Source organism: Cinclus cinclus, chromosome 3 (assembly GCF_963662255.1).
Source record: "Cinclus cinclus chromosome 3, bCinCin1.1, whole genome shotgun sequence".
In the NCBI taxonomy this organism is placed as follows: Eukaryota; Metazoa; Chordata; class Aves; order Passeriformes; family Cinclidae; genus Cinclus; species Cinclus cinclus.
Window position 1 is genome coordinate 44,288,023 of NC_085048.1, and position 144,179 is coordinate 44,432,201.

General features: G+C 44.1%; 1 protein-coding gene across 8 annotated transcripts; it reads left to right on the forward strand.

The window, feature by feature from the left end:
• The first annotated feature begins 30,238 nt into the window (after window positions 1-30,238).
• On the forward strand, window positions 30,239-118,867 carry FOXO3 (forkhead box O3). Of its 8 annotated transcripts, none has more exons than XM_062489926.1 (3): window positions 30,239-31,201; window positions 101,884-103,315; window positions 114,697-114,830. In XM_062489926.1, exons 1-2 carry the CDS (start codon window positions 30,617-30,619, stop codon window positions 103,279-103,281), a joined length of 1,983 nt encoding a protein of 660 aa, XP_062345910.1. In that variant the 5' UTR covers window positions 30,239-30,616; the 3' UTR covers window positions 103,282-103,315; window positions 114,697-114,830. The 8 variants fall into 8 exon arrangements, with proteins under 8 accessions (XP_062345910.1, XP_062345917.1, XP_062345914.1 ...); XM_062489930.1 differs by lacking the exon at window positions 30,239-31,201 and adding an exon at window positions 40,135-40,233; XM_062489931.1 differs by lacking the exon at window positions 30,239-31,201 and adding an exon at window positions 74,150-74,196.
• The last annotated feature ends 25,312 nt before the right edge of the window (window positions 118,868-144,179 follow it).

The window sequence follows — 144,179 nt, forward strand, 5'->3', positions numbered from 1 at the left end:
TCCATGGTATGGACAAGGGGATCAAAGTGCACCCTCAGTAAGTTCACAGATGACGCCAAGTTGGGTGGGAATGTTGATCTGCAGGAAGGTAGGAAGGCTTTGCAAAGGGATGTGGACAGGCTGGATCAATGGGCTGAAGCCAATTGTATGGTGTTCTATAAGGCCAAGTGCCAGGTCCTGCCCTTGGGTCACAGCAACTCTAGGCAGCACCACAGGTTGGGGCAGAGTGGCTGGAAAGCTGCCAGGGGAAAAGGATCTGGGGATGCTGGTCAGCAGCGGCTGAACATGAGCCTGCTGTGCCCAGGTGGCCAAGAAGGCCAGTGGCATCCTGGCCTGCATCAGCAACAGTGTGGCCAGCAGCACCAGGGCAGGAATTGTCCCCCAGTACTCAGCATTGGTGAGGCCTCACCTTGAGTGCTGTGTCCAGTCTGAGCCCCTCACTACAAGGAGGACGTTGAAGGGCTGGAGTGAGTCCAATGAAGGGCAGTGGAGCTGGTGAAGGGGCTGGAGCACAGGTCCTGTGAGGAGCAACTGAGGGAGCTGGGAGTTTTTAGCCTGGAGAAAAGGAGGCTCAGGAGTGACCTCATCACTCTCTACAGCCAACTGGAAGGAGGTTGTAATGAGGTGAGGGTTCAACTCTTCTCCCAGGCAACCAGTGACAGGATGAGAAGACACAGCTTCAAGCTGCTCTAAGGGAGATTCAGGTTGGACATGAGGAAGAATTTCTTCACTGAAAGAGTTGTCCAGTATTGGAACAGGCTGCCCAGGAACGTGGTGGATTCATCATCCCTGGAAGTGTTTTAAGAAATTGCTGGACATGGCTTTTAGTTCTGTGGTTTATTTGATAGGGTGATGTTTGGACAAAAGTTGGACTCAGTGATCTTGGTATTTTTTGCCAACCTTAATGATTCTCTAAAATATAACTTTGATGTTCAGGAAGTTTAATGGGATTAGAAATTTTCTGAAGAATTGGTCTACAGACAAATTTAATGGGCTATGCAGAGTCATTTTATTATTTGTGATGTCACATGAAGTGGGCATGTCATTGTTTATGCACTGCTTCTTTCATGTATAATGCTGCTTGCACAAAAGAAAAATCAAATGCTTTCTTTAAGAAACTCCTGATATTGTCCATGCTAGAATCCTGGAACTCCTCTGTAGTGTGTTCTGGTTCTAGTTTTTTTTCTTACTCTCTGAGTCTAGCTATGTGTTGACATTCAGGCTCTAGGAGTTTTTTTTTTAACCGGTTTGTTGCTCAGTCTGGTTCATTGAAAGCTAAATGGTTTTAACCAAGAGAACCCTGAGGAGGAGCTTTAAGGTACTTCAAGCTGCACAGGATTAAGATCTAAGTAATGGATGGGAAAAGAAACCTTGATAAGACAGAGTATGCTGTAACAAATAAGTGCAAGTTCGTATTCTTCCTAAATTTTGTGGTTCTTGCAAGCCTGGATACGCTGCCTCTACACCAGTGACATCTCTACCCTGAATTTTCTTAGGCTTCTTCTCCACCAAACCTTCCACTGCTGCTAACACACCTGCCCTGATCTGGGGGGAGCAGTGCTCAGTACTACTGAGGCAATTCATCACATTGTCATAGGAATGTGTTTTATGGAAAAGATAGGATGGTAACTGATACCTCAAGACACATCACCCATCCTCATGTTTGTAGTTGGAAACTCTATTTTAGTTAAAGATGCGGTGGTGTCATTCTTGATTTTAATGTAACTGAAACAAAACATGGTATTGTGTGTATTGTCTTATGTATTTTTATAAAGTAATCTTAAGAGCATATTTAGAAACTTGGAGTACGAAAAAACATGTAGACGTACTAAGAAGGCTGCCCTCATTTCCTAGGGAGGAGATGTATAACACACTGTCCCCAGCTCTGAGAGGTTTTCTTGGATTTTGCAACATGGCCTTTTTCTGTCTGTTATCAAATTGTCTCCCATTACAATTGCAGAAAGCTTCTAAAAGGGTCTTCTGGGCAGCAGGAAGGACTGGAGAGGTCCTGTGCACTTATTTTGTTAGGGAGTCACATGCTTAAGTCTGGTTTTCTGTTCTGATCCCTTCTGTTTGTCCTGGAAGTTACTTACGCTGGCTATACCTGCTCTTCAAATAATTTTTAAAACCTGTATTTATAGTTTGCAACTCACGGAACTATATTATTATTCCCACATGAGTGACTACCATGGAGAATTTTAATGCATATTTATGAAAACTCCAGTCAGAATACATTGCTTATACTCAAGAATATCCAAATAATTGGTGTACGCTTTCAGAGATTTGGATTAGGTTTCTTAACAGAGGGACTACTGGCATTCATGCATGTGTGTCTGTATATACAAACACATATGAATATTTAATTGATACATGCATATATAAATCTAGATAAAATATATATAATTTAAGTGTGTGTGTTTCTGTATTTTTACATGGCACTCTATATTTACCAATCTGGGACTATGCTGATAACTCTCCTGAAACTTCAGCTTTGACTTTTTTTGAGGAGCATTCAAATGCCTCCTGCCTTGATGCACATCTGGTTATTTATTTACATTCTTTTAAAAGCAGTTTATACGTTTAGCCTGTATGTCCTTCTCTGTCAGGTGATACAGGGGAAATGTGTAATCTTGCAAAACACAGATGACATATCTGGAACATATGGGAGAGGAGGTCCTGGCAGGTTCTTCATTCCCACAGAGACTGTCTCCAGCCAGGGAAGTGAGGTGTTTCTTCACTGTGTGGGTGATGATAAAGCTCCTTTAACCACAGGATCTCTGTGTTCAAACTGGTGCTGCTTTGCCCACTGGTAATGGAGGCTTTTCTGCAGTCTGAATACACACCCCAAACTCAGATATCCCAGGTTTTTGGAAGCTCCTAAATTCAGTGGGACTGATGTACCATTGAAAGGATATAGGTGAGCTCAGAAAACACAGGAGGGAAGTTCCCAAAAGCTTCCAGAGCCAACATTGCTTCTGGGACATATTGCTAAAAAAAAGCCATAGTGCAGCCTTTCCTTGGCCATCAAGGAATTTGTCTGTTGGGAGTCTCTGGTAGGTAGCAGCAGTAATCAAGGGAGGGAAATGGGGAAGATTCCAGAAGTGTTTTGAGGCCAAAAAACAAGAAAAGTTACCTAAATCACAGTGCTGTATCTGTGATTGTGGTGCAGACGGAGGTTTGCCACTTTTGGATCAGGTCCACAAGGAGGATTTTATTGGATTAGTTTCTCAGCCAGCCCAGATGCTAGGGCAGAGGGTGCCCCAGTAAGCACAGAAGCAGCACATTTATGCCCATCCACCTCCCTGAAGAAAGTGAGACCCTATTTGCTTGTTTTATGATGCTGTAGCATGTATAAAGCCTTCTTCCAATGCTGAGTTGGGGGTGCTGCTTCTGGGGTCAGACAATTCCAGGCAACTGGTGCCAGCCAGTATCTCATGGGACACCATGGACAAGAGTGGTTATGTCGTGCCCAGGGTCACCTGTGCTCCAGCTGTCCTGTCCCCTGCTGCCTGGCCTGCTCCTGCTGCTGTGAGACAGCAACAATCCATGACTTTGTTCCCACGTGAAGATGTAGTATTTGACAAAACATAAACAGTGAGATGCCTGTGACTGAATTATACACTCTCCATAATAGCCTTAAAAATTGCTGGATTTGTGCTGGATGCTTCTATCCAGAGTTTTAAGTCCTGCCTTTTAAGGTTTTTCTTAACTTGTGAATTCATGTCATCTCAGATCTGCGACAATTTTTTATTTCATTTAGTTGTTCAGCAAAGATTATTTACAAGTTATTTTTAAAGGTCTTTTCAAGTGACCTTTATTGATGTGGCATAATATTTTGCTGTCATAGGAAGTAAAATCCTGGGGATTATGGACCATGTGAAACACATAATGTTTTCTAAAGGTTATGTCCTGACTGAGAATCTCTCAACTAACTTCTTTCAAATACTTGATTGACCAAAGAATGTTCACAATGCCCAAAAATTTAACTTTATTTTTTTCAATAATAAATAGTGCAATTCTGTCTTTAAGAGTTATTGGTTTTCAGTATTTGTTACTGTGCAGATTGAGGGAACAATTGCAGTATTTTGGGTAGAACAAGACAGCCTTCCAAAGACTTTGGAGGTTTTGAAGATGCACTTTTTGCCGATGTAGGTTTTTGATCTGAAAAGGAAAATCATTAATGGCTTTTCTTTTAGTGAAGGTGTTCATGATGACACTACAGCTGGATAGATGTTGCCTATTTTGCAGTCTAAACATGAAAAAAAGCAACTGATCAGGTTTCAAACAGTGACCAGCGCGGTCACCATCCATGTAACAAGGAGGAAGAACAGTCTCTCTGTCAAGATGTGGCTAACAGGATTAAGATTCAGGATTTTTCTTTCTGCAGTTGCCTGGATCTGAATATACCTGGTGCCTCAGTTTCCCAGCTGATTAAACAGGAAAGATGTTACTTTCTTACTTGCTAACTCTGGCATGCTGCCAGGCTTCCCTCATTAATATTCTAAGATGTTTGTTGAGGCTCTGGGATGAAAATACTTCAGTAAAGTATGTAAATAGTGAAAAAAAAAAAGTCAGATACTCAGAGTGGATTAGTCTCCTTGTTTGGGTTACAGAATTAGTGCCATCCACTAAACACCATGTGCCTCTTCATAGTGCTTTTGTTTTAAATAATACATCTATCTTAAGAATCTATTTAAAGAAAAAAAATGAGAGTTGTGATTAAAACCTTAAACCATTTGTGTAGTTTTCCTTTTACTTGTAATAATAAATTTTCTGTAAGATTCATAACAACCTCAGATCCTATGCATGTGAAATGCAGTGCCTTTGTAAATTCTGTTGGGATTTTCCTTGTATACAGAGAATATTTTTTTAAATATGTAACTTTGAATCTAATATACTACAAATTGAACACTGTCAAATCCATCTCTTATATGGGAATAATTTATCTTGTAATAAAGAAAAAAATAATAAACCCAGATTTTATAAACTTGTTACTTATTCATGCTGTTTTTAGATATGTGTTCTCGATAGACAGACTGTTAATTTGATTAACAGAATGTTAAGGGGTTGGATTGGACCTTTAAAATCATCTAATCCCAACCTCTACTGCCATGGGCAGTGAGTGACACCTCCCATTAGACCAGGTTGCTCAAGGCTTTATCCAGCCTATCTGGGAACCCTGCCAGGGATGGGGCATCCACAGCTGCTCTGGGAAATGTATTTCAGTGCCACACCACCCCCACGTTCACAGTAAAGGATTTATTCCTAATAGACACTCTAAGGCCTCCCTCTTTCAGTTTAAAGCCATTCCCCCTTGTCCTGTCACTACAAACCCTTGTAAAAAGTACCTCTCCAGGTCTCTTGTAGCACCCTTTAGGTACTGGAAGGTGCTGTAAGGTCTCCCTGGAACCTTCTCCAGGCTGAACAACCTCACCTCTCTCAGCCTGTCTCCATAGCAGAGGTGCTCCAGCCCTTTGACCTTCATGATTTAGTGTGATTGTTTTTTCTTGAAGTTCTGTATCCAGGGGGCAAACCTGAACTGACAGCACTGGCAGTTTCTGGGCATGTGGTTGCCTGTATGAACTGAAGCCGTTGCCCTACACGTGGTTCAGCTTTTGGGTTGGAATATCCAGGGCTTGTCCGAAAGGTCCTCCTCCAGAAGTAGCTTAGACTTGTCTGCCTCAGTTACTGCTGCCAGCAGCCCTGATTTTTGGGTTCGGAATCCTGTTTTCCACCTCTTCGGCTCTTACCTCCAACAACTTGAAGGTAAGACGAAATAGCTGTATGCAAACCACAATTACAGTGTTTCCCCCCCAATTTGGGATCCCTGCGGTTCAAGATGTGGTTTTGCTGTCAGCCAGTTAGTTCCGTGGTTAGTTGTTGCAGGTTTTCCACAGCTTGGGAAATTGCCTGGGGAAGCAGTTAGTTAACATGGTTAACATGCAGGCTGACAGAGAACCCCCACACTCCAGGGCTGTGAGGGTCTGAGGATCACTGCAGCTCCCCGAGTGTTGAGAATGGGAGAGCACTGCTGCAGCATGACACTTCTCCATGGATGCCAGTGGCAGACAGGCAGTTCTTGCTGGCAGATGGCAAACAGTGTTTCACAATTTGGACTTGATAAACCAGGGGTTTAAAATTTTTAGGCAGGATTAAACTTTGGGCCTATTTCTATACCTTTCACTGAAAACATTGTATTTTCCCATTTCTTGAAGAGGGATATTGTAATATTATTAAATGTCAAGCAACCGACTTTCTCCAGTATCTTGCTTGCAGCACTGTGGCATCCAGTGTTTGAGAAGAGCATCCAGAATGGGATGTCTTAGTCTCCCATTACATATTCACACAGGTTTGTGAAGGAAAAGGCTGTACCCTCAACAATGGTTGCATGCCTTGTCACTCATGGAAATATTGGACCCTTTCTCCAGATCAATTTAAGATCCTGTTTTTCCTTCTACCATCCTGCAGCAGTAAGCTGTAAGGGTTTAATTAGAACTTTTACTCAGAAAAAGTCCCTTAGCTTTGCTGCCTCTTCTGAAATTCTTCAAGAACAGGTTTTGCCTATCTGCCTTTGCAGCTTTGTCAGTGGATGCTTCTCTTGTGTTGTCCTGATCCACTTCCTCTCAGAGATGAGCAATCCCCAATGTGTCCATCTCTTGTCAGTGAAGACTGATCCTCATTTTAGGATACTTAATATTCTCTTGTTCCGTAACCTCATTTCTGATGGAGAAGCACAGGATTTTGTGTCCCAGCTTCCCCAAGACTTAAGAGTTTCCTGCTGCTTGGCTTTGGGCCTCAGGAGCTCTGGCACATATGAAATACAGGGTGTGGAGTCTGGGGATGCACCCATGTACCTGCAGAATGGGAGACATTTCTGACCCTTGGGTTTGGGGCACTGCCTGCTTTTGCCTCTGTGTCTGCCCAGAAGGGGGACTTGCAGTAGCAGTTCCTAGTGCAAGAGGAGAGAGAGGAAGAAGCAGATGGAAGATGCAGGCCACTTGCTCCCTCTCCAGCCTTTGCATTCTCCACATATTTGTAAAACAACTTTTGTTTTAAATTGAATTGATTTCTAAGAGAGCCATTAAAATACAGAAATGCTTCTCACTGACCTAGTACTCTGCATTCATGTTGGTAAAATTTTGGATGTGTTTCTATAGTCCTCCCGCCAGTTCTTTGTCAGGGTGAAGGGTTTAGTTGGCTCTGCTAATCCACTCTCTAGCTGAAATTGTTAATTTAAATAGTTATAAAATCCACTCTTTTTCCAATGTGAATCCTATATTCCCAGATTTGAATACTGCTGCCAGTACAAAGACTTCAAACTCTCTGAGTGCAACCACACTATGTCAGTCCAAAGCCAAATTGCAAACACTTATTCACAATTCCCCTTGCTCAGCTTTAAGCTAATTTTTCCAGCAGGCAACAATAGCCATAAAAGTATAGGGGAAGAAGATTTTAAGAGCTTGAGATATGGCTAGCCAATTTCTTCACAAGCTGTGGGATAATTCTACCACATTCTCTTATTGCAAGAAGTTACTGAATGTGTTTTTAGCACATGGTTCTTCAGTGTCACGGTAATTAAGAGCAATCACAGCCACTGAAAAAATGAAGCATGGAACAAAAGATCAAGTGATTGTTTAAGCTGAAGTCAACTGAGCCAGGAAAAGTCAGGTCACCGACACAAAGAAAAAAGCTTTGAGTGCTCTGGTCTTTTACAATTAGCAAAGGCAAACACACTTATATAACTTTTTCTACATGCAGTGATGGATAATGATCAGGTCACAACATGATGTGTTGGGTGGTGAGGTTTGTTCCTGCAGGCCTGTTAAGAGCATCACTCATGTCAGGTCTTTCCTGTAGCTGAGGTATGATGCACCCAGCAACACTTCCCTGCTAATCAAGGTTCACACACTGTAAACAGCTAACAAAGTTCCTGTGGGGGCAGGGGGAGCAAAGTTGGTTTGCAACACAGGCAGAGGACCAGTCTCCTCCAGTTGCAGTTGATATCTCCCAAAAACTAACATTTCAGAGGCCAGTGGAGAGAGGAGCAATTACTGTCCAGCAAAATTACAATCTGAATAGGCTGCCATTTTCAGTGCTTTGCTAGGATGGCTATGATTGCTATAGAAACTTCTGCAAGTGAGACAGAGAGGTTTTCCAGCACTGGAAATTGCGAATGGAGAAGGTTAGACTGGGTGCAAAGCCCATTCAGTCAGACAGCTGCCAATCGAGCCTCTTTGCCAAGTAGATTGTAGGAAATGCTGATTAAAATGTCCACAGAATGCACCAGGCAAATTAAATTTCAGTCACAGCCGCCTGGGCAGTTTCGGTGGGCAGACAGCTCCAGCCTGTGGTGCACATGGGCTTGCTCTCCCTCTGTGGCCTCTTCCACGACCACCTGCCCCTTGCACACAGGTACTGCAGTGATGCTGCAGCAGTGATGCTGCAGCCACAGCAGCCCAAGGAATACAAGTGAGATGAGGTTTGTTGGGAAAGGTGGTAGTGACTGGTTTAGTAAAGGATGTCTGGGGCAGGGGGAAAGCCAGACGTCATTCCAGGCAAGGGAGCAGTATCCCTCCCCACTCCAGCTTTGACATTTCTCCCAGGGTACAAGCCCAGGAGATGAGGGCTGCTGCTATGTTCACCACCCTGTGACATTGGCACTCCTGCAGCACCCCTGCCTGTCTTGCCCACCCTACTCCCTCTGTTGGCATTTAAACAGGACTGCTGTCTTTGAACATTACCTGACAATCCCTTCCCCTCCAACCAGCCTGCAGTGGACACCTGAAACTCACCCTTTGGGGCAGAACCGCTGGCAGTACAGCCAAAAGCCTGCCACAAACCAAGAGAAAAGCCTAAGCCTGAGGGAGGTGTTGGTGCTTGGGACTTCCTGTTTTCCATCTCTTCAGCAGCTTAGTCAAGCCCCTGAAATCTCCTCCCACAGTCTGTCCCCAGCTTTGGTGGGATACCCAGATGCAGCTGCAAGTCCAGTAATGTTTCTTCTTAAGAAGCTGCTCTGACCTTTTTTCCATACCCCCAGTATCCAGCCCTTTCATCTGTGCCAGGGGAGGGTTTAATATCTTTTTTGTGCTCATTTCTGGCCTTGGTAAAAGAGCTTGTCACCCTTCTGGCAGCAGGCTGGTATCAGTTATTCCAGTGCCTCGCTCCCCACTGATCCCCTAAAGGAATGTTGGTATTAGTAGGCTTTATCACGATCACTTTATCACCATAGTTTCATTTCCTTCTCTTTCCTGTCTCTCCTCAGCCTCCTTCGGTTTAACTCCAGGCAGTCAGCCAGAAGAGTCTCAGGCAGGTAATTGCAGACACAGGTAATGCTGTGGATGCAGTCACATGGCCATTTTTCTCCTCCTCCACAAGCTGGGTGCAATTGGTGTGCCAGGCTCAGGCAGTTTCACTGCTGTGCCCCCTACTTGTGTCCCTTCACAACCACTCCACTTAGGATAGCTGCTCTTCCAGTCACGCTTGGCTTTGAGGCAGAACAATAAAACCACTTTGTGACGCAAAGGGATCTCTTAACTATCTGTATTGCAGTTTCCAGAGGCTCTTCATAGGCTGTGATTGGAAAAAAAATCTCTGCATTTAGGTACACAAAATTATATGGCCTGCATAAATAAAAGCGATGAGATTTGCCTTTCAGCATAAGGGTGAGCAATGTAAAAAGTCACCCTTATCAAATCCATGAAATGTTTGGTGTATGGATTTTTTTTCACAGAAAAAAAAAAGAAAAAAGCTCTTTTGGTAGTGAATAAAATTGGTATCTTGGTTTGGTTGTGATACTGTTCATTTACAATTCCTTAATACACAGTTCTTTAAAAGTCAGAGTGATTTCATCCTCTGCTCCCAGAGCACCTGAGGAAAAACATCAAGACATCTACTCAAGGCAGTGCCTGTCAATGCCTGCCCAGCCTTTTTACATACACTGGTTATTTGTTTCACTAACACCAAGCGGCTGCAGTACTGTCTATGTATTTGTATTACATGTGCTGAAGGAGTTATGAATGGGTTCTGCAGTCTTTGTGGCCTGTAACTGCTCCCATAGCCATGAGTTAAGACCTGGTTAATGGATGCTAATCTGTCAATTCTTGAACAATTCAGGAAATTAGTTATTGACATAATGGAGAAATTATTTGAGTGTATCACAGCAACCCATACTTGAGGACACCTCTGTCTGCTAGGGTTGACCTTAATAATTAACAGCTTTACCCAGCGCCCCAGAGGTGCTTTAAAAGGCAAGAGGCTGAAGGTTAAATAGCTTCTGTGCATCAGATGTGCTCATTACACCAGTATGTCTATAATGGCTTTTCTGAAGCCATAGGAGCTTGTTAATTGATTGTTCTCATTTCACGGTCTTTCCAGGGGTCCCCTGTACCATTACAAAGCTGCGTTCTTGTCCTTGCCAGATTCCCTTTTCCTGTTCAGACTAACTAGTGTTCCCTCTCTGAACTGGGACTGCCTTCCATCCCTTTGCTTGCCCTTGGTAGGCTGCTTGGGCACCCTCCATCCCACTCCTCCACCTCAGCTTTTCCTTCTGTCACACTCAACAGGCTTGACAGCCAGCTGCCTGCTATTTAACCCCTGCCTCCACAGCACAGCATCCAGGCAGCCCTGCAGTTCTCCTTGGTTTGGTCCAGCATTTCTTTCAGTTTTCCAAAATGAGGTGGCAATGATGAATCAGAAGCAAAGTGTCCTAAGTGACTTGGTGTGGAAGAACAAGGTTTGCAAGGAGGACATGACCAACCATTGAAACCACCAACCAGGAAACCACCATTCATCAGTCACAGCCAGCAAGGCTTCCTGAGGGGAAGGTCCAGCTTGTCAAACTTCATTTTACAACAAGGAAACCCACCTAGCTGATCAAAGGAATCCAGTTGATGTAATATTTTTGAATTTCAGTAAAGCTTTCAATACTTTCTCACAGTATCACAGAGCTTTCTCACAGCTCTGTGCTGTACATCACAGAATGTCAGGCACACAGCTGGATGAACACATCATGCCACGGGTGAGCAACTGGCTCACCAGTCAGGCACAAAGGATTATAGGGAATGGGGTGACATCAGACTGGTGACCTGATTCCAGGGGTTCCACAGGGCTCCATCTTAGGAGTGCTCTCCATGGGCTCTTCAATGTGTTCCTCAACATCTTCATAAATGACTTAGATGCAGAATCTGAAGGGATCCTGCGTATGTTTGCCAATGATACAAAATTGGGAGGAGCTGTTGTGTCTCTCCAGGGCAGGGCAGCCCAGCAGAGAGACCTTGGCAAATTAGAGGACTTGGCAATCACCAACCAAATGAAGTTAAATGAGGGAAAGTGCTGGAATCTGCACCTGGGATGGGGCAACTCTGGATGTATGGACACACTGGGGAATGAGAGGCTGGCAAGCAGTGCCACAGAAAGGGGAACAGGATGGGCAGACACTGATCTCGTCTCTGTGATGACCTGGAGAGGGCCATGGGAGTTAGGTTGGATATCAGGAAGAGATTCTTCACCCAGAGGGTGGCTGGGAACTGGCACAGGGTCCCCAGGGAAGTGGTCACAACACCAAGTCTGAAAGAGTTCAAGAAGCATTTGCACAATGCTCTCAGATGCAAAGTTTGATTTGTAGGGTGGTGCTATGCAGGGCCAGGAGTTGGACTTGGATGAGCCTGAGGGATCCTTCAAACTCAGCATATTCTATGATTCTGTGATCCTATGACCTGCTTCTCTGATAAACTGCTACAGCTGGAAATAGAAAAACTTTCCAGGCTGAGAACATTTATTTGTCAGCTCATTTAGAGCTGAAGCCACCAAGCCATTAATGCCACAAGCTCCTGCCTGTGTCCCAAGTAAGAAATGAGCTTGAGAGTCTCAGCCTTTGGGTCAAAATCCTCCAGTGTATTTAGGTACTTGACTAGGGTGGAGGATGGATCCCTATAAAAGAGAAGCTGGACTCTAATATCTCATGTCTTTCAAACAGAAAGATGATTGAATATTTTTTGCATATTAACAGGGTTAGCAGAGGGTAAAAGGAGGACAAAGCGAGTATCAGCAGAGCATCCCATTTCTTGGCTTAAGACAGACATAAGCTCCCATCTTCCTATTAACTTCACTCCACAGCTCGTCCGTGGAAGGAGGGATGTACAAAGCCCTGTTGTGCTACAGGTTCTGGGGACATTTTACTATTTCACTTGGGCTGGGATGCTCCTGCTGGAGGGAAAGATATTATGGAAGCTGCCAGGATTTGTGGGTGTCTCTCCTCTAACTTTGGTGCATCTACCATCAGTGACAACAGAGAGGTTCAGTGCTGCATTTTAAGTGAATTGAGGCACCACTGTTCCATTATCTAGGCAAAACAGAGTCCAGGCTAAGGCAGGATAAACAGTAAATTATCATGAAGGAGTGATTGAGAAGGGAAAGCTAGCCCCTAGTGCTGGAGGATTGGGTGCATCATATGCCATCATCTGGCTCCACTGTGTGTTGGGATCTCTCCTCTTGCCTCAGGGGAGGAAAAATTTTGTTCCTCACCCTTTCCTGGAGGAGCGTGCTAGCACTTGCATCGCTCTCTCTTCAGCAGGCTGTTGCTGTAGTGCCAAGCAGGCAATTTCTCACCAACTACGCTCATTGTTTCTGCAATTCAGCAGCACTTCCAGTCATGACACATTCCCTGTTGTTCGCTTGTCTTCTCCAGACTCTGCACACGCTGGCCTCTGTGATGGTAAAAAAATTATCAGGCTGGGGCTATAAAATCCTAGACTGGCAAGGATTTGTGGGGATACCTGCCTTTAGGATAACAGGAGTCATCCAGATAGCCCAGGCTTCCCACAAGACTTGCACCTGCTGGGACTCTGCAAACATATCCACTCACTCTGCAATCAGCCACTTCCCAGTAATAAAAGGGAATGCCTGCCTTAGGCCTTCTCCCACCCTTGTTTGCAAAATCACAGAATCAGAAGCATAGAGTAACTTGGGATAGGAAGGACCTTAAAGTTCCCACCCCGCCTTGCCATGGGAAGGGGCACTTTCCACTAGACCAAGTTGTTTAGAGCCCCACCTAACCTGGCCTTGAACACTTCCGGGGATGGGGCATCCGCACCTTTTCTGGGCAACCAGTCCCAGTTCCAGTCTCAGTTATCTTCCATATTCTAAATTTGCTCTGGGAAACTCCCGCTGAGGCCCCGAGCGCCGCCGGGGTTGGGCTGAGGGCGGCCTGCAAGGCGGGCAGAGCCCACAAGATGGCGGGCGCGCTCCGCGGCCGGGCGGCGGTGGCTGCGCGGGAGGGGGGGCGGCCCGGCAGCCAAAGGGTAAAAATACACAAAATACACCCCAAACTGTCACCGCCAGGCTGAAACAAAGTCAGGCAAACACACCGTACTAGCCTGGGCTGAGATCCCCTTCAGGAAGTTCAGTTTGGAGTGGAGAAGAGTGAGAGGGGATGCCATTGATGCGTATCAAAGGCAGGAGCCAGACCACGGCCGGTGCTGCCCAGCGACAGGATGAGGAGCAACGGATGTGAACTAAAACACAGTAAGTTCCACCTCAACATGAGGTAGAAATTCTTTATATTATTGGAACAGGCTGCCCGTGGAGGTTGTGGAGTGTCCTTCTCACCAAATGCACCCGGACACGTTCCTGTGTCACCTGCTGCTTTAGGTGACCGTGCTTCGGCAGAGGGGTCAGACTGGATGATCTCCAGAGACTCCCTCCAAGCCGAAAAATTCTGTGAAGTGCTGAAAATTTAAAAAAAAAAAAGGGGGGGGGAAGGGGAAAGACATCGAACACCCACACTCCCAGCATGGGATACAGCCCTGTGCCCCATGTTAGGCAGGGTGGACACAAAAATGGGCAGAGGGGTCATGAGGGGCTGCAAAGCCTTCCACAGAACAGGGATGACCCAACCTTCACCATGATTTATGTTTTTAAACATATTTGTTTTTAATACACAACCAGTCAATTATAACTTGGTTTTGGGAAGCAAGGTCTTCCTTGAAATTGGGGCTGCTTTATATCACAGAATAATCTAAGTTGGAAGGGACCTACAGGGATCATCAAGTCCAGCTTCTGGCCCTGCACAGGACCATCCCCAAGAGTCACACCATGTGTCAGAGTACTGTCCACACTTCTTGAACTCTCTTGGTGCTGTGACCCCTTTCATGTTTCTTGATCCTATCCCAGGTTTTCCCCATGGCCAGATGCTGCTTTTCAATGGCTCAAGCTGAATCCTCCTGGTCACAGCATCAGCAGGATCCTGTGGCACAGGGTATGTGTTCTCCTGAGCAAAGCCACAGGCAGGCTCCCAAAAAGCCTTTGGAAAGCTTCTGCATGGCTACCCATTGACAGGGCTCCACCTGGATCCCTGTCTCCGACCCATCATTTATAGCATATTTTGGCAACATGTTGCCTGGGTGATGGAAAACTGTCTCCATCCTGGGGTGGAGAAGTTCTTGGTGGAGGTCATTGCTGCCCCTCCACATGGGGACTTTTTGGTAAGTGGAGCTGCTGGTGCCACCTATTCCTGGCATTCTCATTGCACATACAGGTGGTCTTATGAGAAACGTTGGCTCACGCAACTTCAGGTGCAGCTGTGAATTCCCCACATTCAAGGGCAGCTGTGTTGATGAGTTGCTCTCTGTATTTCAGTGAAGAGATATCTTTACTGTGGTTGTCTTCTGCTGGGCTCCTGTTCTCAAAAGATCACAAAATCTGGAACAGACTTAGAGGAATTTGGCTTTTTAACAAGCCTGAAACCCCAATGCTCTGAAATCTGGAGCACTTGTAGGATTTGGCTTATGGCAGGCTCCTCAAAAATACCCCCATGACTATGTCTTTTTAAAAAAAGATGACACTTGCTTGGGCTTACTATGGTTAAGAGCTTCAAGAAGCTCCCTAGTCCAGTTCTGTCCAGTTCATCATCAGTGTCTCCACTTCTCCTCCTCCTCCCATGGGTTCAGCTTGCAGAAATCCTATCCACTGACAACACCTTAGGAGAATGTATGGACTGTATCCTCTCAAAAACATGAGCAAAGAAACCAGAAGGTACTAGAGGGGGTGGGTCAACCTCTGTTTAACATTTCATGGGCTGTTGTTCGGTTTGGTTTTTTTAAAAATTATTTTGTTGTTTGTTTCTATCATGAGGGCAGCTCTTGTTTGCTTGGTCTTCCCCATGTGATTTCCCCTTTCAGGCTCATACCTCTGTTGATTGGTGCAAGCAGCTCCTTCTGCCTTCAGGTTCTGTTCTTCTGAGGCACCAAACTTTCCCCTCATAAAGTGAAAGCACTCCATGTGGCACTCAGGGAGTCTGGCATTTCAATGCTCAGAGTTCTTACACACTTAAGTACCCTTCTGGCTCTATTTCTTAATCCTCAAGCATTTAAAAAAATGCAAAATTTAAGAGGAAAATATAAAACGAACAAATAGAAAATGAACTTGTTAAATACCGGTCCCTCTGTGTCTTGCCTGAAAGAAGAAATTATATTGAAATTTTTTTCAAGTCAAACTATTGCACAAACACATTGAAGGTAGGTATGTAAGAAGAGACCTTTCCTGGAAAACTCCGTCCCTACAGAGCATCTGCTGGAACAGAAGTCTGATGACATGCAGAAAAATTACCTCAGTGTTTCAAGATTATTGGTCCATAAAGAGTGGAGAGGAAACAAGGAAAAAAATCACCTCCAACCAAGCATTCTAGAGCATAACTCTCTCTGCAGATCTGTTATCATAACAGTTCAAGCCCAGGAAAGAACTCCTATCAATAGATGCTGAAGCCTACTGAAGGCCTTTAATGTAGCAAGTCAATGAACTTTGATGGAGCTGGCTTTTCTGGCAAGTCAGCTGGATTGCCAGGGTAACCACGTCACAAAAGGATGCAGGGTGGAAGGATACAGACATTTGCTGAAAACTTCTATGGGCATGACAAAATTAAATGAAACTGGATGTCCTAGAAAACAGTTTTCACATTCATCATGTCTCTTGGCTGGATTCCACAGCATTACAGAAACATGTCTACAAGAATTGATTAATTTTTACATTCTGGGCCCTGCAGAGCTTCCCATGGTGTTCTGAATAGGTAGGGTTTTTTGAGTACAGGCTGGGCAGGGCCAACATTCTTCAGTTACACAATACCATGCATATGATTGAATACTGCATCAACAAGCTGGAAGGAAAGAGAGTAAAAGGACTATCTGCTTATTTTGCCCACATTTAGCAGCAGGATATGCATATAAAAGCAGATGAACTGTGGGGACAATAGTAAACTAATCTGAGACAGAGCACAAAGATAAATCTTTTCTCTGAGACAAAGAATAACCTTCATCTAGCCAGTGACTAAACAAATGGATCCAAGTTAAAGAAGTTTCAGACTCATGGGTTCAGTTCAGATTAAAACATTTAAGTTTTAAAACTAAATGTTTCTTAAACTCTGGGTGGGATCTTGCCTGGGTCTGTTTGCAACTGCAGTCTTTGCAGAAAAGCCTACCAGTGGCTGCAGAACTTCACCACTTCCATCTCCCCATCCAAAGCCTTATTCTTCTTAGATTCTCTGTACTTTCCTTTGCTGGAGCTCTTTGCTCATGCAGATATGTCTGCTGCTTTCCAAAGGTATGGGGGCTTCAGGAAAACTGACTGGAAAATTTTTTTCATGTCCTCCAAAAAACCCCAAATCTAAAACAAACATGACAAACCCACCGCACCCCCCAATAAAATTTTCTTATTCTTCAAAGGGATTTTTTTCCCCACCTAAAAATAAATTCAGGACTCTCACGATTTGGAGATCTCAGTGTAAAACCCCGCTCTACCTCTTAACTTCCCTGTTCTAGAGCGTCTACAAACAAGGTTAATGGTTTGTGGGTATTGACAGCAATACTGCATGACAACTGGATGACAACTCCACCCCTTCATTTCATACAATCATTGAATAGTTTGGATAGAAAGGGACCTTAAAGATTATCCAGTTCCTACCCCCCTACCAGGGGCAGAGACACCTTCCACTAAATCAGGGTACTTCAAGCTTCATCCAGCCTGGCCTTGAACACTTCCAGAGACAGGGCATTCACAACTTCTCTGGGCAACTTGAGTGTCTCACTGCCCTCACAGTAAAGAATTTTTCCCTAATATCTAATCTAGACCTATCCTCTTTAAGCTTAAAACCATTCCCCCTTATCACATTTAAAAAGCCCCTCTCCCTCATTTTTATAAGCCACTTTATGTACCAGAAGGCTGCAATGAGGTCTCCCTGTAGCCCTCTCTCCTCCATCAAGAGAAGAGCAATCCCAGTTCACGCAGCTTGCCTGGGCAGTAAAGGTGCTCCATCCCTCTGATCATCTTCATGGCCTCCTCTGGACTCACTCTAACAGGTTCACATCTTTCTTGTGCTGGGAACCCCAGAGCTGGATGCAGCACTCCAGATGGGGGCTCAGAGAGCAAGCAGAGGGGCAGAATCACCTCCCTTGACCTGCTGGCCACACCTCTAGATGCAGCCCAGGATGTGTTTGGCTTTCTGAGCTGCAAGTGTACACTGTTAGCTCCTGTCCAGCTTTTCATCTACAAGAACCCAAAAGCCCTTCTCCACAGGGCTGATCTCCATGAGTTCTTCTTCCAGTCTGTACGGTCTGGGATTGCCCTGACCAAGCTGCAGCACCTGGCACTTGTATAACCTCACGAGGTTCTCACGCACCCACTTCTCCAGTTAGTCCAGGTTCCTCTAGATGGCATCCCTTCCCTGTTGTGTCAACTGCACCGCTCAGCTTTATATGGTCTGCAAACTTGCTGAGGGTGCACTTGGTCCTACTGTCATTAACAAAGACAGTAAAGAGACAGAGCCTCAAGGGACACCACTCAACACCAGCCTCTACCTAGGCATAGAGTCTTTGACCACAACTCTCTGGCCTTATCCACCAAAAAGTCCACCTTTCAAATCCATGTCTCTCCAATTTGAAGATAGGGATGCTGTGTGGAAATCACTTGCCTTTTTTCAGCCCTGACTTCGTACATAATTGCCATTTGGAACAAGGAAAAGTGAGCAAACTTTTCTTAGGGCTTGAGAGAATAAAATACTTGCATCATCCCTGGCAGATGGGGAATAAGCAGGAAAGCACTGGGACCCCAGAAAAGGCAACAGGAGATAAGAAATTCCTGATTTCCATCACCAACTGGTTTTCTGGAAAAGGAGCCTTGTTTATAAAATTAGATTAGATCACTTATCTAGATACAGACTGCAGGTATTTTGCAAAGAGTGTGTTTCCATCAATAGCTACAGCAGCTACAAATTTGTACTTCTGGATGAAAGGTACTTTATCAAAAAGTTCCTTATCTACACAGCACATAACTGACATACCCATCCTGTGTGAAATCTGTGCAATAAAGACAGGGTTTATTTTGTCAAATTATAGGTAGGAAGCACCCTCCACAACATCCCGCTCCACAGATTAATCAATGCAGGAAAATACACTGAGCCTGGTGGCAAAGGCAATGCAAGGAAAGGGATACTAGAGAAACTAGGAAGTCTGAAGAACAGGCAAGTCCAAAGCTTAAGAAGATAGAATGAAAAAAAAAACAAAACTGAGAAAGGAAACTACTTATCCTAGCTACCACTGAGCCACTGAGCATCATTTTTTATTCATGCTCTCCTAAAATGAAAGGTGCTGATGCCAATCTGTACAGAGAGCTTGTGGACTGGAGAAAGGTTATTCTTGTGTTGGGAGTAGAGCAAACATTAGTAAAGCCCCAAGCAGGTGAAAGACACAGTCCTTCTAGAAACAGAGGTCACAGGAGTGTGCCAGCAGTGAGGCTGTCATTCTGATTCCTCCCTTCCACTTTCTGCTAAGTGCTGTTTTTCTTAGTCTCTCAGAGGTTAAGGACAGATGGGAACCATAAGATCTTCACAGCTCCTTTGGGAGCTGTTAGTCAAGCCTGTCACACATCACAGTCCTTCAAACCTCACCTGTTTACCTTGCCTGAGACTTGACTACAGTGTCCCTCACGCTTTTAACTGTTGTTAGTACACACCCTTCAGAAACAGGCCCGTCTTGGCTTGGACACATCTGGAAAATGTTCCAACTACCCTGACAGCTTGTTATGGTGATTAACCATCTTCATTCCAATAAATTTGTGCCCAGTTTTTCATATGAATGTATCTGATTTCAGCTTGCTGAAACACATTCCCATAATTTACTAGATTAAAGAGCCTTTCAGTACCTGATATTTTTCTTCCAAGGAAGTTCCTTCACCATCATAATCAATTTTCTGCTCAGCCTTTTTTGATAAACTAAAGAGACAAAGTGCTTCATGTCTCCCATTGCAAAGCATTTTCTTCAGGCTCTGAATCATTTTGTGTGGCTCTAATGTTCCACCACCCATTTTTCAACATCAATTTATAACATGCAGGCAATCCCAGTGCTGGTCTCACGAATACAGTACGTGCTTATATCCATTTGCTTGTCCCTTAGGACTCTTAAAAAAAGAAAAAATGAAAAAAAGGTATTCAAGAGTCTGAGACAGACGCAAGCCAGCTTCTTTCTGTCTGGCATTTGAAGCAACCAAAAAAGAGCCATCAGTTACCTCCACTGTGCTGCCACCTTAGCAGGTAAAGGGAAAGCATGACAAGGCTGTCTCCCTTCTTCCCCATGACATAATTCAACACTGGAAAGCAAGGCTGCCTCTGCTCAGGGTTCTGCTCTAAGCACAGATAGCCACAGACACACCCAGACCACATCCATAGGGATAAACAAGCCAATGGGCACAGACTAGCTGTGTACAGGCTGTTAAGCCCTCTTACCTATCGAAGCATAGTGACTGCAGACTTTTTATGCCCATACCTGGGAACTGTTTGGAAAAATGCTAACATCCTGAGGCCAACACTGTGCCAGGTATCAGTCTCTCCGTGGACCCACCTGAGCTTCACTCCCTGGGAATGCTCCCCACCACTGCCACCTCCTTTAAAAAGAGAGGTAAGTGCCATCTTAACACAGAACCAGTCTCCAAAGAGGGAGAAGGATGAAATGGCTCCCTCATTTTCTCCTTCCAAGCAGGTCAGCAGCGTTTCTAAGACCAGGGAGGCAGCAAGAGATTGGGGCATCTAGCAGTTGCATCAAACCTCTCAAAGCAACCTCATGCATCTCAGCAAGGGAAAGGGCACAGGGCTGAAAGGCAAGAAAGGAAAAAAGGCAGTAAAGGCACTTTTGCATAAGCTCAGAGAGGAGAACTTGTGTCTAGGGCTTGCATCACCATGCAGCTGGGATCAAACCCAGGCTGGCAACCTCACCCAAACTGATGCTTTAGCCCTGGGGGTCCCTGACCTGCCTGTCCTGTACCAAACATCCACTGGGCACCAGCACCCTGGAGCTTCCTAATCACAGGCCTTTCCTGCAGTTGCTTGTCAGAACTGAAACAGCAGTCACCCAGGAATCCATTGCCAACAAAGCTGGAGGCACTTCACACAGATTATATGTAGAAAAGGTGCCCAGGCTGTGCCTAAATAAAACTTTGTCTTCAATTCCAGGGTTCTCAGATCAGGAGGCTGAGGGGAGAGTGATTTTAGGAAAATATAATCTTGACCCCAGCTCATCAGAAGGGAACAGAAATACCTGTTGGCTAGTATTTTATTATATTTTGTTTAGAACAATAGGGACTTCCTTTTTGCTACAGAATTTTCCCCTTTCTTGTATCTCTCAGTGGCAGAAAATGCTGAATCACAAACCTGGAGCTTAAAAAAAAAAAAGTATTTCATATGCAGTAGAAACATATCTTACATAATTTCATGCTTCCTGCTCTGCTCTCTGGTGCCACGTTCCTCATTTTCAGGCTGTTTTAAAGGTCAGCTTCACAGAACAAATCCTGACCTCAGACATGGGAAATATGCTGCCTCATCACTCCAGGATCTTTTCTCACATGATTAGTCTCAACATTCCTGCAAGTAGAACAGTCCCCATTACCACTGCTACAGACATAAAAGCAAAAAAAAAACCCCAGAATATAAAAAGGCAGGATTTTTTCTCTCCATTCTCAAAGTTAATGCTCATCAGCATCACAGCCTTATTTCACAGGCTGGGGGCTACTTCAGCACTGTAATGCTATTGCCATCTACAGACAAGCAATAGTCTTAACAAACATAAATACAAACTAAAGTAGGAATACATGCCTAAACTGACAACTGTTCTTGAAAAAGCTTGAAAGGACTTTAGAAGAGGATTTTAAGATTTTTCCAATGACTCTTAGATACAGGATCTGGGTGAAAGTTAATTGAAGACAGCAAGTAATCCTCATGATATTGGTTTTAATACTGATTATGCATTCATTCAGCTGGCTCAATTTTTCTGAAGATTTTTATTTTGATACTACAACTTGAGCAGACAGGAGAGGTCACATGAAGGGACTGATCCAGAAGACACATGCCTACTCTGTTTATTTTGAACAAAAGATCTGAACTTACCTGAAATTACTATTATCAAATGCCAAAGAATGATGGAAGGCAGAGCTATTATGAACAAGCTCCAGTGCTACAGGAAAGCTGAAGATTAATTTACTTGCTTAATAAAGCTGCTGAAAATATAAGATTTCAAAATTAATAAAAGAACCAGTCAATTATTCTGCTGGTTGTAAATGACAAATATATACTGAAAAATATTTTGATTGAAGTACTGAAGTTACTGAAAACTCTTTTTAGTGTGCTTAGGTAGGCCTCTAAGAAGGAATATGGCTCTTACTCTGTAACCTGGTGGACTAGTTTTTGTCAGTATATGTAAGAAATACAAAGCAAAACTGAAGCTCCCACTCACTGGGAAACTCTACAGATGACATTTAAAAGAAAGCATACCACTACAGCAAGATGAAAAATGGGGTTTCTGTTAAATTATGACTAACCAGACAGTTCTACTGCTCTCAGGTTCACGGTAAGAGCAGAAAGGTTGCCTCCTGTGCCTGCAGAGTTCATTGCCAGGTGGCTCAAACCATGCATGGTTTACCTGTCAGATTTGGCCTCTTCTTGTTGATCCCTGCTGAACCAGTGAAAGGGAAATGCCCAGACCCTGAGAGCAAAGATTGCCCCACAGCTTGTCAGTCCCTTGCCAGAGGAAAGACACTCTAAGACTGAACACTGAACAAGTCATATGAAAAGAACCAAAGCACAAAGTCCTCTAAAGAAGTCAGAACAAAAACGTTTGGATAAGATTTCTGGAAGAAGGAGCCAGAGGTGTTTGTGAATAAGCACAAGAATAGGCACTTCCAGTGACCACAGAACTACAAACAAAAGCACTTTTGTGCAGACTCGGATTACTTGCTCTTACTTTTTCTTACAGTCACATGCTTATGTAGGCCTGTACTGTTTGAAAACATGATTTATTAAGACACCTTAAATTGCAACCAAGTATTGCACTATTAATACAGACTTTGTTTTAACTTTCCTATTACTTAATATAAATGTACATAATTTTAATCTCTTATGCAGCCAAATGCCCATTGAATCCTTTAAAAGTTTTTGTTGATATGTGCACTATATTTCTAAAGTGTTTCAGATTTATGGGCTTCCCCCCCCCTTCCCCATCATTGTTTCATTGGTTCAGGGACAACCCCTTCTTCTCAGCAGACTGAAACATCCAGTAATGTGAAACAGATCTGGTGACCCTATAGCATTAAATCATGATTTGTGGTGCTTTATTCCTTCTCCAAAAGACTTTATGCATTAGCAAGTACATAAAATTGCACCAGAGACAGAATACATCCTGAAAAGCAATAAATGATTCCATATGATCTTAATTTTTCAAAGCAGTGCACCGCTGTTTTAAAGCAATAGTGTTTAATTTTCCAATTAAAGGAAGTTTTTAAAATAGCCCTTCTAACCCACAGATATGGGAACACTCTCACTTTGGATATTCTCTCCAGCTGAGAGATTAGGGTACACCAACAATTTTCACAGTCAGATGGTGTCCTTGGTTAGCAAGCTAGCAAGGGTGCAATTAGCCACGGCAGTTAATTTCTTCCTTTTATTCAAAAAAGCTTGTGTCATCATTACTGCAAAGACATAGGTCACAAAGGCTCTGTGAGCAAACTGAATAGCACACGTTCCTCTTTAAGCTTCACATACTTGAACATCTGTCAGACCTCAGCTAGAGTTCCTCCCCAGTTTTCCCTGTTTACTTCCAAGGAAAAAAGTCCACTTTGGTTAAACAAGGTTTATAATACCTCTACCTATATTTTAAACTAGACATGCCTATTATGTAGAGTAGCTAGTGTATTTAGAAACAGCAAGCTCTTTAGCAGATCAGCATGTATTCTATTAGATGGGCTCACCTAAATGGTACCCCCAGAAAATAAAATTAAAAACCAATAAAATCAGGTCTCACTCTTGCTGTCATTGCCTCTCCATAGGTCAGCTGGCAGTGAATGACTGCAGGTGACGTTTTGGTTTGCTAAACTGAAGGAAAATGATCTTGCAAGGCAGGCAAGGGTTTGTGCAAATGGAAGAATTCAATTTTTCAGAATCCAGGAGGAGTTTGCAGGGCAGGCATGCTGTAAGTGCATGCCCTGAGCACGTTTGAGTGACATTCACATGAGCTGCAAAGAATGTAAGGTCTTTAATACCAGAACAAGACCGGAGCAGAACTGAGGCATTGAAGTTCAGAACTGCCCTCTCAAAATTCCCTGCTCAACTGATGCCTAATCCTGGAGGTAACGAAGTCCTATATTTAGGCTGTCAGCATCTCAAGATACAGGATATTCTACCTTTCACATACCCACAACCACCCCATGTTGGGCAGCCCTGCGCTTGCCTTCCCCAGTGCTGGAATTCGTAGCTCGGACACGTTTCCATGCAAGACGAGACCCACGGCCCCGGCTGCGCAGCCTGCTCAGAGCACATCCAGCACATACCAATAAGGCTCTGGCTTCTTAGAGCACGCTGCTGCGATCGCTCTTCCAGGACGGGACAGCAGGTAGAAAGTGCCCGGCGCTGTCCCATCTCTATCCCATCGCTCTGCGGCGTGAACAGGCACTCGGGAAACATGATCCCCTTCCCATTCCTCCGACTTGATGCAGTTCCTGAGTCAAGAGTTACATGGTTCCTCCGAGGTAGGAGAGAGCGGCCCAGCTGCAATCTCCACCATGTGCTAAGCTGCTGACTGCTTTTTGCCTAACACTTCACCAGGCCCTCTGAACCCTTCCTCAACTTCCCTAGGGGAGATTTCCTTCCCCGTGTGCCTTGCAGTGCCCCTCACACCAGGAGACACGAGGTCATTTTCTCCTTCTCCTGCCCGCCGGGGTTCAGATGCCCCGCTCTGCCCTTCCTGAAGAGTATCTGTCTTCCCAGGAAGACAGGCTAGCCTAACACGCACTCCATTTCCAACCAGCCTGCTGAACCCGTAATGCTGCTTGGGGGAGAGGGTGGGGCCTCGGGATTCACGGGAGCAATCAAGGAGAGGCCATGACCTAGCAATAACAACATTGCCATGGGGAAGGGAAGGGAGCAGCCTTGGATTTCAGACCCCTTTTTAAAGTGTTCTCTATGTACTTCACATCAAACATCTGTCAAAAAACACAAAGTCCAGGGAAAAGGACCAGGAGCCACATCTTCAGCTCCTGAACAAGTGCTCTGATCACTAGAAATACAGGATGACAACAGGAGGGAGGTGCTTAGACTTCTTCCTCCAGGGGCCACGTTCGGGAGAAAATAATTCTTTGGAGGAAGTGAAATAGGCCGTATTGGGCACCTGCTGTCAAAAGGAGAGGCCTGGCTGCGAGCCTGAGAAAAGGTAAATCCTTTCCTGCGGCCCTCATTCTCATCACCTGATCCCCGATTAAACCCCCTGCTGTACAAGCGCTCCTGCTTGCAGGTAGAGGGAAGCAGGGCTATGAGAGGGAGTTATTTTAGGGCTATGCTGTGTAAGCACCACGACGAAACACGGATTGAGGATGCATCTCTCTGCACAGCACCAATGCGGACAGGACAGTCACCTCGGGGACGTTTTTTGTCCCGTGAAGACAAGCGACACTGACATAGTTTCAGAGGCGTGGCTTCAAGGTCTCCCTGTCGGTGTCCTGCCGCTAGGCATTTGGCACACTGGATTAGCACACCGGGCTGCCAGACACGTACCCACCCAGTCCCTTCCCCTCCCACCGCACACGGATCTCCACTGCCTCCAAGCCCACATCTGGAGGGCACCTGCAGCCTGGCACAACTTAGCTTTGAGACAAGGGGATCGGGGAAAGCCGAGAGGTGGATCTGCTTGGTCCTCAGTGCAGCAGTAGCTTCTGGCTGAAGGTGGCTGAAGGCAGTTTTCGTGCGAGCGCCACAGCATCGTCAGGAAAGGGTTTATCTGGCGGCAGGGGTGCAGACGATAAGAAGCCCACCCAGCCCCCGCCCCGCGCCGCATTTTACTCGATTGTTTATTATTTTCCGAGGGGCGGCGGCGGGGCGGAGGCGCCAGCCAATGGGAGGCGTCGCTGGCCTGACGGGCGACGGGCGGCGGCCAATGGGCGGCGAGGGCGGGTCCCGGCGGTCACGCGCGGCCCCGGAGCATGACATCATTCAGTTCGCACGGCGCAGCCTAGCTTGGTGGGGGCGGGGCCGCGGAGGGGGCGGGCCCGCGGGCGGGGCCAGCGCCGCCGCTCCCCCCTCCCCGCGCTGTGTGGGCGCAGGAAGGTGCTAAGTTATAATGATGGAGCAATTGAGCGATAAGTGGGTATAATTAACCCCACGCGGGGTAAGCGAGACGGGTTTAAGTGGACACGGCCGCGTTGCACAAGGAATCAGTGGCGGGGCAGAACAGCGTTTGGTTATTCGGACCAGCCCAAGCTGAGGGGCACAGCTGTCTGCCTTAACAAGTCAAAATTCTTTCGTATAATCCAAGATGAATAATAATAAAACGTGGAGTTTCCTGCTTTATCTCAGCAATCTGACTGCACCTTGATTGTATAAACTCAAGAAATGCATGTACCCCTGAGTATTTAGAATTGACAAAGCAAGCTTTTGAGCAACGTCAGCCTAAAGAGCAGGTTTTTACAAAGGGTTTAAAGTATGTGATTAGTTTTTGCTTTTTTCCCTACCTCTTACCTTTCTTCCTGGCCCTCAGAGTATATTTGGGTCACATCAAGAACTTGGCTATTGGTTTAAAAAGGAAGCTGAGATGTTCCTTCGGTGGGACATTAAGAAGAGGGATTTCAGGGAAATACCAGTGTTGCAGGCCTCATAAATAATACTGAGAGAGTCCATCTTGAAGTGATCTTTAAGTTGCTGTTCATAACTTCAGGGAAAATTTTATAGTTAGTAATCTGTGGCCATCTTCGGTAAACCCATCAAGTTTCCATGGCACAGTTTGTACCCTTTCTCTGTGTCTGCCAGTCAGCCAATCTTTCCATAACAACTGTGAAACCCACTAGCCAGTTTTAGCCAAACTGGGCCAAAAAGTTAAAGTCTCAGGGTATTAATTTGGTTGGTTTATAAATGACATTTCTTTCTAATAATCAGCATCCAGGTTTTTCTGAATTAGACACAAAGCCTATTGCCTGTTGCCCAGTCTGTGTTTAAAAGACACAGTAGGGAACTGTGGGAAGAACAAAAAACACACTAAGGGAGCCACTCTCTCACAGTGTAAATGGGAGGGGTACACGGGGTTATTGCAGGGGACACAAACTGTTCAGAGACCAGGCTGCAGGTGCCTTACAAAACAACAATGCAGCCATTGTTTAACGCAAGTGCAATGTCACATTCATTTACTGAGCGGCAGTACACTTTACAGGAGATGTCCGTAATGCTGTATTGACAAGAAATTCCAGGTCTCCCACCCCCCATGAGACTTTAGCTCCAACCCTGCTTCTGCAGTTAAGATATTTGTGTGAGAGGTGAAGCCAGAAATGTCACCTGCACTCCTCTAGCTGCCATGTGACTGTGACCCTGCCAGATCCATATAATCCAGATACCATGATAGGCACACATGTTCCCCACATCAGCTTAAGCGGCTGTAGTAGATAACAGGAGATGCAGAGGAAGACGCAGCCCTGCCCTAAAACACTCGCAGTGTAAGTAGGCAAAGTGAGCTGGCTTTCAAATGGCCTGAGGGCTGGCCTAACTTTATTCTTGTTCAAGTCAGTGATAAAACTCCCATAAATGGAGTCTTTTGGAAAATCCCACCCTTGGGGCATGAAAGTACTTAAAGGAAGAGACTGCAAATTGTGCAGGCTTTAGATACAATTTTGATCCGTTTTTATGTGTATTTCAGTGGGCCCAACCATGGAACGACAATAAGCAGAGCTCCTGTGTCTTTCTGTTCTGCTCATGCACTTTTCATAAGCGAAATGTGTAGGAACAATTATACTGTGGTTTTAATTACGCCCCTAAACTGCATTATCATGGGCACACACATGGTGCATGGAGCTCTGAAGAACTGGTACCATGACGTGTAATAAAGGTCGTGCGACTGATATGCCAGTTAATTCTGAAGAGGATAGATAATCTTGCTCAAGGCTGGCATTCAGGTGATCCAGGCTTATTTCTCTGTTCTGGCATGGGCTTCCTGTATGACCTCAGTACAGTCATGTAATTGTTCAGTGCCTCAGTCCATCATCTTTTTAATAGGGTTACTACTTACTTATTTCCTTTCTCCCGCCCTCTCCTGCCTCACTTAGACTGCAATTCTGCCAGGGAGTGGAGCATTTCTTACCACGTGCAGGGCCTTCATCCAGTACAATGAGACCTAATAGCAGTGCCTGCAGAGTAATGCAATGCCTATTAAACAAATAAATGAAGGTGATAACATCATTTAGGACTAGATTTGCTGCTTGTAACCCAGCCCAAGGTCAAAGTGCTATGCTTCTCTGGAACCTCAGGATGTGCTCCATGAGGAAGTTTCTGCAGTGGTCAAAATCAGCCCCAAAGCAGTAGCTAGTTTTGTGAAAGGGCTGAGCACCAGTCACAGTTTCACAGTTGATCTTCTCTGGCTAACTGCTGAAAGCCACAAGGAAAGGCTCCTTGGAGATGTGGTGTTGGACTAAGCATTTTCTCACCAAGCCTTTTTGTCTGAACTTGGTTGCTGGCTCTTCAATGCCACTGTGGTTTTCCTCCCTACCAACTGCTAAATCATATACATGAATGCCAGTGTCACGATTGCCGAGTGGCTGGTGTCTTTTTGAGCTGTCTTGAATTCCTGTAGGGTCCATGTTACAACAAAAGCCATGGCAAGGCACTCAATATTGTGACCCAAAATGGAGTTGCAGTAAAAATTATTTCCATTACTCAAATCCGCATTCATTGTGATTAATTTAGTGTCTCCTGCTATATTCAGATAACCAGGGATTAATTGTATGCATGCTGAAATGATGTCCCTTGTGATAAAATCACACTAAACTATTCATAACTTCAGTGCCACTTGAATTCAAAACCTAACTAGACTCTTGGGGCCTTAGGCCTTACTTAGAAGGACGTGTAAGGCATGCAGGACCAGGGCCTTGCTGTTTTCTAATCAAACAGAATGGTTTTCAAATCTCTCTACTTGTCTATAATGTAATACATCAGGAATAGTTTCATTTGTCTGCTAATTCTACCCAGCAAAGCTTCAGAAGCATACCTGCTTCTCAGTGCATGCTATTGTCTGTATTTTGTCTCAGAGACAATGCTACTGTTGGACTAAATCTAGTCCACAGTCTAGGCTGATATCGAACTGGGTGAGAACTGATACAGAGAAGTTGCCATGTGAAGTATTTATAACTACATCCATATTAACAGCTTTTGTGTTCCTTGGTTTTGTGGGTCACCCCTTTATTCAACCCATAATTAACTACATCTTTAAGTGAGCTGCTTCGGAGGGCTTTCTGCTAGGGCATGGCCTCCAAGGAGGAGGTACAGTGGGATTGTATTAACGTGTGGACATGTCTAAAACGCGTTTCTGGCATCACCCACGGGCAGAATAAAAGTTTTCAAAGAATTACTAAGTTAGACTCGGTATTTTAAAGTTTACCAGACTAGCTAGTGCACCAATAATTTACGAACAGTGGAAACAGGTACAGAAAAGAAACAGGACTAATACAAACTCTTGGAAAGATTTACCGGGTACTTGGAGAGGCTTGATCGCTTTCCACCGGCCCAGCCGGATAGGGTTCCGGAGCCCCGGGAGAGCGAGCGCTGCCCTTGCCAGGTGCCGGCAGCTTCTCCAGCCCGCCCAGCTCCCGCGGTTCCCCCCATCCCGGCGCTCCCGCCCCGTTGGGGCGGCTCCTGCGCGGCGCCGCCCGCCCGTGGGCGGGCCGTGCCGAGCCGTGCGGTTTGGTTGAGTCTTCCTGCGTGTGTCTATAACTTTGTGTTGCTGCCGGTCGTTGTTAGGAGGAGGGATGTGGAAGTCTGCGGCGAGCAGGGTGACAGGCTGCTCGGGCGGGCTGCGGCGGCGGACGGGCTGGGCGCGGGCGGATCGCTTGCCTCTCGCCGGCTGCTCGCAGGGGGAGCGGGCGCTCTGCCGTTTTCCCATCCTTCGCCTTTAAAGGGAAGGCTCTCTGGAGCTGAAGGCGCAGGAGCAGCAGGAACCATGCAGCAGCGCTGCTTCTTCTTCCCGTGAATTCGGATCTCGATTGCTGCCGGTTGTGGAGGTGGCTGTCGATCCAGCACCCCCTCCGCCGCCTCCCGCCCCTCCCGATGTGGCTTTCCCTGCCTCGTCTGCCTGCGCTTTTTAAATGACTTAAGTGAAGGGGGGAAAAACTGTCAAGATGGCAGCAGCAGGAGCAAGGAGGTTATGAATGTGGTGTTGATGCTGGAACAAAACCTATTCTCTTTGGCAGCCCTAGGGAGGGCTTAAAGCTACTGGACCTGTTGGAAGACTGGCGATTTGATTTGTTCCCGTTGTGTTTGCTTTTTCCCTGCAAGAAGGAGGATTTATTACTATTTTTTTTTTAACCGACCAGCCCTCGGGGTGGCCTTCTGCCCCCTGCTCCGTCGGCTGTGAGATTTTGGGGGATTGCTTGCGTGTGGCTTGGGGGTACCGCAAAGTGACAGGTTTACGCTAGTGTGCAGTTGGATGTACTAAGACTTCGGCTCCCTTTAGGGCGTTTCGAAGAAGGAAAAAAGTCTTCGGCGTAACCCGAAGGACCCCTCTCCCTGCCCTCCTGCCGACGGAGGGCGCAAAGGACCACTCCCCCCCACCCCAAAAGGCAAGATATCTGCGGAAGCGACGAAGAGCGAGCTCGGAGGCGCTGGGGGCGTGGGGGGGGTTCTCTCCCGGCTGGATACAGCGCGGTTCCCGCTGGAGCTACTTCTGCATCCGCATGGAGTGAAACATAAACAAACGCACACACGCACCGCGGGAGCAGCCGCGGCTCCGCCGGCGCGGAGGGTAGCGCCGCGGGCACCTCCGGCACCGCCCGGCCCGTGCTGCCGCCCTGCGCGGCCGCTCCGGCTCCTAATCTGATTTTTTTTTTTTCCTCCCTCCCCTTCTCCCCCCGCCTCCAAGCTCCAGCGTGCGCATCGCCCGCGGGAAGCGGGACTCGGGACGCAGCGGAGAGCCGGCCAGCCCTTAGCGGAGCGCGGGATGCCCGCCCGGCGGCCCCCCGCCTGCTAGGCTCCCGTCGGCACCGAGGAGGCGGCGAAGGAGGAGCGGGGTCGGCGGCCGCCCGCCCGCCCCGTCGCAGCGCCCCGCAGCCGCCCGCGGGGGAGGCCAAGATGGCAGAGGCGTCGCCCCCCGCCCCGCTCTCGCCCCTGGACGTGGAGCTGGACCCCGAGTTCGAGCCGCAGAGCCGCCCCCGCTCCTGCACCTGGCCCCTGCAGAGGCCCGAGCTGCAGGCCAGCCCAGCCAAGCCCGCCGGCGAGTCGACCGCCGACGCCGCCTCCATGATCCCCGAGGAGGAGGACGACGACGAGGAGGGGGCCGGCTCAGCCATGACCGTCGGCAGCGCGGCCCCCGCGGGCGGAGAAGCGGCGGCGGCGACCACCGCCGTGCCGGAGGAGGCGGCGCGGCTGCTGGCCCCGCTGTCCGGCGGCGGCCCGGAGGGGCCGAGCCTGTCTCCGGGGGGAGCGGCGGCAGCGGCAGGCGGCGGGGGGCTGAGCGGGGGCCCGGCGGCGGCGCCGAGGAAGTGCTCGTCGCGGCGCAACGCGTGGGGTAACCTCTCCTACGCCGACCTCATCACCCGCGCCATCGAGAGCTCCCCGGAGAAGCGCCTCACTCTCTCCCAGATCTACGACTGGATGGTCCGCTGCGTGCCCTACTTCAAGGACAAGGGCGACAGCAACAGCTCGGCCGGGTGGAAGGTGAGGCGGGATCCCGGGGCCGCGACGCTGCCGCCGCGCCGCCCCGACGGGCGGGCTGCCCGTGGAGGATGCAGAGCAGGGAGCTGGCGGCTGGCACCGACAGCAGCCCGCCGGGCGCTGGTGCTGGTCGTGCTGGTGGTGGTCGCCCTGTCCGCTTTGCTTTTTTTCAGGGACGGATTAAGGAAAGTTTTGTCTCTTTCCTGTTGCTGTGTGCAAGCGGTGAGGGCTATTAGTCTGGGGGCAGAGTACACGCTGGAGTGGAGCTGGCTTCTGTGATGCACAAGCACATAAGCAGGGAGAGAGAGGGGGACAGACAGAAAGAAAAATGAAAAAATATCACAAGGTGTGTGGGTTTTGTTTTGCTTTTTTTTTTTTAAGTTATGGTAACACCAGAGGTAACTCATGATGGAAATGAGCAGAATTGCTTTTGTGCGTGGTTAGTCTGAGTCTCGAAGCTCAAATACAGAACGACTAAATTATTTTTGTCAAGAAAACCCTTAGGTTTTTTTTGCCCATGTGTTCCTCAAAGGTAAAAATAGAGGGAAAATCGGGTTTTGACATTTCTTCATAAAGTTAATCAAAGCATGGAGCTATTGGCTGTTCAGCTACGGGAATGCTTGGCTTGCGATTCCTGTGTTACCGGTGTATGAGAGAGTCTACCGATAGCCCAGCATTTTCTGTCCAGCACTGCGACAACGAGCAGCTAAGAGTACTACCGTTTTAATAAGTAAGGGGGAAAAATGATAAATCTGGTGTTGTGGCTTGTTTACTCGGCGCATGCAGAAGCACGTTGCAGGCAGGGTTTTTACCCTCAAGAAAGAGTCTTATAAGGCCTACCAGGAGCCAGAGCTGCACGTAAAGCACATTTGAAGTGATTTCCAGAACTGCTTTTTTTCCTTCTCATTTTCCTGTTCATCTGTCAGTGTCTGTTGGACACTGAAATGTCACATACTTGCAGCTGTACAGAAATGCAGGTGCTGCTTGATGCCGATACTGTTTGCAGAAGGAAATCCCGGCAAGGTTCAGTTGCTGCTTGGGGCTGATACTAGCGGCATCTGACACGGAGTTTTTGAATGGATGTCTGAAGGTAAATTTGCTGGCAAGTTCAATGCTTTTACAGAGAAATTAAATTTTCTCTTTGAATCTATCTAGGTTTGGATCAGGTGATAACTTCCGGTATACAAATTGGTCAGAAATACTGTATAGATGAAACATTGCTGGCAGTTTCTGTACCAGCAGCCCTGTCTTGTATTTTGGTGCCGGAGTAGGACTTGCTGGTAGGAATTGAAGTGCGGCTGTGTGATTTTTCCCTTCTAAATGAAGCACAGTAAAGGAAGTGTTTGGTTGACAGACTTGTCTCAGGCTGGGGAAAATACAAACACGAAGTTTATTGCTGGTGTTGCTAGTTGAAGACGAGGCTTTTAAAGCCACACATCTTTTTTACCGCATTTATGTCTGTATTAGGTGTTGAGTTTTGATCTGACTTTATAAGTGTGATGCAAAATGTGGTAAAGGGTTACATCTTCCAGTGATAGCCTGTGCCTTCATAAGTTGTTTGGTTTCACACAGAAGCAGTGGCTTTAGATGTCAGCTGCTATGATAAATCCAGGATTTTTATCTAGTACCTTGAATTTTCAGTAAATTCTCAGTATCTGATTCAAACAAAAACTTACCTAACAGTAGGGCTGACACTGTTCTGGCTGAATTTGGTGGCAAAACTCCTTTTCACTTCAGCAGAAGCAGAAACTGGGCCATAACGTGAAGTGCTTACATTGATTAGTATCCTTAATACCGTCACAATTTTTTCTGACAATTTATACTGCTAATTTCATATTGATTCCTTTGCTGAGCAGCATTAACTGGTACTTGGAGCTAATTAAAATGTTAAAAACTTGGATCCCTTGAGATTCTTCTGTTATAATTTAGTTCAGAAGTTTCTCACAAGCCTTTAGGATGACCTTTCTCAGGAGATGCAGGCACACTGGTAGCAGAAAATCCTTCCTCTAATGATTGTGAACTGTCTCTGAAGTTAGGGTAAGGCATTCGGTCGCATTAACAGTGGGTGCAGTTGTGTGTAGGTGGTAAGGGCATACTGGAAGGGACACAGGAAAGGTCAGGAGAGAATAATTTTCCAGGCATCTAAAACTGGAAAATGTTATTCCTTAGCAAGGCTAGGATTTATTTTCCAAGTATGTATACATTCAGAAGAGGACTACTTCAGTTCCTTGGCTGGAGAATAGAATAGTTTGTGCACAGGGTAACACTTTACACGGGGACTCCATCTTAGTCTCCTGATGTTAAAACACATTATATGTTATTATCATCTTTGTTTCCTTCACAGGTAATGAATACAACTCTTCAGGAACTAATGTCAACTTTTCACATTAGACTTCTTCAGATTGCTAGTTACACTGAAACTTTAAATGAACAGAAGATAGTTCTGCGTTACAAGGCTTTTATCTTAATTTAGAATATTTTTACGCAGCTAAATTCATCGTTGAGGGGAGCAAGCCCATTTAGCAATATACTGGTCTGCCTCTGAGTGAGAAAATTGTTATTTTAAACAAAGGGAAGAAGATAACTTGGTCTTATTACCTTATGTATTATTATATATGAAATATTAATACTGTTTCCAGTGCCGAATGCCATAATCCATAAACATAGCTGGGATTATTCTTCTCAAACAATTATTTTAAGAGCTGTAAATTAAAGTTACAGCTATCACTTTATTTTTTTTTTTTCCCTGCCTAGGGCATTAAAGCAGAAGTGAATATTTCAGATGTGGTTAGGAAGGCATATATTACGTTTCCGGTAATTCAGATAAGGTTTGCCCAATACACCCTTCCAACAATCTCCCTTTGCTGCCCCCCGCCCACCTCCCGGCCCTGGTGGGACATTGGCTAACCTAACAGTACCTGAAACTAACTGGGGCAGTAGTTTATGGTGCAGTGCTGCAGAGGTGCCACACTCCTGTGTGCCACAGGCGGCCTTAGTTGGTGCAATCCCATACACTTCCAAACCACTGGAGAGGATTTCCATGTATGTTCCAATATCTGCTTCTACCTTGAATATTTAGGGAAGGTTAGTGTTTAACTTTGTCATCACTGGAGCGAGGAAGATGGTCCCAGGGTCAGCTGGTTTCACCCTTGTCAAATGCACTGTGCCAGGTGACTGTTCCAGGTACTTCTACAGAGCTCCTCAACAACTAGATCTTTCCTCATTCAGGTATCTGTTACCAATCGAAGTCCTGCAGTCACAAAACTAGCATGCTGACTTAAAAACCAAGTTTTACCTCGCAAGTATGTACCGTGAAGCACTCACTTCCCTCAATAATCTTGAAATAGGAAACTGAAAAACCTTTTTGTCCCGTGTACATAGTAGAGGTGCCCAGTTTCACTACAGCTTAAATACTTCCATACGTCTTCCCACAACATTATTTTGTAATTTCTTGCAGCACTATCTTGTGAAACAGTCTTTTCTACATGGAGAGTACACTAGGGGGACTATTTTCCTCTTTGTTAAGCAGTATGGCAAGACTATGAATCTCATCCTTTATACAGAGATACCAGCAATTCCGAAATTTAAATGTAGCTGATTTGCTTTGGTTTGTTTTTCATATCAAAAGCCTATTCTGTTTTACACCTGTTGTATTAATCTTCCCCATAAAAGATAAACACTAGCTGCCAGGGTATTTACTTTGAAGGGGAGGTTTTTGTAAACTTTGTACATGGACATTCCATAATTTCTTTCCACGTTTTATTGCCCAGTACGTACCAAAGGGCTGCAGTCCCTTCCGTGCAGCAAATGCATGAGTTTCCTCTCCAATTACTGAGACTTGAAAAGTCTTGAGAAATTTGCCAGTGATGTAGACAGATGTCTAAATCTGTTAGCCAGATGCTGATATGCAAGATGTGTCGTACTCTTTTTATCATCTTCTTGCAAAGATGCGAGAAGGAAGTAACACTGCTCTCTCTTATTTCTCCTTCCTCGGACTGACACACAATGTCTTTATCAGAAGTGGCAATGTAAAGCTGGGGTCTTCATCAGTTTCTTTTTTTCCTCTGCTGACTTTTAAACTTTTTTTCTTTTTCTTTCTTTAAAGGTTCTGTTTCCAAATTAACTGCTAGCAAGACTATTTTCCAGCCTTCTATTATATTTTTAAATACATTTTTGTGTTGCCTTATTCATCTGTGCGGAAGAGTTTGAGTTGCAAGCTGTAGCCTGATTATTTTAAGTTTTGACCTACCAAGGAGAGCATGGATTTAAGCACGTGAATGGATGCTTGGGACTTTGCTGGGATTACTTGTGTGCTTAAACTTGCTGCTTAAGCATCTTACCTGATCAAAGCCTTACTGTGTTGTGCTTTAACAAAATACTCAGAAACATTTGTAAGTGACTTTTGTGCTGAGGACTGTAAAGAGATGTGGGGTTCCAGTGGTTGAAACCACTAGGTAACAAATGTCTTGCATCAAAGAGGAGTATATTTTAGTATCATAGTAACAAATTACTTTTTAAACTTTACAGTAGAAACCACATGTAGATATTAGCACACATTGTTATTTCATATCTGTAATGTACATCAAAGATCTCACTTTTCCCCAGCTCATGTAGGCAGGTGACAACTATTAGAGCAGAGAGAGAGACCAAGTAAATAGCTCTCCAGAATTACTGACATTGTTTGATCCGCAGTGTGACAGTGAGGAGGACCTCTGTTGAAAGACTTTTAAATGCAGACATAAACACATCACCTTGGTGAATGTCTTCAGCTTCCAAGACTCACAGGCTCTGATAAACTCAACTTCTGATGTGAATGGGAAACTTCTAGTCAATGATGATGTGTATTGCTGGATAGTATTGCTACCAGGTAGACCTGCATGATAAATGCTGGAGTCAATGTCCCTCCATTGTTCAGAGACAGAAGGTTACCTAAAACAGTCATGCAGCAATTGATGTTGTCTAGAATAGGTTTGTTGGTGTCAATATTTGTACTTATTTAAAATTTGAGCATATTTAAAATAGGAAGCTTGAGAGTCAGATGTTGGCTTCTACTCTTACCTCTGTATTTGAAAGTACACAGTTAATGCTAATAAAAATTAAATCACTTTAGTAGCAGCTATATCTGATGCATTGTACTGACTTGAACAAACACTGTCTGAGACTATGAGGCTGGAGAGGAGAAATGTCCTGGCACTGCTGCCCTGGGACATCCTGCCTCTGCTTGGTGTTTTCCTGCTGAAGCCAGTGGTGTCTTACTCTCGAGGCCATTTTGTATTCGGGTCATTTTGGTGGTGCTACACTACTTTGCTGTAATCCTGGGAGATTAGGGGAGGCTGGGCACGTGCTGGTGCATTTAGAAAGGCGAGTGATTAGGGTTAGCTGTATGGTTTTGTGAGAGCTCTTTGTGCTGATGTGGACAAAGTAGCAGCCCAGAGTGGAAGGTAGGCAGCTCTGGGGCAGGCCCCCCACTCTCCCCTGCAGCGGCTGGGAGGGTTTCAGCCAGCTCGACTGGGGTGAGCAAGTGTGAAACCACCCCAGAAAATTACGGTGGGTGTGCTGGCTTCAAAGAGAGGCCAAAGGGATTGCTTTGGAGATAAGGGAAAACTGAGGATAAGCAGCCAAAGCATTTCTCTAGGTGGCAGCCTCCTAAAGGTGCCCTGCTATATTTTGGCAGCCAGCTATTTTGCATGGAAGTATGGAAAATCTTTTGTGAAGATTGCTCCCTATTTGCAATGCAATTAAAGTGGGTCTTGGTGTAGTGGCGGCTTGCCAAAGGAGAAACTGAAAGTATTTCCTAATGCAAGTTGCTACTTAGACTAAAGTCTCTGCCTGTTCTTCTTTCTCTCTCTTTTTAAAAGGGCCTTACTACTATGTCTGTCACAGAAAATGTGCCCAAGGACAGCATTGCAAAATGGCAATGTTAGTTCTAAAGGCAAGGGGCCCTCTGCGTTTGGAGGTTCTCTGTCTGGAGAAGAACAAGCTCTGAGCGTCCCCCAGCTGCTGGTTCGTTCCCCTTGCCATGGAAAACTGTGATTCTCAAACTGGCTTTGGAAAGGGCTGCAGCTTGGCCAGGTCCTGGAACAGGAGGTACGTCCAGGTCCTGCACAAAGCGACGATCCCGATAAAGGCCTGGCTGATAACACAGCACTTAGGGAGCTGCAGGGCTTTTTTGGATGTGGCTTTTCTTGGGACTGATGATATGTGCGTAGTGCAGCGGTTCAGGAGCAAAATTAAGTGTTCAAGTAATGTGCATAGTCATGCAGTTTTCTGTACTGCTGGCTCAGCACACCGTGAGTTAAGTGAAGATTATGCTTAACCTTTTATTTGCTCTTTTTTTTGCGCTTGGACAAACTTAGACTGTTCTGTTACAGTTTCCTGAGCATTGCCACACACCAAGCTTGGAAAATGAGGTGCATTTAGCCAATTTATGGCCTGACATATGTTAATTAACATTAATTACCTGCTTGAATAGTCCATTTAGCACTTATTATTAAAAAGTGGCTTGTCTACAGAAGGGGATTTTCCTCCAGAGTGAGACGCTTTGTTCTAACTTGCTTCAGATGAAGTTAGATTGGGGTATCCCGTGCTTCACTGCCTGGCTGTGCCAGTCTCCTGGTGTTCCAGTTGTGCGTGTGGGATACAGTTGTACCACTGTCAGACACCAGTTCCTTACCCATGTGTATTTGGCATTTACTTGACAACAACATAGTTTCCCAAGCAAACTAGCATGTTTCCAAGTATTTTCTGCTAGTGGTGGGTACACCTCTTGCTAGTCTGCTAGAGACAGCAGAGAAAGAGCTGTGCATCTCAGCCTGCCAGGAGCTTCAGGGGCATCTCGAGTCCTGTGGTGATGTGACCCCAGACCCTCTGGGGTGAAGGAGTAGGAAAAGCTCAGATGTGCAATGCTGGAGAAGGCATGTAGGAGTTGCTGGGGCATACTGTGGTGCCCTGCAGGGAGGTCATCTTCAGCTCTGTGTGGTTGAGGATTATGGACCTTAGAGATTCTGCAGCCATTGAGAGCAGGCCACCACTGGAGTGGAGTGTGTTCTCCAACAAAAGCAGGAGTCTTGCTTTATTCATCAACTACATTATCTAAGTTATCTCCTGGCCAGTGTGTTGGCTAACAGTTGTCACAGATCGTTGGCTTAAAACCTATGAGGGGAGTAAGAACCAGAGAGGACTTTTCAATTACCAAATGCCAATGTTTAAAAAAAATAAAAAGTCCGTGCCTCAATTTCCCATACCCCAGTTTCTCATTCCTGTCTTGGGAGACTCCAGGGGTGTTATGTCCTACTTCACCGTCTCCATCCTTCCTGCTTGTAACATTGGCTGGATGGTTGCATGGTGCACTTCCATGGGAGGTGGAGGGCTGGCTCATAGCTGTGCAGGGCATGTTGTGCAGTTTTGGCTGGGGATATGGCGTGGACACAATTAGGCTACGGGACTGATGAAAAGCAATGCCAGCACAGTGTGAGGAGTTGGGAACAAGTGATTGCATCAGCGCTCTGCCTCATCCCTGGTATGGAATAGCAAGGGAGATGCCTTCCAGTAGGGCTAGAGAAGGGCAGTGCTTTTCGCTAGAGTGTTTTTTTCTGGGTGCTGTTCTTGGCTGTGAGGTTCAGGAGGAGCCCCTCTTGCCCTGCAAAGCTGGAGTCCTTTCTTTGGGCCACCCCCTTGCACATTTGCTCAAGGATTGATACGCTTATAATGCTGCTTTGCAGGGAATTTGAGGCAGATTGGGAGTTAGCAGTTTTGTTAATAACTCTGTCTGTGTGTCTGGCGTACCTGAACTTTGCTTACTGGGGCAATTCTCTTTATCTGTATGCTGGTACCTATTAAAAATAAAGGTGATTTAAATATTTTTTCAAATATCTTCTTAAGATTTCACAGAGAAATGCCCTTCTGTGGATTTGTACTAGTAAAGAAATGCCTTGTGAAAATTAGCCCTTATAACAGACTTGCGCTAACAAATTGTGTGGATTGGTTGCTCTGTTCACAACATGCTACGTACTTTGGACCTGAGGTATGGAATGCTGGGTTCTCACATGAACATGCTAGTTTGGCAAGGTATTATCTTGCTTTTCTTTATTTTTCCCCGGATGGTGAAGTTTCTACTGGCTGCATGTAAAGAGAGTTGTGAGGATGGTGCATGCTGGTGCAGAAGACTAGAGGCAGCCATGGACCATTGTCAGCGGAACTGATGGAGGAGGGACCGCTTGAAGCGAGGACAAGGCTGTGTGGCACTGACAGCTTGTTGTCAGGGCCTTTGTAGTGTGTGCCTCCAGTTTTGGGGGTCAGGAGACTGTTGCAGGGCTCTGCCTGTGCAGCCTGGGGCTGCTGCACACCTGAGTGCTGCCCATGGTCAGGTGCATTTCCTTGGGGTGAGTCACTGGATCACTTCTGCGTCCCTGTCCCTTCACCCACTGTCCGTGCCGAGGTGAAGGGTGGGTCTGTGCTGACGTCTCCACACCAAAATGCAGTTGAGTGCTCTGGAATGAGGGCAGGAGGCAGGAGTGCTGCCAAAGGAGCCATTTTTCTCCTTTGACACTTACCTCTCAGGCTGCCTTCACACTCCATGTTCTGCTTGGGAGCTCTTCGTAACGCTGCCCTCAGCTTTGCAGTGTCTTCAGGCCAGCCTGTCTCCTCATCCCTGGCCTTCCCAGATCTTTGTCTCTCTCTAGGGAGCTGTGGAGGCCATGGCACTCCCGGGCTTGTGATTGGTGGGTGGGACTCAGTCTTAGGAAAGAGTTTTCAGTAGGTTTGCTGGCTCCTCAGTCAGGTGAGCAGAAAAGGGCAGGTCTGGGCTGCTTGCCAGGACTTGAACAGGGAGGTAACATCTGCTTATCCCAGCCCTAGAGGAGTGGGAGACAGCAGATAAGTCGGAGGACTGATGAGGACAGACGGCGATCTGCTGTGGGAGGACAGATAGAGGAACACCCAAAAACATCAGGATGTGTCTGCTGGGGCTTCGCTCTGTATCCTGGCTGCTCTGACTGCTGAGTTTGGAGTGGGAGTGAAAAAGAGTTTGCATGAATGTAGGTTTATGACAGTGCAACTTTCATGGGTAGATAAAGTAAAGAGGGCAGGTCTGAGTCTCATCCCTGCTAAAGGCCATGTTAAGGCAGGAGCACACATTTGCATTAGTGCTAGACAGACTCAAGCCAGCAGTGCCAAAAATCTTGGTTACAGCTGAACCTGAGCCCCGTGTGAGGACTGAGTATGACCAGGGAGCGTTAGTAACAGTGCCATACTTAAGTAAACAAAGCTTTGTTTAAAAATGTATTAATTACCTAGCAATATCTAATGCAAGCTGCTCTCCTAGTCTAGACAGTCAGCACCTCTGACTCTGGAGACAAATTGCTATTATAACTTAGTGTTTCCTCATGCTGTATCACAGTGGTTTCTGTGCTTTTTCCCAAATAAGATGTGGAAGAATAAATGTATTACTCTAAACAAATAATTTTAGGACATGGGCCAAATTCCAGGGCCATATTTGTTTTAGCTAGAATGTGGACTGAATTGACTTGATATGTATTCACATAGCAGCGCTTTTAAATCTTTCTGTATCTGGGTTTTTTCTCTCCACACTATCTCTTCAAACACCTATGGCAGCTCTCCAAAGACACATTGTGACCAAGGTTAACTCCACTTCCTTACATGAAATTTGCAGTGTAAACATACCTTTAAATGTGAGACTTAATCCAGATCAGAAGTTTCCGACTTTGTGTGAACACAAATCTTGTGTAAATATATTTGCTAATACTTCATGGGGGATTTATCAGTTTCACATATTAAGTTCTAGATATGTTTTAGTACATAAAATTTGGCATTTCACAAGTGAGAACAGTGCTTAAGAAAGAATGTCTTATTGTGAGTGTTTCACAGGCTCCCACATTATCGCCTTTTTTGCTGATTGGTTTTGTGCAGAGAGCAGTGATGTGGTTTCTTGAAAGCCTATAACTTACTGTTTGTTCTGCATGGCTGCTCTGGACCTTGACTAATTTTCAGAGAATGTTTTTTTCCAGGAATTTGTACAAGAGGTGACGCCAGTTCAAGTCGTGTCCTGAGATGCTTTTAAGCTGAGACATGTAGAGCTGCTGTCCTTGTTTTTGTGCAACATGATCTATTGTGCTTAAGAGTTTCACTGTGTGGGGGAACTCAAAACCATTAGTGTGAGATGTCGGGTTTCAGAGTGAATGGCGCTTCTTTTAAGTATTCATCAAGATCTACAATAGGAGGCTGCTGACCCTTCTATGCCTTTGTAAGACAAGAGCTTTGGCACTGGTAATGATGCTGCCACTGAGGAGCTGTAAAAACTCTGAAGCATTTTTTGAATCTGTAGCCCTGGCCATGGATGTGTCCCAGATAAGCGAGCTACATCTAAAATCTTCGATTTGCAAATGGAAGTCATGTCAAAGCTCTGCATGAATTGGGCCAGAGGTTTCCAGCCTAGTTTGTGCAGCAGCCAAAAGCTCCGACCTAGTGTTCTGTTCATCATGATGTTGACAGTCTGATTTTCACTTCCCATGGCATGTTGCGATTTATTTCTTGCCCCAGTGCTCTTACATCCTGATTCATGCACGGCAAAAATACTTCTGATTAAAATGTGCTAGAAGGTTTGCATGCTTGGGGTAGGAGAAAATCTTTTATGAGGAACTGCTCTATATAAAGCTATGGGGAAGGGAGCTGTGGTGCTTAGGAAAGTACTTGAAAATCAATAGTGAGGCCATTTTCCATACAAAAGAAGAGGGGAAGTGTGTGTTCCATAAGGTAGTAGCATACGGGACTGGGAGGAGGAAGGATTCTGTGAGCTAGCAGTAGGGTGTAAATCAACCTGATGTATTCATAGACATCTGATGTCTACTGGGTCTAGTGGGGTAGCTCCAAGCAGGTGGAAGAAGCATACTGTTTACCTAATTAGAAGCATAAATAAAATCTTTCCAACATTCTTCTAAATTAAAATGGATTTGAAGCATATGCCAGACTTCTCACATCCAGGGAAGATCTCTTAAAACCCTGCCGTTCCTCATGAAGGCTGTTTGTAGCCCACTTGCTTCAGGGCTCTGCCAGGTAACAAGTCTTCTTGGTTGGAAGATGGAGTGGGATGTGCATTAGCAGCTGGAGATGCTGGGGTTCTTCCTGAGCGCACCTGTACTCCTTTTTAATCAGAGGGAAAAGGCCTGTTGTTTGAGATGATAGACCAGGGAATTGGAATAACAAAAGAGAATTATCATTGTTGAAATCATTGAAGACAGGATTTCACCTCTGTATTTATTGAGGAGTTGGTGATGGTGGGAAGCAGGGCCTGGGCTGCAGTACTGTCAGAGCAGCTTCATATCTCTAGTGTATTTTAGACACCAAGGAGACAAAGATGATGCTAATTGCAAGAGAAACTACTTAACTGCTTTGTGTTATGTGTGAAATGAAGGGGGAATAACGCTGATTGAATGACCTATTTTGACTTTCTCAGTATAATATGGTTAATGTTTTAGTCTTTTTCTGGACAGTGAATTAGAATTTTATCAAATTCTGCTGGAAATTAATATGTTGCTGGGCAAAGTTATTTTATCCTTGCAGTTTTAACTGCGAAGTTACATCTTGGCACTTGACTCGGTGGCAGGAGTTTTCTCTTTCAGCTGGAAAGGGCTTTTGCCATGCAATACGGTGGCAGTAGTACTTCTTGTTTTATACAAAATAGGGACCTGTCAGGAGGAATATAAAATAGGGCACTGAAATAGTCTAATTTAGAAGGAGAAAGGGCATAAATCTCCACCTCTCTCTGATGACAGAAGGCCAAAGTACAGCAGAAATGTTTCCCTGCTTGTAAAATGCCAGATGCCAAATGTAAAATACCAGAGAGGTTGTGCTGTTAAAGGCACAGCTGTATCTAGCCTCCTTACAAATTTTTCAGCCTTATTTTTGGTATGTAAGGGGGTTCTTAGACAACGAAGCAGCTCTGTTAGCGTCTTCTCTGCTTATTGTGCTCTTACAGAAATTGTTTGCTGTTTTGGACCAGTGTCAGGCAGAATAATACTGAATAAGTCCCAGATGAATGTGGGTGGTGAAAGGAGAAAAATAATTTCAAATAAAGAGGGGCATTATCAGCTGAGCAGCCAGTGTTGATCCTATGGTGCTGAAAAATGAGAGCAGGGAAAAGGCACTCTTTTTTTTTTTAATGGAATTATTAGCTGAAAAATCTGTTCTGACCAGAGTTTGGTATTCTTGGTATTGTACTTAAACGTACAGCAAATTGGCATTGGTATGGCAGTGCTGTGAAGCACTGAGAGGGAGAACAGAAGTAGGAACAAGCCGTCAAAACTTGAGAGGATCTTCAGATTCCTTGTCCATTTTGGACAACATGACCTGTAGCGTCACTTGCAGCTGCTGGGTCCAGGAGTATAAATAGTGAAAAGAACACTGATTTGTCCAGGATAAAATGTTCATTTTGGGTTTTTCCAACAGCTGTGTCGGGACTTAACCCTGGCAAAAGCTTCTCCCATGTCATTTCTATTCATGCTTGTACTAAGCATGTGGAATGACAGTGTTCTCTAATTGAAAGAAAGAAAAGAAGAAGAAAATAGCAAATTGAGAAATAGTGTGTATTTGGTGTCTTCTCAGCGTGAAGGAAAAACAGTGCTTGAACTGTATGATAGCAGTTGTTTGAGAAATTAAGTATGAATTTCCTTCAATTGTGGTTGAATCATGACATCATACTAAATTTATCCAGTATTGAGTGCCTGCTTTCTGGTTTGACTTTTTTTTTGATGGCTGTTGGTTGTGTTTGGTTAAAGAAAAAAATCTTTTCATGGTCAGAGAAGTGGTATTTTCCTTATTTTTTGCAGGAAACTGTAACAGGTATCAGACCACAAATTCTTCCAGGTGGTTACAGACTTGTGGGGGTCAGCAGCTTTCTCCCTAGAAGTACCACAATGCAGTGGGTGGGTTTGAGCAATGCCAGTGATGGGTTTTTCCCATTTTCTAGGAGCTGCCAGGGAGATTTTGCATGGTTTGACCACAAACTGTAACTCACTGGAGTATCTCTGCAGATAGTTCTTACTGTTCAGTGGAGGACCAAGCAGAAGTACTAAATAAGAATATTCTTTATTTACCCAAAAACCTGCACTGAAGAAATATATCAATATAAAAGTCAAGTGCTTGGGAAGTACACAATGTCAGAAATAAAGTTGCCTCCAACACTTGAAATTACTTCTCATGCTGGCTATGACACTGTTATTAGCAAGGAGCTCACAGGCTCCATCCACCCCCACTCTCCTTGTTGGGCTGGATCCTTAAGGGGGTACTCAGGGTTTCAGCTCATCCCTTGTGCTCTCTTTGGGCCCTGTGCCACAGTTGTTGCGCTTGGCTCTGAGTAGAGAAATATGCCATTCCTGGTGTGTTTGTCTGTGTCATTTGCCTCCTCAGTATCCATAGGCTTCTCTGACGAATGCTGTCCCAGCATCCAGTATCTTCTCCCCACCCCAGGCTCCTTACTATGGTCTGTCATCTCAGTCTCTTTTTCTGTGATTCCCAGTCTTGCTCCATGCATCCCTCCTTCCTTTTCCTGTGACCTTCTACATCTCTGCCTGCCCCCGCTGGTTTGTGTATCTGTTCTACTTGTGCAGCTTGTCTGTTTCTTTTGTCCAGCTCCCCATTCCACATTTTTCATCTACCCCAGGATTGTGTATTTCCTGTGCCTTGCTTGCCTGTCCTGGACCACTTATTTTGTTTCTAATCCCAGTTTCAGTTCAGGTTTGCAAAGTTATTAGTGCTGAGGAACAAACAGGGTTTTGTAGTAGGAAGTGTTGGACAATACAAGGTGTAGGTGGGGCACACAGCACCACCTATAATTTAGAACACTGTGTATATTTTTATCTGATCCACCCTTAGGTAAGCAGTTCTGGTGCTGTCAGTGTGCAGATCCTTAGTCATTTGGATAATCATGTTCCTTCTGTCGATATTGGGTACTGAGAGCTTGCTCATTTGTGTAAGAGATGGAGGGTCCTGTCTCAGAGAGACTTGGGTTTCTTACTGCTCTGTGGCCTGACCTAGACACCAAACAGCATCTGAGATTCTACAATTCATAGGGCTACTGAGCCCCTAAAGTATTTAATGGTTGAGGTAGTAATTGCTCTTATTTCCATGGTGAGGGGCTGTTTCTTTTTCCTTCCTTATCTGTGAAAAGAGAGGAGACATTCTAGTTCCTCACGGAAAAAATAGAAGGCATGACAATGTACAGTCCATAGTCATAGCATATTCTGTGTCCTCCAGTAAGGACCCTCTGACTTAGTGGATTTAGACTTGAAAATAATGATATAGCTGGCTTTTCTGATATCACTTCATGGTTTCTTTTACCTTCTGCCTCTGAGGCTAACTTATTGCCTGGTCTTTAATGATTCTGATAAAATGCCTTCACATTTAGGGAAGCTGATGACAGTGTTTTTGTTATCAGAATTAGACTGAGAAACTCATACTGAATTGTGGTGCTCGCTAGATCAAGTCATTCATTGGTGTGAATAACCTTGTACTGACCCATTAAAGAGCTTGGACATAGAGTTTGTCATCTGTGGGTCCCTTGTTCCTTCATGATGAAAGTTCAAAACTTTCATCGGGTTAACAGCATGTCCTGTCCTCTTTCCATTGCAATAAAGTGTATGCAAACACATATTGCAGCAAATAGTGCAAAGGCAAATTTAGCACACCCTGCTTTTTCCCCTGCAAGAGAAATCCATAGTTTGCTGTCTGTCAGTGCTCTCCGAGCCACTCTGGCAGAGTGGTTGGCTGAGGGATTTACTTGTGGTGGCTGATGCCTTTCAGGTGCAGTGCTTCAGTTTCCCAGGCTATTGATAACAGCTGTTTAGACACAGCTCTCTGGGTCACCACGTATGGGGATTTTCTGATGGTTGTGGTGACCTTGGGGGGAGAATTAGAGTGGATGTAATGTTTCCAAGAATCAGAGACGCCTGTGCCATTGAACTGGTGCACATTGCTGAATTAATTACTAGCATTGGTAGGATTTTGCTTTAGGGGAACCTCGCAGCTATATCACAGTCTTGTTAGTAGTGTATTGTTAATTTGTTTTAATGCAGTGCCAAGTATTTGCAGGGAGAAGGAATCTCAGTAGTTGGTTTCTGTGAAGTATTTTCCCTATATGCAGCACTGTTGCAGTGCATACTCCAGCATCGTTTCTCACTTTAGTTTCTAGGAATTTTTTATTAGCTCCTGTGTGGAAATGAATTTGGTATGAGATGTCATCCTTAGGTGAGGAATTGCAGCATGGTGCCCCTACCTCTTCCAAAGCGGCTGATGGCAACTAAAACTCTAAGCATGAAGATTTTCTAACTATTTTGTAATGTGTCACTTTGGTGATTCAGTCTACTGTGGCATAGGCCCCTGGTGAGATTTTGCAGAAAGCCTTCCCAATGAACCTGTGCAGCCCTTGATCTAAATCCACGTCACCAGCCTCTCCTGTGCCCATTGCTGTCAGTTTACTGTGCTTATAATTGATTGTCAGAGTGTTGCATTTAATTCAAGTTTTGGTAGAGTTTTCCTGGAAATGCCTGTGTAGTGTTAAGTCAGTTAGGAGTTAGAAATGTAAATATGTTTACAGAGAAAAGAGGAATGCTTGAAAGCTGGCATTGCTTAAACAGCCAAAAGCAGCATGATTTTATGCTAGAGGGACACTGAAAATGTAGGCTGCCAGAATGTGCTTCCAGAAGTAAATCCCAACCAGAAGTGCCTTCAGTCCCTGCCTTCAAGTGCACTGCCCATCTGCTGTAGCTGCTGAGGTGACATGGGGGAGAGGGCTCACAAGTCTGTGGGCATCCTTGTGGAGTTTTATAGGGAAGTTTAAAATGCCAGAGAGAAGCCTCGGCTGTATCTGAAGGGCTCCTTGTTCTGGATTTTCCCAGGCAGGAGCACTACAGCTGGCAATAAAGTGGCTCCTGATGCTGGTGTTTCATAACTGAAAGTTCAGCATTTTTCACAAGCTGTCTTATTTGGGGCTGTAAGCGTGGGCACATGCACACCCCTCGCACACCCCCCACACACCCCCCCAGCACATTGTTTACTTCCTCTGTAAGTTCTGGGACATTCAGTACTAAGGAGTATGATACGCTTGCATAAACACCCCAGCCAGATTTATCTCTCAAGCCTATCTTTCCTTTCCCATCTTGGAAAGTGATTAATCTGCAGCACACATTTTGTTCTTTGATTGCAGGGCATTATTCTGTAATCATTTACAGTTTTGCAGAGCCGTGGCACTGCCTTGATGGAGCATTTCTGTCGTGTAGCTGGCGCTGTCAGCTGAAGCTTTAGCTGTGTAATGTGGAGAGAGCATTACCCTGTGTCTCTGTCATGTTCAAACTGTTTTCTATTTACATTGCCTGGTTCCTGTGCATTCAAAAACATTCAAATGTACACATTTAAAGTGCAGATAAGTGTCTGCAGCAACACATGCTGGGGACTGGTTTGTAGGTTTTAGGAACAGCTTCAGTACTGCAGTGTGCTGGCTGCCAGCTGAGGTTTCCCTTTGCATTTATGGAGAGTGGAGGAGTTTAAGTAACTTTTATTTTACATGCTGCAGGTATATTGAAGCCTGCATCAATCAGAAATGGGCAACTTACATAGATACAAGAATTGTACATATTTCTTAGTGTCTGTGGAAAACAAAAAAGTGAAGAGATGGGAGTTGAATCAGAAAATCTGTCCTGTCTGTACTGCACTGAGGCTTTTCCATGTGCCCTTTGTGCATTTTGTTTGTTTTCCAGTGTGCAAGGAAAGGAGATGGAAGAGGTAACTACCTTGAATTAAAGTGTTGTGGGATTAAGATAAGACTGTTGAGCAGAGTTTTGTTTGATGCAACTCTCCATGCTGTAAACCTCTTCTTTCAATAGAAAGGTATGAAAAGTAGGTAGAAAAAATTTAAAGAAAACCATGTAACTTTGGGTTCTGATATGGTAGTAATTTTCTTTTTTGCAATATTTGTGCAGCTTTCTGGCCTACAAAGACCCTGAAGTGGATGGGCCTAGTCTAGTCACCCATGCCAGTGAGCATCTTTTTCCAAAGTGTCTCAGAAATCTGCCCCACAGCATGTCAGATAAAGCATTTTTCTGTCACCTTATGACAAAACGAAGTCCTATAGTTACAAGATGGATACCACAACAATGATGTATTGCATGCAGATACCAGGAAAAACTGAAAGCACTACAGTTGCAGCATGTCTGTTAAGTGAAATATCCAGAGGATCTCATGCCATAATTTAAGACAAAAAAATCTTCCAACAGCCTTCCTTGTCAGTCTGATCTTGAGGACAGAACAAAGAAGGGGAGGGTTTTCTCTGACTGCAAGTCCAGCAGTTGTTTTAAAAATGGGCAGGTGTCAAGAAGAGTACCCTGCTCTGTCTTGGGGATCTGGCAGTGCTGGACCAGGGAGAGCAGCAGCTTCACTCCTCCAGCAGCTCCAGCAGTGGGCTTTGGAGCAGGGAGAAGAGGCAGCACAGACGAGTAGTAGTGTGGTATTTCAGTTTAAACTCCTGTCCCCTGATTTCTGATATATCGGGGTGTCTACAACATCTGGTCACAAATGTCCTTTTTCCATCCTAGAAATGTAAATGTCTGAATTCTAAATAAAAGGGAACTTAGAAGCAAGGAGAAGGAGGGATAAGGATCTTTGGAAGCAGCAGCTGTTTAGGGAAACTATCAAATTGTGTAAGGAAACGACAGGTTTCAGAGTGTGTGTATGTATGAAGGTATCCAACTGCTTGGGTTGTGCTAAAACCCAGGATTAAGGTTCAGTTGGTGCAGCTGACTTTAAGTGCTGGCTAAGTGGGCAGGTGACTCCAAACAGGAGGCAGAATGGAGTGCAGTGCTGCCAAAGTGCAGTCTTGCAGCACTAGTGCCTGTGCCCTTCTGGGGTGGTTTGTGGGCCCAGCTTCAGGACCATTGGGAGCTTCCTCTTACTGCACTTGGATGCATGCCACAGGGTCATGGAGTCAGGGTTTAGCTTCGCTCACCCCAAATCCCTTATCACCTCAAAATGATTTGTAACACTTGTATTTGTATGTCTTTAACAGCAGGAGATGAACCTCTTTAATCTCTGTTGTTTATATTACTGTTTATACAGAGTACAGCTGCCCACAGAAAGATTTTTAGGACATACTGGGTTCAGTACAAAGGAAACTTCACACTGAAAAGTTGAGGCCCCATTCCACGAGGCAGAAGGGAGCCTTTGCCTCAGTGTGGGTTAATTATTTAATAGTTGGCTGAGTAGACAGGATGATCATGGACAAGGAATGAGGCTGGTGAACTATGTCCAAACTAATATTTCAGGGAGTGGGAGGGATTTTGCTTAGCCCTCCAGAAGCATCAGAGCTCATGTCATGCTAAAGTTACGAATCATGCAAAAGCTTTGGGAGGAAGAGAAGCTTTGGGCTTCAACACATTGAACACAATTATGGAAGAACACATGCCTCTGAGGGAGGGTTTGGATAAGAACCAGGTGCTAACAACATCTGTCAGAACATCCCAATCACTTGCAGAGCTTCTGTTTGGAGCTCAGTAAAAACTTAGTCTGTTCCTGTGTATAGCCTCCTCTGCACTGCAACTGTGGTGCTAATGCTTTACCTCCACTCTTGCCTGGTGCAGGGGTGGATGAAAACAAGGTGTGTTTGCTTTTCCAATCTGTATGGGTGAGTTTAGAAGGTGATGCTGTGGGTTTCAATGCAGAGAGGCATCTTCCAGATGCAGAGGAGCCACCGGCTCTTTTTCTTGCATCACATCAGCAGAGAGCCCCTGAACTGTGGAAGTGTCCCAGAAGGGTGGAAAAGTGTGCTAGATTGCATGCCACTATTTTATCGAAGTGTCCCAGAAGGGTGGAAAAGTGTGCTAGATTGCATGCCACTATTTTATCCTATTTCAGTGCAACTGAAAAGCATGTGTGGTGTTCTTTACCCAAGAAGTTTGTTTTCAGACAGAGTAAGATCCACCATGGCTAAGTGCCGCTATTGTGCACCTGCACAATTTTTGACAGTGACGGCTGCAGTTGGGGCAGATCTTTAGAGAGGTCTTGTGCTGTGCAAGCCCCATTATGGTATGTAACAAAGCCAGCAGATACTAGAATGGACACTGGTGATATCTGAGAGACCAGCAGATGACAGGCAGTTCCTCTTTAGCACCATCCCCCAGCTAATTGCTGACTTTCAGTCCTTTCTGTTCCCTGAACTGTGGGGCATCAGAGATAAGTCCTGCCTATAGGTCACCCACCAGGGAAACTGGACATTAAATTCTAAACTTCAAACCAGGCTAACATTTTACTTCTTTATTTCATGCTAGCGGCTAGTTCTGGTCTTGAAAGCACCTCCTGTTCAATGTAAAACAGGGCCCAGAGAAAGGAAATGAAATCAGAAATGGAGAAAAGTTATTTTAGTCATAAATAGCTGTGGTAGGAAGGTAGATGTTTGTATGTGCAATAGTACAGTACCTGCTGTGTGTATTTTAGGAGAACTTGAGAATAGCAGCTGCGCTGAAATACTTGACAGTGAAGTCAAATATAGTTGAGGTTAAAAAAAAAAAGTGGCTGGGGAGGGTGGATTTGCAGCATGAAGCCTGTTGGTGTTATCTCCGCCGCGTGGCACAGAACAGCCTGTGACTCTGGCACTTGTTTGTGAACTTGCAGTTCCCGTAATGGGATATGTCCCGCTCCTATCAGTGTGGTATTGTGCCTGGCTGAATGCTCCCCACCTCCCAAATTTCCCCAAGAGCCACAGTTGGATGACAGCTTTGTTTCTCCAAAGGCTGCCTTTTCTGAAGTGCTGCTGGTTTTGCAGACAGTGGACCTGTTGAGCTTTATATCTATAGAGCTCAGAGAAAGCGAAGCTGCAGGCATTAAAACTAGAGCTCTTGCTAATGTGCCAAGGTCAAAAGGATCAAAACCTAAATTAAACTTGTCCCTGAAATTTGGCTGTGAACAACAAATTCGGGAAGTTGTACATGAAAATCGGTCTGGGCACTATTTCTTTCTTAAGAGTCCTTTAGCTAAAAATAATGTATTGCGCTATAGTTATAAATAATACGGGTTTTTTTTTTTTTTCTTCCCCTGTCTAATTAAATTGTTACTCTTGCCACAACGAAAGGAAAAGGAAAAGATAATAACATGAATCTGGTTGAACAAGTACGTAGCTTGCAGGTTTCAGCTAGAGTGTTTGCAGCTGCAGACAGTGCTGAACCCTATGCTCATGCATTTAATTGTCAAAATGAAAAGAGGGTGCTCTGGAGGGATCAGCAGTGTTTTCTGTGTGTCTGTCATTTGGGAACCCTTTTGAAAGTTTACACAAAGTGGGTTTTTCCTGCACTGTCAAAATAGAGAAAAAAGGAATTTTTATTTTATGGTGGTGTTGGTTTTTTTTGTTTGTTTGTTTGTTTTTGCTAGTAAAATTGTGGTTGAACCATATGGTAGGATGTTTTGATGGACTATAGTGTCCTCCTAAAATGGCAAGCAGTGGTTACAGACAGCTCTGCCATTATACAGTGTGACAGTCTGGAGGGTTTGTTGTGGGTAAGCAGTGGATAAAGCTGGATAAGTGAACTTTTCTGCATCTTGGTTATGGCATTGAGGTGCTCTGTGAAAGCAACCTGGCTGTGGCCTCCTGCCTGCTGAACAGCAGTGGAGGCCAGCAGCCTGGTGAGACAGTACTTACCACACCTATTGCTACTGGTGTGTTTACTCCAGAAAGTTTTGTGTGTTTTGCTGCTGAGATTTGTCGGTGACTTCTGGGGCCTTTTAGCAGTGTTCAGGTTTATGGTGGATTGTAGATGTTATTGGAGAGACCATCTAACCCACTTGCTTCTGGGAGGGCAATGATAATGGGCAGTGAAAGCAGTAATCCCCAGAGCCTAAGGGACAACGACAGGCAATAACATAGCTGCCAAACTTTTAAGTTTAATCACGACATCTTTCAGGTGGTGAGAATGTTATTTTCCTCAAATGAGGCCATGCTGAGGGAGAAAGAAGAATCCTACAAAGCAGAGAAGCTGGCCTGTGTGAGCAGTAGAGCTGGGCACAGGCTCAGAGATTTATTGCGCTAAATTTGCTGTCACTTAAAAAAAAAAAAAAAAAGGGAAGAAAAGCATTGAGGCAGCTGCGTTATTTCACTGGCAGTGATGCAATGCCAGTGACACACCAGGACGGGAGGGACCAGCACGCTCTGTGACAGCACAGCATGTACATGGTGTCACCCAACAGTGCCCCACCAGCCAGCAGATCCAACCAAGTGCCAGCACGTTGTCTAGGGCTTAATTTTCAAGCCAGTATTTATACATAACAGCTGGAAGTATGGTTTTGGAAGTAACACATTGTGACTGCACGTGTACAACTTCCAAAACACCACCTTTCGCCCCTCCTGTATTCTGTGCTTCAGGGGGTTTTTGACATTTTTCCTAAATTTATTTTATTGCAGTTCAGTCAAAGCATTTACTGATTTTTCATTCACTTGTCAACTGCTCTAAAAGAGTGAAAATCTCACACGAAAACATCATGCTCTGATAAGGTTGTAAACAGCAGAAATCTTGGTATTAATGTGTACTGTATCATCCTGAAGATTTCTGCTGCCCCCAAAAGTTAGTGATGGCACAGTCAAAAAGAATATTGTAATACTGAAAGGAAAGACCCAAACAGAAGAAACTTAAGCATTTTTTGTAGAAAAATACGTAAAAAGGGTGAGGAAGAAAGCTGCTGGTGTGTTAAGTGTGTGTGTTTGGTTAAGGAATTGAATGGGTGGCAAATACTTTTCCATGTGTGTGGAAAATATGAGTTGGCTTTTGCAATAGCATTTTATGGGAAGAAAGATCAAGGGTTCAGGAGCTGAAATACTTATTCATAAAATGTAGGGAGCAAAGACAAGCTACTTGTTGTGCTTCTGCCCATTTGCTGTAAGTCCAATCTAGCTGAATCATTTCTAGGAATGAAGTGGGTAACTGGATTTCCAGCCTCCTCTCTGTCCTTGGCTCCTCTCCTGCATGGCTGCTCCTGATCAGTACTTGTTGTTCTGAGCTTTACGTGAAGGGTAATGTTCCTGTCCACTGCATTGCTAAAGCTTTTACCACCTTGGGATCTATGCACAGTCCACTTGAAACTGGATTAAAATAGCCAGCTTGTTTCACTGAGTTTTTGTAACAGCTATCAGACATAAGCTGGCCTGGGTAGGATTTTGGTCTGATGCTGGGGAAACGAAAGGCCTTTCCCCATCATTGGTCCATTGCCACACTTTGTGGGTGGTTTCTGACAAAAATCAAACCCAACCCAAGCATTTCCCTGGTGTTTGAGGTCTTCTGAAAGGCTGAAGATGGATGATGTGGCGCATGAAGCCAAGCTTGCTGCAGGTGTAGCTTTTATTTTTTTGGTGAATGTGATTTTTTATTTGTATATCTGAAGAAATTTGGTGTTAGCCTGCACAGACTGCTTGCCTGAAGGTTTTTACTGTCTGTTCCCTGCACTCTGCAATGCTCGGATGATCTGAGCCCCACTCAGCTGCCAGGGTGTGCAGATAGGTGTGTTCCAGGTCAGCACAGCAGCCTGGGCTCGGTCCCTGCACCGTCCTGTGCTTGCCTTCGTTTAATCTGGCACCTCCCCAGCTCACCTTAGACATTGCCGTGTGCCTCGGGGTGGTGTGGCTCTGCAAGTCTGTGCTGCACATGGTGGTGGTTTTCCCCTCTTTCCAGTTAGTGTAATGGGAGGGGGGATTAAAAAAGCTGCTCGCAACATTTTTAAGAACTTTTGAGAGCCTCTGTGCTTTCCATGGGTTTCAGGACAGGTTGATAGTGTATATGAAGTCTAGTTTGTCTCCCTGTCAGGAGGCAAAGGAGCTGGACTGGTGGCACATGGGGTGAATTTGGATTGCTTTGGTCAGGAAAAGCAGCTGTGGTTATCTAGTTGTTAACTAGAGAGTTTTAGTATTCTGTATTTTTGAACTTCAGTTCTGAAAAAGGCACAATTTGGAGCCTGTTATCTTTTCCTCCCAAAAGAAGGAAGTGATTTTTAGTGGTGGTCTTGATCCAAGGTGCAAATTGTTTTTTAGCAGCAAGTAGCTTCCTAGACGAAAAAGGTTCTAAGTAAGACTGTCACTTCTGCATCCTGCAGTTACTGTGCGTTTAATGAATGTCTTGTGAAGGCTAAAAAACTTCATTAAGAGCAGATTGTTTACCTGAAGAGAATCTATGTGAAAATGCCTTGTCTGAAGGAATTCAAAGCCCTCTAATGATTTAGTGGGGAGGAAGGAAAGTTTTGTCATTTTTGTTGTTGCTTTTAATCTTTAGCGTGATTCCCTTTCACCCCTGGGTTTTCTAGCTCCGCACCCATTTGTGTGTGCGCACTTGTGTGGTTACCAGCCCATGTGTGGTTCCAGGTCCCTCAGGGCAGCAGCCTTTCCCTGCCTAGTGTCTCTGAAAGGACTGCGCAGAGCCAGAAAGATCCCAGTTTTCCCAGAGGATTTACAGTTACCACCCTGTTTTTAGCACGCCTCTCACAGGGCCTGCTGCCCAGGCAGTGCTGTGCCAGGTAGGAGACTACTCTGCTGCTTAGGAGCAGCTATGGTACCTCAGGGGTGACCCTGCTGCCAGTAGCTTTGGGGGAGGATTCTGCCAGGCCAGGCGGAGCAGCTTTAGTTGGGATGCTGCCAATTTTCCATCTCTGGTGGGGTCTCCTCACTTCTGCTAGGGGCAACCAAAAGAAAAGGATCCATACTGCCCAGGATGCTGTTGCAAACACGAATAGGGGCACAGAGAGGACCAGCTCACTCCTGCACGCAGTGCTCCATTGTGGTGGTGTATGAAATACCCACTCCCATTACCACTTCCACAGGCACTTCCTTCCCTTGCTGGCTGCCTCCTGGCTAACCCTCTCATATGGGTATTTTAGCAGTCATAGGTTCAGCAAGGTTAGGGGAGTGCTTGCTGAGGCTGAGGGTCTGGCTGTCTCTTGCTGCAGGGGTGGTTGAATTGTAAGGGGGAGATGGTGATCAGCCTTTAGGGTGTGAGGAGAGGGGCTTCTTGGGCTGGCACGCTTCCCATGCTGTTCCTTGTGAGGCCAGGTTTCTTCTTCAAAGCCAAGAAAATACTTCTCACTGCTCACCATGGTGAACTTGAGTCCTTCCCTGTTTGAAACGTGCATTAATGTTAAAATTGGCCAAATCGGTGTCAGAATGTTTAAGATGGCAAAATGATAATTGGTGTATGCTATCTCCTTCTATTTCATGGGTAAAGGCACCCCATCCTGAGCTACCAGGAGAGCCTGACCCCAGTGTGTGAAACACATCAGTGCTGCAGTGCTGGAGTTAGGGTGGTTTCTTAGGATGTGGGTGCTGTGTCCACCAGGACTTCTGCAACCATTTGGGGGATCCAGTGGCGGGGACTTCCCCTCTTCCCCAAGACTCCCATTATCCTGTGAGGTGATGTCCGAGTCAGGAGCTAGAGAACCATAAAGGGGAGAGGAATGCATGTGATACTTCAATCTCATAGCATGTCTGTGTTTAAATACCTTTTGGCTGCAAGAACTTGTCTTTCATACCTCATGCTGTCATTTAAAGAAATAAATAGCAAGAGATGGGACCGAATTGTTTTTTAAGTACCTTGAAGCTAGCCAAGATATAGATGTTTCCAAGACCTCTGGCAAAAAAAAAAAAAAAAAAAAGAAATTGTTTTAATCTAGTGTATTAAGAGGATCAGAGACAACCTGTCTTTTGGAACCTTCTGCTTCATCTTCCCCAACCACCTGGGGAAAGCAAGCCTCTTTCTTTAGGAATAAATAGTTCTTTACAGTGCTGGGACACAGTTGTCCAGCCTTCCCATCTTTTCCACCAGTGAGTACTTTACTAAAGAAGTTACGTTTATTCTTTTCAGCCCGAGAGTTCATTTCAAATTAGTGCTATGTTTCCACATAGTCAACTCAGATCCTTTGTTGTTATCTGTAATATGTGAAGCAATTAAGATTGTTCAGTATTTTGCAAGATGAGCAAAATTCAAAGATTTTCCTCTCTCTTCCATCCTCTTGCACATTGTGCAAGTGGTTTCACTATGAAGAGGCTGCGTGTTTGGGGAGCTTTTCTGATTTCCTTCCATGTTGGGCCAGCAAAATTGTAGTCCTAAAGGTTGTGAGGCAGCTGCCTGTGTGCTCCTGGAAGTGTTGCCAGGTATAGGGTGATCCTACAAGGCTGTTTGAAGATGGAGGATGTTGATATGGTCTTGAGGAGTGTGATTTACAGCTATCCTCCCTCAGGTGGGAAGTACCAGGGACAATCAAAGCCATGTGACCCAAAGGCTCTGTGCATTGCAGAGTGTAGGCAGGTAACTCAAAAACCTGAATGTTTCCTTTGAAAGATCTTAAAAATTTCATTCTGTTGTAGGCAGTTAGGTGTATTCAGAGCAAACAAACAGGCTGGGCATTTTCTGCATAGTTTTCCTGTAGCAGATGTTAGAAGGTTGCAGTTATCATGGGATTGTTGTTTTTGTCAGGATACTTTTCAGCTGCTTCTCCATACTAGGATGAAGATACATTGATTATTATATTCATGCATAATATGCTAGGTGAACTAATTCCTGCTCAGCAGGAATAATTTCAGAATACATATTTAATGGAATGCTCTTGAGAACAGTTTGGTAATCCTTTGCTTGTTTTAGGTACTTCTCAATGGTTATGTTTATTTACCCTCCAGTAGCCTCTCTCTTTTCTTTGTCTCCAGTGATTATTTTTGTGGGATATTGTTTCATTAGCCCAGTGCATTTGGTGGTCATAGAGTGCTACCCAACAGCAGTTACTTGGATTCTAAGAAGGAAAAAGAGAAAATTAATTTGAAATTACATACTTACCATTTTTATTTTGTCTAAATACAGCTGCAGGATTATGCTAGAGAAGTATTATATGTAGCTAATATTCCATATATTTTTGGTTTAATGCAAGATGTTCTGTGTCTTCTGACTCAGAAAGTAGGGAATGAAAGTTGATTTCATGGCATAATGTGACATCACATTTGGACTACAATTTTGTTTTCCACAGAAGAGTGAAAAGTTCTTAAGGAACAGTGTGAACAACTTTCCCAGACAATAAAAGTACAAGCTGAGGTTTTTTTTTTTTCATTTACCACATTTAGGCCTCATTTTACAAACTCTTGCTTTAGCATGACCATTTCTCCTTCAGCGTCAATGTGGCTGGGCATGTGGAGTGGCTTGGGCTGTGCTTTAAGGCTGTTAAACATCTTTCCAAAGCATTCTTTTCTTGAGACAGAAAGGGGCAGGATAAGAAGACATCACTGGGACATGGGGCAGTTTTGCATCCGAGCCGGACATGGCTGCGCGTGGCCAATGTTTGTGTTAAGGCAACACAAAAGCTGGCACCTTTGGTGTCAAAGGGCTCTGTCACCTGCCACTCTGTGTTGGGAGCCTCTGGGCTCATAAAGAATGTCACTTGGGAGTCAGACTTCTACTATTACAGTTTTCAGTCTGAAAAGTGGCTCAGACCTTCAGTGAGTTATGACAAGCTGACTGAAATTAATACCGTATTTTACATTGTTTTAGAGAGTGACCTTTCCTCACTTGGGAAACATGAAGGAGCTCATCTTATTTCCCCAGCACTTCTTTCTGAGTCTGTGTTAATTTCCCCTTGGTTGGGCTGAATTTATAATTCAGCTGGAAACAAAGACAGATGCAGAAGCTTTAAAAGAGCTTGTTCGTGAACTTTAAAAGTTCCCTTGAATAGACTGGGACTTCTAAATGTCTCCTTATTTACAGTTGGTTTCTCTTTTCTGGGTTTTTTTAAATAGTTTTATTCCCCTTTTCCTTTTTTGAATTCCTGACTCAGATGAAGGAGATTTCCAGTATTACTGTGCTAGAAAATGCTGGAAATTTATCTGTGCTCTCCACATTATTTTAACAGAAGGGATTGCAAAAAAGCACCCTATATCAAAGCTGTGTTTCTTTCCTATTGCATTGTTTATGTAATTACTCAAGTATAATCTTAAAACACCTGATAATCAGATAGGATGCACAAACTCACTTTGTTGAATTTATAAAATTGGATTTTATTTCTCAGTCACTGGCACCTGAATAAGGATAAAAGGGCAGACACAAGAGCTGTCACCTTCCATCTTCCTTTGCATGAAGGATGGGTGGCAGCTGTAACCTTGTATGCTGAATCTTCTTTAGGGACTTGTTATGATAGATTTGCAAGGTGCTCTTTATTTTCTTGGTTGTGTTTTTTGTTTGTTTGTTTGTTTTAGAAATTGCAAGCAGGGAAGTAGAACTGAGTCTAAGATCTAGTATATTTTATCAGAGTTATTACCTGTGGATTTAAATGTGTTAAACAGTGAGGAAGGGGGTTCTTTTGTTCACCACTCCACTGCCTCTCAGAGCTGTGATCAAAAGTTTAGGGAGCAAGTTAGTAGATTTTTCATAACAAAAGCACATTTTATCCTTCACATGTAACCTGGTATCTTTTCTCACCAGCAATGTTTCTCAGTTAGAGTTTGTGATGGGTTGGATAATTGCATTTTTTTCTCTAGCAAGATTGGTACAGTGGAGATGACAACTTGGAGGCTTTTTTTTTTTTTTTCTTTTTTCCCCAGAGGAGTCCAAGCCTTTGGACCCAAATCATCTTGATATGGATGCACTTTCTGGGAATCAAAGTCAGGCTGCTGTGAGGCTTTCAGGATCCCTGACAGCTGCTGGAGACCTCAGCTGTTTTTGTGATGTGCATACCCCATACAGTGTGTTGTACCCATATTTGCAGGTTTGTAAGCACTGAGTCCCAGCTCTGATGGACAGAAAGGTGGACTCTTGACTGATTTATATAAATCAGCTTTAGTTGTGGTCTTCAAGGGAAGTGTTCTATGGAGAATTGAGATCTCTATGTAGCTGGTCTAGCAGTTTTTTGAACACAGTCAACCTTAACCACTAATCTGCTAATAAAGGTAATCTCCTTACGGTACCTTTCACACTGTAGTTTGTAATTCACTTTTAGTAGGAGGACCTGTTTGGCATGGCCCAGCTTTGTTACTGTCTCTCTGTACCCTTTGCATCTAACTGGGGAGGACAGCCCCAGCCTGGACCATATACTCTGACACATTCCTTCTAGCTCCAGGGTCTTCTCTAGGTACTTTGAGTGACTGGACTTCTTACTGGTTTAACTTCTTCTGATGTTCTCAAGATTTCCTGGCTTCCAGGGCTTTTATTTCCTCCCCCTTGTCTTTCAGTAATTCATATTAGAGGTAAGAGAGCAGTGGTTGTTGCAGACTGTGGACCCAGGCTCCTAGTCTCAAAGGGGTCCCATTAGTCAAAGAAAACAGAAGCTGTGCTTCCCTTGCAGGACAGAAAAATGGCTGAGCTGAGCAATTCTATTCATTAGGTCTGGGACTTGCTTCATCTCCCTCCCATGCAATTATTTGCAGAGAGAAGAACTCCCATTGCATATTTTCGTTCACATCAACCAAGCTTGAGGACTTGGTCTAGAAAGATTAAACTCCTGTTCTGTATTTCCTGCCAAGATGCTGCAACCCACTGGAGATAAAATTAATTCCCTTTTGCTGAGTGAGAATCCAAAGCTATTTATTAATAAGGAAAAAAAAAGTGCCAGATCTTTTCTCCTTCTCATCTCATATATAAGGGTGTGGGAAAGGTATTCATCCTGCTTTTGACCCTCCATTACCCCATTCCATGGGACGTTTTGTACAAATCAGCATTAGAATCATCAAGTTTCTGAAACCAGGTGTGTCAGAAAAGGCTGTAGTTTAAATGCATTTTAATTTAAAGTCATTCATGCTTTCCAGTTTTCAGTTTCAACAGAGGAGATTTCCAGGTATACCAGAAGAGTTTGTCTCTCAACTCTTGTTGATTTTTACTGGTGGAGTATGAAGAGAAAGCTCTGCTGTTGTCCTTGAAAGATCTCTTTGCAAATGTCTAGCATTTTGTGATGAGTTGGTGTTTCTCTCCAGGAGTCTTTGAAGCTAGTATTTTCCTGGATCCTTCTTACCAGAATTACCAAGCAAAGCTTTATATTCAAATATTTAAAAGATTGTAATTGCTTTAATTAAAAAAAAAAGCACGTACCTGCATTTGATTTATATTACAAATACCTGTATTATCAGGTTGTATTTGCCAGAGTAAATACCTGAAAGGTTTTAAGAACCTCATTACATTGAAGCTCATGGACTGAGCTGGCCTGTTTCACAGGTTTCACAAGGTTTTTTCCTATCTTCCTGTGTGTGTGCTTGTTTGTATGGGTATATATGTGTCCTTGTGCTTACCCTACGAAAAAGCTAGCAGCCTGAAGAGCTGTAGTCATCTGTGGTGGGGATAAATACCCATTGCCAGGTTTTCTGAAACTCCTGCAAACACTGGTGAAATTGCCTTGAATTGCAGGAAAAGGTTTGGTCTGCTCCTGTGGATGCAATCTCAGTCTCTTTTGTGCAAATTAAAGCAAAGTGGAAAACTTCACTACAAACGAGAGCCAGGCTTGGTGTCACCATCCCTTTCTGCCTAGGTGTGTGTGTTCCCCAGTGTCACACGCTGTCATCTGAGAATCACTGGGATGACTAAAGTGTTGTGCAGGTGATCTTCTGCTACCTTGAGATTTGATCCACACACCACCCCCCCCCCCCCCCCGTATAGGGTTATACTGTTTCTTACACTCCCACTTAAAAATGCAAGTTGGGAGAAAACACTAGGTAGGTGACAGCATTTTCTAACCTTTCTCTAAGGAATTTTATGCACACTGTTCTGTAAGGACTGTAATGCACGCTGTTGGACAATATATCGTATCACATATATGCTTAAGCATTTATTTTTACAGCTGTATGTAATGGTTCACCAAAATGCATCATGGTGGGGGGAGCTTCTGCTTGTGTTGCCAGATGAGCTGGGGACCAGTGTGAGCCAAACTCATTTCAGGAGCTGATGTCAAGACAGGCACTTTTGAACTAAGCCTAACTTCAGAAAATCTCAGGAATTCAGAAGTTAAATTTCACTGAGAAGTACATTAAGTATATTTAATAAAGGGAAAATACTTCTTCCCCCCCAGAACAATACAATGGTCCGGCTGTATGTGCTTTAAATGTGAAAACAGCAGGGAAGGCTCTAAATAGGAGGGGTGACATAAAGCAGGCAGGAGAGGAAAGGGAGTGGGAAGGAGAGGGAGCCTTTTTTTCCTCACCTTTGTCCAAGGAATGGTGCAGTAGTGGAGGGTCTCCCTGGATGTGTGATGGGGGTTGGAAGGTACATGTGCAAAATCTGGAAAGAGCCTTCAGCTTTGCGCACAAAAAAAGCCATCTTTGGTTGAGAGTGGTCTTGGGAAGAAGCAGAGCAAACAACACTATCATAATGTGTCTTCTCTTCCTTGGCGTGCAGTTGTCACGAGAGATTTGTAACTCTTTTCTTGGTTCATTGTTCCCCAGCTAGTGTGTATTCTCCATTCAGTAGTGCCAGAATTAAGATGAAGCCTGCCTGTTTCAGTAAGGCGGCTTTGTTGTCCAAATGGCAGCACTTGTATAGGAATTGGATTGACTCCAGCAGAGCTTGCACGATACACTGCAAAACTGTTGTCATATGATCCTTTTTATTACTAAGAAAAAGCCTGTTCTCAAAAAATTGGACTAGACGTCTTTTTCTTTTTTTTTTTTTTTACTGTTTTGTTAGGGAGGGGAAAAATCACCATAAAATTCTTTCTATTAATAATAAAATGCAAATTTGAAAACTATGCTTAATGCTTGAGTGAAATAAAGAGATTGGATTAAGTAAAGTGGCATTAATGTAAAAATGTGATAGAGCCCCATCTACTTCATTTAATGTATCAGGAGCTGTGATTAATCTACTCACGGTCTAAGTAAGAATGTATTGTTCAACCTTAGCAAGAGGGAATGGGAGGTGATGGCACAACAGGGAAGGGAGAGATGGAGTGATACGAAGTCCAGCTGCAGTTTCCAAAAAGTATGGTTCTCTCACGTACCTTCTGCATTTTCTTGAGATGTGGGGAAAAGGCAGCTTGTTCTAAACAAGCTGTTTGAAAGAGGAGACATTTCTTGGTACTCTGTGTTCGTGTAGCACCCAGCACTGTGAGTTTCTCATCCAGGCCAGCCACAAGGGAGGATGCATCCGTATGGGAAAGACATTAACTGGTAATGTCTTCTAGTGCTAATGATGGAAATTGCTGTTGCAACTTAAAGTATTTTATTCTCTAAGAATCTTTCTATTTTCTCCATTCTGGAATGAAGCATCTGTAAAGAGAGCACTTCTTATCAACTAGGTGTTGGATTTGAAAAGAGACTTTTCATCCCTTTATTCTTGGTTCTTTTTCCAGTCAAGCAGCAGAAACTAGGTGAACACATTTTGTTATGATTATTGATACTATTTGTTAACGATGAAACTTTACTAAAAAAACTGTGTTTTAATAGTAGGGTAATCTGAGGAAGAATTGCCTTAGGTCTAGATGAGCTTTATAAAGCACCTTTTTTAAAAAAAAAAATAGTTTATTAATACACTTTTGTCGTGATAAGCCTCATTTTACAAGGCTTTGTGATTTATGAACTGTTTCTTCTTTAGCTTGTCTTTTGCAGCAATATGATAATATTTATATAGGTTTTGATGGTTACAAAATGTAATTGAGTTCCTAGCCCATATAGAATAGAATTAATAGATTTTAAAGCTGGAGGGACTGATTATGTTTATGGTCTGATGTTTGTGTGACATACAAGACATCAGATTTCATCAATAATAGCTGCATAGAGGACCTGAACTCTGGCTGAGCTTCAGGTTGCTCTTAAGGCATCCAGTTTTGATTTAAAGACTTAAGATGATAAAACTTTTAGAATTCTTTTTTCCAATGGTTAATCGCCTTCATTTTTTTCTTTTGTTATGAGAAGTTTGTTATTTCTTTTCCTCTCTGAATTTGTCTAGCCACTGTTTAGACGTTTTGGTATTCCATTTTTGTGTGCTAACATCAGCTGATGTCTGATATCAGAGACCTTTGCACAGGGAAGGTACAAATGACCAGGTGTTCTCTTAGATAACCTGAATCCTTGGACTCCTCCTTCTCCTCCTGAAAGCTGTATCTTTTAGGACTTTACTCTCCTAGTCCTTTACTTTCTTAATAAAATTTATATAAGTGTTGCTACTTCAGTGCATCCTGAGATGTGCTTGCAAACATACTTCATGGTATTTGAGTCCCTTCACTTGTTCCAGCATCTAGCTGTAGTCTCCATTAAAGTTCAGTTCTATTAGAAGCTTTCTTCCACTTATAAATTTTTAGTCAATATCAGGGTCTTCAGGGATTTTATTTTTTTTTCTTCTTTTAATTGAATTTAGTTTGTGGATTTTTGTTTGTTTAGTGTTGTTATAGAATATATTTCTGATGCCAGAGTTCCAAAATCCCCACTTCCCTCTCTAGACCTCCTTGTAGGGAAGGATAGGTTTCTTTGCCCACCTAAATAGTATAAGTGTTTTGTTTTAAGTAGAAATAATGAGGATCTTCCATTCTGTATTCTTGATCCATTTCCCTATTTTGTTCTGCATGTGATGAAGAATTTGGGCTTTTATAGATGCAGGAGCTGCAGCTCTTCTGAAGCCACTGGAGCTCCAGTCTCTGTTTTCTACTGCTTTTTGTTTGCCTGTTACCTTGCACAGCAATTTGCAGGGACAAGCAGCACTGAAGCTGCTACTTCTTGAAGGGAAAAAAGGAAACAGTGGGTTCCAGCATCTCAGAGCCACATGCAGGAGGCTAAATGCCCTTATACCACAGAGGTCAGCAGCATTTTTGGAACCTTTTCTGGCTGCGTGAGGGTGTAGAAAAAGGTGGTATAATGTGATTTTTTATTTTCAGACAATGGAAAGGGAGCTGCTATTTGTGTTGTACGTGGCTTCTGTTCCTTGAAGGTTAGCCGTGGAGCAGGAGGTGCTTGTATCCACAAATGGTTACAGCACTGTCTCCACACAGGGAAGGGCACAGATGTCTTCTCTGTCAATGGCAGGCTGCTGGAAGCTCCATGACCATTTTGGTTTGCTTCTGTGTAAATCCAAATCCGCAGCTTTCCAAGTACGTGGCACAGGGGAGGTTACTACGGGTCACTTGGCAGTTTCCAAGTTTGGTGAAGCTGCTGTATAGTGCTTATTAAGGGGATGGGAATATAGCAGGTAAGCCAAGTAAATGGATTAGCTGTAAGCAGTCCTGTTGTTGGCACTGCCTGGAGATAGGTTGTGAACCAGGCAGGCATGTCTTGCAAGCGATATTCTTTCATCCCCTGATTACAGAAGAGCAGCATAAATAGAGTGGCCTACATTGAAATGATTCCTGGAGGAAAGAGGCATTGAAAGCCAAGGATGGTTATGGGTACTCGGAGCAAACTGTTCAAACAGAATGCCATTTCCGAGAAGGAGAGGAGGGGAGAGGGGAAGGAGCATTTAGCCAAGTGTCTTTCTGTCCGTCTCTGAATGCCTGAAATGTTAGGGACAAATGATTCCTTTGAGGCATGCAGCACTGCTGTAATCTTTAGAACCTTTGTGGAGCAGCTTTTATCTTTATTTCTAGTAGTTGGTACTGTTGGCTTGAGGGGGAATTAAAAGAGGAAGGTTTCTAAAGACGATGCCTTTGTGTTTTATCAACAAGAATGGTTGGGGGGGCGGGTAGGAGCATTGTCCACTTCCAATGGTGCATATCGACATGTTTAGAGAAAGCATTTGCTCCAGCACAAGGATTGCTAGTAAAAGTCATGGCTTGTGCTTTTGTGCCTGTAGTCCCTGTCCAAGAAAGGTATTTGACTTTTGAGTCTGCTTTCCCCAAGCACAAGAGAACATGGCTTTTCCATGCCCAGTGGGCAGGTGGGATGCCCACCTATGCAGTGTAGAGGCAGCTGGAGGGGGTGCATGGAATGGAAATGCCAGCTGGTGTTTGTTCCCAGGCAGAGCCCTGGCTCTGGAGGGTGAGCTCTCCTTTCCCCTGCTCTGTGGCTTCCTTTTCAGCAGAGCAGATAGCACTGATGAGTTCTTACTGAGGCGTGGTATATTTCTCATGTCTCCCCCCCCCCCCACCATCCTGGCAAGGTTTACAGCATTGCAAGTGCTTGGCAGCATGATTTGTTGGGATCAAAGGAGTTCAGGAGGCTTAAGGTTGTATATTTATGTGTTTTTTATTACCTACTGTTGTCACTCATATTATCTAAGATTAATCAAACTGAAAAGCTCAGGCAAAATAGTTGTCTCCACAGTGTTGCTTACTGTGCCTGCTGCACTCCAGGCTTTTATCAGTGTGAAGCAGTGTTACCTGGGGCTGCCTCCCCCCATCAGCTCCTCCAGGTGTTACTGCAATGGCTGTGTGTGTCCAAGGTGCTCTCTGCAGGCAAGGAGAGCTCACAACACAGCTCACACCTGCTGGGTTGAATCATTCTCTTTAGGAAACTCACTCTACTCCCTGTCTTTCCATTATAGCACTTAGGTACCACAGGTATCTAAATTTGGTCTCTTTAGGTCAGAAAAAGATACTTTCCCAATCCTAGCATCAGTCTAGGCTTTCTGCCTTGGTATAAACAAGCCCTTTCAGGTGCGCTGAAGGGGACTCAGACACAGAAGAGGTTCTGGGCAGTTCTGTCCTACTCTTGTTCTCGCCAACCTCACTCTATCCTTTTTCTTTCTCCTTTTATGTTAAGTTAATTGGATTTTGAGCTGATAGCAAGTCTTTGATGAAGATAGAAGGACATTTTCTATTGTGTACATTAAAGTCACCTGTAAGGTAAATGTCTTACATGCAGACTATATTGTTTAAAGTGTCCTGCTGTTTCTGCCAGGTGGATTTGAAGGCATTAACACAGTTTTATCACTTAGAAACAATCTTTCACTATCTGCAGGCAAAAAAAAAATACACCGGGAGATAGAATGAAAAATCAGGTGATTTGTATCTGGAGACTAAGGCTGTTGATAGAACATTCTTCCTCTGTACTCAGCACTGGTGATGCTGCACCTCAAATCCTGTATTCAGTTCTGGGCCCCTCACTACAAGAAGGACATTGAGAGGCTGGAGTGAGTCCAGAGAAGGGCAGTGATGCTGGTGAAGGGTCTGGAGCACAGGTCCTGTGAGGAGCAGCTGAGGGAGCTGGGGGTGTTCAGCCTGGAGAAAAGGAGGCTCAGGGGTGACCTCATCACCTGAAAGGAGGGTGTAGCCAGGTGGGGTTGGTCTCTTTTCCCAGGCAACCAGCAATAGGATGAGAGGAAATGGCCTCATGCTGTGTTAGTGGGGGTTTAGGTTGGACATCAGGAGGAATTTCTTCACAGAAATGGTGGTTAGATATTGGAATGGGCTGCCCAAGGAGGTGATGGAGTCACCACGCCTGGAGTTGTTTAAGGAAAGACTGATGTGGCACTTAGTGCCATGGTCTAGTTGACATGGTGGTGTTTGGTCATAGGCTGGACTTGAGTCCAACAGGGGAGAGAGAGAGACAAAAGTCCTTTACAGCCTAATAGATTCTGTGATTCTATGTAATACATTAAGTGTTAAAGGATTGCAGGGTCAGCTTCCCTCTGGGACTTTTCATCTCCCCACTGTAATCCTGCTGTATCAAATGTATATGTGTTAGCAATACAGCAGTCTTTTAGAAAAAAATTGACTTTAAGCAATTGGTCTAAATAGGAATACTTATTTTCTGATGTGTTTGATTTTAAATCTTTGTAAATCTCCACATGGATCATTTCCCCCTCAAAAATAATGTCTTTTTTCCATGTGAAGTAGCCTGCAGTTTTCCCAAACAGCATTAATATTTAGCATAGCATGTATGTCCAGTTTTCACTTGTGTTTTTTTATTTAATGGATTTCTATTAATACCACTCTTCAAATATCATGCAACACTGTCTGTAAACAGGGGCGTGAAATCACTGTAATGCAGAGAACCCTGCAATTCTCCAGTGAGGCTGAAGAGTTTTCTCAGTGCCTTGCAGCAGGTCAGAGGAACCTACTTCAGCTGCATTCTTCCACTGCCATTTCCGTGATTGCTTCCACCGTAGGAACGATAAAGTGATATTTCACATAACTTTGTTCTTTTGGCAGTTCTTTACAGAGAACTTTGCAAAGCAACTCTGATCCATTTAAGCTCCACTTCAGGCACTGAGGGTGTCAAAGACTGGGTACATGCCATCATTTTTGGTCTCATTTTATGTGAAGAGTTGATGAGTTTCATTTCAGGAATGTTAATTGAGCCATTTGAGTTCAGGTATGAACTCTTTGCATAACTGCCTTCCATCGAGGGAGTGAATTCCCGTGACTGTAGCCTGTCCCTCCTGCCTTGTGTTGTTTCATTTTTTTACAACAGCCCTGCTCCTAGTTTATTCCATAACCTAGATTGTGGCCAAGGGCAAGACCTACATAAGCATATGGTGCATATTGCACGTTGCATTATCTGAAGTCATGAGGGTGTGATTAATGGGCTTAGGATTTTAATTTGGCCTATCTTACTCTCGTGTCTCTTTCCAGTGAGGTTGCAGAGCCTGACTGGTGACTGCAGCTGCAGGGTGTGTGCACAAAGTGGTGAGGTGACACTTATTTCCTTGAAGTGCTGGGCAGCTGCTGGAGGTAAACCTCTGCTGCCAGGAGCGGGAGCAAGCCTGCTTTAAACTGGCTGACCTGGTTTGGATGGCACTGCTTTGCCAGATCCGAGTGTCTCAGGGCAGTTTGGGCTCAGCTGTCTGAGTGCCACTGGAAAGAGTGGGTGATATAATTCATGGGCCACGTCAGTGATGTTTCAGGTGTTGCTTGGCCTTGTGCAGTGGTGTAGATGCCTCAGGTTTGTAGCGGGCAGCTGCTTCTGGTGTACTTTCTATGATGGGGTTCAAAAGATGTGCGGGTCCTGTCAGAGAAGAGCTCCTACAAGCTGGACCAGAACTCTGATCTGCCTTGTGGATATGCGATCTGGAGTGTGAAGGTTGTACCTTAGAACATAAAATGGTTTGTTAGTGCAGTGCTTGGCTGTCCAGAAAAAATTGTTGGGTGTCAGTCCTGCATGCATGGCAAGAGGCACTGGCTGGCCTGTCAGCTCACCATGCTAGACTGACAGGGGCTTTACCTGTTGTGTGGCAGTGGGAGAGGATGAGTAGATCAAAGCAGTGGGTACAGAAGCTCCTGTATCTACACTATATTCAAACTGAGAATTTTATTCCAGACTAGATTTTGTCTGGTCCTTTGGACAAAATGTCCCTGCTGCATGTGTGGGTGGAATCTCCCCAAAGCACTACTTGTTTCATATACTTCAGTCTTAATTCAAAGATGTGAAGGCATTTGGTATGTCCCTGAATTTTATTCTAAGTTTTTTTCTGAAAGGAATTTCATTTGGGTCCAGCAGAGCCACCCTGTAAAGAAATCCAGCTTGCAATGGCATGGATGGCTAGGGGGGTTGCTTCAGAACTGCTTTGGACCACCCCCTTGGGTGGACACAGCCAGGGTGATCCTAGCTGGAGGTTTAAGAAACCTAGGTTTCCTATGCCTCTGCAGTACCAAAGGGAGCCGTGTGGCTTATGGGAAGCCACTGCACCCCAGGCTGCCCCATCTGCTTCAAGTAGGGTGATGTGAGCTCTCCAGGTGAAACCTGTTTCATCACATCCCGGCTGCTGGGGTTCTCATAAATGCTGCATGTGCCTTGTGGTGGGGAGTCGGGGACCTTGCACTGCATTTGTCCTGCATTTTTTTGCCTATGCTACTTCTGCAATGAGCCCCACACTTCATGCATAAAATAATCTTGAATGTGCAGGAATGGAGCATGGTTGTCAGCCTTGATGATAATTCAAAGGCTTGTATTTACTTGTAATAACACATCTTAGAAGGAAAATGAGGTGAAGCTTCTGTTCACAGCCAGCTTGCTTAAGGTAGTGAAATTAACTTAGAGATACAAAAACTAAAGTTGTATCCCTTTTATCCGGTGTTGTGTTCAAACAAACTAAATTAGAAGCTGTGTTTGTGGACTGATAGTCAGAATTCTAAGTTTTTATTTATCTTGGAAAAATCTAATAGTTTGTTTTTAGTAATAACAGTTCTGCTAATTTTTATGTTAGACAGTCAAATGTTGTTGGCTTAGATATCCATGTCCTTCAGAACTGCTGTTTTTAATTTTTGAATTTGGAACAAACCCAGCATCCTAAGTTAAAAGAAAAAGTTTTCTCAGCAGGTTGAGACAAAAAATAAAGCGATTGTATCACAGAATATATGCACTTAACAGCCAAGGTTTTTGATTCCATGGTTACAACAACAAAACAAAAAAGCCTCACACATATAGCCAGTTGGTGATTTTATTGTTCGAGTCAGATGGCCTTTCTTAAAATTAATTTTAATGGACAAGAAAGAATGTATTGCTGTACTTGTGCAACTGAAGTTTATGAAATAAGATTGGAAAAATACACAGAATAATTGGGCACATCCTGTACTTAGTGAATCACCAAGCTAGTGCAATAAACATTGCTGTGTTTGGGAATTTAGATCTATACTCTGCTCTTGACAAGAACAATGGGAATTGCTTGAGATCACAGGCTACCTGAGCTATTTCTTGTGCAAAGTTGTTCTTTTCTTTGGGCATTCCGTGTTCTGAGGTAATTTCTGGTTTTGTAAAATAGGTTTTAGTCCAGTTCTATGACACCTTAGACTGACTCAGTGGAACCTAGGAGACAAACTAGGAGCTATATATATGTGGCAGGACCTCTGCAGACATTGGTATTGGTATTGGTAAAGGAAAAAGATTCCTGAGCAGGAAACTATGCAGTCTAACCAACATCTTCCTTCAGGAAAACAGTCTTTTGTCTTCAGAAGTAAAAAAAAAAAAAGATATAGACTTCTCATAATTTCAATCTTGTTTGCCAGATAAGAGGGATAAACTTGTGAACGTATTTAAGAAATTACTAAGTTTCCAGAAAACAGACTGTTACCTTAAGGGGCTTGAGAACCATTACAAAGCCAGAAAGAAACACAACATCCAAATCTGCTCTTGAATATGCACGTGGCTCTTGCAAATTATGAGAGCTGCACATGCACAGGCTTAATGGAATCCTGATGGAAACCATCCAGGGCTGGAGTCTGGCTCCTGGTGAAATGAGGACTGCTGTCTGGCTAGGACTGAAGTTTGGGTCTCAGGCAAGCTGATCAAGATGTTTTCTTCCCTCAAGGAATTATGTGTTTAGTTGTCAGCCAGAAAGACAGGATGGGCTGTGTGCAAGGTTTTTGTGCATTGCTTAGTGTGAGCTCTGGACTTTGTCCATCTTATTTACTTACCCAAAACATGATCATCCTTCTAAGGAGAAACTTCACTGTTTTTCCCAGTAGCAGAGGCAGTGAACCAAGTGTACACTGAACACTGTGCTCCTGTTGTTTCACCCTGTGAGGACAAGAACCATCCAGTATTTCTGGTACCACTGAGCTGAATGGCAGAATTTATGTATTCAGCCAAACCAACCAGTAGTTTCTTCGAGTGTCTGCATAGATAAGTCCCTGAAGGGTCTTTTACAGCTCTGTTCCATCTGAGGAACAAGAGCCAGGAAAGTAGGAATAGGCTGAAAAAGTCTCATTAGCCCCAGAGCAGTATTTCTAAGTAATATATGAAGTACTGGGAGAGACAGAAAGAAGTGGTGTTACCAAAATTTCTATGTTAGCAGTTTATGAATGTTAAACTTTAAAACATGTTTTTAACAAAATACGGGCTTTTTTGTTAAAGATGTAGCTTGTCTTAATGGAAGAGAGAAATGCGTTCAACCAGCAGAAAGCATTCCCTGGTCTTCTTGCCCTCCTGGATAAACACCATTAAAGGTTCAGGATATTTCTCGGGAGGGGAAATCAATTTTCTGCGCTCAGTTCAGTGCAGATGCAGCTGTGGCTATGCAGTAAGTGACTCACTCTGTGACCATCTTTTTAATGATGAAACTATTATGTACTGCACTGTCCATTCAGGCATTTTGGTTTCTCATTCTCTACCCCTGGCTCCCAGAAGTATGAGTAACAATGCTTTTACCAGAGAGGTGGAAATGCTCCCCGAGACAGAGCACCAGGGCAGGACGTGCTGTTGGTTGATGCCATGGATAGTATTAGGGATACGGGAACATAATTGGCTTGAACTTTTGCTCACCCCTAGACTTAAATCCAAAGCTTTTTTTATCAAGTTCAGATAAGGTCCCTACCTTTATTTGACTCCCATTAGAGCTCTGTCCTTCTGTGTAGTTCCTGGTGTCTCCTCCATTCTGTTTGGGGTTTCAGGTGGAAATGCTAGTGTGTTGTGGATGCAATAGTTGAACCCTGGCCTACAAAACACAGCCAGCTCATATGATAACGAAAGGTAGCTTATTACTCCAAGAGATGCCTTTCCCACATCAGGTAGATTTGCATCAGGCAATTGCATGAATCAGATGCTGATCTTTATTACCAAAAATACGGCAAGGAAAATCCTATTTCTGAAAGTCTTTCTACTGTACACAGATCCAGATGTATAGCACTGCTCTGTACACAGCAAACAGGACTTGTATGTATTTTAATAATGTAACTGTAATGTAATTATTCTCTTGTCCATCTGGCAGGTGGTGTTTTCATTAAGAAGTGAATAATCTAAGCTATAGGCTCTGTAGAGGGGGATGAGTATGGAGGAGATTCAGGTCATCTGCTGTGGGACCATAAATAGAAGCTAACAAGGGAGCCCTTGCTGTCCTTGTCCACTAAAACTGAAAATCTGTTGCTTTTATTTTTCCTTTAGCAGACTTCTTGCAGGCTTAGAAGCTGGTCTATGAGTGAAAACTTTTTACCATCATGCAGTTTAATTCCTTGTTTATGGTAGTGGCTGGAGGTACAGTGTGAAAAAATAGGTGTTATATAAGAGAAAAAAACCCTAAATCCTTATATAAACCACTATGCATAGGAAGATAAGATTAAAATCACACTTGTGGAGGTGCCCGGTATGTCTCTGGGCATGACATACTGATTGAAAAAGAAATTTGGATTACTTAGATTACTTTTTATTCATGTAGGAGGTCCCGATTTTTCAAAAAAAGCAAACCAAAACACACACAGAAGAACAACAAGCCTGAGCCATCCTCCAAAAAAAAAAAAAAAACCGTTTTGGGAGGAGTGTTGCGTGTAGCTTTCTAAAGGAAGTCTGGTTGCTCTCTGATCATCTGTGTGGCATCTTCTGTTTTCCAGACAAAGTTTTCTGATGTCCACATGGAAACGGGAGCAGTTTCCTCTTTCCTTGTCCTAGCAGGACTTTTCTTGGCACCGCACAAGGCCTAGTTTGAGTTTTGCCCTGGAAAGATATAAATACCCTGGCCATGTCCCAGGAACATTCAAGCAAGGATTAGGTTTTATTTTTTATCTGGTAACATTCAGAGAAACCTATCAGGTTGACCAGGCTGGGAGAGGGGTTTTCATTCAGTAAAGCTTGTAAATAAAGAAAACCGAGCCTTTAAGAAATTATTATTTTTAGTCTGTAATTTTCAATGTAGAAGGGGATCCTGAAATGGTGTTTGGCTTCATTTGTTCATGTGTTTTGTAGGCATCACCTGGCAGAAGGTTAGAGATTGTTGTTGGCCTTTTGTGAAGGCACAGTTTTCCATCCTGATGGGCTTGTTCTTTTGTGGAGGATCCTGCTTATTTTCCTTCCCAGTAAAATTCAGGTTTGGTTGCTGTTCAGCCAGGGTGGAACACAGAGGTTGTCACACCACCACTTCCAAGGAAACACCTCCTAGGGTGTTCATTACAGTGGCTGCAGATAATGGGAAACTAAAAACAAACCTGAGCAACAGGCCCTTGAAAACAGCTTTAGAGGCTGGATGCCAAACTGTTTAGCGCTGTCTGGAGGTGCTAGTATGTCTCTTCTCATTAAGGGTGCTGCTGCACCTCTTTCTTTTGTGTGGGCACTAAAAATACTTGAAAGGAGATATTTAACTACTGTACATCTCACTCAGTGCAAGGAGCAATGGGAGTAGGGACATTAAATACAGCATCCCAGGCAAATGGTGAGCTAAAGCTTTGCCAGGCTGTAATAAAGCATGGGTGAGCCTTTGCTTTTTTTCTGTCTATTTAAAGATGTTATTTATCCCCCTGACTTCCTGAAGTGTTATCTGGAAAGGTTTGCTGTGCAGATCAATCTTTACCCTAAGTCTACTTTGATACACTGTGCTTTGGAGGTGGTTCCTTGGGTTCTGCAGGAGTCAGTGAGCTCAATGGTTTGTGGTTTCAAGCGAGAATTTGTTTCTCTGAGTGCATCAAGCTTCAGTCATTTGTGTATGTGTGTGAAGGTCAGTGGGCTTGTCAGATACCCAATTGTAAATCCTGTCACTAAATCAATTTCTTTTAATTAAAAATATGTGCTGCTCTTCAGAAGAAGCGCACCCTTTCATCTGGACAATACCCATTATATCCCAACACAAATAAGATAGCCGTAAGCTCTCTGCTAGTCTCATATTGGCCGCTTGTCTCAGCTGGTACATTGGAGGTTTGGAAGTCCTGGTGTTCAGAGAAGGGCTGTGTTTTCCCTTCCTCTGAAGGAAATGACCGTCGTTAACTCGTCTGACATTGCCTAACTTTGCAGCCTTAGAAGCAGAAAATGTTAAGATCAGAAAAAAAGTAGCCACACCAACAGGTGAGAGACATTCACGCCAGTTCTTGCTCCCTGTGGTGCCTGCGCCAGAAGCACTGGAACACTCTGTCACAAGGGCTAAGAGCAGGACAGGATTTCACATTCATTTGGTAATTCCCTTGGGGTTATACTCTCAGATGACTTAATGACTTGCTGTATAGCCCGTCTGGAAGATAAGCAGGCATAATTCATTGCAGGCTGGTCGTTCATCCTTTGAGATAACCAGCAACTACACGCCATAGGGAGCAGGGAGATAAAGACACTAGGCATCAGCAGCTGTAGTTCAAGGTTTCAACCCTTCCACCTCCTTCTGTGACCCAGAAGTCATTTACAGTTGATAATTCAGTCATCTGCTTTCTTTAGAGAGAAATACAGTGGCACTGGGTTGGCTGAAGTGAGTGCATTTTCCATTCTGCCCATGCCTTTCAACATAGCCGCAGCGTAGCTCTACCTGAGAGTAGGCATTCTTGTGTCACTTAGAGACTGTAGGGTTGTGTTAAATGCTGGTTTTGAAAACTTACTGTAAATGGATTCCAGTTTTTCTGGTGTTATTTAGATGGTGGCTGTTGTTCATGTACTGCTTGGGATGCTTAGACATTGTTAATTTTAAGTTTCAGTGCAAGTGAAGCTTTAAGGGGTCCAGTTTATGTGGTAGATCTAAACAGAGGCACAAAGAGAGAGTATATTACATAATATATACATAGTATATTGTATTTGTTGACTTCTTTGTAAAAAGACATTTACTTTCAGTATCAGCAAGTACGTTTTAAAATTGAACAAGTCCCACACAACCATGTTGCTCCTAAGCCAACAAATATTAGGACCAAACATATGACATGACTTCTTCCTAGTTAATATTCCCTCCTCCAAAAAATCTGTAGTCTGTAAGCAGCAATCTACATCTTGAGATCCCTTGCATGCAAAGATAAATGATTGTCTCAGTGGGTACTTCATGATGACTAGCTCTCAGTAAAACATTTTTATCTTGTCTGTGTGCACAGCAAAAAAAAAAAAAAACCAAATAGAAGGCTTTTGATATGGTCATATGATGGCCACAATGTGATTCACAGTCTGTGATGTTGCTTTATTTAAGGAGGAAGGGAGGGACAGAAGGAAAAGTCTATTTTAGTTTGTTTGTTTTCTAATTACTTGGGCTGTTTTTTCTTTGACTCAGCAACTCTGAAGAGTACATACAGTACTACAGTAACCAGCAGTCAGGGCTGGGAAGTGGAACGATGGTGATAATAGAAGTAAATATCCTGCATTCTCAGAGGGATTAGGAGGAGATGGAGGAATTAGTCTCGTTATGGTTTGATGTGGTGTCTCAATCCCTCTGCATCAATGCTATCCTGTATGTAATCTTTCAGTCTGTATTTCTGAGGTGAAATATGGAGAACAAGTAATCAGAATACTTTTATTTTCACTTTAGTTTTTTTTCCATTTATGAAACCCGCGTGTTTAGATGATGAAAACATTCACCTTGTACAAGGAACCATGCAGCAGACAAAATGGGTGTCTTGTTTTCCATACTTCACTTGACAGATACAGTGCTTATGGCCTGTCTGGAGTGTGTCCTAAGAACAGAGAGGAGAGTGATTTTTGACTGACATGAAATAATTTGATAATTGACATGAAAAAATTTGGGTGACGGGAAGTATGATGCTTTCTTGTCAGTCTGTATACTGCACAGAAAGAGTTGTACTCATCATGGCTCATCATGGCACATGCACCATGTCACTCACAATGGTTTGAATTCAACTTCCAAGGTGAGCCCTTACTATTTTTAAAGGTGTTAAATTACATTTGTGATTTCAAATAATGAAAACGCTCAAGGCTGTAATGGATTGCAGGTGATTCTGTCTGCAAGGGTAAGGGGTGCAGCCTGTGGACTGCTTTGTGCAGGAAGGGATCCTTACTTAAAGCATTTGTCATTTTTGTGTCCTGTGTCAGCCTGCTCCATTAATGCAGGACATTCACGTGTCAGGGTACGTTAAGTCCAAGAGTTTCTGGCTCTTTAGGGGAACAGCTTCACTTTAGTGAGAGCTGTTCATTAGAGTTAGTTTGGTGTAAGGTTTAAGCAGGATGTGAATTTTAAGAAGGATATCCAGGCAGAAGAGCTGGTGTTGATGGTTGCTGGGGAGGAAGTTCTGGAGACAGATTTTCAGAGATGCATGGCCTCTCAAGAACTTGGATTTGAAAACTAATTTTTACTCTATCTCATGGGCTGCAAAGTGCATTCTTTTTAGCCCGGCAAAGTGCATTTTTCCCCATGGCAATTTGCTCTTCTGAGAAGTTGCAAGTGATGAGGAGACTTTGTGGAAAGGCAGTGGGCTTCTTGCACAGGTAGCAGCTCCTGTCTGGTTCCTTTCCTGAGACTGCTGTTATGGATTTTTAATGATTTATTCCATGGTCTTGCTTCCAATGTTCATCACAGCACTGAAAACCTAAATATGCCCTCTTACAGCCTTTAATTATGTGATAAAAATTGTGTCCAATTTAAAGTCTGTTCTTTTACCAGAGGGGGGTGACCTGTTGATGGCATTCTCTTGTGAAGAAACAGGACTTTACACTTGCTGTTGATGGCCTCCCCTCCTTCTCTGTCCTTTACTGGTTTTTTTTCATTTCTCTGGTGATTGTAATTGCATTAAATGCATTTGATAATGCATAAGTGACCTATTTTGTGCACAGTTCATCTGATTCTGCAGTTGCCTGTAGGGTTTCCTAGCAATGTTCTTCAGCTGCTCCTTGGCTTAGAAAAGCCTGATAAGTTAGGTATGGTCAGAGCAATATACTTGAGGCAAGGAAAGTTTCAGGTAACGGAGCAGAATGAGCCATACAGGTGTGAACGTGTTGGACCAAGTGTTAGTAAGGCAAGCTGGAGGAACAGATTGGGATGAATAGATTAGAATAGGTGTCATTAAACATATTAAACTGTTGGAGGCCCTTTGTACAAGTTTGTTAATATCCAGTGACATGGCCAAACATTGTGCCCCTGTAGGCTCTGCAGTTAATGTATGGTACCTCTGCATCTGCGGTACCTACTGAACTATAAAAAAATAGATGAGCTGGGGCCCATTACCATAAACACTGTCTGCAGCACTAACCCTGGTAACAGATTGTTCTGTGCCTCATTAAAAAGGAGATAGCGCTGTCAGAGGAGTCAGGGCTTCATTTTGCCATGTTTGCTACATAATCAGTTAATTTTGCTTAATAGCGCATTGCATCGCAGATGTGCAAAAGGGCAGAGTTGCTTCCTTTTCTGCATAAAATCTCCACTCTTTTGCAGCTGCAATTTCAACAGAGTGTGTTACAGCCAGTGAGCTGACCTTAGTCACTGTCCCTGCCTTGACCTGTCCTGGGTTCTCCCAATAGTCCTCTGAACAAGGGGTGTGCTTGTACAAGTTCAAGGTACAGGTTTCTCAGATGACAAATTAGATACAGATGTATATGAGAATGGTCATTCAATGTCTCCTGTTCTTTTTTTTTTTTTTTTTTTTAATCTTATGTAAGGCACTGTCAAGGACTTCCACACATTTCATTGGAAAGTATGTGGTGTTTGTCTTTTCATCCAAGCATTTATTAGAATGTGAATGTTAGCATTATTGATTTCCAATGAGATGAAGCCAAATATGCCTATCTTAACATGGATCTTTAAATTTTACTTTCCTTTGAGTGCAGCTCTTGGGCAGATAATTAACAAGTCAAATACAGCAAGACAAAACATACAGAGAAGCCAAGTTTAGACCCCTCTTTAGGGACAGATTATTAAACATTACAATTGGAGGTTTTGGAAGATCAGTGTATTACACAGTAAAACAGCATATCCAACAATTAGTGCTAATTGTATACTGCTTAAATTTGTAGTGAAACTGGGTATGTGTAAACGGTTTTATTCAGATGAAAGTTAATGTATTCCAAGTAAGTAAGTATATTTTGTATTCACATATCCCAGTCAGAGAATATTATAAGGATATAAATATAACTGAGTTTATAAACTCTGTAGTGTGGTGTGAACATCTTGATTAAAAAAAAACTGAAAAAAGTAATGCTAGATGTCCAAAGGGCCCTTGTTTAGAATAGGTACACTTGTAATTAAGTTCATCTGCTTTCAGAAAAGCAAGCAGGCAAGCACCTACTTAAATCTAAATGAGCTTAAGTTGTGTTTACTTCAAGAAATACTTAAGTATTGTAGTTAACCATCCACATAAAAGATTTTCCCCAATAAAGACTTGCACACACACAAAAGGAGAAAGGTATTTCAAAACCTAGGTATGATTATAGGTGTAAGCACTGGGTTTGATTTTAGAAGAACCTGAAGGAAGTAGATGCATGAATCTAATTGAAATTCTATGAGTCTGTCTTGGGTCCCTCTGAAAGTCTCTTTTAAATGCTAACAGCTGAGGGAGGTGCTGGCCCTAACAAACTGATTTCACTTCAGCACACCCAACACTTTGCTGGATGTTTCTCCTCAGATGCTCAGTGTGAGGATGGAACCTTCTGCATATGATTTCTCCAGTATTGCCAAAAGGGTGTCACTTTGAATATTTTTGAACTGAAAATCCACATCAAAATGCCAGTCTGTTTACAAACTTCACTGTTTATCACCCAGGGAGATTTGCAGAAGATAAAGGGTGGAGTGGGGGGATGATGGTTCAATTGCAGTGCTGTGAAGTGATAAGAGCCTTTTGGAAGCTAGCAGGTCCCAGTGAGAACATGAATTCATAGGCGGCTGACTTTGCTCCCTACCTGAGTCCAAGCATCCCACACAGGAAGATTAGATCTAAATTTTGTATTGTGCTTTTTCTCTGCTGTTGAAAGATGAACCAAAACTTTTAAAAAAATACTTGAATTTGCAGTGCTTGGTTGATTTCATCTAAAGCCATGGCTTTGAATTCCCAAGGTGCTGTCATGCTCACTGAGGCACGATGCAGAGTAGAGAAAGGAGTGAAGAAGAATAAAAAAGAGACAAGTGGACTCCAGGAGCCCTATTTGGAGCAGTGCCACCCAACATGAACCTGCACTCACATTGGGGTGATGAAGCTGTGTGTAGGTAGGCAGCTCTCTAAGAGCTGCTAAGGGTGGAAGACTGTACACTCATGCAACCACCTGATCATCTCCAGAAAATCCAGGGGGACAGTCCAGGGCAGCAGGTCTGTTTCACAGCTGTAGCTGTGCTGCTCTAAACAGATCTAAAGAAAAGGAGGAAGATTTGGAGTTGACTGGGGTTAGCTCTTAGGACAGTACACAGAAAATCTTGTCTCTGTGCCTGGCAAGTCCAGTTCTGATGATTGAGATGTGTGGCCCATGAAGTCCATAGCCATGGGCAGGCAGTGGTGCATGCTGCTTCCAAACTGCAGGTTGCTCAAATCAAATGGTCTTGCATAATGGGGCCTACAAGATCTCTAGGATGCTATTTTGTTTTATTTTGTTTTGGTTTATTTTGTTTTGGTTTTTTTTTGTTTTGTTTTATTTTGTTTTGTTTTTTATTTAAAATGACTGGCAGCAATATGCCCTTCTGAAGCTGGCATACTTCTCCATTAGCTCTTCCAGGTGCACTTAGACTCATACAGTCAAACTTGTGCAGCAGCTTGTCACATGCAATTTGTTTTCTTTGTTTGAGAAGCAGCCTATAGACAAAACTCATTTGCTTCTCCCTTTTGTGGCATTAAGCTGTTACTGAGGGGATTTCAGAGGTGCAGATGGGTTAGGCACCTGATTTCTGCTGACTTGAGTAGGAATCAAGGCATGTGCTGCTGCCTCTGGTGACTGAAAATCTCCCCACAGGTTTTGGCTCGCTGAAAGCTTCTTCATTTTGTTTAGAAAAGGATGAATAAGTCTTAAAGAGTGTGTGCTCTTCAGGGGTGAAGGCCTTGTGTTGTTAAAGCCCTTGGGACTGTACTTTTTTTTTTTCCTTCCTAATTTCTTTTAATAGCTGATTGTTTTCTGAGGTGCAACTTCAGCTTTCCAGTGTTGGTGGGGAGACTAATGGTCAGGATCCCTGTTAGTGCTGGATTCTGCACCTGCTGCCTGGGGTGCTGGGCTGGGAACAGTAGGTGCTGCCTGCTTTGGTCGGGCTCAACACCTTCAAAGTTAATCTGTGTTTAGGCTTGTTTTCACTCCCTTCTTGAACAATGTATGCTGTGTGCACTGTTTGCTTTTCAGGCTTTTCGTCAAGCAGAAAGGCAACTTTTGCACTTACTTTGTGCCAAAAGGGATGGAAGGTATATTCCCCATGTTCATGTTTGGAGTCAGTAATGAGCTTAACCCTTTAGTAACAGCTGTAAAAGTAAGCTCAGGGAAAGAGTTTAAAAATTACTGTAGTTTAAGCATGCACTGAAATGTACTTCAGTGTTATTGGGAGGTGGAGAGGTATTCTGTAGGTAAGGGCAGCATGAAGGCTCTTTCACTGGGGTTGCTAATGACAGGGCACAGTAGCCTCACTGCTGTCTTATTAGCTGAGTATTACAAACATGTTTCATGGAGTCTCCATCAATAACATTGCCAGCCTTCAGTACGTAGCAGGAGAAGCAAGGTCACCATTAAGGCCTTGACTCATGGAGCTGTGAGGCAAAGCTCACAGCTCCTGCAGGCCGTGCCGTGCCGTGCCGTGCCAGGGGAGGAGGCTCTCCCTGGAGTGGAGGAAGGTAGTGTTGGTCCCACAGCCCTGAGGGCTGTGTCCCACTTCATCTTGTGGATAAGGCAGGAGACACAGCCTGATCCTATGGGTGGGATTAGAGCCAGAGGCTGACAAAGGAGCATACTGAATGAGTTTAAATCTTGGCCATGCGCCTTGCTGGATGGTGGCACCCTTTTGGGAAGTGCTGGTCAACCTCCCATGCCAGCAATCCTGGGCTACACTTGTGGAGGGCTGTTTGTCCCTTCCAGGCTGGCTTTTCATGCTCTTTGCACGCAGGTGGTGCTGCTGGACCAGGGTCTTCCCTCAGCCTGTTCTCTTTTGGAAGCACTGGCAGAACCTTTCCCTTCCATCCTGCTAGACAGACAAGTTTCAGCATCCCCCTTGTCCTGCCCTTCAGGGTGCTGGGGTAGCACCAGCTGGTGGGTGCACAGCCCTTGCCCCTTGGGCAGCCCCCGACATGGCATGAGCACGGTCAGGTGACTCTGTTGTGGCTTGAATGCTTGCTCACATCCCCTTGGGTCTGGGCTCTAATCCTGGCTTGAAATTTTATATTGACAGAGTTAATTCCTGACTGCTTCAGACTGCAGAAACTGGTCTCTGATAAGGCTGTGTTTAATAAGGATATTTGTGGTAAAGAGCTTTGTTGGCTAGACAGAGCTTTACCTTGCTGAGCTCTGCTCTGTCAGATGAGAAAGAGAAGGTCCTCTCCCAGCGTGCTCCTTTCTTGCAGCCTGGCAGTGTGGTGGAGTAGGAGACACAGCGGGGGTGGGGGGGTGATACCTCTTTCTTCCCGACAAAAAAATAGCCACTAAATATCTTTACACAGTTGGCTGAAAGAAGCACAGGGAGCCAGAGTAAATGTACTCCTGCAGTAAGCCTAAACTCTTAAGTAAATGCCAAAAATAAAGCAGCCTGCCTTACTTTTTCCACCTTACATAGCAGTTTCCAACCACATCAAGTGAAAAGTCTAGGTGGGTGTACAGTGTTTATCATCACTGAGTAATACACATTGCATTAGCTGGGACGTTTATTTTGTACCTGACTACTGGTTTAAAAATAGTTTTAGTGAGGGCAGGAAAGATTATTTAAGTTTATATTATCACGTAAGAGATAGAAGTGTGTTCCTGATTTGGGGAGGAGAGCTGGAAATGTAAGGAATACTTTTTAATTTCTTTTTTCCTTCCACCTTCCACTACAACTATAAGTGGGTTGAAAGTCCAACTGTGAAAGTGCAGTATCCAGCAGTGCATCTCACTTTCTGTAAAATTGTGTCAGAGTGGTTTATGTGCCTGCATTCATCTGCAGCAACTGCATCCTCCAGTATTTGGAAGTTGTTTACATAGGTGGTAGCAAAATTTTATATCCAGAGAAACGAAAAATTGTAAACAGTTTCACATCCAAAACTATACTGTCACTGGTACATGGCTAGAGATGGATTGAGGAGGTTCATGGAATTGGGGTGAGAGGCAAAGTTCAAGTCTACCCTTTCTTTACAGCCTCTGAAAGTCATAAATATACCAAACACAGACCCAGAGGATATGTGAGAGTTAGAATAGGGGGAACACTGGTGCATCTGGAAGTGCTGGACAAAGAAAACCTTGTTACCTTGCAGTGCCTTAGCCTTTGATGCATTCATTTCAGTCACAGGATGTTCAAGTTTAGCCAGGAGTTGGCAGCCAGATGGACCGCGAGGCAGCTCACAGAGTGACTCAGTCTAGGCAAGCTTGAAGAGTCATTCACATAAAGTTAACCTATTACAGTATCTTCATAGATTTTTTTTTTTTCCCTGGGTTTTCATGTTTTTGTGGTAATTCTTCAGTTTTTGTTCATGGTAGTTTTCCAGTTGAAGCAGTTTTCACTGCTTCCTGCCTTCTCTTCTACCTGGTCATGCCTCCATGTTGGTGGAACAGAGATGCAGGACTTTTGTTGGCCTGGTCCAGTGCTTGGTTGTTGTTGGTGGGCAGGTGGCTTTGCCTTTTCCAGGACTTGTCAGGCAAAAGTATGGTCAACATCAAAACTGTGACAACATCTCTGTATTTCCTCCCCACCTCCCCCCACTCCTTTGCTGTCCATGCTGGCACCATGGAGGATGGAGAAGCACCTGTGATGTGTGATTTAAGGCACTCATCCTGCTGCTCACTGCTTGGTGCAATCCTTTTTCTGCAGTCAGGCAAGCTCTTTAGGAAGAACTGTTTCGCTTGACCTTTCTTTATTTCTAGAAAGCTGTAGTCTTGAGGCTGTATCACGTGGTGGTGATGGTGTTTTTTTCCTAAATGAGGAAGGTAGGAAAAGCACTGTATTTATTTATGCCAGCTTTTCGCAAGAGGGAGCTGAACATGAAAGTTTCGCCTCTGAGTCAGGATAGACTGATTTCTCCTTTGCACTGAGATTTATCAGTTTCTTATCTTGTCATTTGATGCCTGCTAAATTGCTATGGAAGCACCAGAGTGAGGAGCTAGTGTTCTTTTTTAGAAGTAAAAGAAATTTTAAAAATGAAGGATTAAATAGTTTATTTTCTGAAGCTGAAATTACAGATACTAAGTGCTTTGTCTGTTTTATTGTTAGACAAACCTTAATTGTTTAAGTAATTTATTTGAGAAGGGCAAGAAGAAAGTCTGTAGCACCTTTTTGTTGGTAGAGATGAATTATCATGTTTTTTCTACTACTATTTCCTTTTCCCATACCTTTCTCCCTGCCTGCTTTCCTTGTCATTTGGGGCATAGGTGTTTACTTCCAGTCACCTTAATGGAAACACCATGGTCTTGAGATAAATGTCTGCTTTTTCATATACTGTTATTATGATTTGTTTTATTTCTCTGGGTATGCAAAGATGAGAACAACAGTTTGCACAGAGCTTGTAATCCCAGCAATGAGAAGGGATAAACTCAAAGAAAAAATATCTTCAGGAAGAGAGGAGCAAATCATTAGGGTCCATCTTCAAATGTCTCTGTGTCTCACATGAGCAGCAGGGCATTTCTGAACTTGGGACCTCTGGAAGAAGCCTCACGTGTTAGGATGCTTCACTAGTCTCAACTCCCAGCTTGGACACCCAGGGTGCCTAAAGGTGTGCAGTGGGACTTGTCCCTCTCTTCCTTGCTCTCTATCTCCAGCCTGGAGTGCATCTCCAGCTAGGTGTGGAGAGGGTGTATTCCCCAATACTGAAGCATAGTTGCTTCAGGGATGTGTGTCTTTTTGGTTTGGTATCAAAGTAGTTTTAAAAACAACCAGGCAGGCAAGACAGCGGCTCCTATAAAATAACTTTGGGAAGGTGCCTCAGGAGGGATTAAAATATGATGCCAAAGCTATTAACTGGGAAGATGCTACCTCCTCAGCTTCAGGTGTTTTTGCCAGTGCTAAGGAGGAATAGATCAAAGGAACTGCCAAGAGTTAAAAAAACTCTTCAGGCAGGAAGTAGGCAGTTGTTTGAGAGCCACTCACCAGCATCAGACACCTGCCTGTAAGTGTGCAGGAATCTCAGCTTCTTAACAGCTCCTGGAACATGTATTGGCATGGGACAATGAGATAAATACCCTCTTTTTAATCAGTTTTAGAAAACATTATGCTGCCTACCTTCTGTTACTATTAAATCATATTTTGATTTGAGAAAGCTGTTTCATGGGGTCACTGTCATCAGCGGCCAACAGGACTCGAGGTCCCTGAGTGCCTCTTCTCAGAGCTGTGGTCACTGAGCCTCAGTAGGCACTTTTGGACAGGGAGAAAGGATGCAGCCACACTGGGGAGTGTGTCTGTCACAGCTTGATGCTCTGTTGTACTAACAGAGTACTAACTAACGCTTTTTGCTCATTGAAAGGCTGGTCAGGCTGCCCAAGGAAGTGGTGGAATCACCATCCCTGGAAGCATTAAAAATAACGTGTGGATGTGGCACTTAGGGACAGGCTTTAGTGCTGAACACGCTGGGTTTAGTTTAGTGGTTGGACTTGATGATCTTAGGTCTTTTCCAGCCTTAAGTATTCTGTGATTCTATGACCCTTGCATACCCCAGGGGAAGCAGTAAATCCTTGCTGGCCCTTGAGAAGGAGGGTGCAATGGGACTTGGGCAGGTAAGGTCAGGCACCTCCCAGCCCTCCAGCAGCAGTGCTGCATCTCTTGTTCCAGGTAGTTATGGCCACAGGTACCTGCACAGCCTTCAGCCTTTAAGGCATGTAGCTCCAGGAACCCTGGGCCTTTGCAGTCTACTTTGAAGTCTCTCCTGCCTTCTCTGAGGGTTTTTAAAAATCTACTTTTCCAGTGAACAAGAGTCTCAGTCTTTACCCTTGAGCCTTCCTCTCCTATCCCACTCCAGAAAAAGAGTTGCTTGGCCTCACTGGCAGACAGTCTGTTATAAATGTCTATGGGCCAGATGGTTCATAATTTATTACCTACTTTACCCCACTAAATATTTTCACATTACTCCTGTTACTTCCTGGTCTGATTCTGCTATCCGTTTTCCCATTCTTACCCAATTATTTATCCAATAATAAGCCTTTCACACACAAAAAAATCCTCAATTTAGATGCATCAGTTTTGAAGAAGTCTATATCCTCCACTTCGGGTATGGTTTTTCCTTCCTGACTTTGACTTCCCCAATAGAAATCAGTGTTGCAGAGGAATCTGTGGCTATTGGATTGCCTCTTGCCTCTTCTGTCTTACTTGAAGCAAACAGCTTCTGAATTTAGGAAGCTTAAACCGTGTCCTTTCCTGGATCTCTTCTGCCACATGTCATTTCTTGTATGTGAAGTTGTTTATTTGGGTAAGTTATGGCAGTCTCTGGCTTTTGCTATCTCTGCAGACACATATGGTCCTGCTGATAGAGTCGTGTGTGTCTGCCTCAGATTTGTGGGCGACAGTGGCATGTGCAGAAAGAAATGGGTGGAGTTGGCTGTACTGTACAGCGTGCAAGGCTCTGCAAAATCCCTATCTGTGGGAATTGCTAGTCAGCTCTTATCAGTCACGTCCCGATGCAGTGAGTTGTAGAAATCAAATTAGCAGACAAGTCAATTGCTTACGTCAGTCAGAAGTTTTGCAGTGGGGATGATGTGATAGCCCAGGGCCCCTCACTGGGTAGCCTTCCTGGATTTGATTACAAGAAAGAATGAAAACCTGACAGTGCAGTTTCGCTTCTGTTCTGCTTTTCGCTTTTCCTTTTTTCTTGCTCAAAAGACTTTTTCTCACTGTTGTTTGGGGCAAGCAGAGCAGAGACTCTGTCCTTGCTATGAAAGTAGAGAAAATTCTGCCCTGTTATTTTACAAAACAAGTTGTTGTGGCATACTTCATGGTTCCTCACATCACTCAGTAGTTCATTAGTCTGTCACTGTACAAGCATACTAAATGACAAGCTAAAAAACAGAAGACAATACAAAAGTCCATTAAAATTGATATAGGGTAGCAAATATTCAAAGTAAGTGATCTAAAAAGAAGCCACTTGCTGTAAATACTAATACCTGTAGTTACATAAACATAATGAAGAAATGCTGTGCACCGCTAAGTGGTGGACTGCTGCTGACAATTCCACAGCTGCCTGGGAATCCCTGTAGTTATTTATTTCCAGAGAGCTGCTACCACTTCAGGGAAAGGTCTCCTTCAGAAGCTCCAGCCTGTCATGTGAGCCTCTTCTTCTAAATAAATACCATGGCTAACTTGAAATTGGAGGCAGGATCAATTACTTTCAAGCTCTCAATGTCACGGAGTAAGGAGACATGATGTTATTCATTTCTTGTGTCCAGGGCAAAAGCAATGGACCTCAGGCTTAACATTTTGGAGAGGTTTTATTTCTTTTTTCCTGTACTGCTTTCTCTGGAGAGTTAAAATCATATGTCATTATATCCTCTAGTAATTCTTAACATTCTTTGAAACTGCAAATGCCTATATCAGCAAACTGGGACTTAACTTCCCAAGCATGGGCAACAGGCCCAGCAAGCTTTTAGGGTTTAAGGGCAGGACTTCTGAGTAAAAATATCAGAGCTCCCATCAGACCTTTCAACAACAAATCCCATCTTTTGGAAGAATATCCAGCCTTAAATGCAAAAAACTTAAGGCAGTGGAGAATCCACCCCACCTTCAAGTGTGTTTTTCAAAAGGTTAATTACCTTTGCTCTTAATATGTACACACTATACCTGGTGTGATTTTGGGTTCCAAGTACTTGGGCGTTGTTAAGGCTTTGTCTGCTATTAATATATCCCCAGCCTCCTCTACCCAAATCTGTAATAAATTAGTTTTTAAGGCTTTTGTCTGTAGCAATTCTAAAAATAATTTCTTATTGGAATCAAATTGAATCCAAGGGAAGCGAGGTGATAATCAAATGATGTCACTCTCACGTCTTGCACTGCATCTCGGTGCCTGCCAAAACTAGCAACTGTTGCTATGTACCCAGGGGAAGGTGATACTCCCAGCCTTTTCTTGGTGCTGGAAAGCTCTCCTTTCCAGTGCTTGTCAGGCCTCTGGGAGCTGCTGACGTCTGTTCCAGGCTTTTCATTTTACCCTTATGTGTTGGGATAGTCATGGAGAAACATGGATCATGTCCTGTAGGAGGCTTGGAATTTTTCCTGCTCCTGAAGAAGACCATTTCTATCAACCACTGCAAACCTGGAGGACTGATGTGATTTAGCCCATTAAGTGCCTGTTGTTGCAGTGCTTGGGCTGTGGGGTAGAAACCTTGCTGCAGCATGTGTGGCAATGTCCAAAAATCCATCTAACAGGACAATGGCATGATACCATGACATTTCCCAGGCAGTTTTTTTTCTTTTTCTCAGTAGCTTCTCTGAAAACTTGGCTCGTGGGACTCATTCCCCAGCTTTTCTCTAGGTACTTCCCAAAGTTGAAAATACGTCACTTAAAGAGTAGAGCTCGTTGTCATTTGACACATGGGGATCCAGAAGTTCTTTGATAACAAACCCAGTTGTGCCCCCAGATGAATTCCATGCACCTGGGACTCGCAGTGGAAACCTGTGAGTAAAACAAGTCAAATGTTCATGAGGCTCCAGTTAGTGCTAGTGCATCTTGGCAGTCATTCCCTGCCCTGTCTGTATTTAAAAGGGATTGCTTACAATTTTAGTCTTCATTTTGCTGTAGTTATCTAAACATGCAGACACTGTCTTTGTGGTTTTGAACAGCAGAAGGAGGCTGAATCTCAGGCAGCCTGAGATACAATCCTCGACTTTTTATTTCAAACATGCAGGGCTGCAAATAGCATTGTGCTGAGTTCCAGCAATGTCCTAATTCCATGGAGGGAGTGGGGGAGAGAGAGGGGCACAGCAGAAGAAAGCATTCTGTGTTCACTGGCTGGTGTGCCAGAATGATGGGGTAGGATTGAAGCACTGAGGCGTTCTATGGCATTACAATTCCCAGGGACACTTTCCCAAGCATATACTCTGTCCCAATATATAGCAGCAATCCAGAGCTAATTGACATGTAAGTGCCATGGGGGAGTAAAGTTATTTGAAGTTATTAAAGTTATTTTGTCTTTCACCAAGTGAAAAAATCCAAAGTTATCTAGGTGGTAAAAAAGAGAGGAGACAAAAACCAGCAGACTACCAAACTGTGACTCGTTCAGACTAGCTTGTGAAAGTATCTTGAGGTCATCTATCCTGAAAGCCTTTGAAATTTGAAGACTATGGACTCCTGGCACTGTGCCGATTCCTTCTCTTCCTCCTAGTAGATTCTGCCTAACAGTTGCCCTTTTTTCCCACTTCTAAATACCCTGAATCACAGAGCTTGCTCATTTTCTTCATTCAGGTCTAAGGCCTTGAGGACTGTGTTGGAGTAATGAAAGGACAGCATGTACTGGATGTTGGAGCCAAGGGAGAGGGGGTGTGGGCAGTGGGAGGAGATTACCCTACTTCCAGGCTTTGGTCCTAATCCTGAAAACTTTTTCTCATGTGAAGAGTCCTACAGAGGTCAGCCAGACATTTTGCACGAGCAGCGACTTATTTGCTATTTGGCATCACGCTCGAATTTTGCTTAAAGTAGTCATAGTCAGAGTTTGTGATAAGGCGTGGATGGGGGTGCTTTAAGCCAACTCAGCAGGGAGTCTGCTGAAGACATGCATGGGATTAATTAAATAGAAATTTTGTGTATTTGGCAAGAGTGGCTGGGTTTGGCTAAACTCTAGGACTCAGAGAAAGTGTCTCCCTAAAAAGAATATGTAAATGCAGTACCACCAGTGTCCCATGGGCATTCCTTGGCATTGCCCTCAAGGAGGAAGGTTAGGCCAAGTGCACATGATCTTGCCAGGAATTATCTGTCCAGGTGGCCCAGTTCCCTGCATGCCAGTATCTTGTGCGCTCTCATATTTGGCTATCAGATCAGGAGGCAGCATTCTGAACCACCCCCTGATCTTGTTGCATTTTTGATTACATTGTTGGCTCTTGCAGTGGGAACCCTTTGTTTGGGCCTGAAGGTGCAAAAGCAGCTCCCCTGGTATAGCCCTGAGCCAGGGCTGTTGCTGACAAGTACGACCTTGGGTAAGTATGCAAAAATTTCATTCCGTTGTGCTCTAAACCCTTATGACTGTATATAGGGTTTCCTTATACAGCAGGCCTTGTTAGGTAGCTGCAGTTGATTTCCTGGAGAATCGGCTTCAGTCCTTAAATTTCTGCTGAGCAGATATTTTCTAGAGTATGCATGTATTTCTTAGATACTTTACTAAAATGCAACTTACAACATGGAATCCGAAGTGTCCAACACTTCTGCAGCCGTGGAAAAAAAAGATGCTCCTCTGTACACAGAGCTTTAAGGTTTCTTGTCATCCTGACTTTAATTGCTTTTGACACACTCATTTAAGGGCAGTGGGGCGGGGAGGAGACACAACTCTTCAATGTGAGTTAAACAAGAGGAGCCCGAGTGCTGCCTGCTCCAGCTCGTGCAGGCAGAGTGCCACGGGGGCAGCAGCTGATGAAGATGGCAGCTGCTGCAGATGCAGGAAAAGACAAGTACCCAGCTGCTCCCTCCTGCCTCCTTCCCCTGTGTTGACAACATAGCTGTTTGTCCTGCTGAATCCTTGTGTGGCTATCACAACCCGTTGCCCCAAAGACTGGAGTATGGTGAAAGGCCATATGTATGCTCCCAGCCTCTTCCTCCTTATTTATGTGTCACAGAAGGAAAAAGTCTAGGTGGGGATAGGCTGTTCAGGGTCATCCTGTTGTAGTTACAGTGATGACAACAATTCACAGCTGAAGCATTTGATTTGTTAACCTTATAAAAAGATGCCATTAAATACTGTATTTAGCTCCTCAGGGGAAGTAGCCTAGTTTCTTTTTCATTTTCCTTTTTTTCATCCCTGTTTTAGCATTAGTGACTCAGCTGTCACTCTCCTGTGGAAGGGCTGCTGGTGTCATAGCTGTGATTGGATGGCACCAAAAACCCATTTCTGCTGAAAATAATTAATATGGTGCATTTTGCACCTCAAAAAGAACCTGTTACAAAACTTGTAGAAGGTTTTCCTTAACTTTTGCAAGCTTTGAAACTTGCCTGTGAACAAAATTGGAAATTTCTGTATGTCGCCTCGTGTTTATCCTTGTCAACAAGGCAGAGTTTTCAAAGGCTGGTGCACATGTACCCTATACATTGCGGATGTTCCTGTTCAAGTACACAGAGTAGTTCACATGCATTTAGATGTGCAAAAAAAGCCTTTGCAGGTGAGAATCTCACTTTGCAACAGGCACATGAGCAGACCCTCTTAAACAGAATTAGTTGCCCCTAGCGTTGAAAAAAGTCAAACTAGAGATGAGTATGGACTCTTCCATTCTTCCATCTCATTATTTTTTTTCATTCCCCCTTTTCTAACCTTAACCAGAAAATAGCCTGGTTAATTTTTTTTTTCTAGCTATGCCACCTCTAAACTTCAATTATTGGGGGGGAGGGGGGGTGCAGAAGAGGAAGGAAATAAAAAGCACAAAGCTAGTAAACCTATTTTATATTTTGTATATTATCTCACATTGCAGAAGTATTTAGCAGACATTTCATAATGTATGTACATCTTGGGCTTCTTGGTGTGGGTCCTTTCCGAAGGAAGGAAAGTATTCCCATAAGTATTTGCCATTGCTCGCTCTTTTTGCCCTCATCTATTCAACTGCAACTTGAAGGTGCTTGTTTGTTGTGTACTTTGGTTATGAAAATGATACCTGGCATACTTAGGAGGCTTTGCATTCTTGAGCTATGAATGCTGTGAACAGTGTCATAAGAAAAAGATGATGTACAAAGGCATCATCATTCTTGACACTGTCCTTTAAAGTTTGCCCCGTGCCTTGAATATGTAGGTGCTGAAAAACAGCTTACTTCAAGCAGTGTAGTTCCACTAATAAAACTCAAGTTTTCCACTAAAAACCAAGTGTGGCCTGTGTCCACCCAACCCATGTAGGATCTAGGATAGTTTCTCTAAGAAGCTGAAAGTTATCTGAGAGAGAATGTATCTGGAGGAATTGTAGGGCCATCTCTTGAGTCCATATGACCACTGCAACCACAAAATGCATAGATTTTGATTCAGCAAGTCAAATCTTAGAAATTTCCAGCGTATAGTATGGTGTCTGTGAAGTTGCCTCAAGGCCTGTGCTGAAGGGCAGGGAGGGCAAGGCTGGTTTGTGCCTGCAAATGATAGCAAAACAGGTCTCTTGATTTTATTTTCTGTAGCATCTTTATAGAGTTAGTGCTTATTTGTCTGCATGTTGAGGCTGTAAACTTTCAGATGGAAGTGTCTTCTAGGAGTGCAGGCCTTCTCACACTTGGAGCTCAACCAGACTGCATCTTACAGGGTAGATAATTATTGTCATAGTACCTGGTAATGGCTCTTGCTGTTGACACAGTTGAGGTGCTAAACCCATTGCCCTGTGGCTCCATAGCTGCCTCTGAAAAAGGCATGTATGGAGCAATACAAGGACCCCATCATGCCCCGAGTGTTGGCCTCAGGAGGGATTACTCATGTGTACAGGTTCAAATGCAGAACATGAAAAGGCTTCTCCACTCACCATTCTGCTATTCAGGCTCTGGGGCTGGGGTGGGGCTTTAACAAAGCATGAAGTGCTGAAGCATTTTGACAGTCTAGCTTTAGGTTCAACATTCAGCACTTGGGATTATGATTTTTGTCGATGACAGTGGTCTTATTTTCTCAAATTAGGTAAACAGCTTAAAACAAACCCCAAAACTTCAATACTTGTGCATTTAGCTGGATTGTGGGGTTTCTGGGATGGTGTTGCTGCCAGTTATATGTGAAACAGGAATGTCCTGCTTGCTGTAGCGCAGGGCTGATTCATTGGCATTGTAATAGGTGTCATATTCCCTTTTGTCAGCTCCTCAGGTATATTTTGCCCTGGCAGGAAACAGAAAATAAATTTTAAAAAATCCAGTAGAACCAGTAACATGCAAGTCGTCTGAGTGAGGTGAAGTTCAATGAAAACTAAAACAGTTCATAAGTGGGGTTAGGTGAGGCTGGACTGAATGCAGTTGTAGAGTTTGGTTTGAGTGTGGAGTAGCTCTGTGAAGCTGCCATGCCCTGGGAGTCACTGTCCCAAAACTTCCCTGCCAGAGGATGAGAGCTACCTCCACCAGTGGAGAGGGTCAGGCACTCTCACAAGAGAACAGGTAGACAGGCTGGTGGGCCTGTTTGGTGGAGGTGCCCACTTCTCCCCAGGACTCCCAAGGATGGCTGGTGTCACTAGCTCCAGGTCTGACCTGTACCTGCCCAGACTTTAAGTTGGTAGAAAAGCTTTTTCTATAGGGAGGAAAAAAAGAATCAAATGCTGTCAACTTGGAGATTAAATCCAGGGCATCACAGCATGGAAACTAAAGCCACATGCCTTGGTGGTGAGTTTCTGGGCAGACCTGGTTTTGGGCCTGAGTGCCCTGGTGCAGTATATCAGTGGAAGTCAGATCAAAGAATGGGCTGCGGAAGGACTTCTGGAGTAAGCTCACGTTGCTGCTGTTCTTGTACAGATGGTGTGGAGATGGATATTTTTGTCCACCCATGTCATCTGGCACAGCATGAGCTGTGTTTGTGTATACAAAAAGCAAGTCTGTATGATTCTTCACATACACTCCTAAGTGAAATGTTTAAAATATGTTCCCCAGTGCAGGGGGAAAATACAGGAATCTGTGTAAGCAAGAGGCTGGGGAGGACCCATGTGTTATTCTCAGGACAAAAGCAGAATGAACATTAGGATACATCAGAAGGAAAACCGATCACTTTCTGCTTTGAAAAGGCATTAATATTTTACAGCTGCCATTACGTTTTGAAGAGTGCTCAGGTATTTATTGGTAGCTGTCCAGTCTGGAGTCTTGAAGGAGGAGATACCTGTTTTTCAAGTCGTTCTCTTCACTTATCCCTTGTCTCCTAATTCACACCCTGTCCACACCAGTGCTGCAGTAACTCAGTGGATATCTGGAGTCACAGTTGCCTGTTTCCACACCAGCTGCCCTTTGGGTGGCTCCCAAGGGGTTTTTGCCTGTAAAAGTCAGTGGGTCAGACCCACTGAGAACCATGCTTAGGTACATCCCCAGCTTCCCCCAGAGCTCAGATCTGTGGAGCCAGGACCATTCCCTTTGCCACTTCAACTGCCAGCTGAAGCACATAATATTTTAAAACGCTGTTGTTTTTTTAAAAAATTGGATAGTATCTTCTGGTTCAATAATAAAGTAATTATGTGCTTAAAATAGCACAGGAGAGGGGTCCTGTTTCAGATTAGTTGACAGAGCAGAAATGCTGGGGGCTGGTTTGGAGGTTGCTGGTGGGCTTTGTCACGAGAAGGTCTCAGGTGCCTGTGCTGGTTTTTGAAGGGCTGGCTGAGGCCTGATAAAACTCAGTCAGGCAACAGTGTACCGGATCTATTCCCCTCCTCAGTCACATGTTTGCTGTTACTGTCACCAGATTCACAATTTAGTGTGTGCAGCTCATCACTCCAATTAATCCAGGCTGGGTGTTTAACAATCTTATCATTTCAGAGGTAGCACTTCACAGAGCCGTGTGCAGGGTAGCCTTGAGCTTGGGTTCCAGGAGCCCTGGAATGCTGTCTCCACTCACATAGATTTTACTCTTCCCCTGCCACTGTGTGGTGGGAGTTGTTGGTGGTTTAGTTGCATTTCATAGGATTAGAAAGTGTTAAAAAAAATCAACCCATGACCAAAAAAGATTACAAAAAATGAAGATTTATAATAGGTGATTCAGCAGTGAGAGGCTTTTGTGATCTTCTATGGGAAGCTACTATTTTTAGTGAATTATTATAAGCAGTAGCATCACAACCATTTATTTATAAAGGCATGAAAGAACGCCTATATGTGTTTCTAATCAATGTATAGTAACAGCCATATGCTGAGAATGAATAAAAATAGAATTGAGCACTCTGGCTTCCACAATGCTGCGTGAGAGTTGTGCTGGAATCTTTGCATCTAAGAAATGAAAAGCAGAGGCTTTTTTTTTTCCTAGATATTCTTTCTAGCAATACAAACCCAAAGCCTTCATGGTGAAAGTCTGCCTTGAAGTAAAATTGCATTGTTTTCATTGAGGTCTAACTGGGTGACCGCTGAGGTTTGGGAGGACTCTTCCAGTAGCTTCAGCAGCTGGTGGATTGGGGCTGTGCTGACAGAAGTAGCTGTTTCTGTGGAGTTACTGTTATGTACAGTGTTCAGGTTGATTAGTTGTGTGTGCCTGCCCTTCTCTGGGGGCTCTGTGGCATGGAGGAGAAATGCAGTGATGCTGTGCTGAAGGAGCTCCACAAATAAAGCATGGTGTTATTTCCAAAGTTCCTACAGTGGGAACACTTGAAAATGCTGGGACTTGCAATTGAGAAACCATAGGAGAAAAGGAAGATGTTATCTGCTGGTGATACCACTCCTGACAACAAAAATTACAGCTGGTTTGCTCTGGCTCTGCAAAGACCCAGCCCTGTGTCTCTATTGCAGCCTTTTTTGTATGCGAGTCCTTGGGTTTAAGTTCAGTAAGGGGCAGCATCTCCCATTTTCTTGCTGACTGTTCATGTCCCAGTCAAGCCTTGGAATGAGTTGCCTTGGGATTTTACCTTACAAGAGCAATGCCTCGCAGTAAATTCTTACTCTTAATTGACTTAAATCCTTTCATTTAAATCAACTGTGTTTTTGAGTTTTGGAAGCCACAATATGAAGAGGGTGGAGGGGACTGAAAAAGGTGCCTCTTGACAAGGTACCCTGGCAACCTTTCAGTGACAGTGCCTGCCTCCTGATTCCCAAATCCTGTTCTAATGTCGAAAAGCATTGCCATTGCATGCAGGGGATAGCACTTTATTTTTTAGGGGACTTCCTATAGCAAAGGGTGCTGAGGTACCTAGCTCCTGATACTGGGAGCTGGAGACCCTGACCTTCCTGTTCCACACTTGCATTGAAGTATCAGCATCTTCCTTGCACTCTTCTTCCCTTCTCCCAACACCCAGTGTAAACGACAGCCAGCATGCTCTACTCACAGCAAAACAAATGTTATTTATTAGAGTTCTCATGTGGTCAGAGCATGTCTGACTGTAAAATAACTGGAGATTTTTCTGCTAACTGGAAGCGTGGTTCTCTGAGGCAATTTCCAGGCAGTGTATATTTTCAGCTAAGTTTTATTTACGTCAGCATAGCAATTTGCAGTATCACTGTTTGCAAAGAGCGAGGCAGTGGCTGTTTTAACTAGAATTATTTTTTTTTTTTTTACTTTTCTTACTGTTTTTATTTAGGAAATACTTTCAAGTCATGACTCAATTCCCATAGGTCCATGCTTTGAGATGCTTTCCTTTTTCAAGAGAGAGGCATAAACCCCCTTGGTGGGCAGGTCACTCGCTGCCTGCCCTGGTGGCCAGTGCAACTGGGGAAGCGTGGTGTGCATATTGGGGAGGGTTTGTTGTCCCTCTGCTAATTGCTTTCTCCTTTTGTAATTTGGCACAGCCTGGTGCCCTGTGTGCAGGACAGAGGCAGATCCCTGTACTGCTTTCCTGTCTGAGCCAGCACATTTCAGGGGATAAACCTTTACTGGACTTAACTGTTCTCCCAAGGAGCTTAAATCCCTCAAGGCTCTACTCTTCTGGGGTGGGGGACAATGGGCAGAGGTGCTGGCAGAGTTTATCACAGTGGAGGCTTCTTCTAATGTTCTTCCCTACCACCAAGGTCGGAAAACTCCTTTGAAGAGAGGATGAGGAGTGGAAACCACACCTTTGTCCTGAAGGAGGGCATGCTTGGGTAGGGCTGAGCCTGTGTCACCCCACTTATGCAGGAGTGTGAGGATGGTGCCTTTGCCAGCTGGGTGTGAAGGGGTGTACTCTGCAGTACTCTGGTGTGCTTTGGCTGCCTGTTTCTGCCAAACATCTTGTGAGATTTTTGGGAGCTGCCTTGGGAGCATGCAGTTGATACCAAGCATCAGGCATCAAAACCATTTTGGGTGTCAGAAAAGATTTCTTTTTCTGTGTGTAATTTGCCTAATACTTTTTTGTCCCTGCAGCTTCCATAATTTAGGGCAAATACAATTGGGAGCGCATAATATTTGGTTTAATATGGAAAAAGAGATATATCAGGACAACATGGCTGGATAGATATTGTGGGAGAACTCTTATGTTTTAGTTCTTGCTTTTTCTGTATCTGCAGAGCACCCTCACTACTTCATTAAATTATATACATTTTTCTGATTTGCCAAAACTCATGGGAAAGAGGAATAAATTCTGAGATCTCTTTGAGATTTCAAAGCTCTTTGAGAAGAGTAGCACTGAAACCTTATGGAGCTAGGCAACAAGGAATGGCATGGAACCAGTAGATTGGTACTTCCTAAAGACCAACTTCCCTAGGCTTGCAAATCCCTTTCACCAGGAATTGCTATGTACATGCATACAATTGGCAACTTCAACCACTGCATCTATTTTCTTGTTTAGTTGCAACTGAATCTCCTTGAGGAATTGAAAGCAAACAAAATGTAAAATCTGTGAAATGTAAAATGTGATTGTCCCACTTTGCTCTGCACTAGTGCAGCATCCCTTCAGTCCTGTGTGCAGTTTTGGGCACCAGAGTGTGAAAAGGACATTGAACTATTAGAGAGTGTCCAGAGGAGGGCCATGAGGATGGTAAAGGGCCTTGAGGAGAAGCCATATGAGGAGCACTAAGGTCACTTGGTCTGTTAAGCCCGGAGAAAAGAGACTGAGGGGAGAACTCATTGCAGTCTGCAACTTCCTCGTGAGGGGAGGAGAGGGTACTGATCTCTTTGTGGTGACCAGTGGCAGGACTCAAGAGAATGGCATGAAGCTGTGCCAGGGGAGGGTTAGGTTGGATATCAGGAAAAGGTTTTTCACCCAGAGGGTAGTTGGGCTCCTCAGGTAAGTGGTCTCAGCATCGCTTGTCTGAGTTAAAGTGTTTGGACAATGCTGTCAGGCACATGGTGTGACTCTTGGGGTGTCCTGTGCAGGGCTGGGTGTTGGACTTGGTGATTCTGATGTGTCCCTTCCAACTCAACATATTCTGTGATTCTATGATTCTATGAAAACTGGTTGTTGAAGCAAGTTTTGAGTTTCTTTATGAAAAGGCACAGACACTGGTCTGGACAGGTGGGCAAAATGTGTTGAATTATTAACAGACTCCAGTGTCATCAACCACTGAATGCAAAACAGTAGGGTTTTCTTCAAGAAAATATTTTTTTGGTGGAATCTGTCTCTAGGGATGTTCATCCCAAAGATTTGTGTGACAACATTTTGAGCAAGATGACATAAGCTGAAAACTGAAATTCAGATGGACAAACAGAGCTGTGGAGAAGCTGGAGTCTCTCTGTTCAGTGGGAGGCTGATAACCTGGAGTTATTTTCATGGCTTCTTTTCAGTGGTGTTAGATCTGATGCCCTTCTCTACTGCATGGCCACCAGACAACTTCATATGGTGAATGAAAAACATTATATATGTTAATACAGGATAAAATAAAGTGAGCATAAAAATAACTCTCCCAAGTGAGTATTAGCAGCATTTATGGGTCTGCAGATAGTGTTTGTTTTTCTCCCACCATGTCCTAATATCCCACTACTGCTTTTGATTTTTAGCCCTAACTTTACAGTTTGGGAGCCCATATCTGAAATAGCAAATTCGCTATTCACTACAAAACACTGAAAGAAAAACAGACCAGTGTGTGACTTGGACTCGTCAGCCACCAGCTGCACCTCATCTTGCTAATCTTTAGGGGTATTTTTATTAAAAAAAGAAAAAAAAAAGCAGGGACTTTTAAAGAGTTAAGTTACACAACTCTCATTTTATTTTTAAAGCGAGTGGATTCCTTGTTGCGTTGTCGAGGATGATAAATTGATACCACATGTTCCTTCCAGACAAAAAAGACTCTGTACTGCAGTGGAAGCACTTGCAGCTGGTGTCTGAGTTAGTGGACAGGCTCCACAAGGTAAACACGGCTTGGAAGAGGCTGAAATGGACACAGGGAGGGAGAATTTTCTCCATTTTAAAAGTTCAAGTATTTGCTGCTGTTGTCTGACCAAGTCTGAGTGTTGAAATAAAACACAGTCCCAGCTTCCTTGGGAGACTCATTCAGTTGTTTGTATCAAATTAGGGATAAGGCACTTTTGGAATGTTTGAGTGTCCTCTCTGTCAGCTTGCCTGTTTCCACTCTTACCAAAATATTGAGAGAGAGTCATATAATCAGGACATGGTAGCTGATCTCGGGGGATTTTCTTGTGAGCAAAATGTAGCTGGATACGTTGAGGAGTAGCTGAATAAAGCATGGTACAGTGGATCAACATTTATTGAAGTTGAGAGCATGTCCCTGAGTTTGGGGAAAGTGATACAAGCCCTTTTCCCGGTGCCATCAGCCTAAGCTGAGGAGGACAGCAGCCTGCGGCACTGCACCACCCTCTGCTCACACCAGTTCTGTCTGCTCTCCTGTGTTCCTCTGCCCTGAGTCTTCGTTGTCTCCAGGGACAGTCCCTCTTCTTGCAGGACTACTTTCAAAGGGGACTTCAACCCCGTTGGTCTGGCCTCAGGGCAGTACATGATGCTCTAGATGTTATCTGCTGGAACCTCAGTCTTCTGGCTTTCAGTAGAGTGCAGGACATTCTTCAAGTCCAGTATAAATAGTAACACTAATAAAGGGAGGAGCTCATCATATTTCTTTTTTTTCTCTGCTTGAGTACAGTCCATATGTTGCACCCATCAGTGGTATTTGAGCTGTCTGCAGCCTGGCTAGCATCTAGCCCATCTACATGTGGTCTCCAGGACAGATGATGGAAGTTCCTTTATGGATCTGTTAGAAGTTTCTCACTGCATTTTGGCATGGAAAAATGTTTTACATTTCCATCATCGTGGCCTAATTCATCTCCTACGTAAGTGAAAGTCAAATCCCCATTAATTTCATCAGCAGTGAGTTCAAATTATAAACTGTGTTTTCTTTGCTTCCCCAGCTCCTCTGTGGTTTGTTGCATGGTCATATATTAGTAATGCACATGGTTGTGAGAAACAATTGTCCCCATACACCTTTCTTATATTTTAAGCAGATGGGAATATTTTTTGACAGCTCAGAAAACAGGTAGAAAATACAGGTATTTCCATCCAGATTGCCACCTAGTAGCACAGTGCAACAGCCTTTACTGATGTGACTTGTCAATCCTGGTGGCTTCTGTAGCAAAACTTGCATGAGAAAGGATAATAGGATCCAGCCCTAATTTGATTTGGCAGGGCATCCACCAGAAGGAGAAACCAAAAAACTCAGATGCTGTTGCTGAAGAGGTTAGTTGGGGAGGTTACATGAAAGAGATGGGTTTTAAGGCAGTGTTTCAACAGAGGGTGGAGATGGGGTACACAGAAATAAATTGGCCCATAATTATGCTTAAGAAAATCTTTGTGCAGAAGAAAAGCAAAGAAAAACAAAAGCAGGATTATAAGTGGCATAGTGCTTAATGTAAAGGAAAACAAACTGCTTGGATTTTTTGTAACTACCAATTTTCAGTGCAGAAGGATTATTACACTCTTTCACTATTTGTGTAAAACCGACACTGAGCAGAAAGATACAGTAAGAAGAAAATCACACATGTGCCCATACATATCCACACATGCAGGAGTCCTCATCCTGAGAGGTGCTTCAGTCTCACAATTTTACCATTTAGGATTTTTCATGGTTTTAGGCCAAATACTTTCAAACTATGGATACCAGCAGAAATAAGCCCTTTTATGAGAACACTATAGGCTGAAAACTGTGAGCTGCTGGCACTTCGGCTGAGTGTTTTTATATCTGAAGTTGTGCATGTGGCATGCTGCATATGCCACCTCAGGTGTTTGTCTTCTTAGATTTATTTTTCATTAGCAAGAGTCATGATGCCATGTATTCTTACACCCAACGTTTTTAGGTGGGGAACAGCATGGTTCATATGGCTTTTGAAACCTGGCATGGACTTTGCATGGAGAAATCCCCGTGCAGATGTTCTCACAAGTTGTTGTCCGTGGAAGTTACAGGGAATGAGGGTGAGAGCTACCTGCAGAGATGCAGTACAAACTGGAATATCAAGAAAGGTTGTTTTTAAGAAAACATCAGTTCTCCAGCCAGTTTTACAGGGAGAAACCTGAGGAAGTAAGGAGTGGTGCCTAGTTATTAGAAGTTAGACTGTTGCCAGACTCAAAATGGTTAAAATATCAGTTAAACAATAAAAAGCTTTTTCCCTCCTTAGACTAAAGAACTATTATGGTGCAACTCAATCCACCACATTTTGATGGCACGATAGTCCCTCAGAAGTGGACATGTTTATAGCTGAGGCACTGTCTCAAACTTCTCTTGAGCATGTCAGCAAAGTCTGATCAGCTGCTTTGTGTAAATTGTTTAAAACATAACAGTTGCTGTTTTGAAGCGTGGCCCATATGATTTCTCTTTTCATTAAGTGATAATCACAACCACGTCTGCTGTCTGCGTGTGAGAACTACAGGCATGTTTTCCATTTCACAATCTGACAAAAACCACTGTTCAACAGTGGGGAAAGAAAGGCATTTTATACAGAAAAGAATTGTTTTGAAAAAAGCTGGGCTGTACTTCTTTATATGTATCTCCAGTTTATTTATGTCAAGCGTCCACTTTTCCTAAGGATGCAAATGTTGAGGTGCGGGTAGATGATTTGTAGATTGATTCATTCTTTGCCTAATTAAATCTGGAGTTTCTTCAGTGTTTTGTAAACAAAGGACATTTGTTCTGAATGGTTTGATTGTTTTACAGTTTTGCTGACTATGCGTTTTTAAAAGATGTTGATAGGACAAATGTGATTTTATCCTTTTCATAGATACACCCAGTAACTGACAAAATTTAAGAAAAAATAACTGCATTCTTTAAGTTTAGAGGAATAGCACAAGGAGTTTTTCAAAGGAATATGGAATAGCTCCAAAAATCTTTTGACTTCCACATGGGAAAAAAAATGTTGGTTTACCAAACCTGGAAGCATTCACACTAACAAATAGTATTTGCTTTTCCTTTCTTTGATCCGTATTTTTAAGCACAAGATCAGCAGGATGAGTGGAGCTGGATTTTCATGTCAGTTGTTTTGGTTTAAATCTGGTGCCGTTCCTCTGGGAGTATGGTGGTCTGGTTTTCTCAGGCTCTTTTTGTTTCTGAGGGGTTTATCATGAGTTTGAGCCAATGTGGTGTTTGGGCAGTTCGGTGCTGCTGACTAGTTCAAGCAGGTGGGATGCAAGAGCAGGCTGTGTGCAGGGTCCCCTGAGAAGCCCTGTGTTTCTTAGCATCCTGTACAGCACAGAATATCTGGCTGAGTACAGCAGCTTTATACAGCTCTGTATCCAGCAGCTTACGGGGAGACAGGGGTATCGTTGCATACTGTGTCACATCATGTTTTGAAGACTGTGAGGATACTATAGCAAGGGGACAGCTGGCCAGCTACTGCCGTATGGGCATAATTCTGGTGCCTCTAATCAAGAGAGAAAGTACAGCTTAGTCATGCACAGAGTGCCTGTGGGAGAGGAGCAACAGCACTCGCAGTTTTCTAAGGAATTATTATAACAAATATACAGCACACGTGCCCATGAGGAATTAAAAAGACATTTGCAGAGGCTGTGATGAGTGTGACTACCCCTCCAGTCAGATTTTTGCTGTGCCTTTGGAGTTTTTATTTCAAGGAACTGATGACAAGATTCCTGATACTAATAGCTTGACCTGAGTCAAAAGTAAGGGAGAAAATCTAGCTCCTTTCTAGCAGGAATGTCACACTCATTTTTCTTAGGATGAAGCTTTTAGGGATGTAGAGATGGGCACAAGGAATGCACAGCTAGTGCGAGCCTGGGGCTTGCTTTACAGCAGGACATTGCCATGCCACAGTCACACTCCAGCCCTCCCATATCCAGCACCAGAGAAATTCACGGAGATACCCAGGAGGGTCCAGTGATTTTATTCATGTTGCTGTTGTCATGGGATGTTGGTTTAATGACTGAGATCTGGGTTGTAAAAGAAGTGGGGTGCTGATCTCGACATTTTATTTTGTTCCTTTCCTGCAGAATTCGATCCGGCACAACTTGTCACTCCACAGCCGATTCGTCAGGGTGCAGAATGAAGGCACCGGGAAAAGCTCTTGGTGGATGATCAATCCAGATGGTGGGAAAGGTGGCAAGGCGCCCCGGAGACGCGCTGTGTCAATGGACAACAGCAACAAGTACACCAAGAGCAGAGGGCGGGCAGCAAAGAAAAAGGCAGCCCTGCAGACAGCCCAGGAGACGAGTGAGGACAGCCCTTCCCAGCTCTCCAAGTGGCCAGGGAGTCCCACCTCCCGCAGCAGCGACGAGCTGGATGCATGGACAGATTTTCGCTCCCGTACAAATTCAAATGCCAGTACGATCAGTGGCCGCTTATCACCAATTTTAGCAAGCACCGAGCTCGATGATGTTCAAGATGACGATGCTCCACTTTCTCCCATGTTGTACAGTAGTCCATCAAGCTTGTCCCCGTCGGTGAACAAACCATGTACTGTGGAGTTGCCTAGGTTGACTGATATGGCTGGGACAATGAACTTGAATGATGGACTGACTGATAACCTCATGGATGATCTCTTGGACAATATAACACTCCCTCCCTCCCAGCAGTCACCCACAGGAGGGATGATGCAGAGAAGCTCCAGTTTTCCTTATGGTTCCAAAGGTTCGGGGCTGGGCTCCCCGTCAAGCAGTTTCAACAATGCTGTGTTTGGGCCGTCGTCCCTGAATTCCCTTCGCCAGTCACCCATGCAGACAATTCAGGAGAACAAACAGGCCACTTTCTCTTCCATTTCGCATTACAACAACCAGACGCTGCAGGATCTCCTCACCTCTGATGCGCTTAGTCACAGCGATGTCATGATGACACAGTCTGACCCACTCATGTCACAAGCCAGCACAGCTGTGTCCGCCCAGAATTCCCGCAGGAATATAATGCTCCGCAACGACCCTATGATGTCGTTTGCCGCTCAGTCCAGCCAGGGCGGTCTGGTCAATCAGAGCCTGTCCCATCACCAGCACCAGTCCCACAACTCCTCTCTTAGTGGCAGCCGTGCCTTGTCCAGTTCCATCAGTAACATAGGCTTGAGTGACTCCAACAGCTTGGGATCCACCAAACATCAGCAGTCACCTGTCAGTCAGTCTATGCAAACACTTTCTGACCCATTGTCAGGCTCCTCTTTGTACTCTAGTGTGAACCTCCCGGTCATGGGGCATGAGAAATTCCCGAGTGACTTGGACTTGGACATTTTCAATGGGAGCCTGGAGTGTGACATGGAGTCAATTATCCGCAGTGAACTCATGGATGCCGATGGACTGGATTTTAACTTTGATTCCCTCATCTCAGCTCAGAACGTTGTCAGTCTGAATGTGGGGAACTTCACTGGTGCTAAACAGGCTTCATCACAGAGTTGGGTACCAGGATGAAGGATCTTTGAGAACAGGGAAAACGGGCAAACAGGTCAGTGCCTCATAGATGTGGTAAAATAATTGGTTCCTTAGTTTTATTGGAGTTTGCACCAAACCCTTAATAGTTAGTGCACACTAATAATAGTAATTTGGCTTGTGATGGCTTGCTGTGTGTTGGTATGCAACAGGCACAAGCAAGAAACGTGGAGGTGTGGAGGGAAACTAGGCTAAGCTATAAAAGCTGCTCGACTGCAACACTGTCAGCACGCATCTGGTGCTCAGCACCCTTCTTAATTTAGGCATGAGAAATGTTAATGACAAATCAGGCAAACCAAGGTGGAATATTTGTGGTTTTTAGGAATTGCAGAGCTCTAACTCGCCTTCTTTGAAGTCGCAACAGATGGGTTCTTTCTTGCAGCCAATGCCACATGTAGCTAAGCTGTGTTACACAGGGATGGGGCAAGGGGCTCTGCGGTCCGTGGAGCAGTGTTGCTGCAGGGGAGGAGGAAGAATGTCTTTGCAAGATCAGAGCACTCACTCGGGATCAGGTGTGTGGGACAGATCTGGACAGAATCAGAGATGTGCTATTGTTGTGGTGTAGCAACACTAGAAAAGTTGTTTGGGTTTGCTTTCTCATAAAATTGTATTTCTTGGCCAAATAAAGGTATCAAATGAAGGAATTATATGTTGGTGGGATCCTGGTCTCAGGAATGTCCTGGCCTACTTAATGTTCAAGTATGCGATAACTGTTGTCCTCCTCCCCCTGCCCCTGAATGGGGTAGATATCTTTTTCTTTTGGACTCCTCCAAGAGAATATCTGTAGATTTGGGTTCTGACATAGGTGTTTTTTAAATGTTAGCTTCTTCAGATTAATTTTTTTCCAGACTGATATGTTTTTGTCTGTCATTTATTTTCCACAGCTGGGGACTTGTAAGCATTGTTTCTGTCTTCCTTTTGTGATTCTGTCGGATCGTGCCCATACCTCTGCCTGCTCACACATACATATTCCCTGACTCATAGGGCAGGTGCCACACAAAGTGCCCTTTCTCCTTTGTTTATTTGCTAGTATAAGGGAGTAAATTTCAAAATGTAGTAGGATAAAAGGTTAGCTATAAATTATTGAAAGTGTTCTATTAACTTCAGAATAGTATGTAGAGCATCTCAGTGGTGAGGTTAAATGAGGCATTCATTCAGTTTACAGCTTACTTCCAGCTTTCCTATTTTCCAGGTGAAGGATGGAAACAAGGAGTCAGTGTCCTTTGACTTTACAGTGGGTAATTTTCTCCTTTCATCTTTAATTGCGTTTTCATTCACTGTTTTACGGTTAGATATTCAAGGGGAAGCTTTGTGGTAGGTGAGCAGCAGTGGTGAACCTTGAGAATGTTTTCCTGTTTCCTGTGTGTATGGAGCACCTCAGGAGATGTGCTGTGATCTGCTCTCTGTGAGGGAGAACAAGGTTGCCCAGGCATCCTCCTTTCAGCTGATCTGCAAAGCTGCCATGCTCCGGTGGAGTGGTTGGCGTGCACAGTCCTTTTCTCTGTCAGTAGAAGGATTTCCTCTGGTTCTTGCACATCTACTCATTCTTAAGTGAGAGCATTGCAGTGCGCAACCAGGAGATGGGCTGTGGAGAAAGGCTGTAGAGGACACTGTGTCCCATGGACCCTGAGCAGGGCAGCAACTTGGCAATGCCAGGGCCACAGGTGAATTTGGGGTTTCTTCAGTTCCAGTAATGGAGGATTTAGGAAAGGAAGGGGGCTGCAGAAAAGAGAATTGATTCAAGGTTGAAGAAGCAAAAGTTTGCAGCAGGTCATGCTGACTAGTTGTCTCTTCCTCCAGGTGCATGAGCTTCTTAGATTTAAAAACCTTTGCACGATGTTAAAAAAAAAAAAAAGGCTGTAGGAGCTTTATTGCTGTACAACATCCAGCAGTACAGTCTGTCAAATGGGGCCTGAAAAATAGATCTTATTGACAGTTTTGCTTGACACAGGCAAATAGGGCAGCCTCCTGCTTCCATAGTTTTGTGTGCTGCGTGTAGGTAGCAGCCACTGTAGGGGGACTTGTGTGGGCAGCGTGGAGGTGACGCAGCACCCCACCTCCTCATTGATGCTTTGTGCTGCCTCTTCACCCCAGCCTGCCTCTGGCATCCAGGGAAAGCATAGCTGCCATGATCTTTTTCAGGCTGCTCCCTCTGAATAAAGGAACTGACACATCTGTGTGAGCGGAGTCTCATTGCAGAGGACAGATTTATTAACGAGACAGCTCTCCTTGGTGGATTACTGTCCAGTCATCTGTGGAAGCCTCTCTCCCTCTCCCTGACAAGTGGACCGGCTGCTGCGGGGTGCCTGCGGTATCAGGTGCAAGTGCAGATGATTTCTGCTGAGCTGGGTCATCATGCACCCTTCCTCATCTGTTAAGCAGCACTGTTTGAGAGTTTGCCTCCCTATGAGCATCTCATATTTTGATAGTGGCTTCTCACATGACATCAGATGCCATCGTTCTGAATTGCTTTTCTTGGTTACTTCTCCACTGCAGCAATGGGGATCCCTAAATTAAAATCTTCTCTCAGCAATGTTCATGACCCCAGTAATGAATCTTTACAAGCCCAAAATGCTTTCGGCAGAACAATCTGGCAATTGCTTATGCTAAATCTGTTTCACAAGGGTAGTCAGGTGTGTTTTGCAGGCAGGCAAAAGCAGTTAGAATGGATTATTGGCATACCTAGGAATAGTGAGTGCTGTGTTTTTTATCAAAAATAAGAGAAACATGGGACCCAGTTTTCAGGAAGAAAAGAAAGAAGGCAAATCACATACTTAGGTATAGAGGGAGGTTTACTTTGGAAGAAAATCAACTACAATTTCTTCATAGGGAAATTAAAAAACCCTGCAGGAGATGCCACTGTTTCAGGTTTAGTGGCTGTGCACATTTGCTGCACACAAGCCTGTGCATGGTCCATGCAAAGAACCCTGCCCAATCCCACCCCACCAACCTGTGCCTGCAAGGCTGCCCATGCCCAGCCTTTCAGAGGGCCCTCATTGAGGCATATAAATGAATTTTGGTTTGGTTTGGGTTTTTGTCTCTTACAAGAAGGAATGGAGAAAATATTTTTTTTGCCTTGCTGTATCCGCTCAGCCGTATTTTTTCCCTCTTTATACTGCCTGGGGCCTCTGTTCCTCCATCTCTTACCTGCTTTCCAAAAGTACTGGATAATGCTCTCTTCCCACTCAGTCATCACCTTGGTATTTCAGTGGGTTTAACAATAAGTAGACAACACTATTCCCTCACCTGTCTCTAGAATACTTTTTATTTGGAAATTAATGGGTCCTTCTCTTAGTCTGGGATACCCACAGCACGGCACTTTGCTCCAGGGTCTGTCTCACTTGGCAAATCCAAAGGGACTTGTCTTTTGCCGAACAGTAATCCCAAAACAGAGCATCAGAGAAGACTGTTCAGGGCATGTGCTGCTGTCTGGAAGGTCAGGAGCTGGTGAGCAGTTGCTGCATGGGCAAACATTTTCTCCAGCACCAAAACCCATCCATGAAGCTGCTTTTATCTGGTTTGTTTCAGTGATTCACTTTACAGTCATGCAGGCAGCAATGCTGGCAGGGTTGGGCATGGGATGGAGGGAGAAAGGCTTAGCATGAGCAGGGCAGGAACTTCTTAAGTTGGTGTCATAGTCTGAAAAACTCATCTAAGCTGCATCTTCTGAAAGAGATTTCAATGTGCAATTTATCAGGGTGCCTTCTGGGCTTTGTGACAGCACAGAACTGTGCTGGACTCATATTGGCTTATTTGAAAACTGCATGTAAAATACTTGACAGATCAGTTAAAGTCACTCATTTCCCACTAGTATCATCTAGGTCCCACAGTTTCTTATTGCAGAATACACAAGCTGCGAATAGCAACATCGTGTAATGTTCACACTTGATGATTAACATCTCTGGTGAAAAAAAGTCATAGGAAACCTAACAAAAGGTCTGTTAGTCTTTCATTAGTCCATATCAGCTTGGACTACTTGCCAGTTTGTTAACTGGTGTTCAGCGTTTTTCTGTGTACAATTCATACCTAAAACAAATAGGTGTGAGGGTGACTTAATGTTTACAGCACCATCTTAAAAGTGAAAATATGTAGTCAGAGATCTCCATTTGGATGGGGTTTTGAATCAGAGAGTTCTGTACAATTTGCCACAAAGAAGATGATTTTTGTTTTCTGCCGGAAAACTTCTGCCCATGAAAGCTGACTTACTGGACCTCTTACCTAATGACCTGTGACTGCCTCAGGACCATAGCTGCACTTGCTTCTCTCTTTTTTTCAGAAATGAGGTCTTAGGGATAGGGCTGCCAGGTTTCTTGCGCAAAGCTAAGGTGGGGCTGTCTGCCTGTGAAAAACCTAAACGAAATTCAAGAGCAGCACATTCTTATGCTCCATTTCTAGTAGGCTAGTGGTTAAGGTGGTGGCACTTGTAACATTTAAATGTTGTTTCTGCCAGCCCAAGTTTTGAAAGGTGGTTTTGTGACTAGTTGAACTCCATACATGCCAAGTTGAGTCTTTGAACAAAAATATCTGTGTAGAAAATGTATTTTGTGGGGAACAGGGATTCCTTCAACTCCAAGGAGGCCCTGCCCTGAGCAGGCTCCTCAGTGGCTGGAGAACACATCAGTGGCACAGGAACAAACTCTGTGTTTGTGGCTTCTGGGGAGGAGGAGAGGGGAAATCTGGGCGAACTCCATTGGGACTGCCCCCATGAGGTCCCATTGAAGCTCATCAAAGCCCCTTGCATACAGAGGTCAGCTAGTCCTGGGCTTGAAGGGATGCTGTGACTTTTGCTGTGTAAAGACAGCAGGAGCTGACACACAAACACAATGAATTGCTCACTCCTTCTGGGAGTAGGGCTTTTTTGGTTCTGGCATGTTTTTAATCTGGGTTTATTGTTTGTGGTTTTATTAACCCAGGGAAAAGATCTATAAAAGCCAGGATTACCTCCACAGGCTTGTGTTGTGTAGTGAGTGTAGAGCAGCTGAAGCCAGGACAGTGGCCTTATCCTGTGGTTTGGGTGTTCTTCTGTTGGTGTTTTATATAGATGTATTTTTTAGAACCTCATGCTTCGTCATGTGATGCAGCAGCAATAATTAGGCAGAAACTTGCTGTCCCTGCAGATGCTAAGATTGCAGGATGACATACTCTCACCAGATGACAGCACAAACTGATATTTTTAGAACAGCCCGCATCAACTGGTCTCCCCAGTGCTTTCCTCCTTGGATCAGCAGTGCACAGGTTTTGTTACAGAATGAGTCTTTGCAAATTGTCTGTCTCATGTGAATGAGCCATAATGATTGTTTAGAGCTGCAGATCAGTGTTGGTCCCTCCATATGTGGTTTGCCTGATAACTGGGCTGGTTACAGGTGGCTTTTTCTTTGTTGATTCCTTCCTCTGAGCCAGACTTTTAAATAACCCCCATGAAAGCATATTTTCTTGAAGAAGTGCGTAATAAGAGCTCCTTTTTAGAAACATTGCGTCATGCAGCTGAGAAAAGGTCAGAATCTTTTTTTCATAGCAGTTGGGCACTCAGCCCAGGTGATGAACTGACAGCTGGAGAGGTTTAAGTCTTGTGTTGATGACAGCCAAAAAAGCTCAGGTACAGTGTGGGCGTGTGGGAGTGCTTGTTTGAGTAGCACTGTGTGCTGATAGCCAGCCTTTCTGTCCTGGCCTGGGGAAGGGAGATGAAGGAGCCAGCCACCCTGGGCTTCTGGTGCCGATGGTGAAGGATCTCTAGCAGGATGTTCCCATCAGCACTGTCCCTGAGTGGTGTGTGGGGGCACTGACCCCGTTAAATCAGGTACCTGTGGCTGGGTGGTGGGAATGCCCCACTCTGGTCCCGTCTGCCAGAGCTGTTTAATCAGCTTTTCCACTCAGATTGCTGCACAGGGTGGCAGTTATTGGAGTCTGGCCGAGGGGACATCTGCCGAGCAGGAATCGGATGGGGACACAGCTCAGCTAGCGGAAGCTGCTGTGCAGCCACGGCTGTCTGCTATTACTCCAGGAAAAAGGCCACTTTTCCCAGATGATGCTGTGGAGAATGGCTTGTGCTTATCCACTCCTACAGCTGAGCTGAATGTCCTGCCCGTTGTTTTTTCTTTGCACTGCCTACATCTCCTGGCTTTTATCTACATACAAATGTAGATGAAATCTGGGTTTGAGGTAGGACCTTTCCTCTCTTGCCTTTTCTGCCAGTTGTAAGTTATGATAGAAGATGTCCTGTCCTTTATCAACATGGTATTGGCCTTTCATTTTCAACTTAGCACAGAGGAAATCAAGAAGATTTGATTTCCTCTTCCTGTTTCCCTTCCATAGCAGGGAAGATGTTTTAAAAATAGGCTTGGTACCTGGCAAAGAAAAAGAAGCTGTCTATGAGCACATTCAGAATAACGGGTACAGAGCATATTTCCGTAGCACTGTAGACCCATAATTCAGGATGGCTCTAGCCATGCAGGTACCTTTCACTCTAAAAGATGTCTGTTTTTATTCAGATTCAAAAACGCAAGCAAAATCCTTCTCTGGTTTTGCATAGGCGCAGTTACGCATCTTTTTGTGATCCACAGTAGACATCTCCTTCCCAGTGCTCCCTAGTGCCTAAAGAAAGTGCAGTGATTCCAGCTGATGGGCTCTACCCCCCCCACCCCCCAAAAAAAAAAAAGTTGTATTTTGTGAGTATTTTTGGCCTTCTTCCTCTAGTCCAGCAGCATCATGCCTAAAAAGAGCTACCCGGGCTGATGTCTCAGTCATTGGCAGTGTCACCCATAACTGGCAGGATTTCCATCCCACTCCTTTGGCTCCTGAGCAAGATGCAGGGGATAAAATTGACCAAAAGGTTGTCAAGTAAGAAACCTGATGACCTTATGGAGAAAAGTTGTCCTGTATCTAAGCTGTCCTGTGTTGGCCAGGGCAGAGGATGAAAACCAGCCAGATGTGATGGTTCTCAACAGCAATTGTGTATCAACAGTGCTTGGGCTCAGAGTTTTCTTTTCAGCTGTAAAATGGGTAGAAGGGACTTTACCCACCTTTGTGGGTAAAATGAACTGCCTAGGGGAGCAGTGGATTTTCCTGTGCTGGAAGTACTCCATACATGACAGGATCCTGAATAATCTATCCTAAGGTCCTGCTTTGAGTAGAAAGTTGAACCAAGATGATGCTGATCCCTTACAGCCTGGACTTCTATATTATTCTCTAGACCAGTGGGATATCAGAACAACCTGCTTCTTCTAAATAGTTGTGGCAGCTCCCTACAGTTCTTTCCCAGGGAGCTGGTACAGGATAAGAGAATGATCTGCTGTCTAAAGTTGCATTTACTTCCAAAATACTTGGTTGTCTCCTATAGCTTGCAGTGCTCCTTTGAAGAAGAGCAGCAACAGAAGGAAGAGACACTTTTGTGCTTTATGTGTTTGTGCAGCTACACGCATTGCAACATTTTAGCTTCCATAAGTCCTGGTTCTGTGCTGGCATTCTTCCTCTTTCCATCCTTCAGCCCTTATTCTCTGCCCCCAGTTCTGAGCTGGGAAAGACCTATTTTTACACGCAGAATATAAAGGGAAAAAGCGAAGTTGCAACATGCCTGAAAGTTCGGGAAATAAAGTCGCATTAAGTGGCTAACTATTTTTTTTTTTTTTTTTTTGTCCCTGGGCTTTGTCCCCTGACTTCAGTGTTGTCCCTCAACATAGGGCCATCCTAGTGCAGCATGTGCTAAGCTTGTAGGGTGTCACTGTGGCATTGGGATTTCCAGTTTTTATTGTGCTTGAAATATAAATCTCATTCTGTAATTTTGTCATTACAGAAAGACTGACCACAGCAGTTATCTTCCTTACTTTTTTTTAAACAAATTCTGTGTATATTTCAGTCTTCAGGTGTGAAACTTAATTTTTGAGCCTACTCCCACTTAGGAGTAGAAGCTCTGTTGCTAGAGGCGATGACAAATCGAAGGGCAGAGGCACCAGAACAAATGCACATCTGTCACTAAAGGGCACAAGTTCCCTTGAAAATGTTTGCGTCCCAAGTGTCTAGACAGTAGAAGTAGTTACTGGGATTTCCTGTCCCTGGAGAGTGGTTGCAAAGTGGTACCCAGGGAGAATGCTTGTTTTACAGACCTCTAAAAGGTGATATTTTCCAAGATGAGATCCGCTCAACAAGCCTTCCAACAAAATCAGGAGATCCATGTTAGGATGTTCATACCATAATTGTGTAAAGGAGCACACAGCTTTTTTTTCCAACAGAAAATTTTATATGCTGGTTGCTGTGTTGGCTCACTGATGAACCAGGGCACCTTATCTATGCCCTGCTCTGGGGAGCATCACCACGTCACTTTTCTGTTCTGAAGAAATTTCCAGTGCTTCATAACTGGCACCATTTGGAATCAAGGGGAGAAAGCAATAGGTGGTAAGTGATTCTTCAGGGCTGCTGTGATGGTGCACAAGCTGGCATGGGGCCTGGGAGTCCAGTTAAGTGGTGGAATGATGTGAGACAGAGGTGAAGAAATGTTGCTGGAGGGAAATTAGAAGCAGTCAGCTTGGCTACAGAGTAGATTGAGAGTAACATTTGTAACTGGTGAGTGGCAAGGTAGGGGATGAGAGGAAAGAGAATAGGACAGAAGAAAGGGGCATCTCATTTTCTGTATGTCTGTTTGCAAAGCTTTTAGCAGGGCTTTTTGCAGTAGGACAAGGGTAGGGGTTTTAAACCAGAAGAGGGTAGATTTAGATAAAATATAAGGAAAATCTTTTTTACAATGAGGGTGGTAAAGCACCACAACAAGTCGTGGTGCCTGGGCAGTGAGGTGGTGTATGACCCATCCCTGAAACTGCTCAAGGCCAGGTTGGATGGGGCTCTGAGCAACCTGATCTAATTGAAGATGTTCTTGCTCACTTCGGGGGGATTGGACTAGACAATCTTTAAGGTCCCTGCCAGCCCAAAGCATTTGATGATTCTGTGATAAATGGAGATGTAGCTGGAGCACTTGTTTCCCTACCTTGATAGAGTTTTCATCGCTGCCAGCCCAAAGCATTTGATGATTCTGTGATAAATGGAGATGTAGCTGGAGCACTTGTTTCCCTACCTTGATAGAGTTTTCATCGCTGTGGGGTAGCAGGCTGCTAACTTAGGGTAAATAAGCTTTTTGTGGTGGGACAGAAAGCAAGACTGTGTGAGTCTGTTACAGACTTCAGCAGGGTAATATGAAAGCAGGCAGGATAAGACTTTGATCTAGCTCTTTTCATTTTTAATCCATTTACAAAATCTATGTAAACAGAGCTGTGAAAATGGAACATAGTTTGGTTCTGCTGTGTGATGCACACCTCAGCTGTGCAACTGTCTCCAAAATGCTGGCACTGTCTGAAGTACAGGTCACACGAGAAAAAATATTTGGCAGTGCCATTTCCACAAAAGATACTCAACTTAACCCATCTTCCGTTTTTTTTTTTTTCTCATCACTTGGTTTTGTAGTATAATACTTCACATAGATTTTTAATTTAAGCGTTAAGCAATACTCTGATGCTTTATTGGGAGTTTCTGTACTCTTTTACTTTTAATCAGTAGCTTTATTCAAAGTCAGCAAGACTTCTCATATGTGCCACAGTTAAGCCCACACTCAGGATAAGTGGCAACTGCCTGACAGGGAGCTGACTTGCTGGGCTGTGGCATTTGTGACCCGAGCTTTGCCTTCAGAGGATGCTGTGCTTTGGGAAGTCACTCATTTCCAGACCACTCTGGTGCTCAGGCTTTAAGAGGTAGAGAAATGGGCTTGCACTTGTTTGAGCTGCTTACGAGCCACTAGCCAGGTTTTACTGAGGGCTACCAGGCCTGTCTGGGTGTCTTCTGCTGACCTTGTTGTGGCCATCAGGGCACACCAAATGGAGTCTTTGCCAGGCAAGCACATTAACGAACGGCCAGCGTTAATTTACCCTTTGAAAATGAAGAAATCAATATGTTGATCCAGTCGGAAATCCCTTTATTCACAAAACAGTCTACCCCAAACCCCTTCACGTAATTAAGGCTAAAGCCAAATTTTGTTTGGGTGAAATGCACAATCTGTCTGCTCCCTAAGCTGTGCTGAATGAAGTTCTCCCCTAATGGCGCAGGGAGCAGCTGTCACACTGTTGCTCTAATAACTATGAGACAAAATGATTAAATTTCCATCAGTCATTTAACATTATCAGAATAGGTCATTTTAATAAATTGTTATCATAAGATCAGTGCCTGGCACCTTAGACAGGAGACAGTCTTTGAGTGATCCTCCTTGCAGGAGATGCCTGTCCTGGTTAAACCAGCAGTTCCACTAAATTCACCATTGAGGGTGCCTGCTAGCAGGGTCTTTTGAAAGTAAAGACATTCCTGTAATCAACTCAATGACTTTTTGGTTTCAGCCAGTGTCCCCTTGTTCCTGCATTGTATAAAAAATCATCAATCTTTCGCCTTGGGAAAATCCTCAAAAGGGAGTAAGTGGTGTGAGGGGACTAAATAATTTTTCAGAAGCCATTTCAGAGCCAGAAACTACTTGCCCAGCAACACAGATGTCTACCAAGTGGACTTACTGTAAATGTGAGAGGATTTCATGGGAATGTTTAAATGTACATACTTTCCAAAACCCCATGTGGTGCCTGCCTAAGTCTTTAAGCCACTGAGTACTTTTAAAACTCTGTCCCCTTGGCCCCCTTGGTTGAAATGTTCATCTGTTTTCAGTGTTTTACCTACCATGTTTCTTCATAGTAATCTCCATGCTGTATCCAAGGTGTCTTCCCCACACTTCTCTCTCTGCAGAGAAGTTTCTTGGCTAGAGAATAAGGTAGACTCTAACCCAGTTTTTAAAGCCAGCTAGACCCTGTCTCTTGCTGGTGTGTTGTGTGAGCAGGAAAATGGAAAACTCCAAAATCCACACTGAAATTTGTGGCTCCTTACTGTTTGTCTTGAGCATCCTCTTCACCTGTCCTTCAAGGGTGGTGGTGGATGTCAAACACTTAGAGAAGATTTATTCAGCTCTTTGGTGATGCTGAGAAGAGGTGATAGTGAAAAATGGAGAAAAGCAGGAAGATTCTTCACTGCTTCTACCCGGAAATGCGCTTAACAAATAGACAGTGCACTGTGTTTCTGTAAATCAGACTTGACCATGATTTTTCATCAGAAAGAGGGTTTTTTTTCTGTCCTGTTTGGGAGAGGCTAAGCTATCAAAGAAACACATGAACCTTGGCAAGGGAAAAGTATTTTCAGGCAGGGTCATCTTATCCCTTGCTATATGTTTGAAGCTCCTGGGTGCAAAATTGCTCCTCAGTGTAAGCTGTTGTTTTGTTTGGAAGTTTGCTTGGTTGTCTTTTTTGTTGTGGTTTGGTTTTTTTGTTTATTTGGCGTTTTTTCCTGTATGCAGTAATCTCACTGTCTTTTCTTCTTTTTCTTTTCCAGGCCCTCAAACTGACACGAGATGTAGAGAGAGAACCCTTTGCCAAATCTGCTGTCAGCAAGTGGACAGTGATACTGTTTACAGCTTACAACCTTTGTGAACCCTGCATTATTTTCCTAATGAAGCAGACTGTTAATAGGCCCCTTACTGGAGTGAAGAACCTACTTTTTTTCTCCCCCTCTTATCTTTTTTTTTTCTTGTTTTGTTGAAAATTGAATTCATTCTGAAGTATGCAAAATCTTCCTTTTCTGGGATGGCCAAGCACCTGCTGTGGAGACAATGTTCAGCACCATCCTGTTGAGAACACACTGTGTAGCCTTTACACTAGTTACTTGTCAATGATTATGTGGTGTTTCAATATATTAATGGTTTATGGGATGTTTTAAGTTGGCTTTCCTTTTTGGAAGTTTTCCCTATCTGCCCATCCTCCCCCCCTACAGCCTCCAGTTTGATTTCAGTAGATTTTTAATAATTTTTGCTTTCTCTCCCTGGGGAATATGAGGCACTGTGCACATGTATGGAAATGACCATAACCCAACACTGCTCAGGTGTCCGGGTTTTCTGAAGATGCAGTGTTTGTTAGTCCGGTCAACCGGCTGGATTCCAGAGAGGGGATGTGCGTGGCCTGTTTGTTTGTTGGGTTGGCTGGTTGATTTCTTTCTTATTCTTTCTTTAAGTTTAATGGTACACCCCTGTTTTTTGTGAGGGTCAGCCCAGAGCTGGTTGCACAACAAGGGAAGCTGGCGAGTTTGCCTCTGGCTCATGAGGATGGACTGACAGCAGGTGCCATCGCCCTCGCATGCACTGAGGCAGGAGCCCCTTTCCTGCCCACTGGAGCAGGCTCCCCTCCTGCCTCACGTTAGCAAAGCTGCCCTCACTGCCCTCACAGCAAGCTGGTGAGGAGCTATGGGCTGAGCTGCCACACAAGGTGGACATAGTCACCTGAAGAGATGTGTTGGAAAACACAGAAATTAAAAAAAACATAGTGGCTGGGCATTGGCAGGTGACTTGCAGTGACAATGCCAGGAGCTGAGGCACAGATCACTGCAGGGTGCGTTATGGCATTAGTGATCCTGTTTAATTTTTTGTTGTTTTGGACGTATCCTTGATTATTTCTTCCTTCTCATTATGTATAATCCATTGTGGCAGAAGAAGCAGGAGTGGGAATGGCAAGGTGACAATATCATACAAATGGCTTTTCATATGAGCATAGATTGTAGCAGGATAAATTACACTGAAAGACAAGGCAGTTTTATATATTTTGCTTCTAAGATTTTCTTTTGTAAAATGAATAATAATTAATAATAATAATGAATAAAAGGTATGGTGCTGTATAGATCCTCTCTATAATCTGGAAAGATTGATTACTTTTTATTGGTATCTTGGGAGGGAGGGATACAAAAAAGAGGGGAAAACACCAGTGGTACATAGGAACTTGGTATGAAGAGGTTCTGAATAGGACAGTGTATACATAATTCTCCAAAGCGATATATGAAGTTTTTGTTTCCTTTGCATAAAAGCATTATGCATATAAATATATAAATATATTTTATTATGTACAGAAATTGATCATTATGCATGGATGTTAGGAAAACAAAACTAGCATTTTAACCCAAAGTCTCAATGCATGAGTTCCCACCGACCCGTGTCCCTTGCAATGTGGAGTGACTCCCTCTCGCCACTGCCACCGCACATGCACAGTCATGCACCAACACTCACACACATTTGTGGGCCCTTCCTCACTCCTTACTTTACAGGTCCCTGAGGTGATTTTGGTGAAACAACAGCTCCTAGTGTGATGCAAGTTTTGGTTTTGTACCGTAGCCTCCATGCTGTTTTCTCATAAAGATGCACCTCTTGGTTTCTCCCCCCAGTTATGACTGTGTAGGCTCTGTGCAGTTGTGGTTAGCATAGCCCTGTAACATATCAACTCTTCCAAGCAGCCAAGGGTTTATCATTTGCCTTTTAAGGAAACTTCTCTTTTCTTTTTGCACTGAGGGGTTCTGTTTGTTAGCATGTGGCCTAGTTTATTGCATTCACTGGAGCTGGCTGGTGCACCTTGCCCATGTCTATCAGCAGCCAGCTTCCCAGGATGCTTGTGTGACACAACTGAGCACTCTGCTTACCTGAGTGCAGTTGCAGGCACCTTTTACGGAAATTGGTCATCACTGGCCTCCTCTGAGTGTGTGCTGTTAGTTCTTAACTTCCTGGTACACCCCAAAATGTGACTTGCCTCTGGTGTTTCTTTCGCTGAGGTGCCTCTGCAGCTGCTGCCCTGTGGCTGGACTTGTGCCCCAGCCCCACATTCAGGCTGTCAGCAGTGCTCACTCGGTGGGTCCCCATGCTGAGGTGCAGTTTTTGATCCCTACACAGATGAGCCTCCAGTGAGACCCGTGGTTCTGCCCAAAGACAGATCTCCATCACTGACAGATCAGTAAAACCTGACTCAATGGCATGGCCGAAGTGACCAAACCCCGTAATTTGTTTTTTTTTTCTTGGTACAGATTCAGTTCTTGTCAAAGGCAAGGGAAGGCCTGTTGAAAGCTTAAATGAAGATACTGCAAATTCTGCTCTGTTCCAGTAACTTAGCCTGCTTGGGTTCAGAGGAACTGTTTCCCACTGGCAGAAATGAGAGACAAAACTATGGCCTGCTCCGTTCGGAAAATGGAGGAGAAACACTTGGTTTAGAGACAGCCCATCAATGGCAGAGAAGTTTTTTTAAAAGAAATAATAAAAGCATTAGTGGCTAAAAGGCTTAACCTGCCTCTCAGCAATGTCAAGGGGAGCATTTCCATTGGCATGGCTGGGATGGCTTGGGCCCCTGCTTTGGAGATCATTCCAGCACTCACTGAAGAGGTATGGACTTGGCCAGCCTCTTCAGTTTGGTTTGGTTTCTGTTGCTTAGTTTTGGGGCCAAATTTTTCAAGCAGAAGTGCCTGGTGTCAGGCACCAAACACCGGGGACTCCAGCATGGTCTCAGGGGGCAAGCTGCTCTGCCCTCGTGGCTTCTTGAAGGAAGGGGAGGTGACAGGTTCCCCCAGCCCCAGGGAAAGGTCATCTCCTTCTACACCTGCTGAGGTGCCCAGCAAAAGCCCTTCACTCCAGAGGTGCTAAATAAATCTCCCTGAATTCAAAGGGCCAGTTATTTAGGTGTCAAAATTAAGCCTTGAATAGCTAGTTTGGGGAACCTACTTTTTGAAAATTTGGGCTTTGAGTCTTTGAACATGTTTATGCCTAGAAGTTTTCCTTGTGAGATTGTGTAAAACAGATGTAGGTCAAGGTCACAATTACATGGGTATCTTTTGAACACTCGGTCTAAACAAAATGTCTAAAAAGGTGTTATTTATGCAGTTTCTAGTCACATTTTCTAAAAAAAAAAAAAATTCTCTTAAGAATAATTGGATAGTTAAACACTGCTTAACTCCAGAAATTTTTGTGCCATTGCTTAAAAAAGTTACCTTTTAGGTCATGTATTTCTCCAAAATTATATCATTGCTTGGCAATTGGTGTCCTGTAAGTGTTTCAAGTACACAATATACCTTTGGAATTGCCAACAGATGCGAAGGGGGACCAGATACATTTCGTTAACTATGGGTTGGAAAAAATGGATTGTACATTTGGCTTCACATGTTTAACTTTTTTTTAAAAAAAGTTGCATGATTGGAAAAAATATGTATACAGTATCTGTAAAACTGTTTTATCTGTTTCTGTTTCAAGCCATGTAAATTGGAAGAATATTAAATCCACAGCCTTATCGTGCATGGCCGTCTTTACATACCGAAGAGCTGAACAGTTTATACTTTTCATTTGGGCTATCTTGTACTTTCATTTGAAAGCAGACACTCTCACGTTGCAGTCTTACTGAGGATTTTATATTTAAAAAGAAAAAAAAAGAAACCAACCCCCCCCAAAAAGAAAAAAAAAAAAAGAGAAAAAAGAAAACAAAGAAAAAATATGCTGCCCTGGAGGAATATATTACCTTACTACTCAGAGGTTGGAAGGAAGTTTGTTTTGGAGCAAAACCTGCCCCTTTCCAAATGAAGTAGAGACGCAGTGCTTACTCCACTTGGTGTTAGTAGATATTGCCTTGTGTATTCCATTTTAAATTGTAATCTAGTTTGTAAAAGAGATGGTGACGCATGTAAATAAAGCATAATGGATCTCTACATTGCACATTTGCCTTTGCTCTGTTTTATTGTGTCAGACAGACATGTAAACACAGGACCTGAGAAAGGGGTGACTTTCAAGCAGCAAATGAAAATTTAAGGGGGGAGAGGGGTGCTTGGGGCTGGGGAGGAGTCCCCAGCCTGCATCCACTAATAGCTGTCAATGAATATTGACATGGGCATCGGCCCTTCAATCCTTCAGCCAAGCCACTGTAGTTTTGGTGGTCAAATAACCCCCAGGGGGATCATTCACTGCTGCTGAAAAATCACAACGTTCACTTGGATCTGGGGACAGAGGGGGGTTGTCCCCAGGGGTGGCAGCTGCACTCTGCAGCTGCCTGACCTGGGAGAGAACCAGTCCAACTGCAGACCTGCTGGGAGGAGGGTTACATCCCCAACCACGGGCTTGGCTGGGTTTCAGACTGTTTTTGAAAAATGCCTGGAGTACTTGAAACCACCCGTTTGGGATTTGGGATAATAAAACCAGCAGTCTGACTCAGCAGAAAGTTATACTGAGGGCTCTGGCTGAGGCACTGGAGAGTGCTCAGAAATAAGAGACATGTCAACAAAAAACCTCTTCTCCCACCCTCATGGGAAGCCAGAGATGCATACAGTTTTTTTGAGTTGTTTTTCAGGAGGAAATTATATTTTTGAGAAAAGGGAGCCCTTCCTCACAGGAGGGAGGGGATTTTCATTACTCCAGGGGCACAAACCACAATGTTGTCCATGCGGAGCCCAAGAAATGCTACACTGAAGCGCTGCAGCAATAAAGAGCAGCTTGGGGATATCCCTTGTTAAACATAGCAAGAGCTGCTCAGGTTTTGTTCTAACTAGAGATAGCCAGCCTGAAACGTGACAAGATCCAGAGAGAGAATAAATAGCCTTTGACCAGGAGAAAGTGTGCATTGAACTTCCCAGAGTGAGAGTGCACTTGGCCTGCAGCAACTGCAGCTTTTCCTCACAAGCAGAGCTGTTTTGCTAGTTATTTTCAGAAGGCTTCTCCAACAAGGCTCTGCCAGGGAAGGACCCATGGCCTCTGCCTTGGCATCGTCCCACTGATATTTGGGACAAACTATTGTGGTTGTTTGGCCCAGTGAGGTGCCAGGTCAAAGGGACTCTGCTTTAACCTGAATTTAGGCAGGGTATGCCGAGCAGTGAAGATGAGCTGATCAGATCCTGAGCGAGTCTTGTGCTGAACCTACTTGGGTGTGTTGTGCTATGCCTTAGCTGTGACCTTCAGTTCACCTGGCCTTGGAATAGATCATTCTTATCTTTCGCAGTACTTTCAAAATAAGTCCAAACATTTTAAAACTTCTCCAAGTTGTCCCAGAAGGCAAAAGACTTTTCAAGTTGCTGCTGAGGCTGGTGAGGCAACGGAGAGCTATTTTAGGAGCTCCCCACCACAAATGCTGAGTTGTGAGTTCAGCCAGACCAAGGAAAACAGTATTTTACAGCTCTTGTTTGGTTTCTGCTGCCAAGGAAGTTAGGGGTGCTTTCAAGAAGGCTGAGATAAGTAAATCTGGGAGGCTACCTCTCTTACCGGTTGGAGTCACCGTGACTGGAATCTCTCCCTTCAAAAGGAAGTCTTCCTGGATGAATTGGAGACCAAGACAGATGGAGTAGATACTGCTCTTGATGGTACACACATTCATCCCACTGCCAGCGGCTTCTGCACTGTCTCATGGCATCTCTGTTTGACCAACCCAGCCCACAGAGCTTTTTTTCCCACTGGCTCTGCCTATGGAAGTTTTTAAAATGAAAATGTATTCGTCATGTAAGTACAAAGCACAGAAAATTCCACTAGAGCAACAACAGCAGCAGCAACAACAAAACATTGTAAAAACTGTGATTTAAATCTTTGAGAAACTTTGGAATTGTCTGACAAAATTCAGAATCTCCAATTTGGAATTTTTATTTTTGCACCTGGATTTTCTTTGCATACTCATGACATGAGCAGTTTTGCATATGTCAAAACATTTACTTGCTAGAACAAAGCATCTCCTGCTTTTATTTTTTGATGGTTTGATGACATACCAAGGACCCGATTTTATCTAGAAAATGAGACATAATGTCCCAGTTCAGTAGGAACAACTGGCCTAAATGAGGTTAACTGTTGTAACATTCTTTTTATGTTACATTATGCTGTGCAGGTTTAAAGATGCCTATATCCTATGAGTGACAGGGTGAAATGAGGGAAAAACTAAAAATGCATGACATCTCATAAAAAAAAAATCCAACTTCCAACACAAATAAATGCTAATCAGGAGTCTTTTCCCTCCATTTTCACGCTTTTTTGAGGCAATACCTTAAAACTTTGTTTTTGCTGAAATTTAAAGCACAGAACAATTCCCACGTGTTGCCTTTCCCTGGGGATTAGCCTTCCAGCAATTTTCACTGTGGTGGGCATTGAGGCTGCTGCTGGCACCTGTGGACCCTGGCACCACAGGAATGTCAGACTTTGGCTCTACTTTCTGCTCTGAGGGCCACTATAAACCCTGAAAGATCCCATGGCTGGTGCAGCGAGGTCCGCTGCAGGAGGAAGGGAAGGACATCAGTGGGAGCAAACACAGCAGATGCCACCACCTTGCTCTGGTGTCTGGTAACCTCTCTGAAGATTCACCTGCTGCATGGACAATGGCTCCTTCTGCTGTTCCTAACCCCCTTGGAAAAGGGTAGCATTGGTTAGAAAGTGCTAATTAAGAGACACAAGTGTACTCTACCTCTGACCTCCAAAGCAAAAGATGGAGGAAAACTGTGTATCAGCAGAGTCACCTCAGAGGTACTCCCTGGAGGGCAGCAGAGGAAGCTGCTCCTGACACCTTTCCCTTCAGGATGGAGAGGTCCAGATTTTCCAAGCTTCTGCTGTGAATGACTGGCCTGGTGTTTGTCTTGCATTTGTTGTTTCGGTAGAAAATTCGTATTTCACCAGTGCTTTATCTTAAATCTCTATTAGGCTCCTCTTACTTAAGGCTAACCAGGCTTGTACACCATTAACTAATTAATGGATGAGTGTCCTGGAGAAAAGTCACTGCTTAGCAAGCAATAACACAATAAATAAAAGACATACAATAAAAAAAAAGTAATTTTACTCAATAAATGAAACCCACTGTAATTCACACTCCTCTGGAGAGTCGTATTTGCAATATCAAATTGTGTTATCAACTTCAGTGTGCATCTGTTAGTCAAAATTTATGAAGAGGCTGTCTCATTTATACAGAAGTTTTTGCCATGCACTGTCACTCAGCCTAGCAGATTCCCACGGAAAAGCCACAATTCAAGTTCAAATTCTACTCTGCCTGAGAGGCTATAAAATTATAGTGGCTTTCAGAGCTGGATCTAATTCTCTTCCTGGGGATGGAAGCTACCTTTGCGTGTCTTCTCTGAAGCTTCTGTCTCTGGAGAAGGTAGCAGAGGGGAAGGTCAGGCATGGATTTACAGGGGATGCGCAGTGGAGCTGTGGATGGGCAGTGGCTGTGACAAAAGTCAGTGCTAACCAAGTGACATGGACAGGAGTGGCCACGTGGGAAGTTTCCCTGGAGGAATACACATGTAAAGCCTCTCTTCCCTTCTCCTCACCCATAAGAAACACTTCAGGGTGAGCCCGTTTCGCTTAGTTTTTCACCAGAGAATGTCAAGGTGAGAAGTTGCCTGCAGAAAGTGCCCTGAATTGCTGGGTCCTGGGGGATGTGGCTGAGATTCTGCAGCTGCATTTGCAGCCTCTTGAATCTCCTACCTGAACATCTTTGCTTTTCCACAATGTCTTCACCTTCCCTTGCCAAAGCTTTGTTCCCTTATTAAGAAAGGGCCTCCAGGATGACAACGTGATGTTGCTGTTAGCAGGAGACTCTTGAGGTTTGGTTTTCCCACACAAAGGGATGTGTAAGCAGCAGAGGGGGTGGCCAGCTCCCACCTTATGGATCTCATGGACCATGCATCCAAGGGGGCTTCTCCTTGTGTGCAGAGAAAATGTCAAGAGGTGTGAGCACAAAGGAATGAAAAATAAAGCGACAAGTGGAAATGGTTTCATAAAATGCTACTCTTTAAATGATGCAATGCCATGGGGGCATCTGAAACACTTTTTCACTTTTTCATTCCCTTCAGTCATTCTTCAATCCATATCTAAAGTCACCAGTGATTTCCTTTGCTGCCAGCAATGATCTTCCTATCTTTTAATTCTCATGAATCTTTCTTTGGAAATAAATATTTAATTTCTTCTTCCTTTTTCCCCCTTTTCTTCATTCTCTGACTTTTTTTACATTCTCTGTTTTTCTAAGGCCAGTTAGTAAAACATTTGTGGGGTCAATTATGTAAGCTGTGGACGTGATTACTTTTTATGATGCTTTTATTTAAGCAAGAAGCCCAGGTAACACAGTTACCTGGTAAGAACTTATTGCCAGCACAAGTCACACCATTCCAGCTATACTAGGGAAAAACGTTCCTTGTTTTGCTGCTTCAACCTATACCTGAGTCTGAAGACACAGTTTGCTGTTCTAGCTGCATCAGCCACTCTTTCCTAACACGGGGTAAACCCTGAACATTGCTTCACTTGGAGTAGTAAGTTTGCAGCCAGTGGGGTCTGTGGCTGTACTCGCAGGTCTGCAAAGGTAAGGAGATGCAGAGCTGAGAGTACAAATGGCCTGTGGATCCCTTAGCAGGTATGGCAGCTCAAAGGGACATGAGCCCACCACTTCGGAACAAACTCCTACAGACAAAAAAATGGGAAATAAATTAATGCCTTGTTCTTTTAGAAAGTGTCTCTCTTTGTTCATGCTCTGCCAAGTTTTTTCTGTGACAAATGAATATGGTGAAGTAACTTGGTACAGCTTAAGTGCAGCCCAGAACACCCAGCTACAGAGTTGACAGCGGTGTCTGCTCTCTGGCAGCGCTGGCACGCGCGCCCTGCGATTCTTCCCTGGGCTGTAATCTGCAAAATACAATTGGAAAACTTTGATTCTCTCTATTTCAGTAAGTCAAGAATCTGCAGACTTTTCCAGCTGAAGGTTATCAGAATTTGAACATTTTATGCTGATCACTTCACTCATGAGCTAACAAAAAAGGCTTATCTGTTTCTTTTCCACTATAACTGACAGTCCTCTGTAGGGCCACGTTCAGCATTTCAAGAGTAACTTAAAGGTCAAATTTACCATATGGGCAGATTGGATGAGCTCATGGTTGAGGAAAGACTGTCTAAGGGTGACTTGTCTAACATCTGTACACACACACACATTCGGAGTTCACACACATTTCTTTTTGGTCTAGCCTTGTCTCAGACATGACCCATGTGCCAAGAGTGTCAGGATAAAGCTGTACTAGAAATGTTAGATGTGGGTTGAATCTGGCACCTGAAATTTAAGATAATAATAAGAGTCTGGCAAAAGAAATGTTTGAAGAAAGAGATGGAGCAGAATTAGATTGTCCTGACCCCTCTTATCTGAAACCTGAATTATGACAAACTGCTGAAGTACTTTGTGTTTAAGCAGTTTACTCCCAAATTTTGGGTGGGCCATTATGGGATGCAGACTCTCATGCTGGGAAAAAATGACCAATCCCTACATCCTGGGGATTTTTCCACCATGTCCCACAAACTTTTTGGCCAGTTGTCAGTTTTCAGCCCCTCAACCTTCCACCTGGACAAAGGACTGCAGGTGCTTGATCAGAGAAGAGGAATTTGGGGATAGGAACTGCTTTTTCACCAAGACATTTCAAGAACTATCAGCTTGAGTGGGTGCATTTCTAAAAGTAGGATTCCCATGCTATCTCCCCTCCCAGCTGTCCCTTTTATCCTCCTTCTGTGAGCCCAATCTTGTACCACACTTGTCCCCCTGGTCCTCTTGCCACTGCCCCACCCAGCCTTGGCTGGATGCCCATGGCTGTAGGCCCTTAAAACCCAAAAGTTGGCATCAGCCTCTGAGTGCTGGTGAGCCAGGCAGCCCAGCAGCTGGAGGACACATGCCCAGCACCCAGCACCCAGCAAGGCCCTTGTGCAGAATGAGGACTGCCACCATGTGCCAACATGAGGAACAGGGAGGGAAAATCAGCCAGGTGAGATTCAGCAGACAAAGCTGCTGTGCTGAGGAAGGAGACCAGCTGCCAAAAGCCAAGTGGGATGCCAGCAGCAGCCCTGGTAAAAAGGTGTTGTGGGCAGTAATGAGGTAGAAACTATTTGAGTTCTGATGGGGAGTTGTGGCACTGGGGCCCCCTTGGATGCTTAAGCCAGGATGAAGAGAAGCAAGAATGAGCAGAGGCACTGAGAATGAGGACCAATGGGAGAAGGCTGATGTTATTTGTTAGAACAAGTTGAGAGGGGAGGGATGCAAAATAACCTGGCATTATTTAGCGTAAAAAATTACTTAACACCCTCCTACTCATACCCACTAAGGAGGGGACATAGCTGTGCTTCATATGCAGGAAATATAGGTTATGTTCTTTTAGCTGTGAGGATAATGAACACATTTCCTAGAGGTGTGGACTTTTCTTCATTAAGGGTGCTTTTTGGGAGCAAAACATTTGGCTGGATTTTCCATATCCCTGTCTCAGAGCAGGAGGATGATCTCCTGAGGTAGCTTCTAACCTCATGCTCCTATGACTTGCCTTAGGGACTTAGAGCAGCCTTAAAACAAGATAGATTAAAAAAAAAAAAAAAAAAGAGCACAGAGGCTTCTGTCCTTTCCTACCTGAGGCACAGGTCTCTATGTACAGTAGCAGGCTGTTATCTATTCTGCTGGTTTGACTGTAACAGGTATTGAGCAATATTGTCCCACTGTGCTGACGCATGAGCCTGGGTGTGCCCCCGACCCCAGGGAGGAATTGGTGCAGTACAATCACAGAATCACAGAATATACTGAATTGGAAGGGACCCCACAGGATCATGGAGTCTGACTCCTTCCGGAGCAGAAATATAAATGCAGGTGAAAATATAGATATTTCTGCAGTGGGTCAGGTTTGTTTCAGAGGTGTCCTGCTTTCCCTGCTGAGGGTATGTGCTGGCCCTCCTGCCATGGACAACAGGCCAGACCAGGAAAAGGTCCTCAAGCTTCTGGCTGTGAGCAGCAGGACTGGAGTGGGCAGGGACATGTCAGGGAGAGGAAGCTTTTTTCTGACAAGATTCTCTGCTTGTCAGAAAACCCAGGCTCTGGTGAAAGATGCAGCCTGAAGCCTTTTGGGATGTCCCCATCGCTGCTGCCAGGCCATCAAGGCAGGTGTCTAGGAGGGTATCTTTCAGGACAGGAGGATCCAGACAGTCCATAATGGCAAGTGTGGGCAAAGCTCCGGTGCCTGAGCAAGCAAATTATGCCAGAGGACAAGAAGATGCTCATGGCAGCACCAGCCTCCTCTCCTGCTGGCAAACAGAAGTGGTGGCTGCCTCCTTGCCCTGCAATAGGGCCAGCAGTAACCTCACCAAACAAGGTCCCAGCACAGTCAGCCAATAAACTGTACCAGGCTTGGGCTCCCAGACAGAAAAAACAACCCCCTGCCTGTTCAATGTTTACATTAGAAGTTTATTTTACAGTTCATTTCACAATCCGTTTCTCTTCTCCCTTTGCTGTGAGATGATTTATGGTGCTGCAGATCCTATCTGCCTGCCCTGCTCAGGGCACAGACCTGGAGAAAAACCTGCCAGGGGTCTGTCCTTGCCCTTGTTGCTCTCTCATGTACAACTGCCCTTACCTATGAGTAAAACTAGAGCAGTTCCTTCCAAATAATGATAGTCTCTTGCTCCCTTGTGCTAGTTGTTGTCGTTTTGAGGCTCAGGGTCTCCCTAGAGAATGAGCAAACAATGTGCCAAGGGCTATCTTGAACTTCCCTCTGGCTGCCTACTCTCCTGGTGCCACTGGTGGGGAGTTGAGGACTCCTGGCATGCTGTGGGACTGCAGACCCTCTGCCCCCGGGTGAGGAGGGGCCATTTCTGGCTCTGAAGCTGCTGGCATGATCCATGGCTGCAGGAGATGGCTGGTCCTTGCCATCCTGTGCCATAAGGGACTTTCAGGGGCTGTTGGGATTAACTGGGATTAGTTGCTCAATGGCAACATTTAAATGCTGATGTTTATGTTTCCCTGTTTTAGTGACATTCAGGGAGATGGTTTGGTTTCACTGGTTTAATCAAGAGCTCCAGAGTTGAACATCCAAAATGATGTGCTGCATTTTACTGAGAAAATAAGAGATCTGATCAGAAGATCTGGTGAGAAATCCCTGAGTAATTCCTGACCTTCCTCGCTGCCTGTGTGCTTTGAAGGCAAAGGATTTAGTGCTTCCTTGTGCAGAGCCAGGTGTTCCCTATGAATAACTGGACCCAACCTAAAAGCAGGAGGAAGTGTATTTAAAAAAACAGAGGTGTGGTAATGACACTATCAAGCTTTTTGTGTGTTGTGTAATCCATGTGCATGTGGCTCCTGAAGAGCCTGCTCCCCAATCATGCCTAAATCACGAAAACAATGACAAAACCCTAATAAGTTGACTGGCAAGAGGAGTTTGTTCCTTTTCAGCAGGAAAATGTTGTTCACCCCACATAAATACGAAGTTTGGTGGACTGAATGCTCCTGCGACAGACACAGTGCCTTGTAAACATTGAAGCCAAAAGTTCTGAAAGAAATTCTCTCTTACAGTTTTCTTTATCACCACTAATGGCCCTGATGATGAGGATGTGTGCCAATGGTAAGAAACAGAAGAGGTCACTGAGAACCTCTGATTACCTATATTAACAGCTAAATAAGTGTGTCTCCACAAACGTTAGCAATTTACACCTTTTGAATTGCAGCTGTACCAATGGGGGTGGTGGTGGTGTTTAATGTTAAGAACATTAAGAAATTGTTTTCACGTTCAAACCTAATGCAAACTAGAAGTCTAGAAAAAGGGAATTGATTTGGCAATACATGTGTTTGGGTTCTAGGTGACTGGTCCAAATTTAGTCTATTCCTACACTGGTAACATTTCTTAAAGGCAATATAAAAATACCTGCTTTTCCCTCCTTTCCTACAAAAAGCACATATACTTCTATTTAGCGGTGGAATGATTCTTTCTTGTGTGTAATAATTCTCCAGACACTGGAGAATTATGTTGGAAATAGAGAAACAATATGGTTGGGGAAGTACAAACTTCTCTTCTTTTGTGCACATGACTAAACACTTGAAGGGAAGATCATTCCAACATTCATTTCACTATTTTATATGCCAACACCACGTAACAGTGAACTAGAAAATAATAAACTAACACTCTGGCTATGGAAATTGATCTTAGATTAGCTGGAATTCTATCTGAGAATTCCATCTATTCCATCTATCTTTTCTCTCTACCTAAGCTTAAACCATTTGCACCAATGCTGTGAAGCTGAGATAGGTGTTGGGGTTTCTTTTCCTCTAATTCAAAGTGCACATTTTAGGAAAAGCAGCTATGCTGGCACTGCTCAGCAGCTTCTTGTGAAGACATTCTCAAAAGCTTGTAAGGAAGTCAAAGATAGAACTGAAAAGCTGAGGGATGGCAGCACTAGCAAGGGCAAAGATGATTTCTGCAGGATGATCAGGAGGTGCATTTCGTAAGAGAGAAACCTTCTCCCTGGATAGTTTTTCATAGCTAGCAACCATGCATTGCAGTTTCTGTCTTGCAACACAAGTTGTCTGCAGAGATTGTGTCTCCCTACCTGACCTGCATGTCCTGAAAGAGGGCCATGAAGCCTCAGGGGAAAAACACGGCCCTGGGGTGTCCTGTGGACCCCAGAAAACCTCTCAAGCCTGGTGTAAACTCTGCCCAAGAGGAATTTGCAGAAAGCAGGCTTCCTCCTTGCAAGCCTGCCTTCACGTGGAGCAAAAGTGGAGAGGTTGTCCCCTTCACCCCCTGCCAACCTCTTTGGCCAGACTCAAAACCTCAAGGGAAAAGATTGAACTGGTGTGTTGCAACATCCTTCCTCTGCTTTTGCCAATCCTGTTTCTCAGTCTGTTGGCTAAGGTCCAGTATAATATTTCAAGGACACCCCAGTTCCATGGGGGGAAAAGGAGAGATGCAAACAATTTTGAAAGCACTTGTTTACATTCTTTTGTAATTTCTTGGGAATCTGAAATTAAATACAACCACCTATAAAATGAAAATAACCCAAGGGAAAATGTTACTAAAGGGCTTGCCAATATATCCAAAGAGGACTACAACACGTTAAACATACAACTTGCAAAAGGAGCAGAGATATAACTTCCAAAGTCTGGTTTCTCTGGTTTGTAAGCCAAATTTAGTGCCCATTGAGGGTGTCCATTTCTCAGTCCCTGAACAGTTTGACTCCTGAAGCTCTGCTTCTTGCAGTGGGGGCTCTGTAGGTTTGGGTCTCCATTGTTCTTTTCTACAAAAATCCTGGCAGTTCATGAAGAACAGTTTTCTAGCACTTTATTCCATCACATCTCTCGAGAATGTAGTGTGGGATTAAGGCAAATTTATGATATATTTTCAGAGCAGTTTGCATTTAGCAGTGCAACATATACAATACTTACACAGGTAAACCTTCCCCTGGAAAGTATGTGCTGGAAAAAGGGCACAAGCACAGGGCTGTGACTGCCTTGCCAATGGAAGGAACCCAGTGGGACAGGGACAGGGCTCCAGCAGCTGCATCCAGGGAAGGACAGCTTCATGTGAGACTGGCAGCTCAGGGGTCTGCCATGGAGCAAGCTGTGAGGGTTGTGGACCTTGGGCATGCAGAGCAGATGTAAAGGAGCATTAAAAGAACTCCTGCTCTTTATTTGGCATCCAGAAATGGCCTATGATACCGGGAAGGGACGGATCAGAGATCTGTGGAGCGCTGCTTTTTCATGCTGATTGAAGGGGACTGCATTAATAGGGCTGCTGAATGTTGATAAGGGCTGCTCTAGTGAGAGAAGCCAACTGATATGATAAGACATGTATTTTTGTGTCATATTTCAAGACATTTAATAGCATTGGGTGGGGGTGGGGTGAGCAGGAGCAAAAGTTGGGTTAAAAGATGTCCTTTATGCTAGAGAAACCTACTTGAACATGCTTTCCTGCAGTTTAAATTAATAAACAAGTTAAATTAGCTCTAATAAAGCACTAACTGCAGGAAATACTGTTCACAGGCAGGAAAAGTGAAAATATCTATCACAATGCTGCCCATGCATCATTTTGAGTTTGGGGTTGGTTTTCTATCACCCCCACAGGACAGTACTTGAGGCCTTTCCCGAATAATAGCATCAGTTGTAAGAAACTGCATGTGAGGATTCTGCATTACCACTAGCCCAGGGAAAGGATGCCAAACTTGCTTTCATTGTGGATGATTTGATTAATCTTTTATTTGAGTCTGTGAAAGGCTATTGAACCAACTAGGATGTGTTTTCTGTGTTTCAAAGACCCAAGGTGTTTTGTTTTTTTTTCAATCCAGTTCCTCCCCTTTCCCTCTGAGCACAGAAAGACTGCAATTACAGGCAGTTTTCAAGGATAGTAGCTTTTGTTGACAGCCAGGACTTGTTGGGACACAGAGTGGAGGAGCTGGGTTGCACTTGGACCAGAATGAAAGCTATTTCATATGGTGCCACTCAACCTCCCAGGACTGGGACCTCCCCTCATTTCTGGATGTTCAGGCTTGGAAGCCAGGATTTGGCCTTGGAGCAGGCATGTCCCATGATTCCAGCTGTAATCAGTTGCTCCTCTGCTGTGGGGAACAGACACCCGGTGAATCCATATGCACTCCCATGTCCTCTGCCAGCACCCTAACTTCTCTGGTCATGCCTTCCTGTGCAAACCAGGGAAGGGTAATGCTTGCATGAAAACTGCCAGGAACTGGGTGATTACAGAGATCCTCTGTCTGGCCATGCTTGACCAAAACCAGTCAATGATTTCAAGAGCTGCTGTACAGGGAGTGTCTGACCTTGTACCACTTGCTTGAGTAGAAAAGCCAAGCTTGAAGAAATCTTGAGGAGGCCTAAGTGCTTTTGGAGAAGATGAGATTTCTTAATTTGTCTCCTGTTGCCTGGAGCCCTTAGGAGTGGGGTCTGGGTCTTTCCAAGACCTTTTCCAAGCCTCCCCTCAAAGCCTTAACCAAAGTACTTGAATGTGCTGGCAGCTGGTGTTTTTCCATCCAGAGGCTGTGGTATTATGAGCATGTGGCAGCACCGGTGAAGAGCACAAAAAGGGCATTGCCAGAAGGAAAGGGGAGGGCACCATCTCTGAGCTCTGTTCTTCTCTATGAACCTCAGGACCCTCCATCTGAGGGTGGTGAACTGCTCCTAAAACTTTGCAGTGGTGAAGCAGCTCCCTTCGTAGGACTCACCACTCTGCTCTGATGTATCTCGACCTGTACCCAAATCTAGGTGTCCTTGTGGGTGCTTCATTGTGTCACATTTGCCTCTGGATGGGATCTGTCCCATCCTGCAGTCAAGATACTGACATGATTTTTACAAGAGTGCAGTATGCTTGTGGAGGCATGGCAACTTTTCCTCCTTGCAGAGGCTGTTCTGGGTCTTTCTGGCAGCTTCCTTTCTTGGCTCACAGGGTCATTAATGCTGTTAATGGTTGCAAAATTACTGTACCTATTCCTAATATCAGTTGACTTTGGCCTTGAGAGACAGTGCTACCCTTTACACTTTAGCATTTCACAAAGACTTTAAATGCTGGCACAGAGAGCTGGGCATGAACTAATCTGGGCAGCAAGTTACAGGTTGCTTCACTTAAGCTTTTCCATGTGTTGACTTCAGGATCATAGTTACTGTATGACTCTAACGCTGTAAATGTGAGAGTTCATTTTTCCCCCTGCACTTGTGACTGAGCATGAGAAATTAGTTCCTCTGAAAGCCAGTGTGTTTTTGCATTCGCTAAAGTGAACCTTTCTTTCCAGACAAGCGGAGTACTGGGCTAAGATTGAACTCTGTGATTCAATCCTTCAACTTGCAGCCACTCCTCACCCTCGGCATGAGGTTGAGGTGACACAAGGTACAGATAATTTCCTTCAAATGAAAAGCAAAATGTTCTAAGAAGGCCTGAAATGTCCAAGGCCTGAAAGCTCCTTCAGGAATATAATTTATGGTTCCTGTTTTGGGGTGGGGGTATCAGGTAGATGTATCCCTTACATTTTTATCTGTACAATGTGCATGTTCCTTTCTATGATCCTTCACCCAGAATTGTATTTTAATGTTACAGCTGAAGAGGTGTATTTAATTGCTGTGGTGCCTGTAAGAAACTCCAGGCTCCTCAGAAGTCCTCTGACAACGCAAAGTATTTCACAATGTATGAAGAGGTAATTTGCATGGATAATAAATATGCTAATTATTGTGTCAACACTTATTGTTTTGGCTTGTTTCTTGGCTCTTTGTCCCAGGGTATATAGTCCCAATTCCTCTGCGAGACGTAAGATGTGCCTTGGCTCTGCGACAGTCACAGGACTTGTTAAAAGAGATGCAAACCAAAGAAGACTGGCACAGCTTGTACTGTCTTATCCAGTCTAGCTTCATTCTGTCAGGGAACATCAATTAAATCAGATGAAGAAATTAAGGAGCTTTTGTCTAGCTGGTGAGTTAAATAAATATTGATTAAAATAAAATTATTGCTAAGCAGATGAGTCAAAATAACCACCGTACCAATTCGTATGTTTATATAAAGCCAAGTGGTGTGGGAATACAAGTGTCAAATATAGGCCCAGAGATGTTCTCCTTCTTTGTTTTATTTATTTCAAAGATGCCTGTGCTCTGAGTCAGGGACCAGGAATAGCTGTGCCAGGCGCTGCACTGTCCCAGAACAAAAAGATGAACTTTGCCTCTTGGCTTCATCGGCAGCCTGGTGGCTCTTTGGGACACTGGGGCCACGTGCACGGGAGGAGCATGAGAAACAGGCGGACAATATGGCTTTAAACATCATGGCTCCCAGCAGGAAATGGTATAAACACAGGGCACACACAACCTGTGGCTGCAGAGCTTTGGGTTGCTGAGGTACTGACAGGTAACACCATGACAGGGCTGTGAGTCACCCAGCATGGCAGCCAAAATGGTCCTGGGAGCTTGGAAAAAGGCACCAGAAGACATCATGTCTCTCTGCTAGACCTTGTTAGCTCCTAATTGCTCCACAGAAACTAATGACTGAGCTACCCAGGAAGAATTATAGTGCAAACTTGGATTACACTTCCAGTCTTAAAGTGCTTGCTTTAGGGGCTGTGTATACGTGTGGGGCATGGGGAGGTGCAGTGGAGAGGTGCTGTGGATTGGGATAAGCAGTCATAAGAGAAGAATGTGGCTCTTTCCTCACCTTTACTGTCTCTGGATCCAACAAAAAACAGTGCAGGTAAAAGGGACAGATGTGCACCTGAGAGCTCCCTGTTGTCACAGCACAAATGAGAGTGGCTGGATTTCCTGCATTTGTCCAAATGTCCACTGCAAACTTTCTGGCAGATCACTTTGCATTTCCTATTGTTTCCCCTTCACCTAGGAAAAAAAGCTGCTGGATTATTGTTTTGCCAGCCAGCTGCTAAGTTGCTGAACAAGCAGCACACAGTCAAGTCTGACACCCCACTTGACCCAAGTTTGCTTACCAAACCCTGTTACTCACCTCCCAAGGAACAGAATGGCTCTTACACCCACCCTGCATATGTCTTCCCTGGGACACGTGTTTGTTGTGATCCCAGACTTGGGGGGCCAGGCCAGGGACTGGTGGGTGATGCTGAGTCAGCCTTGCGCCTTCCCCATTCTTACACCCCACCTCCAGCACGAGGAAAATAGTTATTTACTCTCTCTCTCTCTCTCTACTAAAAGATTAAAAAAAAGAGCAGGGAAGGGTTTATAATGTATTTATATTTACTAATAATTTTCAGGTAATTTTCTAAGTCTCTGTGATCAAGAGCTAGGAGAAAAATGCTTGTAAATGATGCTACTCCCCACCTCAGGCAACCATCAAAGCTTTCTTTTCACGAGTAGTTCTAGTTTGACTTTATCAAGGATTCCAAGGGCTTTCTGAGCCTAACGACAAGCCTCTTAATTAGAGCAAGCACATCTTTGGGTGGGTTTTCTCCCAAAAAGTTGAGAGACTATATACATGCAGGATGAAGCTAACCTAGAGCTGACCTGCCCTGCTGCTGGCTAATCTCTCTCTCTCTCTCTCTTTTTTTTTTTTTTTTGTCCCTGATTTGTTTTGGTTTTGTTTTACTGGAAAATTTCTGGGCTACATTTGTTAGGCTCATGTTCTAACACTTCATATCTTTGCTCTACATGTCAGCTTTTAATTTTCAAATTGCCAGCTACTATCAGGTAACTGAGGTTAACGGAGTTCTCTTTCTTTAGCTGCAACTCAGAAAGCAGAGGAAGAGTAGAGACTGTTGAGAAGTCCCACTCGAAATTTGGCAGGGTGCTTTTGCTCCTTTACCTGCAGTAATTAAGCTGGCCTCCCACAGCCTCTGGAAAGCAGCTCTGCCAGCAGGACACCTCCGGCAGCCGCTCTCGCAGGTGAGCACAAAGGCTCACAGAGCAGAAATGCCTTCGGGCCCCCGCCATGTCAATAGGTCTGCTCAGCTCTGCCGAGTTTAGTCATGCATTTTAAGTTTCCTCTTGAACCGGGGTCTTAATTTCTTGTGCCATTTTACTGGAACAAAGAGGTCAGATTATTTATAGGTCGGTCGCCTTTGTGTGCACGAAGCTAGCAATGCCTTCAGTGCTCCAATTTCTGGGACTCCTTTTCCCTGCGGCTCTTAAGTCCCAGCTATTCTCTCCTAATGCAATAACAGTAATTATCCTATCGCTGGCCACTGCAGCACCCTGCATTAGCGCCTGCCTTACCTAGTGCACAGCGAGGCTGGCAGCCAGGTAAAACCCCTGTAATTTATTGCTCATCAGAGAAGCCAGCCAGCCCACGGTCTTCCTGTTTTGCAAAGAGACAGACTTATCACCTAGACGCTGCTGCGATGGGTGCGCTGGAAAGGCAGGAAGATAAAAGTAGTTGCACATGCAAGCTCTGGCCCCATCTCTGTTTGTGCTCTCTGTTGTTTCATCCAGGCATGCAGTCAAGCAAAATCATCATGGCTCAATGCAACCAGGAGACAATATTGATGTGTTTTTGCTTCCCAGTAGACCCATGACATTTCACAATGTAATTGTTGTTTCACATCCAGCTGCTGAGTGTGGAATGAGAGATGTGGAGCTGGCCATGCCAGGGTGTCTTTGCAAAGGCTTGGCTTCAGATGGGAACATCTCAGATGACCATAAAACATCTCAGATGCTTTATGTGTCCTATAGCATCCTAGAGGGTGTGCTGTAGGATGCATGGACTGGCTTCACTTCTTCAGTCGTGTACGGTTTAATGACCAGAGAACTGGAGCCCCTCTTCTCTGGAGACAGGCTGAGAGAGTTGGGGTTGTTCAGTCTGGAGAAGAGAAGGCTCTGGGGAGCCCTTACAGGACCTTCTAATGCCTAAAAGGGGCTACAGGAGATCTGGAGAGGGATTTTTTCAAGGGTATGAAGTGAAAGGATAAGGGGAAATGGCTTTGAACTGAAAGAAGACAGGTTTAGATGAGGTATCAGGAAGAAATTCTTCACTCTGAGGGTAGTGATACACTGCAAGAGGTTTCCCAGAGAAGTTGAGGGAAGGTGTCCCAGGCTGTGGCAGGGGGGTTTGAACCAGATGATCTCTAAGGTCCCTTCTGGCCCAAACCATTCTATGATTCTATGAGATTCTTCATGAAAGCACTTGTGGTGTGTCTGCTCTTGTGAGGAGATGATCTAATGACACATCCAGCAGGATTTTGAAGACACCAGTATTTGATGAGGACAGATGATGAAATTAAGAGCAGATCTCTGAAGGATCACTGTTGACACTTATCCCAATCTCATGCAGGCAAGGCCAGACAGTCCTTTGTGCAGAGGGTGCAAACACACACACATCTGCACTGGAGAGAACAGTCAAGGTAAACCTTCTTCAGTACCTTTTGGGTTTGGCCTGCTGCTGTTCTTCAGGCAGAGAGGAGCATTTTCTGGCATGCCTTTGAACACCTCAGGATGATAAGCACAAAATTATTAGCAAAAAAGTTTCTGGAAGTGCTTTGCAGAGCAGCTTTTGCACTTCTGATGGTCCCATGGCCTCTGAAACACAGCAGGAGTGAATCTGCGGGATCACAAGTACACTTTCTCTTCACTCCTTCAGCTGCTGTTCATGTTTTTGGCTGAGATAAAAACTCTTTTGGAGATTATTCATATCTTCATTCAGTGCTTTGGCAATCTGAGGAGACTCCATTACCTTAATGATGCTTCAAGCTAGCAATGGTAGGGCCCAGATACCCTTGGATTTGACAACCAAAAAACATCTTCATCAGTGAAGTCATACAAGGCGATGTTGTTTTGATGTGCAATTAAGTTACTAGAGACCTAGTCAGAGAGCAGAGCTTTGAACCAAGCAGCTCTCCCTGTTTGAAGCAAATGGGGAGAATAAACACAAATACACTTGTGTCTGAAGCTCAGTTTGCCAGCGGGCAAGCTGGCAAGTGGGGCAATGTTCCTCAGCAAAGCTGACTAGAGTGGAGAAAGTGGAGGCTCCTGTGCAGGGGAGGCACAGGCAGAGGTGTGGAGGTGAGGCACCCTGCACCCTGCCTACTTGCTCCATGTGACTGGGATGCTCAGTTTTCTGGTTAATCTTGGAGAGTCTTGCAGAAAGAGGACTTTGTCATTTAGAGGCCAAAAAATACTGGAGTAAGCATCAGAAGCAAGCCTGAACTGAAAAACTGAAACTTGCAAAGCATTCAAAAAGAAAAAAAAAAAAGGTAATAATTGTTCAGTGTAAGAAAGGAAGAAAAACAAAGCAGACTGTTGTGCAGTAAATGAGATTAAAGATAATTTAGGCATGGCCTGCAATCAAAAAAGTATTTTACCTCTGCTCTGGTTTAAGGAAGGCAAATCCTAGAGGTAAAAGAAGGCTGGCTAATGGGAACAGGGGTATGGAAATAGAATTGTTACTGTGCTCCAAGAGCAGGTGGCGTTCCTCTCGGGGAGGCAGGTCATACCTGTCCAGGAGTTCTGGAAAGACCAGCATGAGAGGTAGCACATCTACTAGCAACTGTTTTCATAGATCTGCCAAGTCAGAGAGGGACCCCGTGACTGCAGGATATCCATTACAACAAGTTCAGTTGTGCAGGGTTAAAAAATAATCCAACCAACCATCAGCGTCCTTGTTACTCTGACCTCACTGGTATGCGGGGCTTTGGAACGTGCCTTGAAGGTTAATTAAAAATGAAAAGGCACATCAAAAATGGGATGAAATGCAACTAAAGGCACATCCTGCCAGACTAACCTGATGGTTCTCTTTGATAAAACAATTATTTTTACAGACAGGTGGTATCTGCCAGATTTCCTTTATCTAGACTACTTTAATGTATTTGCTATGATGTCAAGTGAGAAACCACTGATGTTGCTGGAGACAAAATAGATTATTAGAGAAATTGTGTTGTTGGTAAGTGGAGGAGACAATGAGTGCTGAGGCTGGAGATCTCAGGTCAGAAGTTATCTGCGAGAGTTCTCCAAGCAGGAGTTTTGGGACCAATTTTGTTTCACTGTTTGCCTTAATGGCACAATGTGAGCACTGTGCTGATGAAACGTGCTGCAGAAAGGTATGGAGGGCATTTGCAGGCCAGGCAGGATGAGAAGGGTACCTGGAGAATGGCTGTAATAAAAGGAGGGTGACATTCAAGTAAAAGACAAAGAGTCATACAGGTGAAAACTGATGTCAGAGGTGGCTTTTGCTATTAACAGAGAGTGAATCAGCTGGGAAAAGAATTGAGGAAAAAGAAAAATCAGCATTAGATACTCACAGGGGTGCTGTGTGCTGCCACCTTGATTCTGATGCTGCAAGTATTTCCAGCTAAGAAGAGGAAGTATTAGTACCCAGATCAACTCTCCTCCCTTCTTAAGTTACTCTTTTTGGGGAAGATGTATTAACAGCAGAGCAGCAGAAAAGACCTGCAAAGGAGACCAGGAGACTGGAGACCCTCTTTCCCAGGAGGCCATGGGAAGTTACTGGAGTGGTGATGGGGATGGTGTTTGATGAAACAGGCTGTCACAAGTATCCAAGTGCTCCCTGCTCCAGCTTAAGGCCAGCCCCCAATTGTTGCCAGCCGCTAGCATATCCACATCTATTTTCTTTGGATTAGGGTCTAAAGCATTGCCTGGAACAAGAAGCGTAAGTGGGGGTAGGGTGGGGGATGGAGAAAAGCTCAGTGGTGCCTCTCTGTGCTTTGGTACCAAATGAACCTGGGAGCAACATTCCACTCTCTGTCGGGGGAGCTGCCAGCTCTTCCACCCCCAGTCCCTGGCAGCTGAGCTGTAGCATCAGGGGTCCGACTCTGACAGTGGCATTCTGTGAGGAGCAGTTGCAGTGACGTGAAATTGCATTTGTTTTAATGTTTTTCCTTAAAGCTTGGAAAAGCAAGGAAAAAATGAATAAAAACAACTGCCTGCCTGCTTGATTCATAGCCAAAGCAACCAACTACATCTCGTTCTGTCTAGCAATTACCAGAGTTTTCATACATGTGTTGTGGAGAAGGGAATTTGCAGGAGGGCTCCAGGTGAAGCCAAACCAAACAGGTAGGAGCAGAACCCGACCCTCTGGCTATGCCTTAGGCCAGTCAGATATGGAGCAACCTGGATCTGGAAGCTACATTGCTGCATTTGGAGCATGCACTGGGAGAGGGGCTGTTGTAGTGCGCTGTCAGACATGGCCCAGCAAGTGGCCAAGAAATGGTTTCTAGCCCAAGTTTGTTGCCTGAATACTCAGGTGAGCAAGGGGAACAGAAGTGCTTGGGACTGCAAGGTTGCACTCCAGAATTGTTTCAGCTCCTCTAGGAGTTAATATTGCCTCCATCACTGCTGCCTTTCTAAAGAGAGCGGTGAGAGAGAAAGGCAAGAAAGTGAGAGAAGAGTAAGTGAGACAGAGAAGAGCTGGGTGCTCATGCAAAACTGCAAGAATTAAAAGGGGCGGCTCTCAATGTTTGTGTAAGACCCACATGGCATTTGCAGCCTTGGCAAAAGCAGTCAGGCAAGCTCCAGCTCCTCTCGTGAGAACAGTCAGGAGCAGAGCGGGACTCTCCCACCAGGGAGCCCTGGCAGGCTCTTGATTAACATGTTGGTGTTGAGAAGCTAAGTCAAATACAATTATTAAACTGATTATTCATATTCCATTCTGTTCACTGTGGGAAGATACTCCTTTTGGGGTTGTGTTTATGGGCCATACAGATTGTCGGAGTGAATCTAATTAGCAAGAGAAATCCAAATGGAACAATGAGTGGTAATTGTTAATGATGCAAGTGTATATTATACCAGCTCAAATGAAATCTGGGCTTGCAAGCAGCACTGAAAGGCAAAAGAACATTTACAGTTGTGCATAAAACACTACAAGTCCTTAACTTGCTGCTCTCAGGCATGGTTGAGCTGAGCTTCCACCTGTACAACAGCAGTGACTTGTGAAATACTTCCTGGTCACCACCAAAGTGAAATGCTGCAAGAAACGAATGACCTGCGGAGCTTTGCTAGGAGAGGTGGTCTATATCTGGGCTGAAAACAATTCCTTGCTTTGCTTTCACCGGTGCAAACCTCAGCTGCCTACAGAGCTGATTTTAAAAAAACAGGACCCTTTTTACTTGCACAGTCTCTGGATTGTGTCCCCAGCCCGGGGGTCGGAACATCCAGGGCTGCCAGCTGTTGGTGCTGCTCTTGGCATGCCTCTCCAGCTCCACCAAGCAAATGTGGGGTGGGCCGCCATCCAAATATTTTGGATTCAGTTTGGATCGTGAATTATGCAATATACACAGATACACACACAAGAACTATTTTGTTGTTTCTGCCAAAACAGGTGGCAGAAACAACAGGAGGTGGGCACGTAGACCTTCCCAAATGTACAGTGAGCTGTGCATCTGAATTTGCTGAAATGATCCGGCCCAGGGCCTGAATTTTGGTTAGCAGTCCCCAAACCAGAGTGCTGGTGACTGGCACTCTCACTCCGTGGAGACTGCCGTGTTTAACAGCCAGGGGAGCCAGGACAGCTCGTAGCAGCTGTGGATTTGGTCCAACACTGAGCCTCAGCTCTCACATGAGATGGCCCTGATCCCATGCCTTGCTTCTCTCTTTCTAGCCTTGAAAATGTTTCAGATGTGTCTTCAGTTCAAGACCTACTTATTCCTCTGTGTTTTCTGGGCAGGATCTGTTTGCAAGAAGTGAACTGTATAGAAATGTTGTGAAAGATGGTTTAAGCTGCAACATTTTGCTTTCCAGAGGTTAAGCACAAGTTAGATGTCTTTTTGGCAATACTGTAAATGTATATGTGATGGGAAGTCTGGATAGTTGAAAGATTTTTTACTTGTTCATCCTACCAAATGTGTGTGTGGAAGACAACATGGTACAGAAAAAAATTACAGAATCTCCCTTGCAGTATTTACATTTTCTATGTCATGAGAGATAGGAGAAATAACTGACAAGGGTAGGAAGGAAAATATAAGGAATAGCATAGTGATAGTTAAAAGTCCAGAACATTGGATAAGGCTTCTGTGTCCTCAACCAGAATGTGCAAGCTGGCTGATAAAGGTCCTTTCATTCATATAGTGTTGGAGATGAAGTAGGACATTCAGCTAAAATTAAAATATTTTAGTTAACAGAGAAAAAATGTTTATATTAACAGTTGCAGAACTTGAATTAAAACAAACAAAAGAGCTGGAGAATCTAATTCAGTTACTTTCGCTTTAAATAGCTTTGAAGAGAGGTCTGACATGGTTGGTGTCTTATAAAAACCCTCAATATTTCAACAACACTTTTTTTTAATGAAAATGTGGCAAAATTGTTAAAAACACAGAGAAAGGAACCTTTATTCTGTGTAGTCCTCTTCATAATGCAGATTTGAGTCATCTTAATGAATCCACTGAATGGCACTTAGTTTTGCAATGCACATGTGAGAGTGAAAATTAAAACTCTGTGAAAGTACACAGTGTATTTAATATATTTTAAGGATTTTTGTTTTATTTTTTTTTTCCCCCAGTGGCTTTGCATATAACTAAAGTCATTCCTGGAAATTAATTTTTTGCAGCTAAGAATGTCATCATCACTTCAATTTTGCCTTAAAAATAATGATGAGATTTGACTTTTTTATGCTTTTATTTCTTCAGGATTATAAACAGATAAACAGAGATTTTAAAATTTCTCTTTGCTATTGAGATGTGTCAAGGAATTTCAGAGGCAAACAAAATTTTGCCATTGAAAGGAAAATTCCTACACTGTCAGGCAGCCCTTGTTACACTTCAGAACCCTTGTTCTTACTAAGACTGGATTTTTATTTTGCAAATTATTTGAGTAAGAGAAAGCATAAAAAAACCCAACTCAGTTATATTCAAACTCAGTTGAACAAGGCACCGTGGAGCCTGAACTAGTGTAAAAGCTGGTCCAGTTACATGCAGAGGATTTTACCATAGGAGGGCTCCAGAAGCCCCTTCCAACCCAAATTATTCTATGTTGCTAAAACCAAATATTTTAACTATACAATTTACAGTATATTTTTTTCTAGATTTATGTGAATTTAGACTCCTTCCAGATTTGAACACTTTTTTTAAAAAATCAAAACTAGCCTCAGAGTTCATTTATCTTTTCATTATTATCAGCTGCAATAAATAAATCAATCTGTTACCTTCAACTGTAGGGGTAGAAAATAATTAAAAATTACCACAAGACCTCTTGGTATCACTGTAAGAAGAGTGAACAAATGCTCAAGAGGAATCTTCACAAGCCGTTTTGCTAATTCACTTACTGTGTAAGAAGGCATAACAGAACCAGCAAGACATCTTGGATCATATTGTAACCAAGCTTTATTCTGTAACAGCTTCAATAACAAAAACCTTACATCTTTATTGCCCAAAACCACTGCACTGTAGCTAACTGAAATTGCCTGGTGTTTTAAACATACTTGCACGGTGAAATCTCTGTAACGTGAGTTTCTCACTTGATATTATCAATCGATGGAACATTTAAGAATACAAAAAGAAATGTGGCAGAGCAGGTTGAGGTTGTTGTCCCCAGTACAGAGCTGGGCTCTCCCTTTTGCCCACACTTAGGGAACACAACATTCCACATATACAATCCCCAGAGGAGTCAAGAAAGATGCAAGTCTTATTTATTCTAGAATCCATGAACCTGCGTAAGTGGAAATAGTTTGTTTTGTTAAGCCATAGATCAATCCTGCAAGCCTGTTTATTTTAGCATTGCTCCTGTGGGTTTTCAGGAGCTAGAACTATCTCACCTGTGACTGAGAGTGACCTAGAGTGACTGATTCTGTGTCTCAGGCACAAAGAGTTGTTATCAGAAGAAGAAAGGACAAAAATTGCAATAACATTTATTGATTAAATGGCCTCATCACTTTTCATTTGAATGTGCATTCAGTACTATCCCAAGATGTCATCCAGTGTCAGTGTCCACTACTACTTTTGGTCCACATGACTTCTCCATTCATTTGCTCTCCTATGGGTTGAAGTTCTGTCTTGTCTACAAATACAGAACCAGAGGAGGAAAAAAACCAGCAGCTATCCAGAGAGGATAGGAAAAGATGCGTTCCCAGCCTGTGAACGTGGAAACCTGGGAGATATTTGTACCAGACCAGGATGAGCTTTACAGCATCTGAATTCCACAAAAGTCCTAAAACCTAATGTTTACTGTTAGACATTTGTTAATCTCCTGAAAAACATTGATTAAAAAACCCCACACCAATACTTTTTAACTCCATCTCCCTAATCCCTAATTATAAAATGTGATTATCAAAGAACAAGGAATTTGCCCTACTGTCTCTATGATGTACAGTCTACATACTACCCCATCCTCCCAGTACAGGTTGGTAATTTTTAAAGGGCACTAAAATATGACAATAACAAGTATTATGCTTGCTGATGTATTATGAAATGTATCCCATTAGTCACTTCATATCTGAAAGGCAGAAAAAATTTCAACCTAGCAACAGAAAGGCTTTTAGGATTAAAAAAAATATTTGGCAGGCAGTAGGCGTGTTAACTACGCCAGGAGGAACCCTATTGGAGGTTTCTAGAGACAACAGGAGCATAAATAAGTTGCCATCCATGTCGCCCACCACAGAGTTGGAAGAAAATTCAAAGCTTTGTAACCTGAAGGAGCAAAAGAAAAGCAAAGGACAGCCTGGTGTCAGCCATGGCCTGGCTCTGGGTTCCTTGGGAGGAACTACTGCCCTCCAAAGACACAGAGAGAAACATGGCAGCAGATATTCCAGCTCACCTGAGCCCCACTGTGCCATGCTCCTGCTCATCATGTGGGCCACAATAAAGATACTTCACTTCCTTAGGTTAGAAGAAATGATCCACTACCATAAATGCTCAATTAATGATGGTGCTGACGAGACAGACTGAGAGATTCTGGCCAACACTTCTTTTTCCCCTCCTACATAGGAAAATAGTTAGCACAAGAGATTTTACTGTAAAGCAGAGCAAGCAGAACACTTCAGTTCTGGACACAAAGCAAGCCAGGCAAAGGACAATAATTTTTCCTGCTGCTTATCTATACCAGTAACTACCTAGAAAAATTTGGGGTTTTCTTGCTGCAATCTCTAACTCATTCTGGAACAGAAATGTCCTTGATTGGCCAGGCAAAGGCTTTTCCCTTTGAGAAATGTGTTTTAATCACAGTAAAACTTTCATTCAATCCTTTCTGTTTGGACAAGGTGCTCTCTCAGCAGAAGAGGAGCATGTAGCCAGCGAGACTCCCTGTATAGCTCAAGACTGACATGCTAAAGAGAAATAGGCAGCAATATTTCATTTCCCAGGTGTGTCCAAGCTCAGGACCAGTCAGTTCAGAAGGTGGACAGGAAACTTCTACAGGCTTTATTGAAGATGAGAAATATCCCCCTGCCTCAGCAGGACACCTACCTCAGCCACAAAGTGCTATATTCCCTAAAGTAATCCTAAAATGAGATGGAAAAAATATTTTTTCCACTTTTGAAGTGACACTGCTTTCATGTCACATGCAACATGTTTCATGAACAAAGCAAGTAAAATGAGCAAAATTAGTAGCAACTGGAAGGATATCAACCTGTTGGAGAGCATCCAGAGGAGGACCACCAAGATGATTAGAGGGATGGAGCATGTCTCCTATGAGGAAAGGGTAGAAGAATTGGGATTTTTCAGCCTGGAAAAGAGAAGACTTTGGGATGACCTAATTGTGACCTTCCATCACCTAAAAGGAGCCTACAGGAAAGATGGAGAGAGACTATTCACTAGAGAATGTAGTGACAGGATAATGGGGAATGGCTTTTAATTGAAGAGAATAAATTTAGATTAGGTATCAGGAAGAAATTTTTCATTGTGAGGGTAGAGAGACCCT

What these genes read in the sequence shown, in the direction of transcription:
- FOXO3 (XM_062489926.1), top strand. Translation starts at nt 30,617, where the DNA reads ATGGCAGAGGCGTCGCCCCCCGCCCCGCTCTCGCCCCTGGACGTGGAG. An exon ending in ACAGCTCGGCCGGGTGGAAG is followed by an intron (nt 31,202 to 101,883) that starts GTGAGGCGGGAT and finishes CCTTTCCTGCAG; the next exon opens with AATTCGATCCGGCACAACTT.